Raw genomic sequence first — 121,896 nt, forward strand, 5'->3', positions numbered from 1 at the left:
AGGAGCAAAATAACCTGACAGGGGTTTCATAGGCAACAAAAATGATTTCAGTTTACATCAGGTTTTAGGCCAACATGAAGTGTGCTGAGCTTGGCTAATCCTGCTCAGTAACATCACATGATGTGATACGAGAGCTCAAGAACATCTTCTAACTGGACCATCTGGTGAGATTGTTTTCCCAGCTATGAAAGAACATCCCAGCGATTAAAATAATCTACCAGTAATCACAGATTTTGTCATGTGGTGTAGACAGATGTCATATAGACACATACTGTATGTTATATGTACAGTGGTGCTTGAAAATTTGTGACCTCTTTACAGTTTTCTCTGTTTCAACATAACTGCGTAAAATATATTATGAGAATATTCTTAGAGTTCAATAATATTCAAGCACCACTGTATATTCCTAAAATTGAATGTGTATATTTACTAAATTTTAAAACTGGTAACTTAAATAAACATCGTTAAAACAATGTTTATGTAACACAAATCAAAATTCAACTTAACTGCATCACAGGTGTGACAATGAAAAACTTTAATTTCTGCATTGAAACATTAACATCAAGTGAGGACAGTGTCCTGCATCACTTCGTTCCGTGCCCCCAGAGGGGGTGCTAATCTGTGAAGACACTTTGATAACTTTCTTTATGCTTCTAAAAGTCTAGGAGAGCCATAAGATTATTTGATTGTATCCTCATTCATGTGGGTAGGGAGCCCTGAGGCTCGACTGGAGAACGATTCCATTGCGCATGTTCTAAAAATGCAGAAGCATGAGGAACATCCCTGTAATCTTTATTACAAGAATGTGGAAGAATTAAGAACTATTTGAGTATATGCTCCTTTAAGCAACTTTCATAGAAGTGAATAGACACTATGTTTTAATCCAGTTTTCAACATCCATGCTTCCTCTTCTTTGGTTGTTTGGTTTCAGAATAAAGCTCATTGGATTGTGGCTGCTTCTCCATTAACTGAAAGCAGAACCTATAATTAAATAAATGTGTGAAGATCTACAGTACATCTTACATTCCAGTTACATTTTAGTAACTAATTTGTGTATACAACAGTGGATGAAAAGTCTTTTACATATATGTGTGTAAACATTTTAATCAATATTACATATTTATTCATATTTCAGTGGGTACTTACGTTCTAAAGATACTTTGCTGACATTAGGTGAACATTCTGAAAGCAGTTCTCTTATTGCTCAGTGTTTATTGTAAATATAGTGTTAAGGCCATATCACATATAGTTGTATAATAAACATACAATTTGATGACCTCGGTATTTCATCGGCTCCCAAATCTGAATGAAAAATGAATGAAACTTCAAAACTGTAGTTTGAACATTCTAAACTCCTAAAACCTTCAGCCTGTTTGAACCAGATTCATCATGTTGTCAGGGTGAAGTGATTTTCTGCAGACTCTTTCTGAGCAGTCGAGGCAGCAGTAGTGGACTGAAGTGACAGCTCCAGGTGGCAACACAGGGCTTTAGAGAGGATAAGAGGCAGAACGGCAACTGTTGGCCCAACGCCGGCCGATAAATAATAACCAACTGTGTGCTGAACGCTGATCGTCAGGAAGAACAGAGAACAAGCAGCGATGCAGGGGGACGAGGAGGGCGGCAGTTTAAATCTCTGCACTTGCGGTTTGGCAGAGATCGTTTAGGCCTGGATTTTTAATTAAACAGTTGTTGTCATGAATATTTCAACTTTTGAGCAACACAATATGGACGACAGTGATGTAATAAATCGAGGGATGAGCCAATAAACAGGAGCGTGTGCAAAATGCCAATGACTATAACTGTGTTACATTTCTCTAGAAATCCTGTATGTATGGAGATAATTTCTCTTATGTCCACTCAGCAAGTGGTGTAATCTGTAGTTTAGTGACTTTAGTGACAACTTGTTGACTCACTCGGAAATCACCTGCAAACATTTAGGGCTCATGGTTTTTTAAACCTAAATATTGGATAAATGATGATAAACCAGCTGTACTTATGGTAAGGGTTTCACCTCGGCTGTCTATACAGCACAAACAATGAAAGCCCAGAATGCATTCTGGTCCTGAAGCTGTGATTCATATTTTTTTATTATATAGATATATATATATATATATAAAAATCAAATTTACAAAATTTCTTTGTAATGAACTTCTTGTCGCTTTTTTGTTGATGTTTGTCAAGCGCTGCGTCACTGTATGAAATGTCTCCTATAAATACATTTGACTCAACGTGACTTCCACGCTATTTTTAAATAAAACCTCTGTAACTCTGTGTGTGTGTGAGAGCAGGGTAAATCCAGTCGGGAACCAGTCTGGACAGGATGGAGTCCACAGTGACACTGAGCTCATGTTTTACTCATCCTATGTGTTAACTCTTAATGTTCCTCCATTTAACTCAGTTATATGTATTACATATTCATACTGTATGTGAGTATTTACCGTACTGTACCATTTTCTCTTTCTGTCCTCTTGGCCTTTTTCAGCTTCATGTTATATTTGCTTTTGTAGTTTCTTACAGTTGTTGTGTTTTTGATTTTCATAATCAAAGATAGTGCCATCCAACAGTTTATGTCTTGTTGGGGTAACTAGTAGGAGGACCAGCTGCACATGTTTGGAAGACCTCCAGTGAACCGTCCTCACATGTTTCTTGTGGATGCCCAAACTGTATTCTATCTCTAAGTGACCAGAGATGAGTTTGAACATGGACAGAGATGAAGATGCTCTTCACATGGGGCACTGACTCATTCTCAAGGCACAGTCCACCATTCTCTGACAAAGAACGATGGCCTCAGATTTTTAATTCTTCCTCTGGACACCTGTAAGTGGAAGCTACAGTCACATTTCCCAAAAACTACCGCCATCATTTTACCTTCACAGCACAGTTTGTGTATGAGGAAGGTCTAAGTTTTTGTTTGTTAGGTTCAGTCTGATTGATTCCTGCTGCCCACTTACCAACCCTGTTTAAGTATCTGAACTTGTACTTTCTGTAAGCTTGTTGGTTGATGAGTCATCTACTTTGGGGGAGAGATTGACAGCTGCTGGTTTTGATGCTCTGACTCGACAACTGATCACGTGTTGGCAATATAAACGGCTTGACGCTCAAACTGTGACACGTTCCCTCTTAACAGGGCATCAGAGGGCAAAGCAGCTGGGTGACATGCAGCCCAGGGGTGAGTGAGGAATGGAGGGAGGCCCCCGAGGGGAGGCCTGGTGGCGTTGTGTGGTGGTTGTTGGTCTCCCTCCCTTCACTTTACCTCCTTCCAGATGCCCCACGATGACAGAGGCCCCCACTATCGGCCACAGCAGGACACTTGGCACTGACGTGAGCTGTCGGTTTTCCTTGAGGTCGGAGCGTGCCAGGCGACAGCTGCATGGCTCAGGGTCTATATGCATAACAACCCCCCCACACTAAAAAACATCCCCATCAACCCCCAAGCCCCTACATAACCCTCCATTTACACCGGGCCACGCGGGGAAACGTCCTCCTCAATACTGCCATTGTTGTGCTTGAGGGCGGCTAAGCCCTCCATATCAGAGGGATGAAACCCCCTCCTCACACACACAGAGCAGTGGTCATCAGTGTTGTGGTGTGTTAACATGAGGCTGAGGATGATGGACTGTACTTTGATAGCTCAGCAGCTGTTTGCTGTGTAGAAATGCAAGAAGGAAAATCCACTGTTCAAAATACCAAAAATACTGTAGTGAAAAACTACCTGAAAGTTCTGCAGCACACCCCTTTCCTTTTGCTCTTTCGAAGCTCTCTTAGAGTCTAAACTCTCTCTCAGGCAGGCTGTGGTATGTTAAGTTCAGCCAAAGGTTGTGCAGAAGACTTGAAGCCTATCAGCATCCTGTAACACAGTAATTGTGATTACCTCAGACGTCCTCTAAGACGTCACTTACCTATCACAACAGCAAGTCTTCAAGGTTTTTATTGGTTTGTTTTTATGATGAACATGTCACACGTTTGGATTTGCAGATGGATCTTTATATAACCGTAGCAGAACAGGTTTACTGGCCTTGTTGTGTTTTAGTTTATTAAGGCGTGTTTGTCTGTCCACATGCTGAATTTGATCAGACCATCTCACTTGCTGCGTTTCCATCAAATTACCTTTTATGTTTACCCCAAATTTTGTCTTTATTGAATTTTTATTCCACATACAACATTAAGATATAAATCTGGAGAACGATTCCATTGCGCATGTTCTAAAAATGCAGAAGCATGAGGAACATCCCTGTAATCTTTATTACAAGAATGTGGAAGAATTAAGAACTATTTGAGTATATGCTCCTTTAAGCAACTTTCATAGAAGTGAATAGACACTATGTTTTAATCCAGTTTTCAACATCCATGCTTCCTCTTCTTTGGTTGTTTGGTTTCAGAATAAAGCTCATTGGATTGTGGCTGCTTCTCCATTAACTGAAAGCAGAACCTATAATTAAATAAATGTGTGAAGATCTACAGTACATCTTACATTCCAGTTACATTTTAGTAACTAATTTGTGTATACAACAGTGGATGAAAAGTCTTTTACATATATGTGTGTAAACATTTTAATCAATATTACATATTTATTCATATTTCAGTGGGTACTTACGTTCTAAAGATACTTTGCTTGACATTAAGTGAATATTCCGAACTCTACATATTTGAACTCATTCTTACAACAATTACAATTCTTTAGCACTTCTCAAAAGATGCATCTGACGCTTACAGCTTTCGCATATAAACACCCCTGCTGTCTCCCCCATGTCCTGCCCCCCTAGTGGTCGCTGCTTTGGTTTTTAGGTATCTACCCTAAGCTTTCCTCCCGTATCAACTTCCCCATATTTGACTTTTCATAAATTAATCAAATGGTTTCCAAATATCTTTATACTCCTCCATTTTTCCTTTTAATTTGTATGATATTCTTTCCATAGTCATACATTGTACCATATTCCCAATCCACATATTGTTTGTAAGTGCCCCAGTTCTCTTCCAGTTAAATCCTATTGACCTTTTTGCCTGCAGTATGGCAAAGTCTGGTATTAAAACTGATGTGTGAGAGATACAGGTGTAACAGTAACATCTTAGGGTTTTCCTATTTTTGTATGAGTACTATTCAAACCTGAAGACGTCCTAAATTCGTTCTAGAACACAGACCCTACTAGAAAATTCCCTGTGATAATGTACTTACTTGGTAATGAAATTCTTAGAAATAAATTCCTATAGAAATCAGCATTATTATCATTTGACCTGTATACACTGATTAAGTTAAGACGTGTTGAGAGAATGGGGCCATTAAAAACTGGCTGTTATAGTCCTCATATACATTGTCAATCTGTAGTGGGATAGATTTATGAATTGATGTCATTACACCTCTTGAGTTAGTTGAATATGAGGAAGCCCATAACCCATGAACAGGACCGGTATCTGCTCCTTTGTGCAACAAGGAACAAGATGAGCACTGTCAGAGCCCTACAGAATGACCTCCAGCAGACCACTGGTGTGAATGTCTCTAACCAAACAATCAGAAACAAACTTCATGAGGGTGGCCTGAGGGCCACACGTCCTCTTGTGGGCCCTGTCCTCACTGTATGGCACCGTGGAGCTTGATTGGCATTTGCCATAGAACACTAGAATTGGCGGATCCGCCACTGGGCTCCTTGTGCTCTTCAAAGATGACAGCACATGTCACATAGATGAAAGGTCTGGAAAAGCTGTCGAGAACACTATGCTGCCTATTGCATTGTTTAGCATGACCTGTTTGGTGGTGGGTCAGTGATGGTCTGGGAAGGCATATCAATAGAGGGACGCACAGACCTCTACAGGCTAGACAAGAGCACCCAGAGTGCCATTAGGTATCGGGATGAAATCCTTGGACCCACTGTACACTGGTGCAGTGGGTCTTAGGTTGCTCCTGGTGAGCGATCTTGTTCTCATCTTCTGTTATTGGCTTGTGTTGTTTAATCTCAGTGATACAGCCACAACATTCTTTAATGTCAGTTTGGACAATCCTAACTCCAGTTAACACACTGTCCATTTCAATATGAAAGTCCTTTTTAAATGACTGGCTAGCTGACATAATGTCCATTGTAGGGGGGGTTTCCATGATGCTCTCACCCCTCCAAGCATGAAGTGTTAACTTTACTTTTTACTTCGGCCCCAGTGTGCTGTCTTCCTTAGCAAATTTGTCTTAAATTTGTCTTTGGTTCCTTTCCTTGGCACATTAGCCTATACTTCAATTTTACTTTTTAAAACTTAGTGCTTTAAAACTTAAGTATAATTTTAGGATTAGCAACCGAGCACGAGGAACTGCATCTGCTCAGTTCGCCACAAAGTGAATTTGTTGTTTGTCTGCTCTTGTACTCTCACCTGATTAATTCGACAAAACATAGCAACTGAAAAACCTACACGTTTCAACCAAGATGGCCAAAACAAGCAAAAACACAGTGTGCAGCACAAATGAATTGGCCAGTTTTTTTTTTTTTGGATGCATTGCATCCAACCCCCTGAATTTTCCCTTTAGGATTAATTTAGTTGAGTACAAGTGGCCACTCAGGGCCACTAGGTGCGTGGGAAGCAGGTTATGTAATTGGCATGTAGCTATGGACACCACCTGACCTCTGACCTCAGGGTGGGTGTTGGGGAAGAGCTTGATGAGGTGACCGGCATGTCACGCTATGTGTCACACAACTCTGGTGCCGCAGCTATGTACAACTGCTACTGTGACAGTTGGGGGGCGGGCGTATTGAGCATGCGCACAAGTGTTTCCTCAGCTACAACCTGACAGGGAACTCGGATCAATTATCTGTCATTCCTCACAGATCATCCTGTTTAGCAGCTTAATGCCAGAGGCTTTTGGTTCAGTGGAAATGCAGGTCATAGGTTTTACTTTGGTTTTATATTAAAACCTCTTTTGCTGTGTGTTATCGATCTTTGTCACTATTTTAGCTGCCAAGCTGCCAAGTAGTAGTTTCATTCAGTAGTTGCGTTTACAAACTTGCATTCATAGTTTCATTTTTAAAATATCATCTCCCGTACACCTTTGCTCTCATGCAGCTCTACATCAGCACATTCTCACCTCCATATTTGTTCCAACTCAAGTTCTAGTCTGTTTTTATGCCTCTGTGCAGGTGACGGCCGCAGCTGGAGGCGTTTTATATCCGTTTGTCCCATTCTTGTGAATTCTTTATCAACACTTTGGAAAATTCCTCAAATTTGGCAATAATGTCTTCTTGGGCTCAAGGATGAATGGTTTAGATTTTGGTGCTCAAAGGTCAAGGACTTCCTGAAAATCTCATCTTTAATAATGTGATTTGTGCAGCAGTATTATCATAAAGATCGATTACATAATAGTGTGAGAACATATGTCCAGGATTATTTGTTGTGGAGGTTGTTAGATATGGAGAGATACTGTTCGCAAGTCTGAATGTGCTTTTGTTATGAGCTGCTTAAAAAGTGGCTTCTTTTATAGTAAGCCAGGAAACTTTTTGATTTCTAATATTAATGGTAGAAAATAATTAGTTGCAGCCGTAGTTCAGATCAGGCTTGTTTGAATCACTGTATGTCAGATTAAATTCTGCAAAGCCGTGTGTGTGTTTTGTAAGGTGCTGATGAGGCTGATGCCGTGCAGGATCAGGTATCAGTGTGGTCTCAGTGTCAGAGCTGAGAGTAAATCACACAGTTAGTGCTTCACATAGTTCTGAGAAGCCTCAGTGAAGAATGTGCTGGTGTGAGGACTCGGTCGGTGGCAGGAGGATGACTGAACTTCATGCCCAGAATCATAAAAATGAGAAATGTAGTTAGTCATAACACCTTATCCAGCACTTTACTACATCCCACCATGGTTTACGCTCTTAGTTAGGTTTAATAACCTGTGTTCTAGTAATCAGGAAAACATGCTTGATGTGGGTAACAGTGTCTCCTGTTACATATTTCCACCACAGAAAAGCATGAAGTGCATTTTTACACAGTAAAAGAGTAAGAAATGCTTTATGTAACACAATATTACTCTTTATTGATATAAACCGTGTTGTCCTATATTATATCTCATTTGAAAATAAAATGATATACATTAAAAGATGAATTTAGGACACAGTGAGAATTTAATCCAGACTTTTTCATAGATCCATAAAGATCTACTAAGATCTACACAACTAATGAAATGGGTTCTAACAAGATTGTATTTGTCACCAGATCCAGACCAGAGCCTGTTTATTAAGGATGTCGGCAGTAGAAGAAGCAAGTTTTGAAGGATCAGTGTGAGTTTAACGGTAGATTACAGTTGTATGGTTCATTTCTCTTCACTAGATGGAGCTGTTGACTCATTTTGATGTTTCCACACTAAGGAAACGTATGTTGTTGCTTTAATATTTCTAGCCTCCATATGACTAGTTTTAAGAATTAATTATCTTATTAATATGACAACTATTTTTTCAACACTTTTTTAAAATAAATCCATGATTAAAAGAAAATTACACAAACTTCCATACAAAAACGTTTTCATATATACAAATTAATATGTAACAAATATTAAAACTAACCGAGCTTAATTCAATTTAATACAATAATCAACAATATAGGATCATAAATCAAGTCTAAAATAGAATAGGCAACTAGGTATAGGTATTAATGTTTTAAAGTATAATTAACTCGTAAAGTGCTCTGTAGATACAGTTAATGTAATTAATGACATTGATTATTGTTAGGGCAGTGTGGATGTGGTTAAAATGGCGCAGGTGAAGGATCAGATCATCATCTCTGATCTATTGATCACTCTGTGGTTATTCTTGTGACTCTGATCAATAATTAATGAGCCGTGAAACCATCAAGCCTGCTCTTAGAGTTCAGTTTGATTTGTACATCTGAATACCTGATAACTTCAGTGTCAGTCCCTTTTACTTGAATGAAAATTACCAAGATGGTTTCAGTAATAACTAACAACAGGTTCCTAACTTACCAAGTTTAATTTATGAATTAGTCACCTCACCTCGAACTGTAAATGGCTTTGAATTTCAGATACACTGAACTGAGGTCAAATGAATTAGGACAAAAATATTTTTGTGTTGACACAGAATCAATATTAAAAAAACCTGATGCGATGTGATATTTTTCAAAAATAAACCATAGTCAATAAGTTGTTTTGACCTTTCCCAGCACATTGAACATTTCTGTACCACAACACTGATTCAGCATCGTTGTTTGATGCTTCATGTGTTCAGCATTTCTTTAGCGTAACTGCAGGGTAGAAGAGTTGGTACGGTTTTGTTTGCAATTGTGCTTAACAAAATTTTAATTTTACCAACTTGGAACCAAATACAAACCAGATCCATTAGAACCCGATCCTATGTGTACTTAGTAAATTACCAGCTGAGTGTGTAGCTTTTTTCTGCCGATTGTTTGTGCCAGACGTGTTCTCATTTATTCGCTTGGTTCAGGTGAGAGATGGCACCTGGAGTCTAACACGACAAAAAAAATATGTTCCAGAAATTACAGCGTTTTGTCTACAGCACATTGAAGTTGGGCTATTTTTAGAACTTGGGTTCCTAAAGGAGATGAGCGATGAGTTACCTGCTGTATTCACACATGGGCTCAGCTGGTTGGGTAGTATCAGTTTAATATTTGGGCTGACTGATTGGCATATTCACGTACAGCTCATCTGGGTAATGTCAAGTTCAGGTCAGATATTAGACATTTCCCTGACGCTCCCCCTCATCCTAGATATTGACCTCAGAGCTGCTGGTACTGTTTGGTTCGGGTCCAATTCTACCACAGGTGTCAATGAAGTGTGGTTAATACAAAAACAGTCACTGCTGTGTCGTTATTCGGCTCTTTGACTCAGTGTGTCTTTGTGTGTCGGGGCATCATGTCACTCTTGGCTGGCCTCACTCTAGCTCTCTTTCAGCGGCCAAACTGAACCTCATGGTGTTTTCTCTTCCGGCGACTCTGATTGGTCGCAGGAAAGTCTGTCTCCAGAAATTGCTCTAATCCTCTTAGATAAAACAGAGCTCTCATCCAATCCCCTGCTCCAGTCCCTCCCCTCCCTCTACCCGCATCTCTCTCTCTCTCTCTCTCTCTCTCTCTCTCTCTCTCTCTGTGGGGAAGAGGAGTTTTTAATCCAAGTGGATTATGTCGCAAATTGGGTGACAGTGAACAGTAGATGCAGGCGACTGCAGTGTCCGCTGCAGAATATTGACTTTATGTCTTCCAGTCTGGTGTCATGAGCAACCTGCAAGAACCTGGACCAAGTGCAGCAGAAAGTTCTTTGTCTCTTTTTGTCCATGGAGTCTCTGTGATGAATTCATTTTCTTTTTAGTTTTTCTTCTTCTCACAAACAACTCTAGATTTTCCAGATGATGTTAACGTTGTTAGGGAGCATGTAGATGTTTCCACGAGGATGATGAGCACATAAAACAGGACACAGTGAGAAGATGCCTGCAGCAGGACAGGTTTATCCAGACGCGATGGAGGGAATTCAGGGTTTAAAGCCCACTGCTGTGACCATCATCAGATTCTGGCTGTAGCCAAAATGAGGAAACCATTTCCCACAAACTCTGTATGATCCTTTGTTACTTCAAGAGCGGGTCCCAGTTTGTGAAACTGCCTCCAAAACTTTAGAGTCCAAGCTGTGACTAGCTTGATGCTGGCAGCTGGGTGCAGGATGAACATCAGGATGCTGGAATTCATGAAGCTCTTCAGGATTCTGGGATTTTTCTGCCTGTGGATTACAGTTCAGGCTCAGATGAAGATCCCACCTGAGACGTAAGTGTCCTGTCTAAGTGTTTTCTTCTCTGGATTGGTACCCTGAGTCAGTCACTTAATATGAAAGTTTTTCACTTGGTTGATGGCTCTAAATTGACATCACATGTTGTAGAAGTTTTATGCATCTTTTAAACTAATTTTCCAGCTTATATACAGATTTATTTGGAATCTTTGGAAAGGTTTGGATCGCCACTAGAATTTAAAATGTCTACAAAGAAACACATTGTTCAGAGGTGCTCCTACCTCATATACAATCTTTGGCTACATTGAGTGATGTTGTGTTGTTGTTCGTCTATCAGCTGAAATCTGTTCGCAGCAGATGATCTAAGCTGTTGTTGCACATTTTAGCTGCAACAGTGACAATTAGCAATAAATGATCAGCAAACATGAAGCTTCTCAGTGGATACTATCTACGCACTTCGCCAATCAGTCCCATTCACACACATTAAATTGAATTTTCTGAGTCTGTAAAACTTGTAAGTCTTAATAAAGCAGATTTACCTTTGCATTAATAACTATTGAGACAGAATGAAGTCACTGAACATCCATACCTACAGAGCCAGGCAGCAGCTGTGAGGAACCACAGTCTTAGATTTCCTCCTTCCTGTCCTGCTTACAGGCCTTTTTTCACTATAAGAACTTAGCCCATAACTAAACTCTCGTTTAGCACTCTGTTTTGGTTTCCACAGCCCGCTCCCTGTTTTGGAAACAAGTGCTGCGAGTGTTTTGGGTGCACTAAAGACGTGTTGATGAATGTCCACCAAGGCTGTTTTACCTCTTTTCCACCAGGTCATTTGCTGGGTACCCAAAAACTGTTTGTGTCCAACAAGAACGACTAAAGCAGTGAATGTGTTGGACCAGTAGAGTTTGTGTTTATGCCAGAGACACTGCACTGCATCTTGGTGTGGGCATTGCGGTGAAGGGACGTAGAAGTCTCCTATCTCGAGAACAAACATTTTCCTGCAAACTTTTTATTTCCACTACTTTGTCTCATAAAATGAATAAAAGTACAGGTTAATGACAGAAACTCAGTCTGGAGTGGGAAGGCCGACTTTTTCCGAAGCCTTAGTTCGTTCAGTGAGACACCCAACATCTGGTCTGCCTGGATGCTGCTGTGCTCCTTAAACCTCAGATACTGTACACTTTCTTTGTATAAATGCATCAGTGGCTCCAGAGCTGCTGATCTCACTCTAATGCCTCGTGGTTATTTCTGAGGAGCCATAATGGACACATGAATGTAGGTCTGCAGTTCTACTCTTTAGTACCACTAACAACACACCATCTACCCTGACATGTAGCTACAGAGAGAGTTTGTTCACATGGTCCCCTTCTGAAACTCCACCTGTAACTGCAAGCGACATGCAACATGCTGTGCTTGGCAGCTCTTAGTGTCAGTATGATAATCTGTGTGGATGTGAAGCTTATAGAAATCAGCTGTGATCGGGCTTGTTCAAAATGAATTAATCTTCAGAAGCAAACTCCCAGAGTGCATTGTGTTTTCATAAAGATCCTGGGGGAATGAGTGTGTTGACACGCTGCCGTTTTCCCACAGGACTCAGAATTCTGCTCTGTTCTGTCCACACTCAGATCAGCTGAGAGATTATTTCAGATGCTTTGGTTTTAATATTGCTTTCTGTTTTCTTATACAGTAATTAATGCACATCCTTTTGTCTAAGTCCAAACCGTAACATTTTACCTACAGTTAAACTGATTCCAACCTTTAGCTCAAACAGAGACCTAGAAGAAACACACACTTTATGTAAAGGGTTATGTTGCATTGAAACAGATAATCCCTCTATTTGCACTGCACCATAAACACAAAATAGGAAACACCAGGGGCAATTCTAGCTTTAGGGTGCTGAGCTCTTAGTAAGAATGTGATATGGAATGCCATCGAATCGCCAATTTTAGTACATCTGTAGTAGTTTTTACACCAAAATATTTTAAATGAAATATGCTTCTTGCAAAAGTATTCAACCCTATTCACTTGGGCTGTCCTCAGTTTAATTCAATTTTATTTGTATAGCGCCAAATTATATATGATATGATGATATGTCATCTAGGGTAAGAATGTAATTAGATATCGTGTCTTTGAGGTTTTAAAAAAATAAACTCTGTCTTTTCTAAATTTAGGAGTAGAGAATTAGCATTAGCATAGCATGAACACATCAGGCAGTGTTAGAGTGAACCTACAGAGGCTTTAAGCAGCCGCAGTCCAGCACTGCTTCACCACATGTGGTTCTCTGGCCCCAGGTCCGGTCCATCAGCCCAGTCACCTTCCTCAGTGACTCCCAGCTAAACCATCATTTTCTGGCCTTTAAAGAGACTATTATCACCTGGTGCCAGACCTCCGAAACCAGATTAATTATCTCTGAAATGCAGAGTTGAAGGATTTCTGGTATTTGTTGTTGTTCATGGAGGTCAACAAAACTAACTTTTACTGACATTAGAATCGGATCCAACAGGGAGGCGCTGGGAAAGATGTAACTGACACAGTGTCGTTTGTAAATCCTATGAAAAAGTGGACACTGCTCAAAATAGTTGATCTGGGCTACGAGATACACAGCCACAGTTTATTCACAGTTATTCCAGTGCTGCAGTCCGAATGCTGCACTTCTGCCCGACTATTCATTTAATTCACAGGTTGTTGTTTTTTTTATTCTTCAAGACTATATTTTGTAAAATAGGGAAATCAGTGCGATTGTGAAGTTCAGCAACTTGCAAAATAGTCAACATAAAAAAGGAGTTGGTATTAAAATTGCGAATCGTACTAAAAATATAGTGGTATAATAACTTCCCACATTTTAACTGTGACTTTAGGTTATTGAGGATAAACAGGCAGGATAGAAATGTCACTTCTATCAATATCAAAGATAGAAAAATGTGCAAAGAGTAAACGGGCCTGAAGATTTCCACACACAGCTCGTTTGGGTTTGTATAGGTCTCCAGTGAACTCAGAGGATTAATGTCCACAACAGATGGACGTCCTCTGATCTTCAGCACATGCTGAGTTAACACACACATCTTTCTATTGTTGTGAGGACACCTGCTGACATAATGCCTTCCCTAACCCTTACCCTGACCTTAACCCTCACCTAAACAAAACCATAACTGAAGACAGCCACACAAAAATTAAGCACACGCTCTCTCTCTGTGTCACGGTCTACATCCCCTCCCGTCCACTGCGCTCGGCCAGTGAACGACGTCTGGTGGTACCAGCACCACACAGTCGACACCAAAGAAAACTGTTCAGCTCAGTGATCCCACGATGGTGGAATGAGCTGCAGAACTCTGCACGCTCAGCGACCTCACTTTAATATTTAAAAAACTGATGAAAACAGAACTCTTCCACATCACCTTTTCTGCTCTCTTGTACTCACATCTCTTGAAACAGAAACTCTTTTTAACAGCACTTTGCTTTGATGATTTTTCTCCTTGACTTACATTTTGTTTGCTTGCCTTGTTCCTCACTTGTAAGTCGATTTGGATAAAAGCGACTGATAAATGACTAAATGTAAATGTGTCTATGTCTTCATCCCCTTAGTGTAATGTTTTATGACAGTGTTGATGAAATTAAATATTATGACCATTCAAATCTTCTCATTTAGGTAGAATTCATTTAATAAATATTCTTTTGAATCCTACAATATTTTACATTTTTATAACCTTTCACATGATCTTTGCAAAAACATCTTAATGACATGTTTTTATCCAAGTGGCATATTTTGTGAACTTTAATTTAAAAGCTAAATAAGTGAAAAAGTAAAGTAGAAAACCTTTTAATTATCCTCTGCTCCAAAAGTGACAGCGTTAATCGATTTGATTTTACAGTACATCAAGACATTTGGGTTAAAGATCAAATGATATATATGAGATAACAATTTTGATGCTATGTTCACCTCAAATTGTTGTTTTCGCTCTCATCGTGTCATCAGATGTTGTTTGTTATGCAAGTGAGTATTTTGACCAAGTTCAAATGTCAAGACTGGACCAAGAAATATGTAAAAACTGATTTTTCAAATGTTTTATGGACTCGAGATGAAAGTGAGTCTCAGCAGACCAGACTGATGGATCCATGACTAGATTTGCTAGTAAGGTGGAGGTGGGGTACTGGACTTTCAAGCAGTCTTACAGGAAAAAGTCTAGATCTTTAATGAAGACCGTGATATTTATGCAGGACAATGAATGCATCAAGGTAGTCCACTGCATGGCTAGCCAGTAAAGGCCTTAGAGATGAAAAAATAATGACATGGCCCCCTTCCTCACTTGACCTAAACCCTATTGACAACTGGGCCCTTCTTAAACAGGAGATTTACGGTGGAGGGAAACGGTACACCTCTCCGAACAGTGTCTGGGTGGCTGTGGTTGTTGCTGCACAAAAAATTGATTGTCAACAGATCAAGAAACTGACAGACGGTTATTTTGAAAAAGGGTGGCTATTTATGCAGAACTGATTTCAGAATTGTTTGTTTGTGAATTTTCAGTTAATTATTCTCACTTTAACAAATAACACTTTCACAATTTCAGGGAAAAGTCCTGTATTGTAAACTGTTAAACATATATAAAAAGAACCTGCAGGAGGTCAGAAGGAGGATGGTGTGCAGGAGTTTTTCACTTTTATTAAAGTTGTCTGTAGCACCTGTTGCAGAAACACACTGTCTTCTCAGTATTTTAGTTAGAGATTTAAACAGGAGCTGGTGTTCTGGTGTGAGAACACATTTATCAGAGCAGTAACCCACACTTTATGGAAACTAAGCTAACTGCTGTCCAACACACCTGCCCACACATTCAGCTGTGAAGAGAAGTCTGTTCAGTATTTTTAAAACCTTAGGATAAGAACTGCTGCACTACAGTGTTTGATTATTGTCCATTTTGTGCTGGTTTCGTGTCTCCTAAAAGGGACCTGAGCTCATCCTGGCTCCTCTGTTACACTGCCTGCAGCTCTGCGTGTTGTATTGTGTTATAGTTTGTGCTGATCAGACACCTGCGGCTCGCTGCCGTGACCCAGATGAAGAACAGATTATCTAAATCTCTTTCATCAACGTCATATTTAACAGCCTTTTTCTGCTGCAGACCGTCGCCATGACAACAGCCAACCAAAATTACCAAGATGCAGCACTGTTTACATACATGCAGCACACCGTGTATGCAGGAGATTCTCATTTTAACAGTTTATGTACTGTTCATGTGATGAGATCAACCATCACTGTTGTTACTAGAAACCAAATGATACAGGATTTTAAAAGGCATCAATTTATTGTTTTGTAAAGTTTGATTCATTCAGTGTCTCTATAGGAATCTCTATATTCTGTTTTCATGTATTACTCATGAAGTGGTTGAGAAAGTATTTATTTCCTTTACTTCAGTAAAATAACATGACCTCAAAGAAATACTACAAAACAACATATAAACTAAAAAATATGCTGCATGTACTTCGGCTGTCAAAGTTAAAAGTATTCAGTTCTTAAAACCTAGGTAATATTATATCTAGATTATTATTGCTTATGCATTAATGATTAAGTAGCAATCTCATTTGAACAGTTTCATTTACTTTTAGCAGTAGATTCATCTATAAATGTGTTATATTTCATAAGATAAAGTACAAGTACCTTACAATTGCATTTTGAGTAAATGAGGAATCACCACTATATTTTCTTCACCACTTATTTATTCAGTATTTCTTGTCGCCCACTTCAGTATAGACAATAGCGATGTTGGATTCTGTACATCAATCCTGTAGATATTGTTCTTGATGTATTATGGCGTTGACTGTTGTCTGTTTGTGTTTCAGGGTGCAGCAGTGGGCCTCTGTATTCTCTGTTGAGCTTCGAGATTTCACAACCAAATACTCCGGATCTCTGCTGCTGCAAAAGGTAAATTAAGTCACAGTCAGTAAATAAAGTTTTTGAACCTAAGACGAGAACAGACACAGACAAGAGCACAGCAGGTAGAAATGTGTCAGCTATTCTGTTCCTGTGATTTGAACTATTACCACTCAGATATGCATCACTGTCTGTTGTTTCATATCATGCTCTATCATGATGTCTTGAGACATTACGTTTTCGGGTGGTTGGCTGAAAGGTCAAAGGTGAAGGTCACCGTGACACACAAACATCTGCTTGGACACAGCCAACACAAAACGAGCTCGTACATGTAAGAGGTATTGGGTATGAAATGTTCAGCATGGACTGGAAAACTGTACCCCACAGACCCAAACACCACTAAACTCTTGCAGCAGCTGCACAGCAGACAAGAACCAAAAAGTGCAGTCGAGAGCTCCCGACAAACACCAGACTCGCATATTGCAAGAGGCTTTTGCCTGCAGCAGAGCTTATGGCAAAGAATCACAAAGATAAGAGATAGTGGTTGTTGCTGCAACTCACATTTGCAGACATGGACAATTTACACAGCCAGGAAACGGGAGTTACATGAGTTGGGTGCTAATACATGATGTGTATTATTATCAGGATATGAAAATTTGGTCCAACTTTTCTCTCTAATACTGTAGAGATACTTTACACAGACTGAGTGTAAAACTACATGTTTCTTCTGTCTGAAAACACACTGCAAAAAAAAAAAAAAGGCGGTACACTCTCCTTGAGCTTTGAGTATGGCACGCATTTACTGTGGCATCGTTTTTATGTATTGATGATGGGAGAGTCTGATAATCATCTAAGCAGTAATTATCTAATGGGAGGCTCTTACCTATTTGCTTAGTTATATCCAGGTGTTTTTTTGAACGGACAGTGTAAGTCCTGATGGCAATGGGCATAAAACACTGCTCAAGCGCTCCCTCTTGCTTTTTGTTGGAATTAGTCTGTGGCCAAATGAGCTTCCCATCTGCCACAGTTCATCGTAGAGTGGGTGAGAGGGACTGTGGATGGCACTGATCTTGTCTCCCATCCTCCAGACTGTCCAGTTCCAGTCTGACAGCAGATTTTCTGTCTGTTGGTCTCACCAGCCTTGATGCCTCCTCCCCAGCACCTTCAAAAACAAACTTCAAAAACATTGACAGTAGCCTTTTGCACACATTAAAGGAACAAAAACCTCCAGGGAAGACTGGTCTGCTGTGTCCTCTTTGAAGAGGTTGTTCGTGTTATTTGACCAGTTCACGTTGTTATAAATATGAATCATCCATGTGGACCGCAAGGTGTTTGGAGTTATTAAGAAAAGAAGACAATTGACCAAGAAAATTGCAATCTAGGTATTACAGCAAAATATGTCTTTCAGTTCAGTTTCGTTTATATAATGTCAATTCACAATAGAATCATCTCAAAGCACTTCACACATTTAGGTTAAAACTGCACAGAGTTGGAGAATAAAGCCGGACAGTCCCCGTTGAGCAGCACTGGGCAACACTGAAGAGGAAACATCCAGTAGAACCAGGTTCAGAACGGGCAACCATCAGCCTCGGCCGGTTGGAGTTGGTGAAAAAAGGAGAGAAAAGTTCACAAACTTGCAAATACAGAGACACAATATCAGAAAGAGTGTGTGATGGTCTCTGTCTCTGTTTGTCTGTTTACCAGGCAACACACACAATTTTTGTATGACGGTCAGTATGAGGATACTCATTGATATAATTCATTCCCCCCTACTGGTGCGTAGGCCATGCTAATCTACTCTGGTTCAATTTTTAATTCATCACCTGTTCTGCCTTACCCTAACCCTAACTATCACAACTAACTGTCCCACCCTAAGCTTTACCATAACCCCAACAAAAACCTAATTCTAACCACCCAAATTTGCTCTTTAAACACCCTCATTGTGAGGACCGGCTAAAATGTCCTCTCTTTATAAATATGTCCTCAGTCCTATGGTTAAAAATTCATGCTGGTCCTCACAATGATAGCCATACAAACACACACAGGGATCATGGTAATGCCCAGATTGAGGATCGAGCCCTCTTTACCGGCCTCAGGATTTGTGGCCTGTTCTGATTTTAGACATTCATCCATTTATCTGTCAGATTTAGATTTATCATAGGCAGTGCTGCAGTTTTTCTGCATTCAGACATAACGTCCACCTCCTATAGTAGAAGTGATTGTGTGTTAAGTGAAAGTGTGTTAACCTCAGCTCTAAAGTTATTGTTACAACACAAAGACCAACACAGTCCTCAAACATGTTTACATAAATACTCTAAACTGCTGCTATAAGGAATTTGTATTGAATCATTTTATTCTAGAAACCATTAAGTGTGTTAACAGCCTTAGTTAAAGTACATTATATGTGCTTATGTGGAGGTATTTGTTCAGCAGAGGAAAGGCCACTGTGAGTAAATCCCTGTGTATTTGAACTCTTTAATGTTTTATCAACTGGAAAAATGACAGTTGTGTCACTGCTCAGATATATAGATGGTTGAGAAATTAAAGCAAAAACCCTGATTCATTGACCCCTACCTATATTGATGGGATCCTTTGACTCTGTTATGTTGTGAAATGAGAGAATAATTTACCAGCAGTGTTGTGATAATGATGTCGGAGACTTCACAACCCACCTTGGCTGCAGAGACAGTGATCTGCATTCTGAACTAAATCTAAAAAGCCCCATCAAATAACTCTTTGGAAACCTGAAGATACAGTAGATTATAGTTATAGTAAAGAAGCTAATGTTGCGTAACTTACTGTTAGTTACCACACTTTCTCATCTTCTCCCACCATGTTACCTGGTGCTTGTTGTTTTGCAGGACTATTAATTAAAAATGTATATATGTATATTTTTTGTGTAGTCGTACAAAATAAACATGGCAAACATCAGTCACAGTCTAGAAAAACTACAGGAACTCTGAAGTTCCAGGTGTTGAGTTTTCTGTGTGAATGGATGCTGATCAGAGAGGCGTCCACTGAGGCTGCACTAAATGTTTGTATTCGCCTCAGTAAGTGGGTTGCTCAGCCTGAGTCGAATTAGTGAATGACTTAATGGAGCGATTCAGAGTGTAACTAACCAGACTGCGCCATCTCTCCTTGCTCTCAGCTGCCTGATCCACCTTGAGCTTCTTGATCCAGAGAAAGTGACCTGATTACCTCACAGAGCTTTGGTTTAAAAAAAAAAAAAACAAACAAACATCATGGCAGCTGATTCAGTGTGACAGGGAGTCTCACAGTCTGAATTAATCTGATTAAACACAATCCAAACTGCCAGCTGCATGAGATCCAGTTTGTCTCCACAATCATTAAATGTTTTTTATGGTTGTTTAGACTCTCACAGCATTTGGTTAAGGTTAGAGAAAGATTGTATTTATTTATTTACCTTTACACAAAACTACATTTTTTTCTAAACCCTAACCAAAGTGGTTTTGTTGCCTGAACCTAACCACACACAGGACTCTGGAGCCGAACTTGTGTCTGAGGTGTGACAGTGATTCTGTGTGTTACCAAATGTAGAGCTTCATTCACCACATAAACAGAAACATGCATTAACACATTACATTGAGTTAATCAGTGCAGGCCCTCAGGCAAAAAATCCTTGAGTAATGAAACTCTGTCTATGTTTCATGTTGATGTGCAGTTTGTGTTTGCTATAAATTAGTATTATGAATAAACTGTTCATAGTTGTTTCTAAGACACATTTTAATAGAAATGCAGGTAAAGCCAAATGTACATTTGCTGTTTCTTATCAGTATAAGATAGTTTATCTAAACATATTAACACTAACTCCCCTGCCTTTAAATGTTCCTGGGAGTTCAGTTTTTGGGTGTTTTTGAAGGCAGCTGTTTTTGTTTCCTCTCAGAAACTGAGAGATGTGGAGCCCATCATTAAAATCGTGGAGGTGGATGGAGACAGCTTGGTGAAGGAGTATTCTGATGAAATCGAACAAATGTTGGGAAGCAAGATGAAGTCTGTGAAGGTGAGCATGTTTAATTAAGCCTCAGTGTTAATGTATTAATAAGTGGTCTTTAGAGATACAGTTGGTTTTCTAACAACAGAACCATCTGAACCTGAACCAAACACAATGTGACTTTTAGTGAAGGGGAAGTGAAAGTTCACTGCTGGATTTATGACACAAACCATCACTGCAAAACAGAAGGCACAATAATCCTTTTGTCTTGATCATCCTGTTTTCATAAAGGTTGGAAGTCAAAATTGTAAAAGAAACTAACGTTTGTTCAATCAGCTCTACAGCGGCTTGATCTGTGATGTGTGTACTAAAGAAAACTGTTGTCTTGGCACTTGGAGGGTTACAGCTAAACCAAACTTTACACAAATGCACCTGTTTCACCAATCTTTGTTTGTTAGTGTAAAATACTGCATAGTGTACCTGCTCAGACCTCCAACTGTCTTTAGTAATCTATTATAACAGAAAAATCACTTCTTCTTTTTTTACCATTTACAGCTTGTTGTCTTTTGTTCACAATCCAGCAAGGTTAGGACCTGTAGTGCATCAGTGGATGTTATCGCTTCGTAGTGGACACACGCTTTATAATTGTGCCTAACTTTACTTTTGTTTCTGCTTCCAGAGGTTAGCGGAGTCAGCAGAAGACGGCGACCTATACCACGAATTTAACGCTACATTACAGGTTAGTGACAACTAACCAGCCAACTAACCTGTCTGGATCAGGTCGCTCTGCATTGGACTCTGCAGCAGATTGAAGCTTTAAACCTTTGCCTGACACCTGAAATTAGATTATATCAAACTTTACTGATCCTGTGAAGAAACTAGGTCGACACAAGAAGGCAAAGAAGCTGCATAGAGAAAAATAAAGAATATACCGTGGTACCAATTTAAGGTCCAAATCCAACCTAAAAATGTTTCAACTGCTAAATGTTAGTGAACGCTGCATGTAATAATTTATTTTCTATAGTTTTAATTCTATAATTTGGAAAAAAAATATAGATATATTCTTTTATGTATTACGACTAGTTTGTTCAGGGGATTTATTACAGTAACTCCTCGGTCCAGATCTACATTTATTATTTAAACTAGAGCTGTGTTAACAATTTATTATTCTGAAAGGAACGTTTTCATGTCCTCTTCCTGTCTCCACTCAGTTTGATTACTACAACTCGATGTTGATCAACACGGTGGACGAGGACGGGAACTTCGTGGATCTCGGTGGAGAGTTTCCACTGGAGGGGAATGAACATTTCAACAACATGCTGGTGAACACGCAGCAGAGCAACATCCAGGTTCCCACCAATGTCTACAACAAAGGTCAGAGGTCATCCTTTACAGATATAGTATATAGTGCTTTTTTGCCTGCATTGTATTCTATTACTTTTTCTAAAAACTGCTGGTATATTGGACTTTTATATTAGCTTTTGTTCAGTGATTTCCAGGTGTATCATGTATATATATATATATATGTATATATCTCTTTTCCTGTCATCTATGTGCAGATCCATACATCCTCAATGCCATCTACAACTCTGAGGCATTAAATGACGTTTTCATCAGTAACTTCCAGAAGGATCCCACACTCACCTGGCAGTACTTTGGCAGCTCCACTGGCTTCTTCAGGATCTACCCTGGTGAGTTCACATCAGATTTTTTTTTATTTAAGAATATGCATAAAAATGTATTATACCGTAGTAGTCACGCTTTGTCATGAACACAAGGAAAGTGGTCCCATCAACTAAACACTAAATACTCTAGTGTACTCTTGGCAGAATAACCACAGTTTGCTCATTGCTGCCACCATGTGACTAAAGTTTGTAGTGGCGTGTGAACCTCTGGCAGCACCCTTCTGAAGTTTTTAAATATTATATAAATAACAAAACAATATTATATTCACAGTTACCTAAAAAAACTGTGAGATATATTTTACCCTAAGTGGAGAATTAAATGTACTGTCCAGCGACACAAAAGTTTAAATAGTAATAATTAATAATAATATGGTGGCAGTTTGAAGTCTGTTTTGTCCTGTAAGTGACTGTACTTTATTTTAAAGTACAGTTTCCAACCAAAACCTCTACCTGACTATAATTACAGAATTACAGAAGGTAAAACATCTGAATAATTTATCCACTGTATAGTTTCTATGTTGTCAGCAGAGGTTCATGGGCTGTGAACTGACAGCTGTTCTCTGTCAGGTATTAAATGGACTCCAGACTCCAATGGTGTGGCAGCTTTCGACTGCAGGAACAGAAACTGGTGAGTTTGCTCCATAAACAAATCTTCACATTAAAAACTAGTTTAGCTTATTTAAAACAAAGTGTATTGTACCAAAGTAACTTTTTTTAATTTATAACACCATAACATTTCTAGTGCAGTGTCCAGTAGACTGATACAGTATGTGAACACACACACACACACACATACACACACACACACACACAGACAGCTGAAAAGTATTATTGGTAGCATTGAATTGTTATGAGCGGCATCCAGTTCAGGTTATTAGTTATTATGTTGTTGTTGCTGAGTAAGCTAATGTTAGCATTTGTGGATCTTGGGTGTGAAGCATTGATCCAACAGATGCATCTGTCACAAACAGTAACAGTCATATTAGTATGAACATTATTTACGATGTGCTTTTAATACTTTCTGTAGCGTAGAACAACCAGCCAATGCTGTTCTCAAGACTTGGATTTAAATAGAGGTTGTGTAGGTTTCAGATGAGTCTGAATGATAAAACCTACTGAATGTGTTTGTTTACTGATATAGATCTTATCTGTTCAGCTGTGAACACTGAGACAGTAGGTTTGCGAAGTTTAGCCAGTTAATAAAAGTTTCTGCTCACAAGCAGCAGGAAAACATAAAAACATAATGTTCAGGAACCAAAGGAACTAGAAGCTTAATGTCTGTTAAAAGGTAGTCAACAATAGTACAACACACAAGGTGAAGCGAGACTTTTACAGTCCCGGTGTAATGGAGAGTTTCAGTCAGTCTGAGGCTGTGACCACTGGCTGTGTGCTGGCTGAGCAGCGTCCAGCTCCAGCCCTGATCCTTTGATAAAGACGATTAACTGCTCCTTAGCTGGGTCACTTCGGCCCACATGGCACCATATGTGACTGTTCATGCCTTTCTAAATGATACCATAGAGCTGCATTTGTCCCTGAACGTCTCATCTCGCTGCAATACTGCAGCTGAGCTGCATGCATCTCCTGGGATATGGAAACTGAAACTTGAGAGAGTTTGTTAAAGGTGTGTTTGCATTAGTAGACAGTGAAGTGAATGACACCTAATGCTTCACATTTTACTCTGTTAAGGACCTCAGTTTTTTTCTAAGTGTGGTTTCAATGGCCTCATTAGGTGGACAGTATGTGGGGATACACACTGGGGTGTGTGAGCAGCAGTAATATTCACAGCTATCATTAAAGCGGGTCATTAACTGTGCCTTCCTGGTGGATGTGTGAAGTTGTCTTGATTTTCCTTGGAATGGATGAAAGGACAGCATGATAAATTAGAGACCGACTGTGTCTAAGGCGTCTCTCATTGCTTTTTGTGTCACATATAATAAACATTTATCTTAGTATTTTGATATGTTAAAAACTAATATAAAGGGGACAGAGCAAAATGTGTGTAAAATTTACCTAATATATGTTTAGAAGTGAATGTATACAGTTCAATAAGGTTTTAAGGCCAGAAAACAACTTAAGAAGTCTTGATGTTCTACTCCATTTCATTCAGAACACAGATGACCTACACTCTGGTTACTGTTAAACTCTAAACTGACATGTAAATAAATGTTGTACTAAAATCTGACTTTTAGTGTGTTCGTTCGTCCTGTGTGCAGGTACATCCAGGCAGCCACGTCTCCGAAGGACATCATTATCATGGTAGACATCAGCGGCAGCATGAAGGGGCTGAAGATGACCATCGCCAAACACACCATCAACACCATCCTGGACACACTGGGAGAGAACGACTTTGTCAACGTCATCGCTGTAAGACACACCGACATATACTTTAAAAAAGGCCTGTGTTAGATACAGTGAATAGAAAGATTCAACAGCTGTCTGTAGATTAATTAAATCACACTGACATACACTGAGCTTCAGGGATTTGAAGCAGTGGCTCCTGTTTTCTCATGAACCTGCTTCTCTCTCCATGTGTCTCTTCCTGTCTGCAGTACACTGACTATGTTCGATATGTGGAGCCGTGCTTCAGAGGGACTCTGGTCCAGGCCGACTTGGATAACAGAGAGGTAAGACCATTATCTGCTTCACGGAGGCTTAAAGAGCTGAGGAGGTGTCTTAGCAGCCATTACACTCACACAAACACAGACACAGGAATACTCTTAGCGTCATCATCAGATCAAGCTCTTGGCCTACTTCTTGGAGCGACATCAGAAAGTCAGCCTGGGACTGCTTGTGTATGTTTGTGCATATCAGGACTAGCTCAAATTTCATGGGTTCAAAGTGAGGACACTTGTTAAGCTGAAGGGAAGGATCATTTTTAATGTCACTGATTTGTGGAGGATGGTGGATTTAATTAACTGGACCATTTGGGATTTCTGTTGTCATCAATGTCATGATGTATAAGCATGGGTTGAAGCTGGGTCACAACAATGCAGCGTCATCGAATGCCCACACGGTGAACGTGGAGTCTAGATAAATGTGCAAACTCTGACCTTGGTGGTGTGCGCTGCCTGACTGAGTTAGGTGGGCTGAGTTGGGCTTGTTGTGGTAATGGGTAGGTTAGGTAGGTTTAGGGTTAGTAAACAGTGGTGTGTTCAATCCAGTCTCCAGTGTTGAGACAACAACCTATGTGTGGTGTTTTAATGACTTTTCAGTTCAGCACTAGATCTAAAAACTGCAAATAAATCTGAAACTATGCACGTAGATGAAACCTGACTAAATAGATAACATACTGTGTGATTGTCTCTTTGTCTCAGCACTTTAAGGTGTTGGTGGAGGACCTGCACGTAAAAGGAGAAGCGAAGATCAAGAACGCGCTGAAGGAATCTTTCAAAATCCTCAATGAGGTTTGTGTCTCAGCCCTCCAGGATCAGATTACATTTCTCATGTTTAATAAGAGCACGTACACCTCAAGTACACTGGAAAACAATGTTCGTACCACTGTCATGTTTGCACAGGAACATATGGTTTATGAATGCAAAGATAAGACAAGATTAGATATGGATTAATCATATCCTCTGCTAAAATCTATTCTAGCAACACATAAGCTCCTTTTTTAGAAGCGTGTCTCCTGAAGAGATGATGCCAAAGTGACTGATGAAGGAGATGTCAACATAGAAGGTGGTAAAATGTTCTCTGTGTGTGTTTGTGTGTGTAGGTGAGAGCGAACGGTCAGGGCAGCATGTGTAACCAGGCCATCATGCTGATCACAGATGGAGCCATGGAGGACTTTGAGTCTGTGTTTGAGGAGTTCAACTGGCCTGAGCGCAGGGTGAGGACAAGGACCGAGGAAGTCAAACTGTCATCGATCAAAAGTCTGTTCCCTTCCAAAAAACTAGAGGAACCCAGAATATTAGTAGAATATTTATGAGGCTGCATGTTTGTGTCCTGAAGACTACGACCATCCCCTTTAGACTAAGTTAATGACAACGCACAACTTTAATGGTCAAACCTTAGAACCTGCAGCCGTTCAGGTCATTTCATGCTGAAATGATAACGTCACAGTTCAACTTTATGAAATAATTTTGTTTGAATAAATGCTGACAAAGCAGAGATTTAAATCATTTAATGAAACATAGACTGGCTGGTCAGCGATGTGCTTAATCAGACATTCACCCACATCCACAAAGTCAGTGTCAGTGAGTGTAAAGCGTCCTCTTAACATCCTGCAGCAAAACAACATGCAGCCTTCACCAACACATCTGCAGAGTGGAATCAAACTGCAAAACAAAGATAACTCACACATTATGAAAAACAGATGTGATCCACATGAAGTCAGCTCTGAACTGATGTGTTTCTCTGTTTAGGTGCGAGTCTTCACCTACCTGATCGGCAGAGAGATGACCTTCGCTCAAAACACAAAGTGGATCGCCTGCAACAACAAAGGTCAGCAGTCTGAGTGTGTGTGTGTTTATCCGTGGTTTTGTTCATACATATGTTGATATATGTTTATGTGTGTGTGTGTGTGTGTGTGTGTGTGTGTGTGTGTGTGTGTGTTTGTCAGGTTACTACACACACATCTCCACACTGGCCGACGTGCAGGAGAACGTCATGGAGTATCTGCACGTGCTCAGCCGGCCGATGGTCATCAACCACGATCATGACATCATCTGGACTGAAGCCTACATGGACACTGTGGTGAGCTTAAAGGAGCAGTTCAACATAAAATAAAAACAGTGACCTGAATGAGTTATTGATTATTAGTCTCCTAAATTATAACAAAGTTCGGACAGACTGGCATGAGAAAGGTTTTTATTTAGCTTGTACTGCTCCTATATGTGTTTAATTACACAATGAACCCATAACAAGTCGATTACCAACAACCTCCACAGATCAGGGAGGTGAAGGTGTCACAATCCACCATACTTCATGAGCTGAAATATAGGCCCATCCATCATCCATCCATTATCCTAACAACTTTTTTATTTAGGGTTGTGTATTTGTGGGTGTGTAGTAGGGTTCCCTGGAAACTCTGCTAATGCAAAGTTGTATGTTACCTCCTGATTATAAATTCACCTTGTGAAACTGGCCCATTATGCTCACTACTAACTGCAGAATGCATGATACAGTAGGGGAAACACTGCATGTTGTACATCGGTCATCTTCATCTTCATCTGTGTGTCTGCTTCCTCCTCGTGTCTCTGCTCAATCATGATTCTTCGGGCCCCCCCATCCATTTCTCCGGCAGCTTCCCAACACCAAAGAGGTAAAGAAGAAGAAGTTGTAGTCGTAGAAAACAAATAATCACATGTAGAATAAGACGGTTCTCAACCTGTTTGGCTCCAGATTCCCTCATAGTCCTGAAATATGGTTTTAACAGTGAGTGAATGATGGTTCGACTTTCCAGGCAAAGCTTAATTTGAGTGGAGACATGTTTGCAGCTCAGGTATTAGACGACAGATGTTTGAGAGTTGTCAGTGAAGTGGATCTGTTGCTGTTCTGAATGTCAACACAGAGCTCGCTTTACAAAAAGAGAAACATTTAACACGTGAATATTGAAATGAATTTTTTATACTAATGGATGAAACATGGTCTGGGCATCCATCATGTTATTTCATGATCTTCCTGCTGTGTCCAGGCCGAAAGGTTGAGAACTTGTCTTTTTAATTCACAGACAGCTGCAGCACTTCTACAACGCCACCTGGAGTACAGAGTCAGAACTGCAGAAGTTGCATATGGTGTTGTGTCTTCATAAACACCACTGAGTATTTAAACAGTATATAGTAGATGGGGAATATATGAACACCAGACAGCAACTATGAGCTTAAAACTAATCCCAGAGTTAAAAACATATTAAGCTTTAGAAATGTCCACATGGTGTAATGTTCCTGCTCTTTACCCCTCTGAGCTGTTTAATCCAAACATACACAGAGCAATGCAGTGTGCAGACATTTCAAATGTTCACTTATCTTTACAACTAGTTTCTCGGCTTCATCGTTCATGTCGGATGTTTGTGTTTTCCTGTTTCCCAGCTCTTCACCACCAAGGCTCAGAGTCTGCTGCTGATGACCTCGGTGGCCATGCCAGTCTTCAGTAAGAAGAAGGAGACGGTCAGTGTCAGCTCGAATCTATCAGACGTTTACGTTCATCTTATGTACATGGGCTCAAATCTGGACAATAGAAGACTGGAAAAATCTTTATTAAGTCGAAGAGGCTCGATCTCTGCTGCAATATTTAGATGCTCAGTTTAGTGTAAACAGCATGAACACATGGACCCGTCCTGCCTTGTATCGTGGTGGTAGTGTTTGTGCAGTTTGAGCATTATTTAAATGCCGCAGCCTACCTGAGTACTATTGCTGACTGGGTTATAATGCTGAGCCTTGACCCCCCCTGTCTCCAGCTGTCCCATGGGATCCTGCTGGGTGTGGTCGGCTCAGACGTCCCACTGATGGAGGTGATGAAGCTGGCCCCCAGATACATGGTGAGCACTGAACTGTGCAGGGTTTTTGTTTTTGTTTAAATCCATTTCCTTGTTTTTATGATGACCAAGAAACAAAACAGCAGTAAAATCCTTCTTCGCAGCTCGGAGCTCATGGCTACGCCTTCCTCATCAATAACAACGGGTACATCCTGGCACACCCTGACCTTCGACCTTTGGTAAGCTCTGCTCCATCGCTGCATGAGCCAAATTTAGCTTGAGAGCGCTGCAGCAGCAACAGCTCTGATTTACTAGATCTAAATTTAAAGTATTACACTGTAGCAGATGTCCTGAAGGGTACATTAAGGGGGAAAGGTATTAAGTATTTATTAGGACACTTGTACAGTATTTCAGTACTGACACAGACTCAGTAACAGTGTCTCCTCTGTCCTACAGTATAAAGATGGAAAGAAACTGAAGCCGAAGCCAAACTACAACAGTGTCGATCTGTCTGAGGTGGAGTGGGAGGATACAGAGGAGATGGTAAACACACACAGATACACCATTTCAGGACAGAATCGTTATTGTTTGTCAGACATCAGAAGCAGAATTAGGAAAGGTCAAAGACAAAAAGTCTTTTGTAATCTGAATTCTTTTATTTCCAGCTGAGAACGGCCATGGTGAAAGGAGAGACAGGCAGCTTAAGTTTGAACATCAGAGCATCAGTGGATAAAGGGGTGAGGAATCCATCAATGATTTTTTCATAAAGAATCCAAATCTAAGTTTTACTTCATAATCTCTTCTGACTTTGACACAACCAAAGGATGACACTGTTGAAACAGGTTAAAATAGAACACAATGGAATTTAAAATGCAGGCTCAGGGGAATGCACCCATGTGTGTGCATGTGTGACCATTTATTTTGAATGGGAGTGAGATAAGGAAAGGTAAACTAAAAAGGAAGACGCTACTACAACACTCATAGAAAAGTAGGAGAAATGAGACGTTCCAGCAGATCTATAAAGGACGAGGACATTTGCTGTAGGAAGAGATTGAGACCGACGGGTTTGAACAGCACATTTAAGATCGTTGTTAAATATGCAGGAGAACAGGAGAATGTAATGTTTTAGAACTGACAGGAAAGATAGTGTTTAAAGAAAAACTGGAAAAGGAAATGTTGAGATTAAATTTGGGTCGTGTGTGGCGTAGGTACGCTGTACAAAAAATGCACACAATCAACTATTACACTGTAGTTCAGCAGGGGCGGTAGTTTGGTCACGCTCCAAGTCAAAGTGTAGTGGAGCAGAAACTAGAGATGAACACTGAGAACTGAGTGAATCCACAGACACAGGAAGCTCTGATTCACTGTTTTCTCCTCTGTAATAGAAACGGCCTCTGTACCTCATCAATGAATACTTCTACACAAACATTGATGACACACCCTTCAGGTAAATTCACTTGTTTTGTTCAGTAATTTAACATTAACATATAAAGTAAATGAAAAGAGTTACTGATATAAAATGAATGAAATTGTTTCAGGAGAGCACGAGAGACTTCATGAACTTCATGTTTACAGTTAAATATAAGTTTCTATTTTATCTATTTCTATTTTCTACTTGCTTACTACATGTTTCCTGTTCACTGCTTACATGTCAGTTGTTTACTTTCTGGTTCATGGACTTTCCTATTAGAAACATTTGTAGTAAGTTCTCTAGAATATACAGAACCTGTAAAATGGGACGTGGTCATTTTCATCTTAAGGTATTCTGTGGACTGGACTGTATCTGTGGGATTTGTCCACTAGATGGCAGCTTGTTATCGGTTAATATTCAGGGGTTTCACGTCCTTCCTGTGTCTCTGCAGCTTCGGCATGGCGCTGACAAAGGGTCATGGAAAACTGATGTTTATGGGAAACGTGTCAGTGGAGGAAGGTATGAGTTCCACAACCTGCTGCCTTTTGTATCATCTGTGTTTGAAAGAAATTAAAGAAACTTTACTTGATCAGTTTTATCCCCTATGTATCAGTTCAGCTACTTTTTCTCTTTGCTCATGTTCCATCTGATGTGATGCACACATCAAATCAGATAAAAATGTCAAAATAATGCAGAAAGTTCAACCTTTTCAAATGATGCTCAACACCTTCATGAACGAGGATTTACTGCATGCCTGCTAGCTTTACAGCGGTGTACCTAATAAACTGCCTACTTCAGCTGCTATAGTTGGTTCAGGGGCACGATGCAGCAGCACAGCTCTTCAGTCTTTTTTATCTTCCTCTGCAGGGCTGCATGACCTCACCTCCCCAGACCTCAGCATCGCCTCTGAGTGGTATGTCTGAAACCACAAAGCATCAGTTTGAAACATGGCCTGATATTTAACACAGTACACTTCATCAGGCTGCAGCAGCAGTTTAAGATTTAATGGAAATCACAAGACGACACAAAGTTCGGACTTTGTTTTCCCACATTCTCCATGGAAACATTTTAAACTCCCTGCATCATCCAGGCAGCTGTTTATCCTGGTTTTCTATTCCTCAGGACTTACTGTGAAACGGACATCGACCCTGCTCACAGAAAATACACGCAGCTTCAGGCAGCTGTGCGCTACCTGCTGGGGAAGGAGCCCGACCTGGAGTGTAGGTTTTTCACTCTTATCAAACATTACAAGTGTTCATACATTTGTATTATTATTATTATATCATTGGTATTATTATCATCACCAACATGAAAGTCTGTCCTAGGCATAATGTTGGAGAAGTCCTGGTTCAGTGTTTGTCTGTTTCGTAGGTGATGAGGTGTTGCTGCAGCAGACTTTGTTTGACGCTGTGGTGACGGCTCCACTAGAAGCCTACTGGAACGCCCTGATGCTCAACGACAGGTGAGGCATGTCACATCCAGCTTGGATATCTGATGTTCACTCAAACCGTAAAGATAGTTTAGGGTTTACTGTAATTGTACTGAAAAACAAACCAGACCAGTTGATACAGACACGTGTTTGTGTTTGGACTCTGCAGGGTGGAGCCAGGGGTTGAGACGGCTTTCCTCGGTACTCGTGCCGGTCTCATGAGGGTTGTGAGATACGCAGGAGTGGAGGCCAGAGTGGCAAAGTAAGACTCGGTTTACATGTCAGCTTCACTTTTTCTCAGAGGAGATTCTGACTAATTGGGCAACAAAAAGAGTCTGTGGTTCATTATAATATGGGTTTTTCTGATTCATTCAGTCTGACACACATTTGGATGGACTAACAGTCTGCAGCTGGTCTGTTCAGGATCTGACTAATGTTGAGCTTAGTTAAGTTAAACTTCCACTTTACAGGAAGTTCCTGACTCCGGTTGATAAAGACAACTTGTTCACCATCGATCACTTCCCTCTGTGGTACCGTCTGGCTGCGGAAAACACTCCAGGACAATTCTACTACTACCCCATCAATGACAAAGGTCCATGTCTGTCCATCTATTCATCCTTCATTTATTACCTGTTTTAGCCTTTTTGTAGGAACATCAAAATAAATTAATATAATTTTTGTCTCACCAGGAGTGAAGTATGTCATAGCGTCAACAGCAGTAACGGTGACATCTGAAGGAAAGACGGCCATGGCTGGAGGTGAGCTCCACCCACAGAACACATAAAACATGAAAAGTAGTTTTGATTCTGATCTCAAGACTTGCTGGTCCTTGATGGGTTTTGGTGGCTGGGTAGTGTAGTGGTTAGATCGCCGCCCGTTGTAAGGAGACTTTCTGTGCCTCTAAAAGTGTGACTGCTGTGACAGTGGACTGTGCTGCACGAGGCTGTTTTCAGTTCAGTACCATCAAACCTTCATCCTTTGGCCTGTAACACTGTACAACAGGTATTAAACTGCATTTACTGTAACAGTCTTAAAATTAGCAGTTCGTCAGGGAGCCAGATGACGAGCTGAATCTAACTGAGTCTAAGAGATGTGAGATTTCCTCGATGTTATCTTTCACCACACAGTTGTTTTTATTCAGCTATTTAGAAACCAACTAAATTCTATCACAGAAACTCAGTAATTAGAGGATTTCTGATGTGATGCAAACATCCTGACACAGCAGATGCCACTGCTGTGATTTAAATATGATCCTATTTGCCAGTTAAATTCTGGCAATAGGTTTTCACAGACCTGGCGAGGATGTGAAAAGAACAAAACATTTTGAGAGTATAAAATATAACTGATGTCATTTTTCAGCAGATTTCTTTCACCTAATGTGAAAAAAATATGATCGTGTTGAATTTTCTTGGTTTTGTCTTGTCAGTGTGGTTTAGTTTGAGTCTCCTTCGTTTTACAAGCAGTGTTTTGTGGACTGTTGTTGGATCGTCTGGTTTGGGACAGAGGCTTAATCTGTGTCGTCATTGTGTTTTTAAGAAGAAAAACATACAGTTTACATAAATATAGAGTTTATTATCTTCAGCATGATTAACAGTCTTTGAGTTAAATTTGAGACACTGTTTTTATGTGCTTATAACAGAAGATATGAACAAAATCAATTAAAACACATGGATGTTACAGTGTATGTGGGCACATATTTTCATATTTTGCATCTTGTACTGTAACTGTTATTTGTCATTGAGCTTCAGTTTGTTTGTGCTGGATAGAAGCTGTTGTAGCTCCAAGCTTGCCCTCTAAGTGGCAGTACAGCTCTAATATCTGATTGAGTGCAGGTTATTTCAGTGATGAAGCTTAAAGCAGCATTTTACCTGACGGCAGCAGGACTCGGATAGGGCTAAAAGTGTGCAGAGAAACTTAAGAATGTAATAAGAGATCCACCCAACAGAGGTACAAAGAATTATTTCCCAAAGTGAGAATGTAAAGAACATAAGAAATAATCAACTGATAGAGAAGAAAGAAACTTGGGGCCACAAACAACAGGAAACATGTCACATTTTACAGATTCACAGACATTTGTACTTTTGGAGCTTGTGCTTGTTGGACAAACAGAAAATGCAAAGACAGACGGCTTGAATAAAAATATTTCTAAAGAAGTAATGAGAACACAGATAAAAGGACGTCAAGGTGCAGAAGTGCCAAACAGCAGCTTCAGAGGAGTTTAAAGCTGGCTGAGAGATGCAGCGCAGGGAATAACAATTCACAGAGCTTCCATATATTAAAAGAAGTGCTGCAGCATTCCAGTTTCACTGAATCTAATCCAGTCCATTAGCTGTACACTCAGTCCCTGCCCAGATATTTTCAGCACAGTTGCAGAGCTGCAGGGTTTCCCTCTCCGCACGGTGTCTCATCAGTGATGAGAGCTGAGGAGCTGTAGCAGCCATGGCATCCCGGCAGGATCTAAAATCAGTTAAACGCCGTATGTCAGAAGCTGCTGATTCGATACCCGTGCACAATCCCACAGGCTTCTTTTGGCGGTGACTTCACTGGAGAGGTCGGCGACATTTGCCCATCCTCCACGTCAGTCTCGGCTCCTGACTCGGCCATCAGAGGCTGGCCACGGCTTTTCATCTGCCTCTGGTACCGCGCCATCAGCGAGGCGTAGATGCAGCCATAAGTTGCTGCGACCACCATCATGACGCACACCGTGCCACAAACAACACCTGCAACAATTTGGGTGCCGTGTGCCCGTCTGACGCTCATGGGCCGATAGCGGTGACGAACACAGTCTTCATTGCTGTTGATCCGACCAGGTGGGCACGGAGGCCGGGTGGCATAACCTGGTGCACCGTCCTTGGTCGGATTGTGCAGGCAGTAGCTGAACATCTCCACTGGCACGCTGCGGATGTCTCTGCCCTTCAAATCCCGTGGGAGACTGCACTGCATCACATCTACTTGCCCATCTATAAAACAAAGACAGGGTAAACAAAAAAGGAGAGAGGGATGCAGGGAGGGACACGATAAAGTATAGTAAAGGAGGATGAAAGAAATGGGGTGAGACAGGGAAGGATTGTGAGAGATGGAAGTCATTATATTCTTAGATGTCTCTGCTCAGAATACATTCATCCTGTAGAGTGGAGATTTAGTTCGATTAGACAGCTTTTGAAGTACAGACTCAAAATACAAACTGATTTGTTCCGGTACAGTCTACCACTCTAAGCCAACTGCCACAACTATCAACTTCAGAGTATTAGAGAGGTCTGCTAACAGCACTGCTCACCCCTGTAAATCAACCACTCTATCCAGTGCTTGAAGTCCCTTAGCTTGCAGTCGCACTCCCAGGGGTTTCCTGCCAGCTGGAGCTGTTGGAGCTCCACCAGGGGCTCGAAGGTGACTCTGTCCAGGGCAACGAGGTGGTTGCTGGCAAGGGACAGCCAGGCGAGTCTCTGAAGCCCATCCAGCAAACCTTTAGGCAGCCACAGGAGGCCGTTGGAGGATAAGTCCAGCCCTTGCAGCCGCCACAGCCCCTTAAAAACTTCCTTGCTCAAGCCAATGGTGTCTTTACTGCCATTCAAGCCCTGGATGGCCTCTGTGCTGTTGTTGGGCTCAGATGCCACTGGGCGTACCCCGAGGTAGTTAGCAGAGAGGTTGAGCCAGCGCAGGCCAGTCAGGCCTAAGAAAGCTCCAGGCTGTAGGGTGTAAAAGTGATTCTGGGAAAGATCCAGCAGCTCCAGCCTGCTTAGGTTGGACAGCTCCATCTTGCCCAGAGAGGAGATGTTGTTGTGGGATAGACGGAGGGTCAGAGAGTCCTGGTCTAGCATAGCCAGGATGGGTGTCAGAGAGAGGAGGCCAACAGCAGAACAGTCAGTGGTGTTACTGTAGCAGGTGCAGACACCAGGACAGCCATGGACCGAACCCAGCAGTCCCAGTAGACCCATCACCAGACTGGACAGGCCTGCACAGGCTGTGGAAAAAGACCATGATAAAGACAAAAGCATTTAAAGGGCATAAGTTTACGAGGACATTTATACCCGTGGTCATCTTACAGTGATGGCAGTGAAATGAACAACCACAAGGCAGTGATTCTAGCCTGGAGATTCATGTCTGATGGTCTGTAAACCTGAACTTCTTCTGTTGTCGTGCTCACTAAAGAAATGACAGCAAAGCTAAACATTAGTGAAAACAATTCTCTGCTTGTTTAACTCTTCACTGTGGTAGATTATTACTAGGTGGAGGAAAATAGCAGAGCTATAGATGTTACTGTCCCAGTGAGAAACACTGTACATACCAGCAGTGGACAGATATACTGATTAAATTCCTGCAGTATGAAGATGAAGTGCCTGTCCAGCCTCACCCAGACTCTTTAAGTGAGTTCGTCCATACTGGTCCAGGTTCGTCATGTCTGTCACATAAACTCCAACACAGCTTCAGGCTGGCGTGCGGCTGTCCTCACTCCCCACCGGTTCACACCCACATCCAGCTGTGGAGTAGATCCTGAAAACCAGAACAATTACAGAATATGCATTTTAGAAAGTACTGGTTGTTATAGCTTCACTTTCCCCATTGAAATTGGCATAGAAATCCAGGTGAAAGGTTTAACAGTAATATGTGTTTATGTTACATCCATCAGCTATGTATTATTCAGGCTAGAATGCATTAGGTTTGTTCTTAGTTTTGAATAGCAAATGGGTCCAAATATTCCTCTATCCATCAGCCTCATGTGTTCATTTGTAATATTAAGATTGAATATTTGAAGCCTAAAACTAATTATTATACTAATCTGTAAATGTAGATTTATGTCTGTCATTGAGCTGATAAATGGTCCCTTAAATTAGTTTCTTTTGAGAAGTGTGACCAGTAAACGTAGTATATTTTACAGTTGGCAGGTCTTGAGTATTTTAAATACTAATACTAATAATAACGTTTCTAGCTTCAGTTTGTCAGACAAAATTTAAACATCAAGAATTGGATTTTTCTTACTGAAATGTTGGGATTCTCCTTTAACAAGCCTGTTTCTCAAACCTGTCAGCTCCTGCCACAAAGCCTGTAATTCATGATGCAGTATTAAGTAGAGTATGTCATATACAGATTAAAAAACATCAAAAGCTTAGTCTTTGGCAGAGCTGATCTGTATTATTAGCATTATATGCCTGAGTTACACTGTAATACTCAGCATTTCTCTTATCCCCATTCCTTTTCCTTATTTCTTGCTCAGAGAGAGCAAACAAGCAGCTTCATAAAGAAGAGGAATAATAATCCTGTGTTTTTATCCAGCAACACCAACACCGGAGGAAAAGTCGATGCCAACTTCTATCTTCTAACGCCCACTCACAATTCCTGTACCCTACAGCTACTGTTCAACATTCACATTGTTTTACACATAGAATGAAGAAAACTGATGATTTGTTAACTTTTTAGTGGATCATCTTCCATTCCTTTATCTCTGGCAGTTCTGGTCACTCAGATATGCAGAGGGAAGTGTGCAAGGGAGATAAAGCTGCGGAAAAAGAAAAGGGCTGTCACTCCATCATCTGTCTGTAGCCAGAGAAACAGCGCTTCAAGGTCTTTCTTTTGTTGCAGGTCTTTCTTTTGTTAAGTTGGCACAAAGATGCCAGTCATTGTGCTGCGGACTGCGGGAGGCAGGATGCTGCCTTTAGGCTACAGCTGACATTACAAAACAGGAGAAATTACAATGCAGGTAGAGCGGTCAGTAAAGGGAGAGCATGTGGAGAGAGGCAAATACTATACTCCAAAGCATCAAGACACCAAAAATGTGTTTCTACATACTGCGGCAAGGAAAAGTAGGTGAACTCTTTAGAATGAACTGCATCTGTGTATCTTAAATATAATCCACTTATCAAAGTTAGTATTGAGGAGTTAGTATGAACTAACACTGTTGGAAGTAATAATAGTGTAGGTTAGAAAACGTGTCTAAAGACTTTAACACAAGCTGAGGGGCATCAGGAGAAAATCTGGAGGCTCAATAAAATGTAATTATATGCGTGGGTTAGAGCTACTAAAAATGTTGATGAATGAAGAATAACCAAGTAGAGAGTTTGAAAGAGTTTAGATATTCATCAGTCCACAGTCAGAGGGGATTTAGTTCTGTAGCTGGTCTCTGGAACTGGGCGCTTAGCAAACACAGACTATATGCACAACCCAATGGATCAAGGGGTTGAACAAGAAGCCCAGAGGAACATCTAATGGAATCAGGAATCATGGTCCATAGATACAGGGACAAGACCTGCTGCTGACCTACCTTTACACTCCACAACTCTACTGGAAAAGTAATTTATTCACTGATGAAACTTTAATTGAAGAAGAATATGATGAAAAAAGGAACGTATACCAACATGAAACCGTCATCATGCATCTGGGCCTCAACAGCTTTGTCACAGTGGGGAACATCAATTACTAAACGATCAAGCATGACACTGAATATCAAAGTCTGTGTCCATGATTTATACAGTTGTTTTTTAACCTTAAATGCAATTTTTTTGCGATTATCTTGAAGCTTTGTTTATCCACAAATTATGCGCAAGAGGACAAAGGAAACTTGTCAGGGTTGAGATCATTCAACACTGGATTGTCCTACACAGTCATCTGTCACATTACATCTACATGTGCTGCAGCAGCCTGAAAGAGGATGAACCAAGTCTTTATCAGACCCTGGAACATCCCATGGGGAAGCCGACCCCTGACCTCACAATCTGTGTGATGGTTCTAACAACAGATGGACATTGAATCAAGTTTCATGTTGTGGAAACAGGAGGAAAGATTTACCGAAATGTTGGCTTAAATAAATCCTGCAGGCGGCGCTGAAAACACAGTCTTCTGCAACTTAAGCCTTTTACTTTTTAACATTGCACCTTCGAAACACTCCACACTCCAGCGTACAGCTTCAAGCGGAAGACAAAACCAAAAGCAAATGTTGGGGTTGGTATGTCATGTTCTGTTTATCAAGAGCTGAAGTTGCTCCTGGCTCCTTTTCTGCTATTCATCATCTCTCTTCATTCACTCGTCTCTTGGAGCATGCCCTCCACTCTGCCATACTTGGCTTCTCTTTCTTTGGACTTGTGACTTTAAAGACACCACTGAGAGCATTGAGGCTGCTGGGTGTAGGGCGACAACGTCAGATCCACCTAAAGTCAAACCTTACCCACTAGCTTTATACCATTTTCCAAAAATAAAAAAAAAAAAGAAGCTGTATTGACTTGTGTCTCATTCCTACTGTAGAGTTAGCTTTGGTTTGAATTTTATGGCATTTCAGATTTTAGACTTAATGTTGGTGGGTTAACAAGGTTGACTTTATCTACTATTATAGTTTGTCTTTTAAAGTCATCAGCGCAAAACGTGTTTTAGAAAGCAACATACACAACAGAGAGTGTGTGTGTTCTGAACGTTGCAAATGCAAAAAGCCATGTCAACATCTCAGAATGTGCTATCGTTTGTGTGCAGGTCAGCAAAGCATGTTCAGGTTTATAGGGTCCGAATACGCATTTAGTTTTGGTAGTTTTCATCTTGTTCTAGAGATACCTTTCATTACCCAACAGGAATACGTTCAGTAGTCAGTTCTACTAATCACCTGCCATGTACACCTCCAACATCAACAACAGGAAAATACATGGCGAGCGATGAGAAACCTGTCCTCAGTTCTTCCACTAGATGATTTTTAGGGAGGTTTTGGGAGCAAACAGTGGAAACAGTTTGTCAAATGCACCATCAGCCAGATTAGATGTCGCCTGCACAGCAGCAGTGGTTCACAGATTAAACCTGTGTTTCAATCCCTGAGTGAGACAGACGCCTGTTCGGGAGTCCAGATGGTGTCGGAAGGACTGGTCCTGAAGAACTCCACCCACCACCACCAAACTGCTCGCTCTCTCTTCCGTTTTTGCTGCTCTGTCATCATCACACATCTGCTGTTTTAACGAGGCATTAATTTACAACTAATTCACGGGACCAACAGTAAATAATGCACATACCTCCTGTGTTAACCGTTTACCTCATAACCAGTGGGCTGCACATACAGAACAGATACAGAACAACTCTGCTCAGCTCATGATTTCCTTGCTGCTCAATCTGACACATTGTGTGTTTAGAGCTATTAAAGCACAGTATCTGTCAGCTGCTTGTCGGGGCTGACATGTTTTAGACCTTGCTGATGTGGTTTGATTATCAGTGGTTGGTTAATGCCACAGACAAATGTCAGTGCTTTAAGCTGCACTTCCTCTAATCACCTCTCGATGCTGCTGCTGCAGAAATCTGCTGCCAATTTGAAAATAATTGGAAAACCCCCAAATTTTTCCACAGAAATGAAAAAAAATTTCTTTACTTTACAATGGTTTTGTTTAACGCATTTCCTTCTAATCTTAACGACGTTGTTTTGAATTGTGCTCAAAACTAGAGATAATTTGGCTAACTGAACATATCGCTCACGGGTCTGAAAAGGGTGGAGATGGTCTTTAACTCCAACTTTGAGATTTGACATCAGCTGCTTAGAAACTTTCAGCTGTGTTTTAACATTTTAATAACAAATCTGCTGTAGTCATGCCTTATGTTCACTTCTTCAGTTAAAAAAGCAGCGAAACCACTGATCTTCTGTCTAAAATGAGTGGATTATTAATTAAAAGCTCTGCTGTTTGGATTCTGTCACTGAAGTCCTGTAGACATGATGTTCCTGTTTCATCAGCAGTGCATCGCTCCGCTTCTCTGACGTGGTGCCCTGCTAGCTGCTTAATAGTCTCTGACAGGCAGCCCCTTCAGTCACCATAGCTCCGCTTTTTCTCCAGTCTGAGAAGGAGACAGCAGAGCGCTTGGTCCAAAAGGCAGAGAGCACAAACACACTGAGCATCCACAGTGAGGCAGGACGAGCGTAAACACTGAGCACTGACTGCACAACAAAACACACATACTCACTCCCACATGCTTTTAGACTCGCTGTGCACACAGACGTGGACTACATGGCCAAGAGTATGTTGACATCCAAATATTACTGCACTATGTAATGTGTGAGCTTCTGATCAATCCACTCATAGACGTGTCCTAAATTCTGCTGCTCTGATGGCCTCCACTGTCATGGAGACTTTAAGGTTATTGTCTCTAATAATGTGAATAATGTAATTTAAAATTTTAAGTTTTGTACTGGTGTTTGGACAAAACGGCACCTTTTAAAAATATTTTTTGTCACATATTTTGTGAATTTTTGCAGAAAAAACAGTGTAAAAAAACTGTGGGCCCCTGTGGACGGGCACCGATGACAGTGTAGCTGCTATTCCAGGCACTGGGGCAATGTGGGGTTCATTGTTTTGTCCAAAGAGGCAACAGCATAAACAGGAGGAGCTCGAACTGCTGACCCTGCGTGTAGTGGCCAACCTGCTCCCCCTGATTGATGGAATTAAATGATGAAAACTGTGGCAGCATGTATATTTTCCTGTGTTTGATTTAAGGGACTCAAACATGGAAAAGCCAAACCACACTAAGTCTGTTAGCAGGCATGTCCACCTACTTGTGGCTATACAGAGCACATGCACAGACAAAAACACACAATCTTTTCCACTTTCAAAGGCACATGCACGTTACTGTACACAGAGTATCTACACACAGACACACCGCTCACCATCTGCTCTGCTGCTTCGGTCGCCAAACAGAGAGAAAGAGCAGAGAAACTGTTCCTCTCCTCCTTCATCTGCAGCATTCAGAATAAAAAGCCAGAATCCAGATTCAGCTTTAAAACCAGAATCTGAATCTCTGAGTCGGTCTCAACTTAAAACCCCAGATTCCTCGTTTCAAATCGAATCTCTCTTAAAAGCAGCTTTAAACCAGAAACCAAAAGCTGAACTGGAGTTTTGTAAAAGCTCAAATGCCGTTCACCACCATAATCATCCTCCTCTGTATCCACATCGCCTCTCTGTCAGCTGCATCTGATTGTGTCAGAGCTCCATCCAACACGCACCCAGCTCGCCGAATGAGGGCGAGCGAGCCTTTGTGTGCACATTAGAGCAAGAGAGAGAGAGAGAGGGAGAGAGAGAGAGGCCACATGCCACCAGTGAGCTGCTGCTAGAGGTGTTTGGTGTATGTGCAGGAGCGCTTGTCCTCTCTGTGTTGACCTGACTGTGTAATGTGCTTTAAAGCAGTTTGACAGAAATAGCAACAGCCGCGTGTGTTGCAGCTGCAAACTGAGCTCTGAATGGATGGAGAGAGAAACTGTAACTTGTTATTTGTTTATTCAGATAAAGAAAATTTGATTTAGAAAAATGATGTATGAGAGGGATTATTACAGGCTACATGTAAAACCTGTAATACACATATCTAACTGTATGTACTACCACCTGGTGGTATAATTCTACTACTGCAGCTTGCAAAACTCCAGAGAATCTGTGTGGAGATGGGACAAAGTTCCAGAAGAACAACCATCAACAGATGAAAGTAACAAGGAACAAGATTCTCTGGTCTGATAACACCAAGATGAAACAGTTTGGCCTCAGCTCTCGTTTTTTCTAGAGGAAACCAGGCAGCGTCATGTTGTGGGGGTGTTTTTCAGCAGCAGAGACTGTGAGACTAGTCATGGTCAAGGGAAGGATAAGGGGAGCAAAGACAAATCCCAAGACCAGGTTATTAGTCTTAATACTGCCTGACTTCCCCATTTGTTCTGTGGGTCTCAGCTCCAGGTCCACGTAAATCTTTAAAAACACACAAGGATATAGTTTCCGTTTTGAGAAATGATAAATAATTTATGCAAACGTTTCTTTGGGACAGTTTCCAGTGGTAGATGAATCCAAACGTGTCGCCCAGTGCAGCAGTGTGGATCAGTGATGGGCCTCTGTGGATCAGAGGAATAAGACATATCAGGGTTTGAATACACAGGCACAGCACTCGTTATGGAAGACATTCAGTGGTGGTTTTTGGCTTTTTGTGAGATTAGTTGTCAATACAACATACACAGGATGTCGGCAGTCTTATCCTTTAATCCTCTGTCTCAGGAAAGTAGATGAAAGTAAAAACCAGATTCAATGAACAGAGGGACAAATATTTACCAGCACAACATGTGACTGCAGACAAACAGGACATCCTCAGTAATCCTCAACATGATTTCATCCTCGACAACCATTACTGTTATTGATTTACTTTAATATTGTTCTTACTTTAACAGTTTTTTCCAGTGTATTTAATTTTCTAAATGTTTCTATTTAAATTCATTGATTTAATAAGTCGAGCTTTTTCACAGTTTTTGCTCCTACAACTCACTACTTATGCTCTTGTGCAAAGCTCCTATTAGCTGTTATTATGCGTCCTTGGTGGCGATAGCCAGGGCCGGATATCTAAGGATCGCTTGGGGGGAATTCCTTCAAGATTGGTGCAGATGTCAACTTGAACTCAGTGATTCTTGTGAATTTGAAATATGAAGAACGCTATGAAGGAATCTGAGTGAGCTGGATGTAAGAAATTTCCCAGATGAAAATTTGATAGATCTGATATTTCTCTGTTTCTTTTCTTAAGAGAACTTGAAGAAAATACTGTTGAATTAGCTTCAAGATATAAAACCTAGATATTAACAGTGTTATTAAAAAAATGAATTGCACTACTTCCTATGTTAGACTAACTATAATGTGACTTCATCAGTTCAATCAATGTTCTAATCTCACACGGTCTTTGTAGGTGCTTTGTTGTCCTTAAATCCTTAAAAAACGCCATAGAAAATTAATTTGATGAAAATATATTCACTCCAGTGAAATTAATTGGTTGAAGCAAATTTGTAGCAGCATCCGGAAACAATGACTGAGATGAACAGAGAATAAAAAATCGTTTTAATTTGGATCATAAAATGTTAATGTTCTCAAAACTCGATATGCAGTTATAACAAACAGGCGAAGTTGGGGCAATGGTAAAATAAAAAGCACCGTTGCTGAATCATTAGCTCTTTATGCACAGTTGAGAAAAATTCCATAGAAGGAAACGTGTCCGGAGAACATTTGTGAATGATTTTGGATTGTTAAGCAGGAAAAAGGTGTTGGGTGGGGTTTGTCCAGACGTGGACTCGTCCTTGCAGACTGTAGCAGAAACGGTGCAGCTGCAGTGCTGAAGGGCGGCGATAAGGACACTGCTGACAGGAAAGGAGAAAAAAAAGAACAGAAATGAAACTGCAAAGCTGCAGACCACTGAGTCTGCAAAGAGGCTATTTTAAAGGAATGAAAAAGACTGATGCCTTTAGAGGTTTGAGGACGCAAAGGTCACAACTCTCCCTTGTCACAAATGCAGTGTCACATTTTTCTGAGCTCTTTAACAACACTCCTGCTTCACTCTGAGCTTGAGGAGGTGTCTCAGTTTAAAATGAAACTCCGGCTGTGTCGCTCTTCTCTATGCAAACAGAAACATCTTCTCCGTCTCCAAGGCCAGCACTTAACTTCATGTTCTGAACTCTTAAACATGGAATAACTTTTATATTATCAGTATCATTTTCATTGGCCACTGACTTTGCAGTAAGGTGAATGGTGTCTCTGCCGTTGCCACAGTGTTTCGGGATTTTCTGATTCTGCACTAATTAAATGTGAGATGTCGTCACCAAGATATCCTGCAAAAACTGCCTCAAGCTTTACTTAAATCTGTCATACATATACAGCCAGAAGTTGATAAGATTAGACAAATCTTTATGGATCCCACAGTGGGGAAATTCAATTGTTGCGACAGCTATAGCCTACCAATAGTGAGGTGCAAAAGAATGAAAATAGAAATGTGCAAAAATTAAACATATTACAAATTCACAGTTATTTACAAGACCAAGATATACATTATATGTATAAAACAAAACAAACTACTGAGATGAGACAGATTAATAATTAACTTGTATGTGTAGAGTTTGTTAGACTGTTGAGTTGTACAGTCTAACTGTGGTGGAAATGAATGATCTGTGGTGCCGCTCCTTTTTACACTGAGGGTGGATCAGTCGTCCACTGATGAAGCTGCACAGAGCTTCCACTCTCTGATTCAGTGCATGAGAGGTGTTGTCCATGATGGAAGTCAGCTTGGCCAACATCCTCCACTCACCCACCTCCTCCACAAAGTCCAGTGGACAGCCCAGGACAGAACTGGCCCACTGACCACACTCCCAATGCATCATCCTTTTTACTGAAATGCAGATTTCCCACTGACGATAAGATTATTACGACTGCTTATTCTTTACTCTGACCACTAATCCGGTTGGATCCTTTGAGTTATTTATTCACTGTTAAATGCAGAAGTTTAAAAACATTTTAGAGAAATGAATATATATAATAATATAATAGATTATTTGTGAAGCCAGTTCATTAATAATTAGTCATTTGAATTTAATGTCAGTCTTTGTTCAAAACGTTGATTCAGTGTTTTGTAGTTAAAATCCTTGGCTCGGTCACGCCTATTCTACTTTCCTACATAATCTGACCAGACAGCAGTGTTTTGTTGTACTGCAGCATCAGAGAGATCTGCCGCCAGGGAACTGCTCAATAACTGGAAGCTCAGTAACAAGCTATGACCAGAAATAAAAGCTTTTACAGCTGCTCTGCTTTCCCAATACTACCAGTGCACAACAAGCACCTCGACATGTCTCCTCATATCACTCATCTGTGTGTGTGTTTGTGTGTATGTGGCTGCAGCCCAGCTGCCTCTGTGATGAAGAGTTTTCATTAGTGAAGTGACAAAAAGGCAGATATTATGTTTCTCTGAGGTGAAACGAGCCTCGCTGGTCCCTTAATGTCGCTGTGGCAGGTCCACCGGTTCCAACTAGATGTTTGTATCTCAGCAGGCAGATGGAGTTTTTGTTGCTCTGATTGTGGTGATCATGTGATAGAAACCAACTGATCCTGTAATGCCTCCATAATAATGTACGTATTTCAACTCAATTCAATTTTATTTATAAAGCGCCAAACAGAGGTCGTCTCAAGGCACTTTACAATGTTTAAGGTTTAAGACCTTACAAAATATAACAGTATAAAGAATTATATAGAAAACCCAACAACCCCACTGAGCAGCACCAGGAGACAGTGGAGAGGATAAACTCCCTTTAGAGGAAGAAACCTGCAGCAGAACCAGGATCAGAGTGGGCGGCCATCTGCCTCGACCACTGTAGCTAGTGAAGTAATTAGCACGGCTTATTATAAAGCTGATGTTAGCTTTGTTAGGACCCACTAAAGAAACATATTGGAACATTTAAAAAAGCAAAAAAACAAAATCAAATCAAACACGACATGTACTGTAAACAAACATGGTGAACTGTCTTAAAGAAGTAAAAGGAGAACTGCAGGATCTTAGTTATAAAAAATATTTCTCTATTGTCCAACATTTTAAAGTAAAACTTGTTATTGTTGATAACTTGAGAAAGACTTAAAAATCTAATTAGAAAACCACTTAAATGTTCACTAAGCGATTCAAAAGGACTCAAGCTGTAATAGGACAATAAACTGTGCAGATAATTGTACATTACCCTACATGGAACAGAGTAAACTAATCAATCAAAGTCAGGAAAAAAGCTTTTCAAGTTGCATTACAGTGGAGCTGCAGTTGAAGCACATTTACACTCATCAGGATGTTGGTACCATCTGTGTGCAGCATTGAAGCTAGAAGCAGCTTCACCCTGTTTGGATGTGATTCGTGGTTTTACCAGCTGTCTGCTCACTAAGATTGCAGAGCCTTGATGAGTTAACAAGGAGACCAACATGATTACATCACAGCATCAACTGGAGGCAAATACATTCACTTCAGGCTACATCAGATACTGAGAATATCATCTTGCTGTGTTGCTTAGTGCCAGAATTGAAGAATTAATGGGTCCAAGTTAAAGTTTCATCTCTTTCATCTCATACCTGCTGCTCTTTCCAGTATAAAAGACTATTTTCATTAAACTAAAATGAAGAAACTCACAAAGTTAGCTAATGCACTTAGAGAGTTAAATCATTTAACATTTAACAGTTCTTTTAGACACAAATCCACCTACAGACAATATTGAACCTGATAGAAAGTGTGCAGTCCAGTCCTTCGTCTTATTATAAAACCTCAGTTTTCCATTCCTGGCACCCCACAACCCAGTTAGATGATACCTTCAGTTTGTGATGTAGTGATAGGTCATCACTAAGTCAACGTGTTCGGGTCTGGAGATCTGGTCTCATCATTGGATGTTAACCATTTCAACTTAGTGACAGTTCAGAAAACCTGTCATTTACTAACTTTAAGTATGTCCTACACAAATAGTCAGACTATTACTATGTTTGTAACTGGTAGACAGTAAATTAAAGATTTAAGAAAGGTTTAGCATCCTGGATCCTGTTTAGTTGGGATGGTAATGAGTGCTGGTAAAACATTATTGGATGCCTCTAGCACCTGACTTCACACAGATCATCAATCCAGTCTCAACTCTTCACTCTGCACCAAGCTCTTTAATGTAGGCTGCGTACTCTGCTCTGATGCTCAGCGTAATAAAGCTGCTACGGTGCATTACTGAGGGACGTGTCATTACCCGGCCCGCAGGGAGCACACACACCATCAGCCTCATCAGTGTTTACATCCCTTCATTAGCGTCAGGACACAACAGAGGTGAACCCAGGGTCAAATTGATTTCCTGTCGCCCTTCTTTCGTCTACAAACACAACTAACTGTTCATTGTTGCCTCTGCAGAGTCCATTTTGTCCTGCGTCTGTCTTAATACTGTGTGAATGTGTGTGTTTTTTCTATTTTTAGCTATCGGGGTGCAGATGTCCTTGGATTTGCTGGAAAAGAGGTTTTGGGCCATCGCCAAGCAGGTAACCGGGGGACTTACACGAGCACATGTTGCTGATGTCTTTTTTGGGGACATTACATTGATTTTATTTCTCAGTGCCGACAGTAACTATAACTTTAACTGATTAATACCAAACTTTTATCCACAATGACACAAACCAGTTTCTCTTTACAGTGTTAATGTTGAGAGGAAATTTTCCTTGCAGATAAAACATTTACACATTTATACAGATTTTACAGAAGGTTTAAAACCATTATTGTTTACATCCCCATTTACTTCCACACGTTTGTCTGTTTCCCTGCGTTTTGCTGGCACAGAGCAGCTTCTTGGCACATTGCTGCCACCTGTTGATGAATAGAATAACGTGAAATGATCAGCAAGACCGTTTATCATGACCCAGTCAATCAAACACGAGCATCCTCCTGTGTGCTCTCAAAATCCTGAGAGCCACTCCTGAAAGTGTTGCACTATAGCACTAATAGTGGTTAAAAGCTCCACTGGGTACCTTTAATTTTTTGCCATTTACTTTTAGTAATAACAACCTGTCCCCAGTTGACTTAGCATTTCTGTGCTCAGTCACACGAGTATTTACAGAACAACAGCTGAATTTACAGTGAATGAAGTCGTGTCCTTAATCAGTCAAAAACAGCGAGATAGAAGTTTCATACCCAAAATGCAAGATTTGGCTCTTATTACCAGACTACACAACTAGTCTTGCACATTTAGAGTGAAGGCTCTGACTCTGTTGGCCTTTGAGTCAAGGTCAACTATGACCCTGTTCTGTAGGAGTTTGAACTGTGGCACATAAAAAGCAGCACGAGCTGCAGTCAGACCAGAGTCTGAGAGTTCACAACAAAGCATTCAAATAGTAGAAGTTTACAAGGACGAACAAAAGATTTTTGATGTGTGACCATCTATTAATAATCCTCTGAATTCAAAGGTCATTTATTTCAATTTTGCTTCCTGTTCATTAGGGAACAGAAGCCATTAATTATGGGCATTAAGTTCCTTAGATCTTTCATTAAAATAAAAGTGGAATATGCACAGCATACAGTCCCATTAAAATTTAAAGCAACTGTATTTCCCCCTTAAGAGACCAAAGTAAAGATAATGTAAATGTCTCTTACGCTATTGTGTGTCATGAAAAATACGTTTGATTATTTAATTTAAATGTTCTTTTCCTTATCTTGACAGAAAGCGCTCACGAATTATGAATTAGAGATTTAATGGCACCATCATCTTTTAATTAACTAAACAGCTTGGAGATCTATTTAATTCTAAATTAAGTTACATGACACATGTTAAGTATGTTATGTAACAGTAGCTGTTTACACATAGAGTGGCAAGAAAAAGTATGTGAACCTTTTGAAATGTCCTGGTTTTCTGCATTAATTTCTCATAACAAGTGATGTGATCTTAGTCAAGAGTATAAAAAATATAATGTGCCTAAAATAATAACAAAAGATTATTTTGAAATTTTTCATGTATTTTTTAAGAACAACCATGAAAACCTCATAGTGCAAGTGGAAAAAGTATGTGAACCTTTGAAATAATGACCTCAAAAAAGCTAATTGGACTTGGGTGTTAGCAGAAATTAAGAAAATGAGTTTGGAGGTGTGGAATAGAGCCACTTCAATTGACAGTAAATTGTTGATTTACAAAAAGCTGGAAAGGGTTACAATGACTTTAGAAATGTGGCTACTCTACCAAGAAGAGGGCGTTTATGGGTGTTCACACTCAGCAGTGAGCTAAAGAAGCTAAAGATTTGAAGGCATTATTAGAACTGGCTAACATCTGTTTTCATGAGTCTACAGTATGTAAAACATTGAACGGGCAGGGTGTCTGTGCCAGGACACCATGAAGGAGGACGCTGCTTACTAAAAAGAACATTACTGCACCCTGAAGTTTGCCAAACAGCACATTGACACTGCACAGCAGTATTGGCAAAACGTTTTGTGGACTGATGTAATGGTATTGAACTTTTTTATAAAACACTCAATACTGTATGTGTTATAAAAAGGTCACAGCATATCATCGTTAAAACATAATCCCAACTGTAAAGTATGGTGGAGGGAACATCATGATTAGTTTTATTGTAGGTCAACAATGCAAATTTTTGTCAACATTCAACAAAACTGAACTTTGTTTGAACGCTCAGCACAGATTTTCTTTTCACTTGCAAGCAAATCACCTGATTGCAGCAATTCTATTGAATTTATGATAACAAAGAGATTTTGATACCCGACAACCAGAATCTGAGACATCCTGAAATGGCCACTGTCCACAGGATGTATTCTTTAGTTGGGTTTAAAAACCCGACCTTTCCTCCGGCTCGTGACAAATTTTACTTATTTAAATTGTTTTTGCTGGTGGTTAGGATCTCATTAAAACCAAAACTTGTCTCTCCATTTTTATCTATCCAACAGTTTAGTTTCCTGGTGTGTAATGAGCACTGCAGCCTGCTGGAATCCTCATTTGCCTGTGGACTTTAAATGTTGATACAGAATTTGCCCCAAATATGACAGACACACACTCTCATACACACTCCACAGGTCTTTGACCTTGTAAACGTATCCTGCAGCTCAGAAAAGCAGGGCTGTAAGTGAATGTGTGCAGATGTCCTGTAGAGATTGATGCTGGAGATGACATTATTAATGAGAACTGACAGACTGGATTAATGTATTCACCAAGCTGCTTCACTGCTGACATTAACTGATCTGACTTCACAGAACACATTTACATCTGGTCGACTCTGATTTACATTGGTTTGTGAGGTTTAAACAGCCTTTTCTATTATCAGTGAAAAGTAAAATGTCAATTATGAAACAAAGCTGTTTCTCTCAGCCCTATGAGGTTATTTTACATTAACAGCGTCTGTTTGAATTGTGTCTGTGTTTTGCCCTGAAGCAGAAATTGAGTATATTTATCTGCTGTTTGTGTTTTTGTACTGATTCATTTGTTTTAAGGAAACTGAAGGTGTTTGTGTCATACAAATACAGATCCATCTATTTTGAAAATACAAACACATTTTAAAGCAGTTTTTATATTGGCACCAGATCTCCTTTTATGTACTTATTTCATGTACACTGTCAAAGTTTTCAACAATATATCAATATATTACATTTTGATGATAACAGGCAGTACTAATTTAGCCGTGTTTCGTGTTCAAATATTCTTTGTAATTTTTAGATGTTAGAACTCTTTTGTAGTTTAACGATACTCACATGATTATCTTTTCTGTTTTTTTTTTTCAACTCACGTTGCTGTTTCCAGCCCAGTGACACAGACGTAAGTGATCACTGATTTAAAGCTTGTACATCATTCTTCAGTTCTACTGTGGAGATTGTAGCTGAAGGCTATGGCCTCAGTTCTGAATGCCTGAAGATCCCCATTAGTCAACTGAAGTTCCAGTGAGAGTCCTAGGAGACTGGTCAATGGAGTGAGCCAGCTTCTTATAGATAATTATGCAAGTACACCAAAGCTTTTGGTGCCAGATTGAGTGGGTATGATTAGTGGTTCCTGTATCTGAGAACAGCATGATGTAACATTGCTAGTTTTTCAGAAGCAGAGCGGTAAATGGTGTAGCTGCAGTCAAGACATCCCAAAACATTAACACAGAATTTGATTAGTGGATTTTTCTCAATTAGTTTCCTTTGCAGAAAATTAGGTATGATTTGATTTCATAGTTTATTGATGTTTGTTTTGAAGTCTGGAGACGTTTGAGGGAATCGTGAATATAGATGACAAAGTACAGTATGTGTAATGTGGTGCTTATTTCAAAGTATTGTGGTGTGATAAACAAAAAACATAAAAAAACAGCTAAAGACCTTTCTGTTCAAAAAAGCACATTAAGGAGAGTTCTGCTCTCTCCCTTGGATGTATGTTTTATATGTTTTATGCTTTATGCTTGTTTTAATCTTCTTTGTAGCACTGAGATTTACCCACAAATGTAGTACTTTTGTGCTTTACAAATAGAAAAGATAGAAGATTTTTTTTCTGTAAACATAATGAAATTCTTTATAGTACTGAGAAGCATTTTTCAATCAGAAGGTGCAAACTGAATCTGAATGACATTTAGTTGAAGAGAAGCATTGGCTTAAGAAGAATGTCGGGAAGAAATATAGATGATGGAGTCATCGGCATAGAGGTGAGCTGAGGTATTGGAAATGACTGTTGGAAATAAGCATAGATCACTGTTCAAAACTGACAAAAGGGTAGGAGCAAGTGAGGAGCCTTGAGGAACTCCTTTGGTTATTGTCAGTGTGAGGATATCACATTTTCTACTTAAAAGTTGTTCTCTCCTTACTTTGTTTGCCCTTTTTTCCTCAGTGTTCAAATGTTGAAGGTGTGTGTCCACTCAGCTGTGAGAGTGTTGTAAGTACCCACTTTCCTCTGTCTGTTTATCACAACCCATTACTTCTATGTGTAAATCCTGAACAGACTTATTTCTGCTACTTTCAGGATCTGAACTGTTTCCTGGTCGACAACAATGGCTTCACCTTGCTGTCCAAAGACAGGAGCGAGGTAAGATTTCTGATCTCTCTGGACCTGACTCCAACTCTTTTTCTGCTTTTTACATTCTGGTTGAGAACCTTTTTGAACGATACTAAATTTGTTTTAAGAGCATGCAACTGGTCTCATTGACCAATTTTATCAGTCAAAGCAGTATAATGAAAATAAACAACAGGAGACTATGTTTTAGTTCAATCATTCCACAGTCGTGAGCACCTGAAAGTCTTACTACTGGCTTTACACACTGTAAACCACATTTTGTATGTTATCTTTTTAAACATCATTGCCAACTGTTTTTCAAATGTCCACTTATTAGATTTTAGATTCTAGAACAATAAGAACTTTTCTAAATCGTCCCTCAAACTATGTTATTATACTACAATAATAAAATGTAAAATGTATTTGGCCATTTGCTTTTTTCCAAAAGATGTTTAAATGCTGTTTAAATAGATTTTCTCTGTTTACTAAAATGAGCTGAAACCAGAGTCTTGTCTGGGAGAAAGAAAATCAATCAGAAACTGATGCCTCAATTTGGAGAACACAACTCGAACAACAGATGATGAGCTTCTTTAAAGTCTTGGTTAATTACATTGGAACACTTAGGCCTGCTCGCTTTAATCTACTTGGAATGATGATGTTGATTCAATGATGATTCAATTAGGATGAATTTTACTGGTATCATGGATGTGCTGCAGGTCAATGTCATGAGGTGATTTCCCAGCTTCACAGCAGCTCTTAGGATCATTTAATGTGCTCACAAACAACATCTGGATGGCTCGCCGGATTTGAGGACAGTTTTGGTTTTAATCTGTGTGTGTGGTGCATTAGCAGTGAAATATAACAGCTGCTACACCTGACCTCATCTGACCATGGGTGGAGCTGGACCAGATACATGGTGGACTTGAGCCATCTGGGGTGAGGTCAGGAGCTGCACCTCTGACACAACTGATTAGTTGAAATAGTTTAATTTGACTTGAAGTTGTGTCTGTTTTGGGTTTGAATTGCTAGGTTCACTTAACATTAGTTGATATCACCTAATGTGAGTCCAACATCTTTCACATTAAAAAGAAGACTGTAGACAAACAGACTACTCATTGTAGTATGGAAGGCCAAAGAAGGCAAAATTCATCTATTTTCCTTTTTCTGTTTTACAGTCTAGTTTTATTTAGTGCTGCAACTGAGTATATTTTCAATAAAAATATTATTTATCTAGCATATAAAAGAATCAGAAATGTTCATTACAGCGTACATGAGGAATTAATGAAGCTATGATTGTCAAACAGTGTCTCGCTTCATCCAAGGTTCAAAATAAAAGATTATTTTTTATTTTTTATAATTTACTTATTTATAATAATTTTCCATTAAAAAATCACATTGGACCTTATATTTCAAAAATCACTTGAGTTAAGCAATTAACAATATAGATTGTCAGCTATATAAATATAATACAAGATATTTATTTTACTTTTCATTCTTGGCCTATACTGTATGTTGCAGATATCATTTTGAAGGCCTTTAAAGTCCCTTTGTGTATGTAGGTGTACAGACTGTAAGGGTGCTGTCCATCTGACAGCTGCTCGTTAGCTCTGGATTAACACAGCCTGTTAAGAGCATATTACTGAGGATTAATTGTGAGCCCACTACACACACTCAGCTGAGCAGCCGCACTAGTTTGTGCGTCAAGTCTCCATTTTAGGCTGCGATGTTTGTTTCTATTTCAGTTCTCTCTCCAGGTGTTTGGTTCATTACCAGGAGCTGTACCTGTGCTGTGCTTGTTACAGGGTGGTGTCAGTGATTGTAAGGCTGCCAGCTGTGCAGCAGCTGGATGTGCTGAGGTTGAATAAGGCTTACTTACTGTCCAATGACTGTCAGGTTTGTCAGGTTTTCAGAGTCAAATAGACTTTGAGTGCTACAGTGAAGAGCTAATGAACGACTCTGGGTGTCTGAGAAACACTGTACAGTTATCACTTATGTAAAAATACGTCTGTAAAGACTGTAAAGAAAGAGCTGAAGCAGTTAGTGGGTCAGTGTTATTCCATGTTATAAGATATTGTACAAAGAGCTCAAATCATATCTGAAGGCATTGTTTTGATTTTTGATTTTGTGCTGTTTGCTGGATGTCAGACAGTGTGTTTGCTATATTAACTTTAGGAGGTGATAAAATGTTGTGTTCTCAGTTTATTCTGCTGACCCCAAGTGGCCAAAAAAACATCTAGTGCATTCTCAATTTCTGAACAGCATCAGTTGAAGCATTTAGTTGAAATATATAACTATTCTCCACATCAAGAAACAATACTGAATAGCCAGAAAGTAAACTAAAGATTCATTTCTCACACTCAAAAAAGAGTTCAGACAATCAAAATTATAAATAACTTAAAATCACAAGGTCAAGTTTAATTCTAGACACTGTTAGCTGTGGCAAATACGGAAACTGGATGCTAGTTGTAATTAGTCATATGATAATTCAATTCAATTCAATTTTATTTGTAGAGCGCTTTTTACAATTGACATTGTCACAAAGCAGCTTTACACAACCAAAGAATATGATAAGGTTATCAGAAATAAACAGTAAATGAACCAGGTCTTATTAAAAACACTGAGACCAGACAAATCAGAACCTATAACCTGGTAAACCAAGTACATATGACATTGCTGTCTGAAAGAAGTCTGTTATTGTTTGGGGGTCATTTTACTTTTGGCAAAAGAATATGTGGTGAGATATTTGTCGTCAAGTCACAGAAACAGGCTTTACACGCAGCAGCAGCGAAATGTTCTGGTGTAGAGTAACTTTAAAACAAGAATCATTTACTGTAGAAGCTCATTTTTCATTATTTGCATGTCTGCTACGTTCCCCATGGCCTTACTAAGCAGATTATGATGAAGTGCTTCCTCGATGTTTTTGCTGAGCTATGGATTTTACACAAAGTTTGTGGAAACACCCAGAATTTCCCCCAGTGCAAAAGCCGCTGTGGTGTGAAGGTGCAGCTCATAGTTTGTTGCAGGGCACGGTAAATATTTAATCAGCACAGAAATTAAGTCAGTGCTGACTAAAAGAAATAGGTCAGAGGGAGGAAGTGTAGTGAGCAGGGTGACCAAGCAAAACACAGGGTTTGTCATTGGTGGTGTTGGCTGTGTGCAGAGGAAATGTGTGCTTGATCAATGGTCCTGTCTGAGCACCTGCTGCAGTCCACGTATCCTCAGGGCAGGAAAAAGGTTCGATTTCTAAACACGACCTATAATGTTCAGTAAAAATGTGAAATGAGCACGAGTAGCAGTCTGTAGTCAGACTTAATGACTGATTCAATAAATAAAATCCTTTTCACCTGTTCCGTCTGTTTGCACGGTGGTTTCATTAAGACCAGCATGTTGGATTTAGGAGGTTGAGATGTTTGAGATGTTGGGAGGATGTTAACTACTTGTCAGCATCTAAATATAATGTGCCCTGTTCACGATGACACCGTGCACGACTGTTTGAACTTTGTCCAGCAGTTTAAAGCTGTTTTCAAATGAAGCTTAAAACAGCATTTGTAGCTGCAACACTTCTGTTAAATTCACTATGTGTTATAATAGAGAAACATGTCAACGCTCTATTACGATAAGATGCTAACAGTTAACGGATGTGAAATGTAGTTAATACTGTAGTTACAGTTACAAAGGTGAAAATCTACCATTGGGTTGGATTAAAAAAATATAGAGTTTCCTCTTGTTTCCTCCTAATTTGACTGTTATGTGATTGATCCAGTATCAGTTCTCAAAACACATCTAATCTTTGTGTTTGTGTTAGCATGTTAGCTTTAGTAATATATATGTGTTGTTTCAGATTGTCAGTATTGCTTCATCTGCACTTCATTGTATAACGTTTAATGTTTTAACATAGCAAGATATTAACATTTGACCCAATAGTTTAACATTAGAAGACATTTTAAAGTCCTGTGGGAAACTTGATCATGTGAACAGATTTTATTCAGAAATCAGTGAGATTGACAGAAAAACTAAAAGACTTTTCAATCCTTAAATCGTTAAAGCCAGAAATGGGATCTGATCCCATCAGTGCTCACCACCTCTGATTTAATGGGTTTTACTAGTAGCTTTACCATCATGGTCTTAGTCCAGTCCTGTAAGAACTGAACCAGGTTTTGTTTCCTGGGTGCATTTTCTGCTGTGTGTCTGCAGAGCTGCTGGCAGCAGTTGGACTCTCATTGCTCTTCATTTTTGATTATTCTAGCACGTTCAGCTGCTGCTGTCAGGTAAACAGAGGGTCAAGTGCCGGTGTAAGCAGCATCCCACTGTTAAACTCAGCAACCTGAGAAAGTCCTGTGCAGATGGAGATAAAGTGTGAGCAGAGAGCAGCTTGTAAACGTGAACAGAGGTGCTGAGACAAAATGCTCTGAATTATTCAGGGACGCTGCTGCTGCTGCTGCTGCTGCTGCTGCTGCTGCTGAGCACCAGAGAGGGCCGACACGCTGCAGACACACAGAGAAATGACTTGAAATCACCGTGGAACACTTCACATTCACATTAGCTGCTTTATTCCTGCTGTAACTCTACTGGTTTTTCTACTCTGCAACCAGAGCTTTGGTTTATTCTTTACATTTAAATATTGTGTTTCATTCATGAAGAGACACATTTTCTTTAGTAATTAAATACATTCGAGTGAGGATCATTTCATTTGGGATTCAGACATTATTCTTTTGGTAGTTCAGCCTTTTAACACGAGTAAGAGCTGTGATAACATGTTATGAAATTTAATGTCTATTGTAGTGAAAGTGAATAATGGCAGCTGCAGGGAACCATGATGAGAAACACAATAAAGACAAAAGCTGTCAGGGGGATTTTAAAGGAATAGTTATAAAATTATAACTATCAGTATGATGTGGTGTCAGGTGATTAGCCTTGGTTAGCATGAAGAGCCGATCCACTACCAGAGCAATGATGATGTAATGAGATGCAGGTGATGAAAAGATTTGGCCCTGCTGTGAAAATGCAAATCACAATGTCCTGGTGGGACTTTTAACACAAGAGATGTTCCTGGACTTTAGTCCCCAGGAAAGGAAGTGCCAGGATCTTTTTGGAGCACATGCACCTATCAAGGGAATCATGATTTGCATTTTCACATTGGAGCCAAAGCCCTGGGAAGACAAAGCAGATTAGCCCACTGTCATCTAGAAAGGGAACAGTTGATGGCTTTTTACATGTTGTTTAAAAACTGCGTTATGGCCCTAACTCAGGATTTAAATAAGGATTGGATAGAATTTGTACCAGTGATGGGATGATGTGCAATTTTAGATTCAGATTATTTGATACTATTGAGAACATGAACCTGAGGAAGATGAATTGAACTTTAAATCTGGAAACAGTTTTTTACTGAGCTGATACATCATCAGTTAACAGGTGGATAGGTCCAGAACCTTCAGAGAGTACGACCCCTTTTGTGGGTTGGAACTATGTTCCCCTACCTGTGGGTATAAAGGTAGAGGAACTAATTACATGAAAAGGTTCCTGGTCCCAGAGAAAGCTTCCTCGAAAGGGGTCTTTATAAATCTTTTTTTACGGACCTTGAAGTTACCTGCTCCTAGAAACATGTTTTGTCTTTTAATCACTGCTGCTGTTTTTGATATTAATTGATTATAAAAACAAATCTTCATCTTTTCTTGACCAGGTTGGGCGTTTCTTTGGCGACGTGGACGGGTCTGTCATGGCAGCGCTGATCAAGATGGGAATGTTTAATAAGTACGAGTGATTCACATTTTAACTTCTTTCACATTAACACACAAGTTCCTCAAAGATTCTTTCTGCAAGTGTTCAGAAGTATTTTATGTGCAGTAATCGGTCTACTGAACAGTAACACACCTGATGTTAGTGGATGGGAGTTTCTGGAAAAATGAATTAGCTTGTTTCTAACATTGGATTGGATTTGAATCTACCAACTGTGTCCAGGTTTTTAAAACTCAAATGACAAGAAGTCACTTTAATTTTAGACATAAGATAAAAGATGCATTCAGATGCTGGTGAAAGTCGGACAGTTGAAAACATTTTTATCTTTTTATAAATAACATGACTTCCTGTCATTAATTGTGACTGTTGGGCATTAAGGGCGTGGTGGAAACTGTTGTTTGTTGTTTTATGTCAGTAAAAGTATCAGAGTTAACAAAAGGAGGCTGTTTGTTATTCCTCCTCTCTCTTACCACATGTTATAAGGTTCAGAGAGGGACAATGAAAAGAAGAACTTGGTGTCATTATAACCAAGCAGTAATGGTTCATTGATAGATCAAGATGTGGACAACGAGCAAAAAACAACACTAATCAAGATGGGACAGTTCTCAGGGGTCATTTGGTTTCTGTCCTGGATGGATGTGAAACCTGCAAAAGTTGGTACAGTAAAGTGTAAACACTGCTGCTGAGTTTAACGTGACGGTTTGTTTGCAGAGTGTCACTGTTTGACTACCAGGCCATGTGTAAGAACAGTCATCATCACGCCAGCAACGCTCGACCTCTTCTCAGTGTGAGTCTCACGTCACAGCTTCTCTCAACAACACAGAACTTGTATTAGTTCTGACTCTAACTCGTGCTTAATGTAATGTAATGCAATGAATTGAAGATTTAAAATAAATAATTATTCTTGTTTTCGTTTTCCTCCTGCAGCCTTTCTACGGCATTGTGGCGTTAATACGATGGTTCTTCTCCAACGCACTGATGTGAGTGTGAACAGCTGTTTTGTTAAGAAGTTTATCAGTGGAGACAGGAGGTGCTGCTTTATCCAGAACAAAACATCAGGATCAGTCCAGCAAAGTGTGTTTTAAGAATCTGGAAAGTAACTAAAGGTGTTAAATACAAGCAGTGGACGTCCTGTTACTCACTGACACGATCAAAATAAGACACAAACAAACCTTCAGGTCACAGAACAGGTTTTAACACCTGCAGCTATGTAAATTAGTTTTGTGCTTTTTGTCTTAAACAAGACGTTTGTGTCTCCTGTCAGGTTCCTGCTGGACTTTAACCTCTGCGGCCTCTGGCACTCTGATTATTTTGTGGATGGTAAGATGTGCAGCAGCCTCAGGTCTGTGGTCTGCTGAATAAAGTTCAACCCACACGGTGTTTTTGCTTTGACGGGCAGGTAGTTCACCCCCAGTGTTCTGGTGTCGTGGGATCATATTTCAGCTGTGTACAGACGTCCGACTCCTTCAGTTTGAGCACAGAATAGATGATGAAACATTTTCTGAAGCAGATCAGAATAAAAAAGAAGAAATAAATTAAATCCAGATTAAGAATGTCAGAGGTGGACTGTGTGTGTGTGTGTGTGTGTGTGTGTGTCCTTCATCATCACTGCTTTATTCTTTTTTTATGCATCATAACGGCGACTTCATCCTCATCACCATCTCTATATTCATCTTCGCCATCATCATCATCATCATCACTACCACTACCATCTTCTTCACTGTGGCTCATCTTCATCCATTCAGCCAAGGCTGGTTATCACACAAGTGAGTGTCTGTTGATGCTGCTCAGGAATTAGTCTCAGCCCCAGTTCTCACAGGTTTAATAGTGTGTGTGTGTGTGTGTGTGTGTGTGTGTCTCAGCTCATAAGCAGAAGAAGGTGGAGCCGTTTCTTCCCTGTGACACAGAGTATCCTGGTTTCATGTACGACCCGTCTGTCAGAGAAGCAAACAGCCTGATCAAGTGTGGACGCTGTCAGAAGTACGTCTCCCACACAGACACACACTTTTCCTCCAACTCGTCCTCTTCACTTTTCTTTAATCTGATTTATTGTGAAATCTAATAATCTGCTCACTGACATGACTGCAGTAAGCCACATGTAAGGGAATGTTCTGTGCTGTGGAGTGTCAGTTGGTGTCGTGTGATGCGTCACAGTCGATCACGTCGTCTTTGAGTGGCTGTTGCTTGTTTGTGTTCCAGGATGTTTGTGGTACAGCAGATCCCCGACAGTAACCTGGTTCTGGTTGTGACTCAGGCCGACTGCGACTGCTCCCGTCAGTATGGAGCAATTCTACTAGAGCCTAAAGAAATCAAATATATCCTTCCAAACAACCAGATCGCCTCCTGCTGGATTTCACCAGTCACTACAGGGAGGACAGAGCTCTGTGCAGTTGTTCCAGAGATCAGGTTCATTCTAAAACTGCAGCTCAGAGTTCCTGTGTAATTGCACTAAGAGCTGGTGGAACAGTTCACAGATTGTCTGTCAGGTTTGTTCTTAGTGGGCCGAGTATTAAAACTTTGTGCCTCACGTAGCGTGTTACTGTAATCAGATTACCTAAAGTCGAGTTGCTACCTAAATCATCAAGTGATGTGCGGTGGCTCAGAGAAGCTGTTTTTCCTCCACCTGCCTCCAGCAGTGAGTCTTCTTTGAATATTAAAGTATTTAAGGATGTCTTGTCCACAGTGGCCTGTTTTCCTTAATGCCAGTGAACATAACGCCACAGTGAAGTGTAACAGGATGAAGTCCCAGAAGGTGCGGCGGCGTCCACAGTCCTGTCACTCGTACCATCCAAAGGTCAGTGCTGATGAATCTTGTTAATGTTAATATTTGTTTATAAAGATCCATTCACTAATCACTGTCGTTAGGACGAGTCTGTAGATAAATATCAGCCTGTGAGAAAACACAGGTTGAACCAGTGTCAGTTTTCTAACTGATGTAAAACAAAAAGGTGAATTTGTCCTTTAACGTCAATCTGTCCAACTTCTGCAGGAGAATGCAAAGGACTGTGGTGGGGCGTCGACCATCTCCCTGTCGTTCTATCTTTTCTCTTCCTCTCTGCTCATCTCGTTGATCCTCCATCGCTGGACGTAAACCTGGAGGAACTGACCAATCAGGAGCCTCTGAGGGAGATGATGAGGCTGAACATTTATGTGAGATGTAAAGTGAGGACACATGGAGCAGGTAGCCAAAGGATGTTTTTTACTCTGCACATTTTTTCCTGCTGTGCAGACGAGTTCTGGCTCAGTCTGCAGCAGCATTAAAGGGCTTTTTTTTCTTTTTCTTTTTTTTAAATAACACTAATGTTTCCTGTTGGAGTCAAAGTGACGCGGAACAGAACTGAGAAGGATTGTGGGCTTCACTGTGTTTAAATTCTGAACGGACTGAGCAGGAGCAGCCTGTTGGAGATGCGTTAAAACCCAGATGGTAGCATCTTTGTAGCTGTTTGATCCAGAAATATTGTGTAAAGTCGAGTTGTTGACTGATGAAGTGTTTCGAAGACAAAACCGAGTCTAAGGTGAAGCTGGGCGTGCTGCTCGGTAAATTAATTTAGTAGATGGGAGTGTTGGAGCAGGTGGAGCTGAACTCCAGCTGAACAGTCCCATTTCCCTGCAGATGATCACAGATAATAGACAGAGATGTTCTGCTGACTGTGGCCTGTGTGAGGACCAGTCAGAGAATTAATCAGATGAGAAGCTGAGTCCAGTTCACAGTCAGGGACAGAGTTGTTCCAGATCTGAAGTGAAGAGGACTGGCTGTAGCTTCCTATTTACCATGTTTCATTAATGGTGTTTTAAATCTAAGTCTGATGAAACAGTTGAAAACAGTTTAGAGTGAATGGCCTGATAATATCTGCAGTCACATTAGTCTTTAAGAAAATCACCAGGACATGTTTAACCAGCTGTGATCAGTTCAGTAACTACACACGGGGTCAAAGTGCAGGTTTGTGTTAGGTTGTGACGAAGTTGAATTAATTCTGTTCCATTTCAGAATCGACTACAACTTATGGCTCCAAACTTTAAACACATTTCAGTGAGTTTTCCTGTTTGAGTTGCTGCTGCCTGTTGCCTCTTCAGGGCAGCAACACGTCGGTGTGGTTTAGGTTCAGAGGGCAGATAGAAACTCTGTGGATGTGACCTGATGAATAGTCACCTGTAATGAACGAGCACAGTGTGACTGTGCGAATGATGTGTTAATGGTCTGTTCACTGTCAGATACTGAATGTGTCCCACAGCTGAGGAATGTTCATGTTCACTCAGCTGCTCCAACAGATGATGTGTGTCCCCCGACAAGCCCCCGTTCAGGTGGTCGCCAGGCTCCCCTGGGCGCAACGCAGATTCCTGGCTGCAGGAGCCTGAACACAGGTGGGGGGGCATCATCATGGAACAATATTCAGAGCTGTTTCTGATGTTTTGTCCAGTTGAAGCTGTGATTTCAACAGATTAATAAATTAACTTGTTCTACACGTTTGATCTTCATTCACTAAATCACTTAGACTCTACTCAAATCAAATCCATACTTTAATACAAACAGTCATCTTCATATACAAAACGTAGAATCGGTCAATTCTCAGTGTGCAGAAGAAACAACAGTGATTCAGCAGCATCACACAGACTCCACGGTGCATTCAGGTGCTGCTGTTTGAGGATCAGACCAGGTCACATTAAGTGATCATATTCACACATTAAACAAGCCTCATTGTCTCTCTGCCTGTTCCTCTTCTTGCTGACTAAAGGAAACTAACCGTTGATTAGCAGAAATTAACATTAAGGACGTTAACAAACTGTCAAATCAACAGTCAGCAGCATTTACAGACTGTTTCAATCTCCATCTGGCTTCTCACATCATTTTCTGACACCTTTTACACCACTGGTGGAAACAGTTTCACCTCTGAAACAGTTTCTCTTCCTGATGCTGTTAGACATGTTAGAAAGTTAATGTCATACTTCTTACTGTGTTTAGCAGAACTGTTTCAACAGGAGAAAATAAACTGAGGCAGCAGAGGGAGATGAGAGAGAAGCCTGAAGGTAAGAACTTGGTTTGAAGGACATTTTTTCCTTATACATAGAGAGCAGAGCAGCTTCCTGTCAAGTTGTTCTCCACACACAGTTTCACAGCCTGTTTGACGTGTTTCTGCTCTAATTGAATCCAAACTGAGGAGGAGACTTGTTGTTAAACATGTCGGTGTCACAAATTACAGCAGGAAAACTTCTGCATTAACTCTGAAACGGAAAAGACAGAAACACCTCGACATATTTCACCTGTAAAAACAGTTCAGAGATGAGGCTTTCAAGTTTCTTCTTCCTTTCAAATAAATAAAGTCTGTTCACACAGTTCAGGACCATTAAAATCTGCTGCTGTTGGTCTCCTGTCTGACAAGGTTTTAAGGCCATTTGCAAAAAACTCCTGGGAAACCAGCGACTGCAGCTTCACCAGAGAAAGAAAAGTCAGTTCTACATTTAACCAGCAGTTGTCTTCAAACTAGTAATTTAAGAACTACAACCACTTTGAGACTGATGGGATGAAGCGAGACGCTCCTGCTGGTTTCTGATAATGACGTCAATAATTTGATGGTTTGACTTGTTAACCTGACAGAACCACATCACGTTTAGGTCATAAATTACTAATTTGTGGAGATGATCCCCCTCCAGCACCTGCCAGGCTCTGTCACACTGAGTCAGCACCAAGTTGGATTTGTGTGTCTTATCTGAGGTTTCCAGCTCTACGTGGTCGTTTGTTTGTCCTGAGTCGAGCTCTTCTCCTCGGATTCAGCTCCTCTCTCCTGGTTCCAGTCTCTGAGCCCCTCCGGTAGACTCGTGTCCTCCTCGAAGCTCCCCGTCCCCTCCACAAAGTCCTCGTACGTCGACTTCTCCTGGAATGGCCGTGGGCCCAGAAGCTCCAACATGTCCGCCTTGTCCAAAATCTCCCTCTCAAGGAGACGCTGTCCCACCTGAAGACAACGACGTCAATATTAAACACTTCTCAATTCAAACGTTCACAGTTTTGCCAGGTAAAAAAACAAAAAACAAAAAAACAAATGAAAAGATTAATTTAAAGTATTTATCACTAATAGTAAACTAGTATTATTGTTTTTGTTTACACACAAAAACCACCTGGATGATGAACCGGAGAAACAGCTGATATCCAGGAGTTTCTGGGTTCACATAGACTTTTTTTAAAACACATTATTCGCCTGGTACAACATCACTATCATCACACGGCTCATTATTACAGCTCCACATCACTCATTCCACAGTGTCCACATGTTTTTAACGCCCACCATCCGCCTCTGATGGTTCGATATTGTCTCAGTTGTTTTTTAATCTCTAAAGAGCTGAAACTGATTCAGAAGATTAAACTGTGACTCATTAATAAAATACAGTCTCAGTCTCAGTCTGGAGCCTGTTCAAACACTCCTGGACATGGATCTCTACACCTCTCAGGTGGAGCTGCATGAGTCTCACCTTCTCCACCAGCTCCTTCTTGTCCTTGATGAGCTGCAGGGTCCGGTCGTACGCCCTCTCCACCAGCTCTCTCACCTCCTTGTCGATGAGCTCAGCCGTCGCCTCGCTGTACGGTTTCTCCAGGACCATCTCACCCTGCCGGGGCAGGTCGAACGACACCTGCCCCACCTTCTCACTCATCCCAAACTGCACCACCTGACGTCAGGCAGAAGATGTATCAGAAAGACATTCTCCTCGACTGGTCCTGGGTTCAGTTCTAAAACTCTTGTGTACCTGAGCGTAGGCGGACTGCGTGACCTTTTTCAGGTCATCCTGAGCTCCGGTGGTGATCCGGCTGAAGAAAACCTGCTCGGCAACGCGGCCCCCGAGCATCATGCACATCCTGTCGAACAGCTGTTCTTTGCTGTACAGGTACTGCTCTCTGGGCAGATACTGAGCGTAACCCAGACCTTTCCCCCGTGGGATGATCGACACCTGGACACAAGCAACAGGTGAGCAGAAAACAACTGGAACAAGGAAAAGGGACTGTGGCAGGAGATCCCAGTTTCTAGTGAACATATCAGAGCAGTAGAGGAGTTTCAGACTCTGCTGCTTCACACAGAACAAAAATCTATTTGTCCACATTTTATGTTCATGTTTTCAAACCGACGACAACATTTAAAGACCCAGACTTTTATTACTGTAACAACACATACATTGAGTTTTATGGAATAATAATAACTACTGTTTTCTTAATAAGTCCATTATTAACATGTCTGGGTGTTAGCGTGTTTGCAGTAAGGAGCTCAGGTTTGACTGTGTGTACCTTGAGCAGTGGGTCGGCATGCTGTAGGAACCAGCCCACGATGGCGTGACCGGCCTCATGATAAGCTACAGTCTTCTTCTCTGTTGGCTGCAGGACCTGAGTCTTTCTCTCCAGACCTGAGGACACACAGAGCCAACAGTGAGAAAACCAAACTGCATGATCACCACTGACATTCACACTGAAATGTTATTTGACAAGCACATCTTTAAACACATGAAATACAGTAGAAGTAGCAGTAGCAGTAGTAGCAGCTGGTGTCTCACTGACCTCCGATGACGCGGTCGATGGCCTGTTCAAAGTGTTTGGCGTTGACCGACGGGTTCAGGTGTCTGGCAGCGATCAGAGCCGCCTCGTTGCACACGTTAGCAATGTCAGCTCCTGATTGATTCACAGGGAGAAACATTTATCAGCTGATCTGATCACTTTAAATAACTTCAAAGCTTCCGAAACATTCATTTAGGTGTGAACAAGTGTATTTTAATGTGGTTTTCAGTGCAGTACTACTGAGTACTGATCTGACCCACTCTACTGTTTACTACTTTGTGGTTCAGCTAATAAAAGCCTCCTCCCCATGTGTTGCGTTACCCACCAGTGAACCCTGGTGTTGCAGCAGCCATCTTCCTGGCGAGAGCATCTTTGTCCAGACCTGGATCCAGTTTGATTGGTCGGAGGTGAACTTTAAAGATGGACGCTCTGCCTTTAATGTCCGGAGGACCTGAGAGGAGAAAACAGGAAGCTTCAGTCTTCTGCACGCTGCTCTTTCAATCTACCACCTCTGACTTTATTAATATAAAGTGCATGGGAATGATGGGATGGAAACCAATGCGCTGCACTGACAGTAATTCAGGAGGATTTTAGATTTGGTTTTGTCAAATTTCAACTCAATAAAAACCACAAACATTTCACAGTAACATAAAGGTAATGGAAAGTAATGAATCTACAATGTCTGAGAACTTCTCTTTCCAAATGACTAATTCTACCACGACAGACCGGCACTGGTCTTAATTCTTTATATTACTGAACTTATTCAAGAGTGAGTCACCAGTAAACAGTCAAATGATTCTTACATTGAGACGGCACCCAGCTCCCTGTGGTTCTAGTCTGAGGTGGAAACGTACGAATCGAATTACACTTCCTGCTGCTGCGTGTTACAAGGTCTCTATTTTCTAGTAAAGAGTAACGACTCAGTTCTCTACCTATGTAGATCTGTCTGTCGAAGCGTCCCGGTCTCATCAGAGCAGGATCCAGGACGTCAGGTCTATTGGTTCCAGCGAGGACGACCACATTAGTGGCAGTGTTAAAACCTGCAAACACAGGTAATTCACACCTGAAACCTCACATTCAACACCCCAGCATGAAAGCAGACACTGATTCTCCGTCCTACCTACCGTCCATCTCTACCAGCAGCTGGTTCAGTGTGTTCTCCTGCTCACTCTGACCGCCAAAGTTCCCGCCTCCTCTCTTCCTCCCCACAGCATCGATCTCATCGATGAAGAGGATGCAGGGCGCGTTCTTCCTTGCCATGGCAAACATGTCCCTCACCTTTAGGAGGAAGTGTAAACAATTCAGTTTCATCACTTGTGATTTTAACAGTTTCTCCTCCATGATTAGAAAATCGTTAATTTTAAATTAATTTGAAAGACTCTCGTTCCATGAATTTTCTGTTTCCTGTGTCCTGGGAGGCAGCGACTCACCCGGGCCGGACCGACGCCCACAAACATCTCCAAGAACTCGGAGCCGTTGACTGTGATGAAGGGGACGTTGGCCTCTCCTGCTGTGGCTTTGGCCAACAGAGTCTTCCCGGTCCCAGGTGGACCCGACAGCACAGCACCCTGACACACACAAAATCCTGTTATGATGCTGATGGACTGTTGTTTAATTCTAATTAGAAACATGTTGGCAAATTAAAATCATCAGAAGACAAATGAAGATCAAAGTTTTACAGAGTTTCCTGCATCATGACCGACTGACAACTAAATGTATTTGTGATGTGATGTTAAAAAAAAAAAAAAAACTCTCCATAATGATCAACACTGATGAATCTCATCGATGCATCGACACCACACTGTTTTATAAATTAGAGGTACTGATTCTTCTACTTTATAGTTCTATTTTACTGAATTACCATCTTCATTTTTAGACGTTACATATTTACACTTTCACCAACATAAACTTTCAGTAACTACAACTGATGAGTAACCAGAGGTGGTTCTAACAACTGGTTCCATTAATATTTGAGTTATTACCAACTTAAAATCAGCAAGTTAGTATTCACTTTGTATTCACTAATAACATGCATTAATCTACCAGGTAAATGTTTAAGAATTAAGGAGTTATTAATATAACTAATAAATGAGAAACGATTAGCAGCTCAATGGTTAAGTTGAATATTTTGATTCCAACTAAGTAAAATAACTTTTACTCAAGTTAGTCTACTCTGTTCCTAACTGAGATCCACATTTAAAAGATATTTTACTCTCTGTGCGTTCGTCTGAACCTGTGCCTGTTATCAAGTCTTCACCTTGGGGATCTTGGCTCCGAGGTCCTGGTACTGCTGCGGGTTCTTCAGGAAGTTGACAAACTCCAGGATCTCTACTTTGGCCTCCTCACAGCCGGCCACATCCTTGAACTTTACACTGATGTTGTCCTTCATCATTTTGGCCGTCGACTCCCCCATGCTGAAGGGCCCACCCATCCTGCCGCCGGAGCCTCGTCCCAGCGGCCCCCGCCGCAGGACGAAGAGCATGAAGCCAAACAGCAGCAGGGTGGGAACAGCGCTCAACAGAAAAGAGCTGGAGAACAACAAGTAACTGATGTTGAAGAAAAGGAAAACAATCGACATCCTACAGCGATTTGACTTCTCAGTTAATGAGGAGAAACGCTGGAGAGAAAAAGTATGTGAACCTTCTGCTCTTTGACAAACTTAAACTCAAAGATGTGCAGCAATGTTCTTTTTAGCTAGCAGCAGCTTCCTTCATTGTGTCCTGCCATAGAAGCCCTGCTTGTTCAATGTTTTACCTACTGTAGATGGGTCAATCACTTTGAACTGTAGTAGCTCTAGTAACTAATTATCTTAACTTATGTTCACACCTGAGGTCATTATTCCAAGGGTTCACATACTTCTTCCAACAGCACTGAGGTTTTTATGGTTGTTCTCAACAAACACATGAAAAATAAGATTTCGTTTTTGGGGTTATTATTTAAAGGACGTCATATTCGTCTTGACTTAGATGAGGTTCACATATTTTTTCCTGCCACTGCAAGTGGATGTGTTTGCTGAACCCACCCGTCACTCTCGGTGCTGTAGATGACAGCGGCTCGGTTCGACGGCTCGAGACCGAGCTCCATGTGCGCCGCCTCCAGGTTCCTCTCAAACGTGTCGACGCTGCCGATGTTGAACCAAACGTACCTCTGCAGGTGAAGACAGAGAACGTCCCTTTTCAGTCAGACAACACAGATAAACAGACGAGAAAGGTTCGATTTAAAAGACTCTCACCGAGTCAGCGTCGCCTCCAGGCACCAGGATGACTCTGACGTACTGTTTGTTGACCACCTCCAACCGATCCACCTGAACACATATGAAATATAAAACACTACCTTGAATTCACTGTGTGAAAATCAAACTACTGATGAACCTTCTTCCATTTCACAATTATCAAGACCACTGTGCTTCTGAAGCTTCAGAATAATTTTATACCCTTGACCTAATCGATGCCTCCTACGTGGACGTCACAGTTTGATTCCTATCCTGACATGATGTGAACTGTGGGACATTGTTTACACACACATCTTTCTAAACGACAGCACATTCAATCAATTCAATTTTCCACAGGTGAAGTCTAGTCAAGCAAACAGGATCCTCACCACGCCTCTGGCCAGGTAGCGATGGACAAACTCCTTCCAGGTGATCTCTCTGCCAGTGTCTCTGAAGTTGAAGTAGAGCAGAATTGAAGTGACTCCGGCCACCGTCACCGCCATGTAACGGAAATCCTTCTGATCCCACGGGAAGTCACCCTGAAGGAATTTGACATGAAAAAAATGTTACTTTACTAATTATCCAAAACTCAAAGATCATTCAGTGTTTGTAATGTAAGACGAAAAAAACTGCCAACGATCCTGCCATGAGTTAATTAGTTAGTTAGTCCTCTTTTGTGATTCTGACCAGCAGATGTTTCAGGTTTGGTTAAAGTTTGAAACCTAAACTGTTTGTGTCATTGAAGAACACATTTTGCCAAATTGTAAGACATTTAAATCCAAAACAACCAAAAACCTAAAGACAAATAAAAATTTGTGTCCTCCAGAAAAATCTTTGAACATCTGTGTACGTAATAATTCAGACTGAATATTTTACAGATTTGAATGTGATGTGTTTAAAAGTGACACAAACCTTCTGCATTCGACTCCACCAGTCTTTTCCTCCTCCTCCTCTCTTCCCCCCGTCAGACCGCCCTCCTTCTTTTCCATCTGAAATTCACATTATTGGTTTTAATTCATCTGTCGGACTAACAAGCGTTTACTCTTTAATTCCTAATCCTGTATCTGCCTTCACAGAAATGATCATTCATCAATTATGTGCAACATCCAGCAGCTTCCACAACACAAATAAGAAAATATTGTGTATTTGATACTGCATCATAATGTGTATATATATTATATCAGCATATTCTTTTTCAATTCCCAGCCCAAATCTGAAAACATGTCAACATGTCTCATCATTCATCGTCACCTGGCTTATCTCATTTCACAGTAACTGAAATTGTTCATTTCTCATTTCCACTTGTTATGTCCAAAACATATAAAACATATTTTAAACTTGCTTGGATGACTTGGGTACTGTCTAATTACTGGATACATAGCAGCTAAAAACTGGTTAAATCGATATTCTGTATTAGCTGTTGAATCATTTTTTCTTTCTGTGTGGCCTTTTGTCCTAAACATGTACCGATTGTACGACAGCCCTCGCCACTGATTTCACATTGGACTTCAGAGAGCTGCTCTCACCTTTGGGTGCAGAAGAGTAGAGTCGTCTCTGAACCGTCTGGAACCTGCGACAGGACAGAAAGTTTGCTGGAGTCCAACTGTTGTTCTGGAAAAGACAAAAGAACCACTGTTAAAAAAAAAAAAAGCTCTGAATATTTGCTTGTTTTCCTTTTAACAATGTTCAGTGTTTGTGTTTTAACTGGAAACCGTTAAAAAATAATTTCAAAAAACACAAGTTAAAAACTAATGAACTAAAATAAAACTGAACTAGATTGTGACAGAGTCTCTTCAAGGTCGAGTCGCTGTTCCTGGTTCATATTTTACAACTTATGTAAAGAAATTAACTAGGTTGAGGCAATTTAAAGATCTTTTCATTTAGTTTGTTAGTGTGATGTCCTTCCTAAATATCTCGTCTGAAACCTTCTAGTTACAGGACATTAATAATAATATTACAGATTTTTCATTTGTTTTTTGGCTCATTAATTCCCAGCTGTGCTTCCAAATGAGCGTAGCTGCAGTTTCCCAACAGAAAGAAGTCCAAATGTCCCGCAGTGGATACAGTTTGGTGGATGAGATGTTTCCCGAATGAACAGTTAGATCTTAATAAGACAGATGAGATCTTCACTTTGGTTTTAGAGAGTTCAGTTAATGACGAACTAAAAGACTGTTTCAGGATTTGGGACTTTCTCAGGCGACCTTCGTTTTTGTGCTTATGAACAAACACATGCACTTTTTAATTGAACGTCTACCTCAACTAGAGAGTAAATAAGTGATATGAAGTCACTTAGGGACTCGTATTTCTTGTTTTAGACAATAACTACAGAAAACCTCCACCTTCACCCACCGGGGCTGCGCTGCTCCGGTGTCCGGCTGTGAGGAGCCCGAGTCCTGGCGTCACCGCTGGGAGCCGAGCGCGGGTTCCTCCAGCCCGGCAGAAAGGCAAAGCGGCCGCCGAAAGAAGCCTCAGCACCTGAGACATCCTCCCTGTGCCGCCTGCGCAGTCTTTTACTCTAAAACACCTGTTTTCTGTTTATTCTGTGCGTGGGTTCGTTTCTTCAGTGGAACTTCTTCATGCTGCAGCTACAAGTGTTATTGAAAAACGGAATGTCAACGGCTGGATGATGTAAAGGGCGGAGGGCCGTCTGTCCAGACGCCTGTCGATAATCGATGTAAGAACAAATGTTTACTTTATTAAATTAACGTATAACACGACATCGATCTTTAAACGTACAACAGAATAAACGCGTTTTGATGATTTTATTCAAGTCAATATATTTAATCTGTTTTCTGACACTTTATGTTCAGGCATCTAAACGGTCAAATGTGGGTCCTCGCATCAAGCCTTCCCTCTGATTGGCTGGGGCAGAAATGCTGACGTCACCTTCATGTAACTTACCAAAACATGGATTACCTGTGATCAGCTGATCACCTGATCACCTGATCAGGTGATCAGCTGATCCACATCCACGATCAGCCTGTAAAACCACTGAGCTTCAACAGCTCTGAGCCCGATGTATGAGAGGAATACTGACATTTAACGACGAGTCAAAAGGTCCAAATCCGGACTTTACAGTCATGGAAAACTCAAATATTCACATTTGAGTAGTTTGTACCATATAATTATTTACTTTGCTCATATTTTAAATGATTAATTTGTCGCCAAACTCTCCTTCAGGAATCCAGCTGCCGTTAGAAAAACTAAAATACATGTACCAGTTCATGAAAAGAAATAATATAAATACATATGACAGAAAAAAAAGGGCTGGACAATCACTTTGAAATTATTGTTGCTTTGTAAGTGTTTTGTTTTAACACTACAGGAGTTCTTGTCATTGACAGTCTCACCTATTTTCCGTTTGGCCTGGTACCCAGTTCAAATTTATTACTTTCTTTCATTAACCGTCATGTAAAACCTGCAGTTTTTATTGTAAAGCCCATATTATATAAAACAAAAGCAGCTTCAAAAATAACTTGAGTGATTAATTATTAAAAAACCATTAACGGAAACATTAAAATATGACGGTTCGTCAGCTGTATGTTCGGTTTCTTAAGACGCTTTATCCTAACAGCAGATTATAGAAAACTGTCAGTATCAGTGAGAAAGAAATAAATGAGGTTTGGATTTTTTTAAAACAATAGTTCTGAGTATTAACATTAAATACAGAAATATTAGGATTAAATGTAAATTTAATAAGTAGCTATTAAAATGTTGAACCTGAGAGTGAAGTTACATGAATGATGATGATCAAGATGCACAGATCACATCAACTGTACATTTATAAATATAAAAACTAACTGGATTCTATCCACACATTTAAAACAGTAAATGTCAGAAAATTAGCACCAGGGCCCGAGAACAACCTCACTGGACTTAGTCTGGGATAAATCTGTTCCAAGACAGTAGAAGCATCTCTAGTTTCACAGTGTGGAAGCAGCCGGCCGTCCCCTGAGCTCAGCTTCCTCTGTAGGTGCTGTAGGAAAAGCGACTCATCAGCAGAGGGAGGTGAAACCTCTGGTCCAGGTCACTGATGCTGAACACAACCTGAAAACACACATTGGAAAGTTGTTTTAAATCCAGTTCCCATATAGTTTCAATATGTATTGTTAATAACCTTCACTAAGAACAAACTGTCTTTCCACTGAAGATTGGTTGAAGTAATTCAGAAGTAACACTAACATCTAGAAAGATAAGAAACATGATATTAATGTTTTCCATTCTCTCCATTTTTCCATGCATTCATTAAAAAACCCAAACAAACACTCTGAGAACACCACCTTCTACATCACGTTGTAGCTCAACTCTGCATGTTTGTGAATGACACGATGAGCACAAACGTTGGAATGATTAAACAGCAGCTGACACTCACCTCTACATAAGGGTAGAAGCAGCTCTGACCCAGACTCTCCCAGTACGATCCCGTCTCAAAGCGCAGCTTGTACATGCCGGGGGTGAACATTTCTTGGCTGATGAGTCCTGGACAGCGGCCATCTTCATTCGTCGTCCTTTTTAAAATAAAATCATAAAAAATAATCATAAATCTGTTGAGTTGTGAAGGTTCATTAAAAGCAGCGAGAACTCAGACTCAGCAACATCTACTGTGTGTTCTACTTCAGTAAAGAGACAAACATTAATAAAATACATGAGCTCACAGTGACCTTTGACCCCTGAAATCTAATCAGTTCATTCTTGATTCCAGGTGAACATTTGTTAAAATCCAGAGACGTTTTCTCGCTGCTTCATTGAGACATTATGTTCAGATTTCCTGTTCTACTGTTTTGTCTGCAGGTTCGAACCCTACCCAACACTCAGCATGCTCCAGATCATCAGGGTGGAGTCCAGTCGATGCAGGCTGAGGGCCATCCTGGCTGCAGGGACGCCGTCTCCGGTGTTCAGCACATGAGTGGTCAGAGGACTGGAGTCTGCTGCCATGATCTGAAACGAGTGGACAGGTGAGACTTACCTGCACTCATTTCTGTTACAGCCTCAACTGGCTTCACAACAGGATTATGAATGAATGAATCTGTGTTTGTTTTACACATCCTGTCACAGTCACTCCAACTTCAGTTCATCTCATTTAAATTTAGTGTTTATGGTCGTTACTGCACCTAATAACTAATATATGGCACCGACATCCACGATGACCTGTAAGTGACAAAACAAGCAGCTCTCTGCATTCTCCTCACTCAGAATCTGTGAAGTCACTGTTCACCCTGATTCTTCTTTACAGTTTTAAAGTGCAACAACTTCTCTGTATTTTCCTGAACTACTCAATTAAATCAGATTCTAGGTAAAATAGCCACGACTGACCCTGTTTGATTTGTAACAGCTGGTTTAAATACTTGTTAAAAGTGTTTTAGCCGCAGTACAATAAAAACCTGTTCTTCTCCAACTTCCAGAAACGTTTACGAGCAGCTGGAAGTTTAGACCAGTCTTACTTCTCTAACTGAATCTAAATCTTCACACACCTACAGCTGAAGAAAGGATTAAAAATAAAAGGAGAGAGACACAAAAACAACAGAGTTCAAATCTGAATTAAATCAACTGGCAGAGAAAAAATCTAGAAAGATCCGTGTTTGACCAGCAGATTGAAACTTCACAGTCAAACAAACAAATGCAAAGACATTCAGCCACATTTGACCTTTGACCCTTTTGTTCCCAAAAATAGCAGTTTAGCTGCCGTGTGAATGTGAGTGTGGAGTTTTTGTGCGTTAGCTCAGACGCAGCACAGTTGGTTTCCATTGTCTATTTGTTTTTTTGACCTGTTCTAGATATGAAGCAGTGTCTCAGCCCCCTCAAAAAGATCCCCCCCCCGTTCCCTGTGTAACGAACAACACGCTGATTTAAACGAGGTCACAGATCAGACACGTAGGAGCGGTTCTGAGGTTAAAGTGTGTTCGTTGTAGCAGAAACTCACCTGTGGGTTCCTGCTCCTCTCTGCTGCAGCGACTTCATTCAGCTCCCCAAACTTATCCTACCAGTTGTATCATCACTGCACACACCCACTGCCCTGAGACACCTACCCAGCATGCACTGCAAATAGACCTGGTGTCAAAGGTCATCCTGACTCTAATGAATCATTAAAACCAGCGGAGGGAGTGCAGCTCTCGTCCAGTAAACAACATGTGATTCAGTGTTTGTGAGCGTCCTGACATGATAAGGTTCCACTGATTTAATTAAAACTCTGGCCTGGATGGAAAATTATTTATTTATAGCCGCTTAACGTTTTTACTGTAGCAGGATTTGTTCTGTTTTTCTGTTTCCGATGACTCTGAAACTTTATTCTCTGAATTCTCTAAATCAAGTAAAACGTCTCTCTAGAGGCGTTAAATGTGAATTTGTCCTTCAAATGATAATTTTACATAGATTTGTCTGTTATTTCATATTTTCAATAACAGAGTTGATGGGATTGTTTTTAATAATATTTCTAGAACAACAGACTTTAGGGGACAAATGGAAATCTATAATTAAACTACAAATAATAACAACAAACAAAAGACCTGTGACTACCGGTGTGGTCAGTTCGTCTAAAGATATTTTCAGGGTGTAGATCAGTCGTCCATGAACCCCAGGGTCAGTGGTTTGACTCCCAGCTCCTCCTGTGGTAGCGGTGTCATCTGTTGTCCAGTAGCTGTCAATAATTCAAGTGTGTTAACAGACAGATCTCACTCGGTTTCATGGGCCCCAACAAGAAGCTGTGAGTTTAGTTTTAGGGACAAGTTTTCTCTCAAACGCTGGTATTTTGGTTGTTTATCAGATTCCAGAGTAACTGGACCAACAGGTATGTGAGCTGGTAAATAATTAGAAAGATCAGCACTGAGCACTAACCAACCAAACCCTGACCTCTGACCTCCCCACAGGGGGAACTGGATTCTGCCCTTTGTACTAAATGAAATCACAACATCACAAACATTTTTAAGAAAAATATTTTACTACACTCACATTTTACTGTAGGTTACATTCACCACTGAGAACAAACACAAAAGCACCGACAACTACAGCAAATGAACGTTGATCAAATGAACGTTGATCATATGAACGTTGATCAAATGAACGTTGATCGTATCTCCAGAACCGTCCTGCACCTTTGTGTTTGACAGGTATAAAGACACATAAATGTCATTTTTTAAACCAACAGATATTTTACACGAAGGCTCTGAACATATTTAGTCTGTCACAGCTTCTCTGTTCTGTCTGGATGACGACGTTAGACGTTTGTGTTGGACTCAACAGCTCTCTGTGAAGCCACAATTCCCAAATCTGATTAAATGAACATGTTTAATATGACAATGACAAACTGTGGGAAGAAGTTAAGGTACAAACAGACTTAATGTTACACATGTGTAATTATATTGGCTCAAAATCAAACATGTCTCCTGAGAGTTTGCTGTCATTTTTAGAACAAGTGAGAAAATAAAAATACATAATCACAACAAACACACGAAACCCTCATTTGTAATTTATGTTAATTTGACATTTGACTTCAAAACCGCTCTTTTTATTTTTACATTCAGCTCTGATGGAAACTGAAATGTATTCATGGAGTAAATGCTGCTAATTGAACCAGAACCTGAAAACCTGAACTTTTAAATACCGACTAAAACAACACCGGGTACCTGCAGCTCACATGAACATGAACATGAACTGTTTTATCTGTGAAACTGTTAGAAATAAACAGGACATGAATAAAATCTAGATATAAACACGTAGCTGCCACTTGTGAAGTGTGTCGGTCAGTTCAAGTGATAAAAAACAACAGTTTGTGCTGGTTGTTGATGCTTTGAAAAAGAAAATGAAAAAGTCAAACTATGAGGAATGTTAATATTTTACAGTTTCAAACATGTTAAAATTGAACTAAAATAACTGTTTGAATGCTACGTTGAGGTGAAGAAAGTGGTAATAATACAAATAAATAGTAAAATTACCATGTAATATATATATATATATATATATATATTTTTATTTTTTTTTTTTTTTTTATTTTTATTTTTATTTTTATTTTTATTTTTATTTTTTATCCCCTGGACGAGTCAGGTCAGTGTGATGAATGAGTTTAGTGTCAAAGCGCTTTATAAGTGCAGAACATTAAAAGTATTTCTTAAACAGTATCTTTATGTTAATATTTAATAGGCTTTTGTTCATAGTCTCACAGAAGATAAAGCAGCTTAAAGATGTGTTTCTGACATGAACTTCATGTTTTCAGGCCGACGTCCAGTGATTTATGATGATTTGAATTTGGACACACACATAAATTAGTGCTGATTTCCAGATCCAACAACACAGCAGCAGGTCCGGTCTCTGATCTCTGGTTTCCGGTCTCTGGTCTCTGGTCTCCGGTCTCCGGTCTCTGGTCTCCGGTCTCTGGGTTTATGTTTCTAACATGAACATCACTCTTTAAGCTGCTCAACAGTTCTGTTAACATGCACATGTTAAAGTGTTTAGCTGCTAAACTCTCAACTAACTCGAACTGTTAACAAATATGAAGCTGATTCTTTCCCGGAATAACCTCCTTGATGTCAATCAGTCTGGCTTCAAGAGTGGTCACTCCACAGAGACGGCACTTCTGACTGTTGTGGATTCCCTACGGGTGGCAAAAGCTGCAGGTAACTCTTCTGTCCTTATTCTATTAGATCTATCTGCAGCCTTTGACACTGTGAACCATCAGATTCTCATGACTGCACTCTCAGACCTGGGCATCTCTGGATCAGCTCTAGTCTGGCTTCGGTCATACTTGTCCAAACGAACCTCTAAGGTATCCTGGCAGGGCCGTGTCTCTGACTCTCATAACCTCTCCACTGGTGTACCGCAGGGCTCAGTCCTTGGTCCTCTTCTTTTTTCAATCTATACTTCTTCTCTAGGCTCTATCATCCGTTCTCATGGCTTTTCTTATCACTGCTATGCAGATGACACACAGCTCTTCCTGTCTTTTCCGCCGGATGACTCAACTGTCTCATCTCGCATCTCTGCCTGTCTCTCTGACATCTCTGCCTGGATGAGAAAAAGACACCTTCAACTCAACATACCCAAAACTGAACTTCTAGTCTTCCCTGCCAGACCTTCAACTCAACACAACATCAGCATTAACATTGGATCTGCAGTGATTGCCCCTACTAAGTCAGCCAGAAACCTGGGGGTCATCATTGACGACCAGCTGACCTTCACAGATCACATCGCCACAGTCGCTAGGTCGTGTAGATATGCCCTCCACAATATCAGAAAGATCAGACCCTATCTGACGGAGTACACAACCCAACTCATTGTACAGGCGTTGATCTTATCTCGCCTGGATTACTGCAATGCACTACTGATGGGTTTACCGGCATCCACGACCAAACCCCTCCAGATGATCCAAAATGCGGCAGCACGCCTCATTTTTAATCAACCTAAAAGGTCTCATGTCACACCGCTATCAGATCTTTGCACTGGCTTCCTGTGGCTGCAAGGATCAAGTTCAAAGCTCTGTCTCTTGCCTACAGAGTGGTTAACTCCACAGCTCCATCTTATCTCAGTTCAATCATTTAGGTCTACATCCCCTCCCGTCCACTGCGCTCAACCAGGGAACGTCGTCTGGTGGTACCAGCACCACACAGTCGACACCAAGGAAAACTGTTCAGCTCAGTGATCCCAAGATGGTGGAATGAGCTGCCTATCTCTGCACGCTCAGCCACCTCACTTGCAATCTTTAAAAAACTGCTGAAAACAGAACTCTTCTGCATCTTCCTTTGCACTTAAATAAAAAAAAAAAAAATTCTACCCTTTCTAACATCTCTTGAAACAGAAACACTTTTTCAATAGCACTTTGCTTTGATGTTGTTTCTTCTTGACTTAGATTTTGTTTGCTTGCCTTGTTCCTCACTTGTAAGTCGCTTTGGATAAAAGCGTCTGCTAAATGACTAAATGTAAATGTAAAACTGTAAATGATTCTTCAGTTTTAATTCATTTTAACACCTGAACCAAGAAGAAAATGTAAAAACCTGATTACACAGATCAGTTTACTGGCTTAAGAACAAATGTTATACTGGCTTACTGAGTGTTTAGCTGCTTAAACTATTAAGCTAACCAAACACTTTCATCGGCACAAATACATTTAAGTGGTTAAATGTCTGAACTAGTCCTCTCAGCTCCTGATAAACTGATAAACTACCAGCTCGTCTTGACAACGTTTAACCTTTAACATCCACTTCATGTCATTTTCATTTCACACTTCATAATATGTTCATATTTTATTTTAAAACCAATTTCCGGAGTGAATTCAGCAGCGATTCACCCAGAAAGTCGTAAAACTGAGCTCACGGTGTCTTTAACATTGAACCATAATGTGACGCTGTTCACAGCTGATTACACACGATGATGAAAATGAAGCGGTGATAAGAAGCCAGCTGCTGACTTTATTAACAGAGACCAGTGGAGTCCAACGTGGGACGTTCCTGTGATCAACAGGGTCAGGATCTTTTTAGTAAAGAAGATTTAGTAGAAACCAGAAAAATACTATTAGTGAGATGTTGAACTATTCTTAAACACAAAACTAAACCAAAACTAAATTCGTCTAAGTCCAGTTGGACTGAGAAGCTGCAACAAACTGACAGCGACGTGCGGATGGTGACAGATTCGGGTTTAGAACAACACCTCCTTGAAGCATCTTCCATCCCAGCTGTTTTCAATTCAAGCGTCTGTTTCTGGAAAACAAACACAAACAGAATTCAACGCGAGCAGAGACTGAAACATGAACAATGACCGGCAGACGGTCAAACAGACGTCTTCACCATCATGTTATAACCTATATCCTTGTTGCCTTCATTTATTTATTTAACCTGACCTTTGGGGAACTTCTGCATTTAAGATACGATTGTTTATTGACATATTCTGTATATTGTGAACAAGGCAATATGTGGAGAATTTTGATTTTACATCCAACTGACATGAAATCAACCACTGCCCTGAATCTTGTATGTTCATTAATAATTAGTATATGATATATTTGTGAGAACCAATCCAGTGTTATACAACAGATTATTGTCGTACGTCCCTAATTTAAAAACACTTTTCTCATTTATTATATCCAAACGTGCACTAATTTAAGAAATACTCTCATCTCTCTCTCGTCATTATAAAATGACAATAAGAACAACAAACAAACGGTGATAAAGTTCGTTCATGATATAATTAAATCCTACTCAGAGGCACTGGGACTTCATTGGCCTCAGGTTCTTGAGAACGTTTCAGGTCTCATCTTTGTACCTTTGACACATGTGATCTGAGTGACTGAGAATCTCCACGCTGCTTGGAAACATCATCATTATAAAACATCATTATAGCACAATCAACAGTTAGGGATTTTATAATTGTGGTTCAAGCTGTTCACTAGACGGCTGAAGGTCGGTAGGAGGGTGGTTGGTCTGTTATCAGGGAAGTGGAAAGTGGAGACTTGGTGGAATGAGGGAGTCCAGGTGTGTAAACAGAGAAAGAGGTGAGATAAGAAGAAGTGGGACACAGAGGACTGAAGAGAGAAGACAGGGAGACGCAGAGTAAGGTGAAGGTAGAGGTTGATAAGAGCAGAGTTTGTTTAACAAGATCCTGGAGAGTGAGAGGATGTCGAGGAATGAAGCTGATGAACCATAGAGTAGTGGAAGCTACAGTAGGCTGAGGGAAGAGGTGAGTGTTTGTGAGCAGAGATATGGTTTCATGCTTAGAGAGAGTTCAACTGATGAAATATTTACTGATGGAGAAGTACAGAGATGGACAAAGAGAGCAGAGAGAGAGGAGCTGTGGTTCGTACGAGGAAGTCTGGAGTGTCAAAGAAGGATGTGAGAGTAGTGCAGGACATGTATGAGAGCTGTAAGACAGTGGTGAGCTGAAGGTGTGAGGGAGGAGCTCAAGGTGGAGGTGGGTCTACATCAAGGATCTGCTCTGAGCCCCTAACTTGGTCTGCTGATGGACAGGCTGACAGAGGAGGTTAGACGGATATCTCCATGGACTATGATGTGTGGAGATGACACTGTGGGAGAGCAGGAAGGAGGTGGAGGAAGATCTAGAGAGGTGGAGGTGTGAAGAGGAGCAGAGGTAAAGAAGCTACAGGACTTTAAGGACGGAGGGTCAAAGGTTACGAGTCAGACTGAGGTGGAGAGACTGGGAACATATCGGTAAACAGATGCTGAGGTTGGAGCTGCCAGACAGGAGGTGTAGAAGAAGAGCAGAGAGGAGATTTATGGATGTAGAGGACAGGGTCCAATGGAGGAAGATGATTCCTGTGTAGTGGCACCCTGAACATCAAACTTTATCTATTTACATATTCTGTATATATATTTACATATTCTGTATATATATTGAGTTTTTCGGTATTGATGTTATTGTGTATTTATGTTTGTGTATTTATGTTGGTGTTGGATCTTTCCTGGTTGTGGTTCCTTTTCTTTCTGTCTGTTTTGAGAAAAATGGTAATGAGGCAAAACAATTTCCCTCTGGGATCAATAAAGTTTTTTGAATCTCTTGAATCTCTTGAATTGAAACTACACCCTCCAACTGTTCCACTACTGGTGAGGCTGCACCTCCTTAACCTGATGATGGTGTAAATAAATGTCTGTTCATTGATGCACCACAACCTCTCCACACCACACGCCTGTTCTCCTGTTGTGTGCTAACTCCACCCGTGTGGTTGTTGGAGTTCCTACCTGAGCCGCAGCTTCACAGGTCGTCCTCCAGGTCAGACGGATGCTGCTTTATCTGGAAACACAGAGGAAGCAGCTCTTAAATAAACACTAGGTTAATTAAAACACACTGCAGTTAGCCTTCATTAACATGTCCGTCCCTCTCCTCCCCCTCACCATCATAAATGCTCATTTCCTGTTCATAATAACACACTTTGCTGCACACAGACACACCGAGAGACAAATGATTATTGCCAACACACTTTCCTATTCACACACACTGGGCTCCTTCCTGTCAGACGAACAATGCAGCAGATTAAGTGCTGGTCTGTTCTCTGCCTCCGCTCAGATTAATGAGGCAGCATCGCTCTGTCAGGCAGGTAGGAAGCCTGCAGGCTAATTCTATATCATTATGTTTCCCTGTAAAGACACAGAAACACCGAAGGCACCGTTCTGTTCTTCCGCTCGGCTGATCCGCTTCAGTGAGGTGCTGAATAAAAAGACCTGCAAGGTAACAGTAAACACATCGTCCACCACAGATTATGCAAATTGTCTTTGGAACAATCTCTGCAGAGAAAGAAACACACGGAAAGTTTTCTACATGGCAGAGGTTATTATAAGGACGGGTGAAGGCCCCCAGATAAATGTCCTCTTCATTCTCTTTAGTTTAACAACAACACTGATTAAAAGCTGCGTCAGTAACTGATCCAGCAGCAACAGAGTGATCATGGAAATAGTGATAAATACAAACGATCTCTGTGTCGAACTGACTTGTTATTGATCATTAATAATCCACCAGAGGGCAGTGTTACACCACCTTTAATTAGAGAAGCTGCTAGTTCAGCTTAAATATGACTTAAAACAGAATCAGTAGAAGTGAGTCACAGCTCGAGAGGTGAAGGTGGTTTTAAAAACCTCTGAAGAAGAGTTGTTCATTCTCACCAGGCTGGAAAGGATTTCTACAATTGAGTAGACGCTTTTATCCAAAACAACTTTCAAATCGGTACAAAGGCAGGCAGGGCAGCATGAGGAGGTCTTGCCTAAGGACCCCTACTGGAGGTAGACCACAGCTGGGTTTTGAATCCCAGTCTCCCACATGGGAGGTGGTGATGTTACCACTACACTAACCAGCCGCCTTTTCTAAAGAGTCTGGACTTTACCAGTTGTACTAACAGACGGACTGTACATATAAAGAACATTCAGCATCGTTGTTATGACCAAATATCACAGAGCGAGACGTGAAATAGTCCAGGAGGTCACACCGAGTCCCGGCTAACGCCTAACCTGAAGAGCCACTGCTCTGCTGCTCCTCTACAGTTTCTTCAGGGACATGTGGATAAACTAGAAGGGTGGAAGAAGGTTCTGTGGACAGACAAGAACGTTTCTGTGTTTTCTGGAGACTCCAAACTCAGAGAACCTCATCCCATCAGGGCTTTGCTGTTTCTGGACCTAATGGGTTTCCACTGCTGACGGGAGCTACGGTTGTAGAAGTAGAGTTTTACATATTTACCCTGTGGGTGAAGCTGTGGGGGTAGTAGTGCTGGTAGTGCAGCGACTCGTCCTCGCTGGCCTCTCCTGGTTCAGGACTTTCTCTCTCCAAACTGCTGACTGAACCTCGGTGTGGAGAGTCCGACACACTCGGGTCTCTGCTCTGAGGACGCTCTGAAACACACACACACACACACACACACATTCATTGGCTGTATAATAAAATCACAGCGTATGTTTCTCTGCAGCTGTTTTGACCATCAGGGTTTTTGTGTCTGTCCTGAACCTGGTGCAGTAAAGTGCTGACTTGACAGATGTATTTCTGTTCAGTCCCACTGGAACATAATGAGGTTTAATACAGCTGAATGCAAGTGACAGTAAAACACTGGAGAAGTGTCATTAATAAGGTTAAAGAGGTATAGTGTGACTATTGTTTTTATTTTATTTATTAGTTTGTTTATTTTCACCTGAAACACTGAACACAGACAAATATGAATCATTCTCAGTACAAAGGAGCGCGGTATCGAACCACTGCTATGTATGATTATGTCTCTACGTTGGTTCCCTCGAGTCAGGGGTCGTTTGGGGGTTTATTAGTTAAATTTGAGTTGTGTTAGATTTCCTGTCTTTTCTGTGGATTAGCTGCTTGTGCTCCTTTATTGATGAGGATAGTTTCTGAGAGCTCTTTGGTTTTATTAGTGGCCTTGTAACCACGTTCTCCATGATGATGCTACAGTTGAATCAACACCTCTGTAAAACAGTCCAAACAAACAGTGAACATTATCACCTTCATGAAGAACGGTTTTTATTTTACTTTCTTTTCCTAATAAACTGAGCGTAGGTTTTTCTTACAGGCTCTAAACTGTCGAGTGCAAAAAATTCAATCATCTACAGAAAGGAAGAAGATCAACACGTCACTTTGGATAATTTCCTCATCTTTTTTATCCTTCTTCTACCGAGGAAGAGAAATAACACAACACACACACACACACACACTCGCAGAGTTAGTTGACGACAAGATAACTCCTGAGCGCTGAAGGGGAGCTTATGAAAGGTTATGAGGCCGGTGTTTATCGCTGTTTACCACGCTGTCATAATCCACGCTCCACTGGCGGCAGTTTTGTCATTGAACCATTACTCACAGATGCAGCGTGATAGCAGATCACATCTGATGGTAAACACAGCAACTCGCTGTGCATCACCAAACGACACACAGATCATTTCTCTGGGTGGATTAAACCTGATCAGACTCATGTGTGAGGCTGATATTGTTCTTTTAATAAACTGGGGTCTCTATCAGTGTCACCCACCTCTGAAGTGATGGAGTCACGCTGACAGATTACATGTTTATTAAAACTGTAAGTTATCAGTCAGTAAAAGAGAATCTGAGAGCCCCGTCCTCTGTTTGTCGTTTTCAGATGTTACACATGTACTTTTGTGAAGTCACTGTTTCACATAATCAGAGGTCGAAAGCTTGAGGTGAACGTGTTTGCAACAGGTGAAAAATGAAAAATGAAACATGAAATACGAAATATGAAACATGAAATATGAAATATGAAACGTGAAACGTGAAACGTGAAAAATGAAACATGAAACATGAAACATGAAATATGAAACATGAAACATGAAATATGAAATATGAAACATGAAACATGAAATATGACATATGAAACATGAAACATGAAACATGAAATATGACATATGAAACATGAAACATGAAACATGAAATATGAAACATGAAATATGAAACATGAAACATGAAATATGAAACATGAAACGTGAAATATGAAATATGACATATGACATATGAAACATGAAACATGAAACGTGAAAAATGAAAAATGAAAAATGAAACATGAAATATGAAATATGAAACGTGAAACGTGAAAAATGAAACATGAAATATGAAACATGAAACATGAAACATGAAATATGAAACATGAAAAATGAAAAATGAAACATGAAACATGAAATATGAAACATGAAATATGAAACATGAAACATGAAATATGAAACATGAAACATGAAACATGAAAAATGAAACATGAAACATGAAATATGAAACATGAAACATGAAACATGAAACATGAAATATGAAACATGAAACATGAAATATGAAATATGAAATATGAAACATGAAACATGAAACATGAAATATGAAACATGAAATATGAAACATGAAACATGAAATATGAAACATGAAACGTGAAATATGAAATATGACATATGAAACATGAAACATGAAACGTGAAATATGAAACATGAAATATGAAATATGAAACATGAAATATGAAATATGAAACATGAAATATGAAACATGAAATATGAAACATGAAACATGAAAAATGAAACATGAAATATGAAACATGAAATATGAAATATGAAACATGAAATATGAAACATGAAATATGAAACATGAAATATGAAACATGAAACATGAAAAATGAAACATGAAATATGAAACATGAAATATGAAATATGAAACATGAAATATGAAACATGAAATATGAAACATGAAATATGAAACATGAAACATGAAAAATGAAACATGAAATATGAAACATGAAATATGAAACATGAAAAATGAAACATGAAATATGAAACATGAAATAATAGAACATGAAATATGAAACATGAAAACATGAAATATGAAACACGAAACATGAAATATGAAATATGAAACATGAAACATGAAATATGAAATATGAAACATGAAACATGAAATATGAAACATGAAACATGAAATATGAAACATGAAACATGAAATATGAAATATGAAACATGAAATATGAAATATGAAACATGAAACATGAAATATGAAACATGAAATATGAAACATGAAACATGACATATGAAATATGAAACATGAAACATGAAACATGAAATATGAAACATGAAATATGAAACATGAAACATGAAATATGAAATATGAAACATGAAACATGAAATATGAAACATGAAATATGAAACATGAAACATGAAATATGAAATATGAAACATGAAACATGAAATATGAAACATGAAATATGAAACATGAAACATGAAATATGAAACATGAAACATGAAACATGAAACATGAAACATGAAATATGAAACATGAAACATGAAATATGAAATATGAAACATGAAACATGAAATATGAAACATGAAACATGAAATATGAAACATGAAACATGAAATATGAAATATGAAACATGAAATATGAAACATGAAACATGAAATATGAAACATGAAACATGAAACATGAAACATGAAATATGAAATATGAAACATGAAACATGAAACATGAAACATGAAATATGAAATATAAAACATGAAATATGAAACATGAAACATGAAACATGAAATATGAAATATGAAACATGAAACATGAAATATGAAATATGAAACATGAAACATGAAATATGAAACATGAAACATGAAACATGAAATATGAAACATGAAATATGAAATATGACATGAAACGTGAAACGTGAAACATGAAATATGAAATATGAAACATGAAATATGAAATATGAAATATGAAACATGAGGTCTAAATGAATCAGAAACTGGCCTCTTTCAGATTTATTAACATTCTGTAGTTGACCTTACAACAGTTGCAGTTGCGGCTTCATTAACGTCTCTCAGTGAAACCTTTGCACTTTGAACACAGGTAAACCAGTAGGTCTGACCTCTGCCTCCAGAGGCCTCATGTTTCTGTGCCGTCATGTTATATCTCAAAATCACATGGAGCTAATTTCTTCAAATTTAGCACAAATGTCTAATTGACAATGAATTTAAGCATGTTAAGAAAAAGCCCTCCCGCCATTCGCTGTCTGTACCTGAGCAGTCCTTCCTCTGTTTGTCCATCTTGTCGACACAGTCCAACAGGCCGTCGATCTGAACCTTGATCACTGTCAGTTCCCTCTTTATGGCGAGAAGCTGAGCCATCTTCACTGCAGAGAGACAGAGAGAGAGGGGTGAAGGAGGTCGACGTGAATATCATTTAAGCAAATGAAGAGTTCGTCCACAGGAGGTGGAGGATCTGAGTTCCTCTGTCTGCGTAGCCACACAGCAGAACGAACCATGGAGACTTCCTCCATCGTGACTGTGTTGTGATGTGTGGACTTGAAACACACTTATTGACCAGAGTGTAGTTTCACAGCTGCATCACATCCAGTGACCCTACAATCATCAAGCCTTCAGTGTCTCACTCCCACCTCCACCTCCCTCCACCACAGGAGGCTTCACCCTCCCTGCGCTCTGTAACGTACCTCTCACCAAACAACCCTGAAAACTACTTCACTCCTGAAAGCTTTTCGACCTCGGAAGCTTGCAAAGGCAATCTAATTTCGTTGTGATGGGGCGCAGTAAAAACTATTAGGGCTTGTAATAAACTAGTATAAACAATTCTTATTTGCCATGCACTATTAACTCAGTCTAATTGCAAGTGCTGATAGGCTCAGCTGGGTTATAGCAGGGAGGGGAGCCCTGCGGTACAGAAGCTTTTAATGAAGAGACCATCTGGCGCCTCCCTTCACCCATCTTCTCTCCTGCACCCTGGGGCCTTAGCACCGAGACGAGCCGTCACACGAGCAGGAGATAACATGTACAGGGTCTTGGAGAGGAAACATCCTCGGAGAGCTCCAGGTTTCCACAGGCGCTTGTGTTGGTCACAGGTTGAAAGAGAGTTTGAAAAAGCTAAATGTTATGGTCACAAATGTGTTCAAGTGGTAACAACTGGTCCAAGTTTCTTCTGTGGTTTCAAATTTAAAAGCATTTAATTGGAGAGGGCTGACGTGTTTAACACCCCGACGTATGACCCCTATCATCAGCAGACTGTGGAGTCTCAGCCCTCAGCGATTAAAAGCTTTTTAACATTCACATGCACACAAACTGCCACGGGACACTCACTCACTCCTCATATTTCTTTTCACCCTTTACACTCGGCACTTTTTACACTTTACACCAGTCACAACCCCAGTTATTCTGATTTCATTTGGTGCCACAGTCACGTGGATCTCACATAAAACCGAACTTAACATACAGTAAATACTTTTGGAAAAGATAAGCATAAGACAAAGAAGTTAGGATGTTGGCTTTGTTGAGATGAAATACGACACACGTAGGTTCATGTTAGAAGATAACAACAGCATAACGCATGTTATTAACACGTAAATGCAGAAATATTGTAGAGGAGAGAAGAATGGACTCTTCATGCAGTTAGTCATAAATAGAATTTAGTTGTTTTTTTAGTCTCATAAGATAAATAAGAGGTTGCTGAGCAACAGCGACACAAAACAAAAACCTTATTTCAACTTAGTTTTGATGTTCCACAGTTTTAAAAGCTGGAATTTTCAATACGTTTTGTTCATGTTAATCACGTTTGTCCTCGTTATAGCTATAAGATGCATGATTCACCATTAGTGGCCCAAACAGAGAGAGTTGTTAAGTTCATGACACAAATGTGAACAACAAAGTGTAAGGACTGTAAAGACTTTTAGAGGGAGTCGGGCTCTCCAGTAAATGAGTTGTGTGAATACACCATCTCTTACATTTGGCCTTGCTGCTGCTGGAGGACGACGTGTGTGTGTTGCTGCTCTTGCTGGATGCTCTGCTGCGCTTCATCCTCAGAGCTGCTGGCGAGGAAGAAGAGGAGGAGGAAGATGAAGGGCGTGTCCGTTTGACCGGACTAGGATCCACGGGGACTGAAGAGGGGACACGTTGGTAGTCAAAGACCCTGCAAAACACACAAGTGTTAAAACACACACACACAGAGTCCCATGATGCACCACTGCCTGAGGCTCTGCTATGTTTCTGCAGGAACATGCTGCTCATTTGTATCGTGACTGTTTTATTTCAGTAATGAAGTGGAGAGTAATTTATGGACAGATTCCTTGTTTACGATGAAGTCTGTGAAGTAATTTAGATAAAAAGTATTAAACCAGTTGAAGAACAAATAAAGAATGCACAGTGCTGAGTTTCTCTGCTGTGTAGCCTCCAACAATACCAATGATACCTTTATCAGCAGTCAGGTCATTAATAAACACCAGTCTGCTTGTTCCATGTGCAGCCGTACATGCCCATACCATAACACTTCCGCCACCATGTTTGCAGATGATGAGCTTTTCCTTTTCCATACTTTTCTCTTCCCATCATCTTGGTACTTGTTAATCTTGGTTTCATCAGCCCAAAGAATCTGATTCCAGAACTAATCAGGGTTTGTAGGTGTGTCTGTATCTAATCTGGTCTTTCTGTTCCTGAGTGGTTTGCACTTTCTTTCAGGCCTTTTGCTGTTGCTGAGCTGCCAGTTAATTCCAAACTGTTGTCCCAGTCACTCCCAGTGTTTCTGATATCTGATGTTTGGTGGTTTACTTTGTTTTTTCAGCCTCCTTCACTTCCATCAACACCTCTTTGGACTCAAGTGAAGAGCAACCACATGCTAATGGAACACTCAGAACCACATCCAGGTCTTTTATGTGCTTGATTAGCCACAGAGTAGTGAGGGAACAGGACACCCCTGGCCACGCAACTGCCTGTCATCCACTTGTTCTATTTTTTATGAGCTCTAATGTGTATGAAAACAGCGATCATTCCTGAATGGTCAATGCCACAGTTTTGTCAAACCCTTTAGATTAAAGCTCAAAGTCTCGACTTCACTCACAGCCTTGAGTTTACAGAAGAAAAACTCATTATTGTTCCAATAATTATGAACCTGACTGTACATTCTTTCCACCACGGTTTGATAATTCATCTTCAGTTTAGTATGTATGATTAATATTTTGTACTATACTGAGCGAAAGCGTGTGTGAACGATCTGTTCTCAGCTTCACATGAATAAATAACTCACTATCGACTTTTTCATCCATCATCTCACACCTGGCACTTAAATGAAAAACAAATCTGTCGAATTATAATTTCCAACCGTTTGTTTCTGTCTTTACAACAGCTGCAAGTCCACGTCTGCTTTGAAGGTAGTTGAGGGAATTCTGGGAAACGTAGGACTTAGTTGTTACAGATCACCTGCTGCCTGCTCTTCCTGCAGTTAAAGGTTGAACATGCCAATCACACTAATGGAGGAAGAAGTCTAATATGAAAATATGCAACTCTTAGAGCGGCAGTATCAATGTGATGCAATTACAGTCGACCCAAAGGCCTGAATACTAAAGAGCGGCAATGACGGGACAGTCAGCGTGTGAACAGTTAGGTCATCACTCATCGTCCTATCCTCTCTCATTCATCTTCCAATGAGAAGGTTTCACTTCTGACACCTGCTGGAAATGTGTGAGTGTGTGTGTCGACATATTCATCATGTAGTGACGACACTAAGCTGTTCACAGAGGCTCAGCACCACCGGGATCATGATCCATCTGTCCGTCCATTCTCAGGAACGAATTTCATAACATCTGGGTCCTTTTGGACTAAAGCACAACTTTATATGTGGCAAGAAAAAGTATGTGAACCTTTTGATCTGATCTTCATCTATGAATGATGGAGATCAGATCACGTTTCATGACAAATTAATACTTTGTCACTGTAAGAACTTCAGCAGAAATGTTTGTGAACTACACTGTGAAGTTTCTTATGAATCAACAGGCTTATTTACAGTCTGGTAGAATGATCACACACACAGAGGAATATTTATAAAGCGTTGTGATAACAATCAATCCACAAACTAATCCAGTCCCAAAAAACCAAACCAAACCCTGTCCAGGGATCCAAACAGGTGAAAAACACAAGCAAGCTACAAGCAAGCGAGCAGCACAGTGCTCCATCTGATCCCTGAAACTGACGTTTGCTTTGAACAGGTAGAAGAGGAAAATATTGGTTCAGATAAGTGTGAGAAGACGTCTGTGATCCACATAAAAATGATCAGCAAATACGTTTAATTAAGAGAATTTACCTCAGTGTGTAAACATTCATCACCAGAGTGTACAGCAGTTGATTCCCATGATGATCTCTGGAGACGCTGCTCATTTTACTTTGTGGAAAACTACAGTTACCAAACATGGAGCCTTTATATTTTTGTCTTTAATAGAACAAATGGAGGTGGAGCTGAGAGTCACGTCAGTTGAAGTGTTAAAATCCAGCTCCTCTACCCGAAGGACGTTCTCTCTCCAACCTGCCAATTAAAATCAAACTGATTCCTGTAAAAGTAATAAAATGATCTGTAAGGAAACTAATTGAGAGTGAAAGCTGCAGCTGAAAGTCACCTGAAAGTGAATTTGTCTTAAACCTGCTGCAGCTGTTCTCACCGAGTTGCCTGCTGGAGGTGAGCAGGAACTTTGAAGGATAGACTGATTTATTGTACTGATTTCATTTGATCAAATAATCCCACATCCCCTCGTCTCTGCTGCATCTTCTCTCTTTCTCTAACAGGCGTCGGTGCTGTGTTTTCTCCCGCGGTCTGATAGAGTGCGTTGTGCTGCGGGTGAGGGTTGACTGACAGCTCCAATTTGATGCAGAGAGCGATAGAGCGGGTGATGGGGAGGACGACGAGCAGCCTTTCCTCTCCCTGTCAACTTCTGCTATCTATCACAGCAGCCATCTACAGCTGGAGGGGGGACCGGCTGCAGGGGAAACATGAATACACTTCATCTTTTTCACTGTCACACAAACAAATAAACATGTATAAACACACCTGCATGCCCCCAGTCAGAGGAAAAGATGCTTTAGTGGCATGGAGACACACATTTACACTTCAAAAGCCTGAGGAAAGTGATGATGTGTGCCATGAAAAACATGTAATAATGTAGAATCCTCCAGCCACGTCCAGGGTTTATGAAACAAACACAGTGAAGAGCATGATCCACTGTGGATTCAGTCAAATCGAACTATAACACCAGTCAGAACACGTCTGCTCAGTAGGGCTGAGCCATACACACTTACAGGGGCAAGAAAAAGTAAGTGAACCTTTGAAATTTGATGTTTTTTAACATTCATTTGTCATAAACTGTGATTTGATCTTCACCTTAAGTAATAACACAAAAAAATATAAATATAATAATAATAAAAATGAACTCCGCCACAAACTGAGACAGTCGTGGTGTTCCCTTTTACTATGAACAGACTCACTGATCAGTCGCTTCACAAGTCTGGGGTCCCGGGGGAATCTAATCACTGAAAATGCAACCAACAGTGGAAAGGTCAAAGGTCACAGCTCTGGAAGAAATACTGATATGACCACTGGACGTCAGATGATAAATGATAGAAGAGGAGAAAGAGACCTGATATTATTAATGTGTGTGTAGTGTACAGGACATTTTTATTATAGTTCTGGAGGAAGCATCATGAGCTGGGGCTGTGCTGCCTCAGGAACTGGACAGATTTCAATGAGAGGCGGGAAATTTAGTAACAAGTTTATTGAGTGTCTCTCTGCAACCTGGGGATCAGAGGACAGGTGACGCTGCAGGACAATAAAAACAGAAGTAAATCGAACACAGAAATTAAACTTTTTAGATTTAAAGCTCATGTTGTGTAGCTACAGGAAGCTTGTTGAGGTTCTTATGTTCGTATGTTTGTTTATACTTAAACCAGCCGTATACTGGAAACCAGCTCGTTCCTGCCACCGTTTATTTTATGTAGGCTACAATTTAGAGAAAAGAAAAATAAATTCTTCATTTTTTTGTTTTATGTTTCTAATTCTGATAAATACAGAACATATATATACATATATACATATATATGTATATATGTATATATATGTATATATATATAAAATACATGTATAGATGTTTTGTTACTGTATTGTTAAAATGGTTCATTTAAAATCCACGTTCATTTACAGGTGTTTTTTTCTTATGAGTCATAAACCTGCAGGTCAGAGATCTGATTTACTTACAGTGACTTTATTTTCATCTCCTTCTTTTACAGTGTTTAGTTTTCATGTCCTTCTACAAAACAGTGTCTGAGCTCAGTGGTTCTCTGCAGCGACAGAAGTGCAGCAACACAGCAGAGGATTAGCATACGATCAGCAATTTTTGGATTTGTGAGGTGGTATCATCACATAAACACACCCTCAGACCTTCGGGCAGAGTGTGTGCAGGTCGAGGGGCTACTGTACCTCTGTGAGCTGATAATCCTCAGCCCAGCAGATAAACACCTATAAATATTTACAGTGTTGACTCGGCCGGGCTCCACATGCTGCCTCACTTCACACTGGGGCTGTAATAAGGCTCACAAATCGAAGCTGTGTAATTTTCCAGGAAAGTAAAATAAATAAAATCCTCCTGATCGTTCCTGGAAGCTGTTCAGAGAAAGAAATATTGGCTCAAAGGGTCAAACTTAGGTTTCAGTGTTGTGCTGCATTTGAGCAAACAGAGCTGATGTGTTTAAGTTGAACAGTCAGAAGAAGATCATTATGGTTTTATCACAATCTGATGCTGTCGACTGGGAACGACCTTCAGACTTCTTTAAAACTTTGTTTCAAGCTCTACCTCCACTCCACCCCCCTCCACCTCTCTCACTGCTGAGCTCAGGTGGTAGAGCAGTCGTCTACGACACCGACATGTACCGAACTGCTGTCCAACCAAGGGGATCAATAAAGTATTCATTAATATTATTAACAGCATATCTCTCTCCTCTGAGGACATTAACCCTCCTCTCACACTATTTTACCACCTGTTCTCTACATCCTACCCCCAACTGCACCCACACTGATCCCAGCCTTTACACAAATCATTAACAAGATGGAGGTTCTCTTCTTCCCAGCCGGACCCTCAATACAACACGACATCAGCATCAACATATTGTTCTGCCTGGGGGGGCTCACTGATGATCAAACTGAGCTTTACCGACCACAGCTCCTCTTTCTTTTCAGCTCTGTGGTTCCACGACAGTACTAACTACTAACTACCAACTTCTGCATGTTCAGCTGCTTCACTCTCTCTTTTTGAAAACAGAACTCCTCAGAAACTTATATTACTTATATATAACTTTATATAATTATTTATATTTTACTTTGTACCTCACTTTAGTCACTTTGGTTAAAGCGTCTGATAAATAACTAAATTTAAATTTAAGCAGCAAAACAGGATTTGGTTTCAACACAACTCAACACTACAGTTAAACCCAAATGAAGTTTTATTAAATGTTAATAAAACTTGACGATGATCATTTCCAAAGAAAGTTTAAAGGTTTTGTTTTAGACACCATGATGTAATTTCATCTACAAACGTTGAGACACTGTGAAAAGTATAAATAAAATATCTGAACCTATATTTGAACGAAAACTTTACAGAGACACAAACCAAATGTTGAAACTGAGAAATGTGATGCCAGCAGCTAATTTCAGAAAAGAGGTATGTTGACCACCGTGTTACATTAAAGTCACTATTCTTGCTTGATTATAACCACACCGGTCCTACTGTTTCTAAAATATAATATATGTAAATATAAATAACTGGTAAATATATATTTTTGTAAACATGTTATAAATACCTATAATATAAAATAGCTGCTTTACTAGTGAATCTCTGACCTCTGACCTCTCTCCAGGTCTCGTACACCTAAAAACCTGGAAATAGGCAACACACTGGGAAAATATCTCAAAGTCCATTACCCTCATTTACTGATCCATTCCTCACGCTGTACACTCTTTTCTATGTGTCTTTGTTAATGTAAGAACACAAGAAACCAACAGATGATGTGAAGAACTGTGTCACAGTGTGAAGAGAGAAGAAGAAGGAGGAGAGAAACTGGAGCCGTTTGATTTTTCACTCCTCGGTTGTTACTTAGGTTTTTAACCTTTAAGTCAAAGAGCAAAGACTGAAGGATTTGATTTGTTATTGCTGAAAAGCACAAATTGTATTTATATTTCCAGGTTTTGTTATGCAGCATGTTCATATTTTGAATTTGTATAATTTAGACAGGATATATTTTAAGTTATTTAAGGTTTATGTTAAAAAATTCTTTTTAAAAGGTTTAGTGTGTTCAATAAATGTTTATCCTGTGTGTTCAATAAATGTTTATCCAGTGTGTTCAATAATTGTTTATCCTGTTCGGCCCGCGACTTAAAGTGTGTTTTGGACTTTGGCCCCCTGTGCAATTGAGTTTGACACCCCTGCTTTATATCAACTATCTACTAAAAATCACGTTACAGTTTAGTTGAATATGTCATTTCTAGGAGACAGTGTTGATGGACAGTAAGACAAAGCCATGACTCCACACAGCTTCACTGTTCTTGTTTTATTTATGTCTCAGTATCTGTGAGAAAGGCCGAGCGAGTCGGAGACAGCAGGACTCTGTAAACACAGCTGTGGTTCCTCAGGTCGGGTCTGATGGAGCAGGAATTACAGGTTGAGACAGGAGATGATTTATAACCAACTCAGCTCAGGCCTTCACAGTAAATTGCCACAGTGGCACATCTCCTCGACAAACACCAGCAGAGTGGTTGATTTTTCTGTGTTGTCTAGAATTTGCTGAGTCCTCTGTGCACAGATACGAGTCGTGTCACCTTCAGTGCTGTCAGAGTTTTACAGGCTGTGAGAACTCCAACAAAAATGTGTCTAAAGCTCAGCAAACGTTTCCCTCGCTCGTGTCTCGCTGCTACTGAGAAAAGCACAATTACAGCTGGAGTTGAACTAATAAATGTGGTTTTTAAATAAAGATTCTGCTGCAGATTTATCTTCTTCATTATCTGGAAAATCTGACACCATTTAAAATTCTTACTTTGTCAATTATTCATATGTAAAACGATCGAATCACGCGACATAATAAAAATCAACTTGTAAGAATCCTCAACTCAAAGGCCTCAGTCCTCTGTAACACGAGTTATAAATAATAATAAACATGATGTACTCAGATTCTGTCCCTGATGTCTGTAAACTAAACTTCCTATAACTCAAATATAAGATGTCCCAGAAAACTTCTATTCATTCTGCTCCTTTAAATCCAGCTGAACGCAGGAAACACTGCAGTGGTTCTGCACAAGGACACGTCAAGGTTCATGTAGGACAGTGGAGAGATGACTAGATACTGTCCCTGTGTCTCTACCACACACACACACACACACACACACACACACACACACACACACACAATGTGTTTAGGATTTGTGGGGTCACTACTAGTTTTAACTAACTGAACTCTAACCCAACCCTAAGAGCTGCGACTCACAATCTGAGTCACCAACTTCTCATTTTTCATCTTCACGTAGTTTCAATATGAGGACGTGAACATGTGGAATGAATCATGAACGTATGCAGGTGGAGATTGAACGCGCCAGTCGGGAGTCAGCTGTTGTCCTTCTGATGTGTTCAAGTGCAACTTTTTGGCTCAGACAAAAGCACTAGATCTTAGACGTCAGCGGGTTTGTCTCCACCCTAAAATTCAAACAGTGAGTTAATTATGTCGAAACATGTTCACGAGTATTTTTGAGTTAAATAATTCTTTACTTTTCATACGTCCAGTGTTTTAGCAGTGAACAGACTGAGTTGACCTGCACTAAAGAAATCCATGTCTAGACGCAGCAGATGAGTAATCTGAACTCTCCTCCACCTTTGGATAGTGGTTTATTTAGCCGGCTGCAGGGCATCGTGTCAGTGTCAGTTGGATTTCATACAGTTTCGAGCTGAACACACTCAGAGAAAAAGCTTTTGTAGAAGAGTTAAGTTCTAAATCAAATGTAGGTAGGAGTGATGTCATATGTTGATAGCTTTGACCCTTCGATGACCCCGTTTGGGCATCAAAAATCATAAGAAGATTATCTCACTGAACAAAACTGTCAACCTTTGTTTATTTCCTGCAATAATCCAAAACCCACTGGAGAAATCCCACCGGCTTTATGGCTTTTTGTGGAGGGAACTTCTGGGTGACTTCCCTACAGTAACATTCTGTTTTTCTCGTCTGCCGTCAACACTTCTCAGTAGAAACTGGTTTATGAACTAAATTCATCAATAATCCACTGAGAATTAGACATGAAAAAAAAAAACTACTACAAAAGTAAAGAAGCGTCACTCTAAAGGTTGGTGACATGAGTCTGAACCAAGAGAACAGGATTTAGTTCAAGATTAAAACCCAGAAGAGACTAAATTAAAACCAGCTGCAGGTTTCAACACAGCTTCTCTCCCTTTGTTTTACTGTTTCCTCTGAATGTTGTATTAATACAGAGAAACTGAGAAAATAAAAGAAGTTAAATAAAAAAAAAATTAGAATTAACAAAACAAACTAAAAACTCATTGAAACAAAACACAGACTTTCCCCATTTTCTGCATCAGGGAAACTTTAATTGAATGTAATTAAATTAAAATGTTTACTTAGACACACACACACACACACACACAGACACACACACACACAGACACACACACAGACACACACACAGACACACACACACACACACACACAGACACACAGACACACAGACAGACACACACACACACAGACACACACACAGACACACACACAGACACACACACAGACACACAGACACACACACACACACACACACACAGACACACACACACACACACACACACTCTTCCTTCTCCACGACTTCCTCTGCTTCATTAGGGTCATTTTAATTTAATGCTCGTTCTATTGTTTGTTTCTTTCTTTACAGTTTTTTTCTATTCACACACTTCTGTTAAAACTGTTTTAATTATTAATTATTGAACACTTCACCATTTCTTCCTTTTTCCTCTATTCTGTGATGTATTCATTGAGTTCATTATATGCTCATGATATTTCTAATGCACTTTAGAATCTGTACAGAATTAATTATCTGGGCGAAGCGTCAGTACAGACATTAACTTTGAGTTACGACAACGTTCTTGTGAAATTCAGGGGAACCAACAAACTAAACTACATGAGGGGAATTCAATACAATTATTATTTAACATTCGTCAGAAGATCAAGCTGTGTCAGTTTTTACAGGATTTTTGATTTTCTATGTTTCTTCCACCTCCTGGCTTCATATAAAAAGGATTCACTTCAGAACAAAGTCTGTTCACATTAATAAAGTCTTCATAAAGAGTCGGAATAAAAACTGTTATTACAAAGAAAAGCTGCTTTTTAAACTGTTTGAAATAAAAATATGAACTGGAAATGATTCAAAATTTAAAATATAAAAATATCAGGTCTGACAGGATTTTGTCCTGTAGGTGCCCCCCCCCCCCCCAGCCCTGATTTTTTATATTGTCTTCTTGAATTTAATGAACAGAATATTTCTTTCTTTGCACTCTGATGTGATGTGATGTGTCTTTGGCTCCGTGTCATCAACTCTTCTCTGTCCTTCTCTCTTCTTCTTTTTTTATCTCTCCCTCTTTGTGATTATTCTCTAACACAATTCCTTCTGTTTCTATAAATCCCAGAGTGATTTTAATCTTTCCAGCTCCCTCCCTCTGTGTGATGAACTGTGTTTTGTTGCTGTGTGTGAATCTGTTCTCTTGTGTTTTTATCTGTGTGCAGAACAGAATCATCTAAACTGAGGATAGATGGAGGGCAGAGGCGAAGCAAACAGCTGCACTCATTCTCACAAAATGGCTCTTCAACTGGCTGAAAGCTGAACACAACAAGGTCAAACTGGGATCCACTCTCAGTTTTCATCATTTCCTGGAGCTGCAAACAGCTCTCAGAGAGAGGCGGACCGTTTCCTAACTTCAGAATCTGGCAAACGCTGCCGTGGCACAGGAAATCAGTGTGTCGCTGTGCGCCAGAAACAAATGGAGAGTCGAGATCGTTCATGTTCTCAGAAGGTGACCAATTTCCTCCTCTCAGCTGAAAATGTTCAGTCTGAGTCACTCAGAGCGTTCAGCACATTTTAGAGGCTGTGAAGCACTGAAAGGTTCAGAAGACACTTGAGGTCGGACAGAGCGTCTGTCTGTGGAATCAGAACCAAGACATCAGTTCAGTTTGTATGAATATTTACTCAGACTCTGTCTCTGGTTTGTGTCGACTTCCAGAATGTTCTGTATTAAAGACAAAGTAGAGCGAGTGGGTTCCCTGGACATGAAAGATGTGTCATACGTGTGTCGTGTACCTGTTATAGTGGTCGCCAGGGTATCGGTCAAACTCCATCTCATAGTCAGATCTGAGGGGAGGAGGAGAGATGAAGGTTAGAAACAGCAGGAGATGCTCTGACTGATGCCAACACACAAATGGCCTATGCTCTGCATGGTTCCTGAACGCCTCCCGTGCTGAACTGTAGGTTCAGAGTTTAATTTGTTACCACTGAAAAATAAAAATACACGTTTAGAGAGAATCAGCTCCGTCCTTTTCTCCAACTTATTGTTGGTGCCACCATAAGTTTAAAATCCCGTCTCAGCAGCAGTGACAGAAACAGACGTCTCACTGAATTAGTCCACTCTACTTATCCACCGAGGACAAAGAGGAAATATTTAACACACAGAGGCCTCAGACTAATAAAGAGGAGACGGGAGAGAGACAGAACAGCTGAGTCGATGCCAGATTCATGTCCTCCCATGGTTTTGTAAGAAGCTGCATCATCGCTGCTGCTGCTGCCATCGTTCATCTTCATCAGACCTGATCAGTATTAATCAGCGTTTAACAACAGTATCGATCAGAAACCAGCTGAGAGCAGCTGTGTAGGAGCAAATCTCTCAACACGATTATTGATCCGGACAGACTCGCTCCTCTGAGCCTGGACCTCACTGAACAAGTCTTTTATGGCTCAAACTGCTGGTTTATCTGTGTCATTAGCTTTTATTTGCTCTCTGTGATTCTAACGACAGGAGAGACCACCAGCTTCTCAGGTCGCCACCCTTCCTGTAAAAAATGTCCTTTAGGCTGTTGTGGATTTTATATAGACCCGTCTGGACTGAGCTGCGTTTAGGAACATTAACACAGCTTCACCGTTAAATCTTCGAATTCCTCCTCATCACTGATGAAGGCGGCTGCAGCAAATTCATTCAGCGAAGATGTTTAATGTTGTTGGAGTGTGTATGTTTAAAGTTTCTGTATTTTTAAAACCTACTGACTGTTAGAGAATAAAGAGAATAAATGAATAGTATTCAATTAATAACTGAGTCACTAAACCAGGATTATTACTGTTGGTAAATAGCACAGATCCAGAACTCGTCGCTCCATCACTGCAGACAGATGTGGAACCTCAGTCTAGGCCACAGCAGACTGAATCCTTCTTTATTTGTCCTAACTAAAAGTAATCATTCTCTCTGAGCTCCATTTATTATTATTATATGTGAACAAACTCTGTTTACATCTTAGTTTCACGTGTTAACACGAGCTACAAAGACGAGCTTGTGTAGCTGCAATATAGTTGTTTTGTATTCTATACATATACACATACTATAAATCCTGACTCGATTATGGGGTTAAAGTTTGACCCCAACCAACAAGTCAGACTGTGTGTGATGCTTATTTTGTAGTTTTGATGGTTTGTCCGGTCTGCACAGTTCTTTAAAGAGAAGGAACTAGACAAAGTGTGGGGGTTAACCCCGTCCTCTGGAGACCATGAACGTGCACAAGGTGATGACAAGGAGAAGTTTAGATGTTCTAGCGTCCAACATGTTCAAGTTTATTTCTAATAGCACCAGTGTCACATCTGGTGAATAAAGGTTAAAGGTCAGAAGAAGCCTGATTCTTCAGAGTCTATTTCACAAATCAGTTCATTTGTTTTTCATTTCACACCAAACAAACCAAACTGAATTCTAGAAATTCAGAATAAACTTTAGAAAACTATGATCTCACCAGGTTCATAGGAAACATCACAGCTGGAGCTGGTTGTTGATTAAAATCCGTCCAATCAGTGTCTGACCTTCAACACAGAAAGCCTTTATTCAGCAGCTTCCCCCTTTTCTTTCTGGTTTAAAGGTGTTTTGTATCATTTCAGGGACTTTTCATCACCTCTGCCACGGAGGTTAAGCTGCTGTCAGTCTGTCAGCAGGATTTTCCACAAACCTGACAGCAGCTTTCACCGAGGTCGAGGACAGATCGGCCGCAGGTCACGAGGAGCTAATTAGATTTTGGAGATCCAGGTTTCTGAGGGGATTTCTGCAGGTTCAAGAGCTGAATTTAAATCTAATCTAATTAAAGGTGACAGAAATTCTGCATTTGGGAGGAGAGTGTTAGTGGAGGTTTGTCCTCTGTACTCTGCAGCATGAATTGACCCATCTTGGACTAAAGATATATGAGCAGATCTAAGGTGATCGACATCAAATCACTTATAAATTACTTCAAATGTGAGACGTAATATTTTACAGACAAAGACAGTAACTACTGAGTGATGAGTGAATGTGTGTGAGAGTAATTCAAAGAACTGTTTTAACGAACTTCACCACGAGTTGTGTTAAAGTGACTTGAACTAAAACAACTTTACTTCCCTTTCCTTTCACTTAGCTGCTAACGACATGTTTCTGCCCAGAAGCTTTAAAGAGACGAGACTCTCCCTTTGCCTACTGTACATTATGACCTTTTTATTGTTACTTCATTATTTTCAGCCAACACGTGTAAAACGTGTATTAACTGCTGCATCAGATAGAATCATTTGGCTGTAAAGGACTATTGTACTTAACGATCCCTTTCTTAATTTGCTCTGTGCTGTACTGACTCAGACTCTAATGATGTTATTAGAGAACGACTGTGTACAGTAAAGAACAAACATTTAGAATTAGAGGAGGAAGTGAGAAATCAATGATCTGTTCAAATGTCCCTGTATGAGAAGTCTCGCTACTCATTTCTAAAGCGTGAGTCGTCTCGGCTGCAGGAATCTTGTGTGAGAGGAAAACGTGGCTCTGAAGCTGCAAATGTCAGGAGACCCACTGAGAAGTGTAGAGCTCCAACACGAGCACGTGCACAACAAACAGTGAGTTTGTGTCATACGGAGCCACGTGTCCCCTGCTGAGTGTCTGGCAGCAGGAGACACCACAGTCCATTGGTTTCATCCTCGCTGCAACAGCTACGTGCCTCAAACAGACCCACTCCACCGTCACATCCATTTATTCTGATTTACAGCTCACCCTCAGCTGCCGGCTGCAGTGTCATAAATCAGCGGCAGCGTACGGTGGCGTGGCGAGGAAGAGGTCAATGAGCCGCTCAGCCATGTTCCTCGGACCAAAGGGCGAGTCGGGAGGTACGGTGGCTCGGCAGTGACCTCTGGTCACCGTGAGCTCAGCCAGTCAGTGTAGAGGGTGAACTGGCACACGGCCACGGAAATTAGCCAGCTCCTGACTCATGAGCACGGTTTATGTCACAGGTTGGAGTTGGTACAACAGGAAAACTCAGATACAAGAACTTAATACAGAACTCAACCAAAGTCTGAAGTTCAAGGTCATTTAAATCCAGCTTTTCTAAAGATGTGAAGAGGAACGAGCTTCTCTCAGTAAAACAGACGCTTCAGGATGTTTGTGGTGAACAAACGAATATATGAATTATAAAATATAATAAAATATTAATGAATATTGATGTCTTTCATAAAAAGTGTCCTATAAAAACGATGTGTGCCAAAAGTGACTAAGTACGTTTACTTAAGTACTGTGTGCAGAGGCAGATATTGTACCTGGCTGTGTGTGTGTGTGTGTGTGTGTGTGTGTGTTGTGAGTGTGTGTGGTGTGAGTGTGTGTGTGTGGTGTGTGTGTGTGTGTGTGAGTGTGTGTGTGTGTGTGTGTGTGTGTGTGTGAGTGTGTGTGTGTGTGTGTGAGTGTGTGTGTGTGTGTGTGTGTGTGTGTGTGTGTGTGTGTGTGTGTGTGTGAGTGTGTGTGTGTGTGTGTGTGGGGTTAACCGGTCTTTGTTTTCCTGTTTTTTTGTGCAGTATCTTTATCGAGCTGTTATTTTTCTGCTCAAAGGAAACGCTGATTCATCTCTTTAAACGCTCATCTCAGCAGGGCGATCGAGGGACAAGAAGACATAATTACAGTGTTCTGCACAGTGCACTCCCCCTCTCTCCCCTCTCTCCCCTCGTTTCTCTCTTGTCCTCAGACTCTCCTTTGATTTTTTGTGCGTCTGCCTCCTCGCTCACTTGATGTGAGGTTAATCTGGAGGTGGTAAAACACAGTTTATACAGTCGGAGAGTCCACCTCCAACAAACCCACAGATTAGTGTGAAAACTGTGCAGAGTGAAGCCTGCTGGGAGCCGGGGAAGAGCCCTCCCCTCACCACCATCAGTTAATTAAACACTGATTCATATGGATTCAGTGAAAAACAACTCGCGGGCATCCCAGCATGCCGAGCAGCGGGGTGTCAGTGAAGTTTGTTCGTCTCTGAGACAAGACAACGAAGATGTGACAAACAATAGTTGGACTTGTAGTTGTACTGATACTCAGGAGTATTAAAACTCCATCATATGACGTTCAAGACAATCATCACTAGTAATCAGTTCAGCGTTGACTCCAGTTGGACAGTTGCACTAAATTTGAAGGAATTCCCTCCGAGAGTTCTTCAGGTATCACAGATGAACATAGAACCAGAACACATGATGCCCTCGGCCCTGTCTATCACCAGCGTGCAGACATAACAACAATAAATATTTAACAATAATAATAATAATCATCTACTAATACTTTTCTTTGTGTCCGTTTACTAAATCCAATTTGAATTCTATTTGTCAAACAACTATTTCAGACAGCGTGCGTCAAACATTCATCACCTGTAAAGAAAAAGATGATAAAACCTGAACAGCTCTGGAAATTATTGCTCACGAATTGAATGACTGTTATCAAAGATTAGTTTTTAGTTAATAGGCCCAACTCTCTCCACCTCTTCTCACATAAAGTCCAGACAGTGTTGTCTTCTTACACATAGAACCTGACAGCAGATTATCGAGTCAGACATGTTCTCTGATTTAGCTGAAGGGTGGTGTGTGGAAAAAGTGAGACAACAGGACGCTGCAGAAATCACAGGAGAACTAGTAGCATGTTAGGTTGAAGAAACACTGACTATTGGTGGGAAACAGGAATCAAACCCCAACAGCGTCTGACTCAACACCAGCCCGTTCTTCAGGATCACATGTTTCATCCATGACCGTGGTAACAACTCGTTCTAATTCACGTGGCGTCACTGTTATTATGACCACGCTGTCGTCCTAATGTCAAAATGATCCGTAGACTGTATTTGACTGAACATTAACACACAGCAAACCTGCAGAATGAGAATGAGTTGGTGACAGAAAGCACAGCACTGGTCTGGTTTGTTTATTGAACCTTAAATAATGAAGTTCAGTGAGAAATCTGTTTTCTTTGTTTTTACATTTCTACTTGTCAGTATTAGTCAGTGACTGGATGAAATAATGTTAAATACAAGGAGACATAGTGAAATGATTTTTCTTTTTATACAACTCGCTGTTGTGTCTTTTCCTCTCTGCAGCGTTTAGTCACACACATAGATCCTTGTAAAAAGCTGATTAGAACCCTGATACCTGCAACGTGGAAGAAAAAACATCCACCTACAGAACCAGTAAAGAAAGAGAGAGGGAGACGTGTAGAAGGACACGTTGGACATCAATCATACTGGAGGGATTGAGAGAAACCACGATGACAAGCTGCATGATGAGCCGACAGTGAATCTGTGTGTGTTTGTGTCTGCGCTCAGCAGGACACGGTGTCATGTTAAACCAACAGCTGCTGGACTCTGCGACACAGATCATCCAACACCCGAGATCACACTGACACCGACTAAACAAACACATGACGCTGCAGAGTCAGAGGATTGGGATTATTACTGTTGTACACCGGTCTATTTCAGTTTGACTGTAGACCGTGAGTATTTTTATTCTATTCGATCTAAATTAATGTGCACGTCATCCCCAGTCTACCAGCAGCACTGTCCACAACTTCCTGATGGGATCAAGAAGGTAACAGAGCCGTTCCTCCTTCTCTACATAAGTAACTGATAAATAAAATATAAAATGTGTGGTTCAGCATCTAGAGACGCCTCAGCTGCTGATTATCTCGTCTGATTAACGACGCTCTAAACTATTAAAACATGGCAGAGTCTGGGGAAGATTTAAGGCGTCTCCGTAACACTGGAGGGGAAACGGAGCCTCTCTGAACACTTTTTAACTTCACAACACGGTGCAGTGAAATGCTGATCAAGTGCAACACACCCCCACAGCTGAGGTGTGGCTCAGAGTCTGTTTCTGAAGCTCGGAGTCAGACTGAAGCACAGAGATGCAGAGGCTGCTTTAAAAATCAAATCTTTAAAACATGAAAGGACGTCTGCAGGGAGACGCCTGATTTCAAAGGTACGGGGCGACTAGAAGCTCTCGGAGGGCTTCACCCTGAGAGATGAAGAAGCGGATGCTCAGGGACAAACCAGAGCCCCATTTATATAAATAACAGAAACAGACTGTGATATGTGGTACAGATCTATTCTGATATCCAGATAACAAAGAGGATGTGAAACAGAAAAGGCTAAATATTAGTAATGTGCTGATGTGTTCACTGACCTAAGAACAAACTGGTACTAAAGTGTCCCATCATTCAGATCAAAGAGTAAAATCAACTCCCAGAATGAAAAACTGTTCATTTCTGCAGCATCAGAAACGTTTTTCTTTTTGTCCCAGACGCTGCAGAGATTCCTCACGACATGCTACAGCAGCAGTTCTTTAAAATAGGTGAAAACATTTTCTACACATGTAGACAAACAACTGATGGAGTCTTACTGAGACAAAGCAAACTAATGGAGCTGCTCCGTGTCTGGAGGTAAAACGCTGCCAACAGTTAAAGTTTGAGACGCTTCAAGTGAACTTTTAAAAGCCATCAACAGCCGACTCTGATGAAACCTGGAACAACATGGAGCGGCTTCCCTCTCGCTTGCAGATGTAAACTTGTGTCATTGATAAATGTTTGACGCTCGCTGAGCTCCTGTACGTTTTTATCTCAGCTGCTCAGAACAAGTTTGGTGTCGTTAGTTTTGATTACGAGACAGAGAAGGAGGCCGAGCCCATCTGGTGCACAGGCTGGTGTGTTCAGACGGGAAAACACACACACACACACACACACACACACACACACACACACACACACACACACTTGGGGAAAGTGTTAGAATGAAACACCAGAATATTTTACTCATGAAGTTCTGATTTTGCACATGAAATGAAGAAAACAGCAGCATCGAGCAGAATTAGTGTGTGAGGTTCAGCGGCAGCTCTGTGTCTACGTAGGAGGCGTTCAGGTACCGTACAAAGAGCAGGTCAAATGTGTTTTAGAAACAGTCTGAGTTAATTAAGCAGTAACTAAGATGAAAATGAACTAAAGTGTTTTAAAATGTTGGCTTCTGTCTGATAACCAGAGCCCCATTTATATTAACAACAGAAACACCCAACCCAACACAGCAGCGTGCCTCAAAATTCACATGTGAATGGAAACAGGCTGATCCACCTGCAGCAGAGAACTGGACTGACAGGTACAGAGAAACCTACTGTACGTAGCAGAGAGAGCCCATTTATCTTCTGTGTATAGTACAAAACCTAATTATTTATATGTAAATATGGATAAAAGCCTACGGTTCATCCCAGATAATATGGAGGCTGTTGATGTCACAGTGTCTGGTAATTATGTTCCTGTTCTGTTCTATTGTTTTTCACATATGAAAAGATTTTCAGGCTTTAAAGGAAGAAACTGGAGAGAGAAGTTTTACTTTTTCTTTTGCACAGATGCCCTGTACCTGGATCTATTGTTGTTTTATGGTTTCATCTTTAGGAAAATTAACGGTATAGCATTTAAAAAAACTCAGACTGTGCAGACTGGACCCTGTTTAACATACGTTCACCTTCTAACTCTGTAACATGGCCACAAAAGTCTATATGAAACATCAGAATGACCCTCTCCGTTCACTCGTGACTGCATTAGCACCCAGTGTTTCGTTTTCTGCAGCCTCCACAGGTTCCAACACAGCAGAACAAAAGGTAGAAACACTTCTTCAAATGACTAAAACGTCAACTCGTATTTTCAGTTTAATGTTTACGTATTTGTCAAATTTAGCAGCGACTGTTCAATGAATTCTTGCTTTAGTGACAACAGACACAGCAGATTCATACAAGAATAAAATCCTACCATCCTTAGCTCAGACTGGACTCTGACCTTTGACCTCAGTTTCTCACAACGGTGGTCATCTAAAAATGAAAGCTCATTTCAGCCAGCTGTCTCTCAGTTCTGCAGTAAGTGAATTATGTGAAGGTCTAAGCGGTGCTGGTCCGTGCAGAGTGAACTGTTCCCACTGGTTCTCTCCACAGATCCTCACTGTCCCTTCAGGTCCGGCTGTGCGACTGCCTGGCTGCAAATCCCAGCTCTGGCCGGCGCAGTCGTGTTCGTCCCCGGCTTTAATCCGTCCAGCGGCGTTGGGATTTGGAGGCCGGTTTGGCTTTAGTTTCCATGTAAACAGAGAGTGAGGTTAAAGCCGGGGACAGCTGGACCGTCACTCAGCGACAGCAGCAGCACTGACTACTTCTGCTGCACTGCTACTCTCACTACATTAACACTAAATGAGCTGCAAATGAGTTTTCTGTGTGCCTGTAAAATACAATGGGCCATGCTGTAATTGCACAACAGCCGTTGCAGAGCAGAAGCTGTTCGGTGCACAGACTGTGTGGGCTGCTATTAGGGCTCATGTATGTGCAGCAGCACAAAGAGCAAAACAGCTCAACAAATGGGAAGATGCTCCTTCATGTAGTGTTTTCTGTTTGGTTCTGTTCTGTTCTCATCTTTCAAGTTTCATCACCTTATTCTCTCTGAGTTCATCCTACTGAGAGCTGAAGGTAGAAAAGAGCGTCTGTACCTGAGGGTTCTGGTTCGTGGCTCGTTAAAATGTGGACAAACTCGTTTAGGCCTATTTATATAAATTAAATGTTTAGGGTTCGGGTTAACCCTAACCTGGTTCCTTCTGGTCATGTGTTAAAAAGTGAAATGAATTTAAAAAAGAACCATGAATGTACAGCGTCGAGGTGGAAACTCACCTGTCTGTGATGTTGCTGCTGCCTCTCTTGGCTGTCGGGGTTCGACCAGCTCTCAGCTCACTGTTCATCCCAGCGCCTGAAAAGGAAACCGTCAGATCTGGTTAGACACTGACACCGGGCATCGCACCTCCAGACCCGAGGGAGACAGTGATGGAGGTGGACAGCAGACACACACACACACACACACACAGTCCTGAAATAACTGGTTTAGACAACTCACAAAACTAAAAGCATCAGGCTAAATGGTCCCAAACATGCTTCACGGCTACAAGCACACAGACCCAGTGGGTTCAGGTGGAGGCTTTAACGAGCAACCTCAGAGTCTAATTGGCCTCCACCTGTCAGACGCGAGTTCATTTCCTCTCACGTTGATGTATCTTCACTCTTTTCAACAGCAAACGTACCTGCTACTGAGCATGAGAGAGACAGTACAAGAGCCGATTGGCCAAGACAGAAAAACCTGAAATAGGTGAAACCAATCAAGCTGAACAGACAGGAAGTAACAAAGGATTTCAAAATAAAACAGGAAGCACTGAGGGTGACACAGTGCAGATGATAACATACTTTTCCTGAAATAATTCATATATAGAGAGAAGCTCACAAACGACCGCAGTGATATGTAAGTAGGTGATCATGATGTGTGTTATAATTTAAATCATGAATATGTAAAACACACACAGTGACTGTCCTCAGTCATCACAGGGACAATAGTCTGAAGTCTTTTAGTCATTTTGGGAACCGTTCTGTCTAGAAGATGATATTTGCTGCCGCTCAAAGGTTCATGTTAATGTTCAATGACTTTAAGATCCATCACTGAGTTCAGTGTCCTCTCCTCCTCCACAGCTCTGTTCAGTCAGACCTGCTGACTTGGTCTGGATCTTCATCGAGGCCTCGTTCACTGTGTTGAGTCTGTTCTTTAAACTCAGCTCTCACCTGCTGCAGGTTGGCCGTTAGTGACAGGTCGGTTGTCCCACTTTCCTCTGATTCTGAAGTTAAAAGCTGAGAGTGGTCCATCTCTCCGGACCTCCATCAGAGCTCGGTGCAGCCCCCTCTCCCCCCACAGCAGGGTCGAGTCTGGCTGCAGCTTGTAAGACATTAGTCTTTTAGTGCGAGGTTTATGAGTGCCGTCACTCACCATCTGTTAACTGCCGGGTGCCTTTAATCGTCTCCCCCCCTTCAGAGATCGATATGGCTGCCAGGTCCCCGCAAAGCCCCCAGTGAGCTGCACGGGTGATTGTGAATCATGGACTGAGTGATTACAGCTATTTGCCTGCTTATTGCTTTGCATTGTTTGGACGACATATCAGCTTCACAGGGAGGTGGGGAAAGATGGAGGAGACAGAGAAGAGAGAAATTAGAAAGGAGGGGAGTAAGAGAGCGATGACAGGACAATTTCACACCCTCGTGGTTATTGGTTTTCAAAGTGTGGCAGGAAACCCAGAGCAGAGTCCGGCTGCTGGGTTCTGATGGACGATGACTTCTCCCCATTGTTTCTGACTGTTTGTGATGAAGAGTTCGTTTTGATGCACAGAAACTGAACTTCTGAAATATTCAGAGTCTATTTAAGTGTTAATTTTAACCAACGACAGATCAGTGACTTTATTTATCCTCAGTGCAACATGTTTGTGAGTCGCGACGTAACGGATCATCTGACTCACTGGACAGAATTAAAGATGACAACACTAAATGCCAATTCCTAAATGTCCAGTTGGACAACAACACAGGGAGATCAACCCAAACTGAGCGATGCTGAGAAGTGGAGACTGTTTGAGGAGGAGAAGGAGTAAAGCTGAGCTGCAGATGTGATTAGTGCACATTTACACTGACTCTAATTATTATTAAATATCATTCACACAGATCGATGCAGTCGACTTCTGTTGAAAGTGTCGTGTTTGATGCTGATAGATGTAAAATCTGAGAATTATTTTGAAGCACATGTAAAATTACACTAAAGTGGATGAAGTCATATTAGTGTTTAACTAAAAAAAACAACAACATCATCAGAATGAAAAATAATAACCTGTCATCATCATTAAAGGAAAATGTTTCAGGTTAGAATCGTTTCAGTGAACATGTCTTAATAAAATTTAAACTTTTAGTGCTCAAAGCTGCTGATCAGGAGACAAAAGTGTGATTCTCATATCAGCCGAATTTGAATCTCTGTGAGACGGAGTCATGTTCGACACGTAGCACAGATACAGTCCAGTCTGAAGGAGATCGTTTGTTTGTCTCTGCTGTTCACTGAAGACATTTGGAGTGAAGATCAAAAGATGGACGCTATGAGCCCCAAAGATGGAGGAGATGATGCTTCTGTTTGCTGCTCACCTCAATGCATTACACATGAGAAGACGGTAGAAACATAGAAATCAGAGAGTTTTCTATGAGGTGAGAGGAACATCGGACACAGACAAAAGAAATGAACCACTGATGTACTGAGCAACAAACAGAGAACAGGCAACATGCTTCATTTACTTTGGAGCCTCCAAAATGACCATTAAAATAAATCAACATAAACGATTAAATAAAAACTGAACTCCTGAATTTCTAGTGAACCTCACAACAGAGGAACCTTTAGACATGTTGTTCCACAGTAGCTCCAGTGTGGCTCATTTCTTCCCTCACTCGGCTACATTCAGAAGTTCCAGCAGTAAAATGATAGAATCGAGTTTCAGAGTCGCCTCTTCACACACTGCTGATCGCAGCAGCCACATTCAGCCACTCTGACAAAATCTAACTCCAATGTTTTCAAAGGACGACGAGGACGTGAGCGCTGACATTTCAACGATTTGGTGGCTGAATGAACAGAACCTTGAACCTTGGAGGATGAAGCTGGTGCTGGTGTGTGAGCATCGCTGCTTCATCCAAATCCAACATGTCAGTGATCTGTGCTCCTGTGAGGAGACGCTTCCTCCCATCACAAATCAATATCACGTCACATTTCACCCATTCCAAACTAACTAACCTGGTGTTTCTGAGATATGACGCACATCCTCATCCTCATCTTTAGTTTATTTTACCACGACTTTTTACTTGATGTCTAACTCTCATGTCAGGAGCAGCTTGTATCTCTAACTCAGCTCATAAGACTCCACATGTCATCACTCTCTTCTGGTTCTTTGCTGCTACCAGCTCCATCCTGTGCCTCTCACTGTCACCGTGACTGTTTCACCCAAATTCTGGAGGATTTCCTGAATCCTCAGACTCTTCAGCTCGTCAGATTTAAAAAATAATCTGGTTTAGTCCATTTGCGAGGTCACAACTTTCTCTCTGCACAAATGAAGATGGCGACAGTCGAGCGTGTGTTTAGGAAAAACTATGGATCCAAACTATAAAGACAAATGATAAAACTACTTTACCTCCTTGAACAGCAGCATTATCTTTGTTATCACACGAGAAACAGAAACCGAATGTTAGCAGCTTCAGGACTGACGACGTCTCTTCGATCTACTGTGATTAAACGTGAAGAATGGTTGCCGCTGCGTGGATCATGTTCCTTTAACTGATTTTACTTCACAATAGATCAACACAAACATCTTTTCACGTACTTGTGTGGATCCTTACCAAGCCCTTTAACCTTTAGCCTAAAACGAAGCATTAACCTTGAACCCTCAGGTGATCTGAACTGATGAAGGATTAATATCATCAACTAACAGCTGCACCGTGCTGCACCGTGCTGCACCGCGTCCCTCTTATTCTCCTGTACAGTAACACGGCAGCGTTTCACTGAACCACAAAGACGTGTTCTGTGATGTATTCAACTGTATTTCTACTCAGAAAGTACTTTTCTCCTTTGACCCGTCTCTGTGCAGCTCTAACATCAGTCTCATCTCCTTCACACTTGTCTGTAGTGCTGCACGTGTTTCTCTAAAAAACACATTTTAAAGGAGCCTTGTTAAAACTGTTTGTGTTCGTTTTAAATAAATGAGGATTATCACATCAAACTTCCCGCTCCGTTCAGATCCAGCCCCCACTTTCCAAAACTTTTAACATGGTCCCAAAAGGCACAAAAGCAGAAAAACACACACACACACTCTGCCCTATTGTCATGTGGTGTTACACAGGTTACAGAGATTATACAGATTATACAGGTTACACAGATTATACAGGTTATACAGGTGCACTCTGCAGGTTTGTGCTGCACATTTTCATTTTGTTTTATTTCATCAGATGAAGCTGACGCTGCCTATGTAAAATCACAGACATGAAAACTTAAAATCACATGTGCATGCAACACACACACACACGCCCATCTCTGTAGGATCTTATAATGCGTGTGTGTGTGTGTGTGTGTGTGTGTGTGTGTGTGTGTGTGTGTGTGTGTGTGTGTGTGGTACTTACGTCTGTCTAGGTGACAGTCACTCCTGAAATGAGTCATTACTAGACAAGAAGAAGAAGAGGAGCTGATGAATAAAGCCTCAGTGTGTGTGAGAGACTGAATCCCTGCTCACTGACACACACACACACACACACAGGCGGCGGCTCGTACCATCTAACTCTCCACTGAGGGGGGTGGAGGACGGGGGTCGGTCCAATAATCTGTAGGAAAGGGGGAGAGGCAGTGAGAGTGAAGCACAGATATGAGGGAGGTGAAGTAAGGAACTAAGGTAGACGGAGGGCAGTAATACTTCATTTATCCTGCACATTGAGTTTCACTGATTCTCAGTATTTGTCCTGCCACGCCCCCTGGTGGATGATAGTCATGTCATGACACACACTACACCCCCCCTTCAGTGTTTTTTTATATTGTCATAGTACATTTAAACTGTTCCTACATCAGGATAACTCAGGATGTGGTTTTTATTTTCAGCAGTTGTCCATCAGCCTGCAGCATCCTACAAACCATTTGAGGCGACAGCCTCATATAATAAAAGATAAAACATATTATATTATTATGTATTTAACACATTTGTTGACATCATTTCATATTTGCTCGGTCATAATTTCAGTGTCTTGAAAATAATAAAAAATAAAGAAAAAACACTGAAGGACAAGTTGTGTGTGGTGATGTGTCATTTATAATAAATACATATAAAGCTGGCTGCTTGTTTTCAACAGGATTTTAACTACACTGCAGAATTTAGCATCTTTTGTCAAAGCTGTTTCTGTTCTGATGAGTCGGAGGGAGAAGAGGCTCCACCGGCCCGGACAAACCAGCTGCCATCTAACTCGGCTTTAATTAGAAAATCCATTAAATGATTTCATTTTAATTAAAGCTGTCCTATCTAATTAAGATACGATGATGAGGAGAGCGCCGGCGTCTCCTGGGCTTCCTTATTTATCTTGGAGTTAACCTGTGTCAGCGCTCGGCCTCCCAGCATGCATTTCAATGAGGCTGTGAACAGGGTTCAACTCCCGGTTACTACGTCACTATGATTCTTTCTTTTCACACAATATCCCAGAAAACACTTAAGAGAATTTCTTCCATTTTTGGTACAAACACCATTTTGGACTCAGTGATGATAAAAGGTTAAAGGTCAAAGTCGTTCTTGTTTATCCCTACACCACACTGTGTGTAAACTTCAGTGATTCTAGTTTCTCTCTTATTACACAGATTATTTTATTTTTGAAATAGTCTGATAATGGTTCTACTGATTCTTGAGAACATAGTTCTAGTTTTAGTTTATTAACATTTCTATACTGTTTTCTATTGACTGAGTACAGAGTGATGCTGTGTTACATACAACACAAACTCCAACAAACATGACTCTCACAAGCTGCTTGACTGAAACTGAGAATCAGCTTTGTTGTCACATCAGTGAACTTTCATGTGGTGAAGTAAGAATCAGAGCTTCAAACTGTAATCAGTGACTTCACCTACATAAACAATCATTTTCCAAAATACAGCTCAGGAAATGTTTCTGTGATTCAAACATCTGCTGCATGTTACTGCTGTTTCTGCAGGACTGGAGCGTCACCTGGTGGAGATCAGGGGCACTGCACCAACAGTCACACACACACACACACACACACACAAAACATCCTGCTAGGATTCATAAATCATTCATTTATATAAATCTGCTTGGGACAGAGCAGCAGCCGGGAGCCTGGTTCCAACTAAAGTACAGAACTATCTTATATTATCTTAAAGGCTTATTTCTCTGTACTGACAGTGATTTTGATTGACATCAGTTCTGACCAATCAGGAACAAGCAGTGTTGTGCTCACCTTTTCGTTTCTTTTACTAAATCAGGTAAAGGTACCGTGTTTGTGTGTGAACATTCACATAATGAGCCTGAACGTTTGTGAATCCTTCAGATTTTCCTATTTCTTCTTAAATAATGACTTTAATTAAAAAACTGGAACAAAGCCTTCAACAGAACAACACCAGGGAGGTTTGGAGGAGCATGAGGACCATCACTGGCTACAAGTCCAGCAGCCAGGAGACTGTGGGGACTGTGGACTGAGCCAATGAATTGAATAATTTCTTCAATCGATTCCAGGCTGATCCACTGAGCCCACTTCAGTTCACTACCTGCTCCTCAGTCCCTCCCCCACACGACTCAGCCACCACCCTAACAATCTCAGCTGAGCAGGTGAGAAGAGAGCTGCACAGGCTTCACCCCACAAAGGCTGCAGGTCCTGATGGAGTCAGCCCAAGGGTGCTGAAAGCCTGTGCTCCTCAGCTATGTGGTGTTCTCCAGCACATCTTCAATCTCAGCCTGCATCTGGAGAGAGTTCCTCTAGGGTGGAAAAAGTCGTGCCTTGTTCCAGTGAATAAGACGCCACGTCCCTCAATGACTTCAGACCAGTGGCTCTGACATCACACATCATGAAGGCTTTTGAGAGGCTGATCCTGGAGTCCCTCCGACCTCTGGTCAAACCCTCACTTGATCCCCTCCAGTTTGCTTATCAACCCCATATTGGAGTGGATGACGCCATCATACATCTCCTCCATCGCACCTACACCCACCTGGACAAGCCTGGGGGCTTAGTGAGGATCATGTTCTTTGATTTCTCCAGTGCATTCAACACCATCCGGCCTGCACTGCTGGGAGAGAAATTAAAAAACATGCAGGTCAACACTCCCCTGATTTCCTGGATCATGGACTACCTCACCAACTGGCCACAGTACGTCCGCCTGCAGAACTGTATGTCTGACACTGTGGTCTGTAGCACAGGTGATCCACAGGGGACAGTTCTGTCTCCATTCCTCTTCACCCTGTACACCTCAGACTTTAGGTACAACTCAGAGTCCTGTCATCTTCAGAAGTTCTCTGATGACTCTGCAGTTGTAGAATGTATTGGGGGTGGAGATGTCACAGAGTACCGTGGAGTGGTGGACAGTTTTGTTGACTGGTGTGGACTCAACCATCTGCAGGAAATCTGGGAGTCCTGTCATCCCTCTCTCTATACAGGAGGAGGAGGTGGAGGTCGTGTCCGAGTACAAATACCTGGGAGTGTACTTGGACAACAAACTGGACTGGACCAAAAACTCATCAGCATTGTACAGGAAGGCTCAGAGCCGGATGTACTTCCTGAGGAGACTCAGGTCCTTCAACGTCTGCAGCACCATGCTGCGGATGTTTTATGAGTCTGTGGTTCCAGTGTCATCTTTTATGCTGTGGTCTGCTGGGGCAGAAACATGAAGGTGGCAGACACTAACAGACTAAACAAACTGATCAGGAGGGCTGGCTCTGTTCTGGGGGTGGAGCTGGACCCTCTACATGTTGTGGCTGAAAGGAGGATGCTGTACAAACTCCTCTCAGTCCTGGACAACCCCTCCCACCCACTGCACAGTGTGTTGGTTGGACAGAGGAGCACGTTCAGCCAAAGATTTATTAACATTAAATGTTCCACACAGCGCCACAGGAGATCCTTTCTAACTGTGACCATCCTTCTGTACAATTCCTCCCCCCTCTGTAAGGTGTGGGGGAAGTTAAACTGTCATATACTTGCTGTGAATCTATATATTTTGACCCAGTTTCATTTATCTATTTTACATATTCTGTATATATACAGTTTTTCTGTATTGATGTTATTGTGTATTGATGTTATTGTGTATTGATGTTATTGTATATTTACGTTTGTGTATTTATGTCGGTGTTGGATCTTTCCTGGTTGTGGTTCATTTTCTTTCTGTCTGTTTTGAGAACTATGGTAATGAGGCAAAACAATTTCCCTCTGGGATCAATAAAGTTTTTTGAATCTTGAATCTTGAATGAACCTTTGGGGAAATTAAACCAATGATGCTCGAGATGATTGATACGTTTGGGGGAGAGACGACGTGTTTGTAAAAATCTGTCTTAAGATCATGTTGATGTTCTTTCAGTTGTTCTTTTCATGTTTGTTGTCCTTAAAAACTGAATCTTTAAAAAGATGCTGACCGTCATGGACTAAACACAGAACAGTTCACTCACATCTAAACGTCTCATCTGGAGGAATCTACAGAGTCAAAATCCCAAAGTTTATTTGCTTTTCTCAAATCCACAAACTTCTAAGGACATTCAAGGAGTCATGTCCAGGAGAGCTGGAACCTTCCTACAGGAGATTACAGTGACTGTTCATACTCTGCCATTATCATGCCACATATATGAGTTTATTTCAGTTCAAGTTTGGACTCGCAGCAGCTGCAGGGTTCTTTTAGGAACCCCCCCACCCCCACCCCCCAGCTTTTACTCCTGGATCCCTGCAGCTCTTTTTTTCTAGTGTGGGGGGGTCCCTGCCCTGTCATTTAGGAGCCACAGGACATTATCCTGCAACACAACAGGTTTAAGGTTTAAAATAAAGTGGGAGCTGCTGCAATTGGAGCAGGAGCCACATTCCTGAATGTGAAACAGTCAGATGATGATTAAAAGACGCTGCTGCCAGCTGACTGCTCCTTATAATTTGTGAATCTATTTCTGGGGATGCTGATGGATCCAGAAAAAGTGAAAGTGTGTTCCAGATGTGGGAGCTCCTCCAAAATATCTAACCGAGTGGGAGGGTGGAGGTGGAGGAGGGGAGGCCGCGAGCCGAGGAGAAATCTGACAAGTGCCCTCGAAAAGAAGCAGGAGGAGAGGAGGTCATTTGGTTTTGGTGCAGCGGTGGAGGAGCTGCAGACGCAGAGAGCTGAACAACAGACAGACGAGTGTCGATCAGCAGCAAGACGATGGAGCTTCTGTTCAGGACGGAGGCTGTTGGAGTCGTCGTGTTGATGCTGTGTCTTCAGAGCTCAGTTTCCTCTGCTCAGGTGAGAACATGTGAAAGGACAGAGTATGTTAGAGCTTCTCCTCTGTGTGTCGAACTCCAAAGGTCAGAGGAGGAAAAATCTCTTTTTGTTGGACTGTTTATAACTCGGCTCGATATTTAAACAAGAAAACACAGGTTTTAAAAGTTGAATTTAACTGAATCATTTTATTTTCTCGTATTGAAGTTGATGTTTTTAAACCACTCAGGTTGTATTTGTTTTAAAAATGATCTGATCCTCACGCAAAGTACTGGAAATTTAATTTGTGATTTTACATTTGAATTTTGTTTCATTCTCATATGGTGACAAACTCTGAAATGTGTGTTTTCACTATGTTTTTATTCTTTTTTTTTTTTTTCCAGGAAATTCTTCTTTAAGTTCTAATATGAGTTAAATACACAACAGGTATCGTAAACTGTAGTCGATTAAAGAACACAGAACTTCTGTCAGTGAGTTAGAACAGTTGAAATGCTCCATGGTTCTGATTTCACTTCACTAGTTACAGGACAAACTGTATTTTATGAGCATGGGTCAGTGAAAAGAAAGATTTTGTTCCTTCAGTAATGATTTTCTTTGTACCATGAAGATAAAATCGGCCGCTGTTGGTTTATCATGCGCTGCAGCACACTGTAAATATCTTATGATAAAAGAAAATATTAAAATATATAAGCACATATTTAGCTTGTTAATGGCTTTGTAATGGAGGCTTTTAATGTGAAAGCAGCAGGAAGTCAATTGTTTTAAACCAGATTATTAAATTCCAGTTATGAGCTATAAACCTTCAGTTATAACTTCCTCTCAGTTTGTTGACGGTGAATTCAAAACGTCGTTTTTAGGACAAACCAGAAATACGGTTTCTACTTTCATAGTGACCTCTGCAGTTTAACATGTTGAACTCGACTTCACCGAGTCGCTGACTGTGACAAACGGCAGAGAGACGCCTCATAAACACAATTATGTCGTGTTCAGTTTAATGTGGAGCTGCCACAGTGAGGTCAGCGCTGTTCACCCAGATGTTACAGCTGTGAAAACCTCCAAGTACAGAACTCACATCTGCAGACTGGAGTCTGGAGTAATTCAGAGTTATTCAAACCCTTCTCTCACTGCACTGTACACAGTTCAGTAATGTTAAATGGTTTGTAGTAATCGTGCTGAACAAGTATTGTCCTCACAATATACCTGAAACTGGTGATGTAGGCAGCATGTCAACGTTCTGGATGACCCAGAATTCAGCTTGAGAGCTGCCAATAAACAGAAGAAGAAGAAGAAGAAGAAGAAGAAGAAGAAGAAGAAGAAGAAGAGGAAGTGTGTGGACATCTGAAATATTAGACTTTTAGTTTCAACATGCACTGTTGAGCCTGTTTCTATGTGTCTGTGAGACAAAGTATTCGTTCACTTCAAGATGTTTGATTCTGTGGTTTCTGGAACCGGTTCTCTGTTGGTCACAAAACCTCGAAACCAACCACAGCTTCATGAAACCAAACGTCTGACTCTGTGTCCCTTCTACAGGATTGTCCATCTACTCACGACCTGCTGAACTCGCTGCGACAGGTGGAGAAGATGCTGGTGGTGCACGAGGCGTCGTACCAGCAGGGTCTCCGCTCGCTCAGGAAGAAGATCAGTGCTCTGCATAACAGCACCATGGCGATCTTCAAGGCCGGCAAGAACGGTGAGGAACGACCCCTCAAATCAAACCATCCTGTTAGAACATTATATCCTGAAAGTGTCCAGCTCCACATTTTAACAGGCGACTGTCTTATTTAACAACTCATCTACATCAGCAGCCATTTTCCTAACATGACTCAAACACACCAAAACTGGAAGAAATACCCAGCATGCAACTGGCATGTGTCTTGGTAGAAGAACTATATTTTACTCATTGCTGCCACCATGTGACCAGCATTTGTAATGACATGCGAACCTCTGGCAGCACACTTCTATAATATACATATTAATTAATATTCTAATTAAGACGATTAAGAAGCGCAGCAGTTTGAGGGACATCAGCTCAGGAGGTCAATGAACTGTCTGTCTGCTCCGCAGCATCCTGCCCCAAACCCGAGGCCCCCGCTCACGGCCGCAGACTGGGCAGGGTGTTCGGCGTCGGACACGAGATCCACTTCCTGTGCAAACCCGGCTATGAGCTGATTGGTCCACGGACCCGAGTGTGTCTGGACTCTCTGAAGTGGAGCGGCCAGCAGCCGATGTGCAGGCGTGAGTCCGACAAACATCCGGCGCTGGTTGATCAGCAGCTGCTGAGTCCAGTTCTGTTCGCTCAACTGTTGGTTTCATCTTTTCTTTTCAGGCTTCAACAGCTCTGACAACTCTCTGGCCTCCTTCACTCCTGCTGCTCCATCTTCCTCCACCTCCACCTCCACCTCCTCCTCTTCATCCTCCTCATCCTTCCCCGCCTCCGCTGCACTGTTAGCATCATCCTCCTCCTCCTCCTCCTCCTCAGCATCTTCACCCTCTACCCCCTCCTCCTCATCACCCACATCTTCCTCCCCCACCGCCTCTGTCCGACCATCTCACTGCACTCACTTTCTCGGCTCCACCCGCTGCACCTGTGATGTGGGTTTCACCATATCAGGCCGTGACAACAACATCTGCACAGGTAACTGTAAATATCGACATCTAAACGAGGGTCTGGTTGACCCTCGACCTCTAACCGTCCTGTGTGTGTTTCAGATATCGATGAGTGTCGTCTGTTTCCTCTCGGGCAGCCCGGGCGTCTCTGCGTCCATCAGTGTGTAAACACTCCCGGCAGCTTCCACTGCTTCTGTCCAGTTGGGTATGACCTCGCTAGGGACGGCCGCAGCTGCACAGGTCAGAGTTCAAAAGTCATCCAGTTGAGGTTGGACTTACTGTGGCGCTGACCGTGTGCTCTTATTTTTTATTCAGACGTCAACGAGTGTGAAAACCAGAGGAACAACTGCACAGTGAACCAGATCTGCGTCAACACCAACGGAGGTTTCCAGTGTGTGACGGTGGAGTGTCCTCAGATGAAAAACGCCACGTACATCAAGACGTCACCAACGTAAGAGCACAAGAGAGGAAATCCTCCTTCAGCAGATTCTGATCAGCTCCTGCAGCTGCAGCGTAGTTACTTCACAAACCTTATCAGACGTGTCTGAGCTCCAGTAGCTGCCTCTGCCTAGGTCAAAGGTCAAAAAAACGGGCACATAAATAACATGTCAGGGCTTGTGGAAAGTTTAGCATGAGAACAACTGAGTTATAACTGAGGTTCCAGTATCAAACTGGACACGTGTTACTCTGAACAATTAATTTTCTCACCTTGAAGTTGCTAAGAAATTTTAAACTGGGATAAAAGCTTCGAACTTGACCCTCAGACAGTTTACAGAACCAGAATCAGAGTTTCTCCGAGTTCTGACGTGAAACTTTCTCTCGACACTGAAACATTTAGTGGTTCTTTGTCAGTCTCCTGTTTGCTGGTTAATTAACAGACTAACTATATTCAAATCCACAGTGGAATCATAAGAGAACAATTAAAACAAACAAAGCGAGCAGAGAAGGGATGAAGGAGAAGAACGGAAACAAAGCAGAGAGAAAACCAGAAACCTCTCCCCCCAAACACAAAGACTCCGATAAAATGTAAATGACAGGGACGAGGATTTGGAAACAATGAGTTTCACCTCCGTGTCGCCCACTTCCTTTCTCCACCCGTCAGTTAGCGTCCCTCCTCGGACAGTAACTGGGCTGGAAGTCGGTCTGAGGTTTGGCTTCAGAAGCTCTGCTGGGTTTTCAGGCGTGAAACATCTTTATAGCAGCAGGCGGGAACTGAGAGAGTTTAGTGGTGGAGGTTGGATTTAGTCCTTCAGCTGAGTGATCATCTTTCAGTCCTGTAGGGAGGATGGTGTCATGGTCACAGCCTCTGTGGGGCGAGGGTGGGGGGTTAGAGTTCAGATTCAGGTCAGGTCTAGTTCAGGCCCTCGGAGTCAGTTCATCACAGCAACGTCACCAGATGCTGATTCAAGTTTGAAAACAAACCTCCTGCACATTTATTGGGAACAAATCTGTTTTAAAGGTTTGTACTTCAATACTTTTTAAACCTGGTCGTGTATTTTTGTCTTGAGCGTTATCGAGTACTCTTTGTGTTCTTGTACTGTTTGTGTTCTTGTACTGTTTGTGTTCTTGTACTGTTTGTGTACTTGTACTGTTTGGTTTCGTTGAATATGTGACCGCTGTGTAATTTATGGATTTGATCTCACACTGTTTGAAAGTAAACACACAAACCACAATGATTCAAAGATGGAACCAGCTTTTGTTGAGTTGTTGAAGCAACAGGAAACAAAGAGGAAGCAGAAATCAATTTGAATTCCAGGCACCACAGACATCCACCCGACCGCAGCGATGTCCCACGATGCTGCTCTGCTAACGAGCTGTTGCTAACGAGGTCAAGAGCAGTTTTATATGAGGGGGGCGGAAATGTAATTTACTCCAAGTTAAAGAAGAGTGAACAGAAATAATTTAAAGTTTCCTGTTGAGCTTTTTACGTCCGCGCTGAAACATCTTAAGAACTACTGAATGGACTTTTGTTCATTCATGTCTCAGCAGACGTCCCTGAAAGCACCACGACGTCAGTGGCTCCTAATTAAATATAAAAGTGTTGGAGAAGTGAACTCCATCATCAGGTCAACGTCTTCATTTGTGGTTCAAATAGTTCAAACGCTCAGATCAGACGTGAAACAACCTTCACACCAACCTGTGTCCTGTGTTCAGACTGTATGTAGATGTTATCTGACATTAGCAGCAAGTTTGCTTTAAAAACTGCTGAATCAGTGATTTGATCAGTCAAACTCTCTGTTCAATGTTTTTGTTCTTGACTCATCTCCAGACGCTGTGAGAGGAACCCGTGCATGCTGGGAGACAAGCCGTGCACTCAGGCACCAAACTCCATCTCCTTCCACTTCCTGTCCGTGGTGTCCAACATGTCTGCCCCCCGCGTCCTCTTCCGGGTGTCGGCGGCCCGTGTGCTGGGCGACACCCTGCGTTTCGGCCTGGCCGGTGGTCGTGGACGGGGCCACTTCAGTGTGCAGCGCTCGGGCAGACAAACAGGGACCCTGCTCCTGGTGACACCCATCAACGGTCCTGCCACGCTGGAGGCCGAGGTGGAGATGAGCGAGCTGGAGCACAACACGCTGCTGGGCCGCTACCTCACCAAGGTCACGCTGTTCGTCTCTCCTTATGAGTTTTAGGGGGCGACTAGTGGAGGTGGGAGAGTGACAGTAATTCTAATAATCATCTGGGATTTGGGGCTAAATGTTTGACAAATGTTCCCCAAGAGAAGAACTGGGAGGAAAAAAAAAATACGATTTTATTATTGAAATAATTAAAAAGAAAAGTTCCACACAGAAAGACCCCCCCCCCCCCCCCCTTCATAAAATACTAGTACTTAGTAGTAGTATAAATACTGTAGTACTGCACTGTAGTTTCCTCTGCTCCGTTCCTTTATCTCACTTAAACAGCGAGAAGCATCTTTATATGATGGGAGGAGGCAGGACAGGAGAGCTCTGCATGGGGAGGTGATGGAGGTGATGGAGAGGAGGTGGGTTAAGCAAT

At 41.0% G+C, this 121,896-nt stretch overlaps 6 protein-coding genes across 7 annotated transcripts; 2 read left to right on the forward strand and 4 right to left on the reverse strand.

Moving 5' to 3' along the window:
* Positions 1–10,639: 10,639 nt before the first annotated feature.
* On the forward strand, positions 10,640–60,627 carry LOC113165754 (voltage-dependent calcium channel subunit alpha-2/delta-4-like). Its single transcript, XM_026365461.1, has 40 exons — positions 10,640–10,740; positions 16,532–16,613; positions 20,467–20,583; positions 21,194–21,253; positions 21,726–21,888; positions 22,074–22,205; positions 22,767–22,827; positions 24,413–24,563; positions 24,749–24,823; positions 25,514–25,603; positions 25,915–26,028; positions 26,564–26,642; positions 26,761–26,894; positions 27,445–27,462; positions 28,229–28,306; positions 28,597–28,677; positions 28,779–28,853; positions 29,071–29,157; positions 29,280–29,351; positions 30,000–30,061; positions 30,477–30,544; positions 30,893–30,938; positions 31,148–31,245; positions 31,397–31,487; positions 31,624–31,716; positions 31,925–32,046; positions 32,144–32,212; positions 47,157–47,218; positions 50,470–50,484; positions 51,526–51,570; positions 51,658–51,720; positions 57,368–57,438; positions 58,135–58,210; positions 58,351–58,403; positions 58,688–58,743; positions 59,169–59,189; positions 59,286–59,403; positions 59,623–59,738; positions 60,135–60,217; positions 60,413–60,627. Exons 1-40 carry the CDS (start codon positions 10,640–10,642, stop codon positions 60,512–60,514), a joined length of 3,300 nt encoding a protein of 1,099 aa, XP_026221246.1. The 3' UTR covers positions 60,515–60,627.
* On the reverse strand, positions 33,149–36,889 carry LOC113165916 (leucine-rich repeat and transmembrane domain-containing protein 2-like). Its single transcript, XM_026365722.1, has 4 exons — positions 36,863–36,889; positions 35,806–35,945; positions 34,732–35,415; positions 33,149–34,414 (listed from the first exon to the last, which is right to left on the reverse strand). Exons 2-4 carry the CDS (start codon positions 35,849–35,851, stop codon positions 33,936–33,938), a joined length of 1,209 nt encoding a protein of 402 aa, XP_026221507.1. The 5' UTR covers positions 35,852–35,945; positions 36,863–36,889; the 3' UTR covers positions 33,149–33,935.
* Positions 60,628–61,923: 1,296 nt separating the features above from the next.
* LOC113166160 (AFG3-like protein 1) lies at positions 61,924–70,777 on the reverse strand. Its single transcript, XM_026366130.1, has 16 exons — positions 70,515–70,777; positions 69,692–69,776; positions 69,078–69,154; positions 68,555–68,704; positions 68,187–68,258; positions 67,977–68,101; positions 67,212–67,482; positions 66,385–66,522; positions 66,079–66,232; positions 65,887–65,994; positions 65,280–65,405; positions 64,958–65,068; positions 64,691–64,806; positions 64,159–64,359; positions 63,886–64,080; positions 61,924–63,371 (listed from the first exon to the last, which is right to left on the reverse strand). Exons 1-16 carry the CDS (start codon positions 70,647–70,649, stop codon positions 63,144–63,146), a joined length of 2,292 nt encoding a protein of 763 aa, XP_026221915.1. The 5' UTR covers positions 70,650–70,777; the 3' UTR covers positions 61,924–63,143.
* Positions 70,778–71,675: 898 nt separating this feature from the next.
* LOC113166036 (5-hydroxyisourate hydrolase-like) lies at positions 71,676–74,729 on the reverse strand. 2 transcript variants are annotated; one of them, XM_026365954.1, is made up of 5 exons: positions 74,669–74,729; positions 74,086–74,201; positions 72,970–73,103; positions 72,538–72,673; positions 71,676–72,212 (listed from the first exon to the last, which is right to left on the reverse strand). In XM_026365954.1, exons 3-5 carry the CDS (start codon positions 73,098–73,100, stop codon positions 72,123–72,125), a joined length of 357 nt encoding a protein of 118 aa, XP_026221739.1. In that variant the 5' UTR covers positions 73,101–73,103; positions 74,086–74,201; positions 74,669–74,729; the 3' UTR covers positions 71,676–72,122. The 2 variants fall into 2 exon arrangements, with proteins under 2 accessions (XP_026221739.1, XP_026221738.1); XM_026365953.1 differs by having other exon boundaries at positions 72,082–72,212; positions 74,679–74,729.
* A 3,621-nt stretch (positions 74,730–78,350) lies between these two features.
* LOC113165437 (serine/arginine repetitive matrix protein 2-like) lies at positions 78,351–111,762 on the reverse strand. Its single transcript, XM_026364894.1, has 9 exons — positions 111,637–111,762; positions 111,489–111,527; positions 107,151–107,226; positions 98,262–98,312; positions 87,838–88,022; positions 86,125–86,238; positions 82,323–82,474; positions 80,837–80,888; positions 78,351–78,844 (listed from the first exon to the last, which is right to left on the reverse strand). Exons 2-8 carry the CDS (start codon positions 111,523–111,525, stop codon positions 80,850–80,852), a joined length of 654 nt encoding a protein of 217 aa, XP_026220679.1. The 5' UTR covers positions 111,526–111,527; positions 111,637–111,762; the 3' UTR covers positions 78,351–78,844; positions 80,837–80,849.
* A 4,476-nt stretch (positions 111,763–116,238) lies between these two features.
* Positions 116,239–121,613, forward strand: LOC113165436 (fibulin-7). Its single transcript, XM_026364893.1, has 7 exons — positions 116,239–116,319; positions 117,826–117,976; positions 118,360–118,530; positions 118,622–118,930; positions 119,005–119,142; positions 119,218–119,353; positions 121,172–121,613. Exons 1-7 carry the CDS (start codon positions 116,239–116,241, stop codon positions 121,530–121,532), a joined length of 1,347 nt encoding a protein of 448 aa, XP_026220678.1. The 3' UTR covers positions 121,533–121,613.
* The last annotated feature ends 283 nt before the right edge of the window (positions 121,614–121,896 follow it).

This window comes from Anabas testudineus, chromosome 6 (genome assembly GCF_900324465.2).
Source record: "Anabas testudineus chromosome 6, fAnaTes1.2, whole genome shotgun sequence".
In the NCBI taxonomy this organism is placed as follows: domain Eukaryota; kingdom Metazoa; phylum Chordata; class Actinopteri; order Anabantiformes; family Anabantidae; genus Anabas; species Anabas testudineus.

What these genes read in the sequence shown, in the direction of transcription:
- LOC113165436 (XM_026364893.1), top strand. Translation starts at nt 116,239, where the DNA reads ATGGAGCTTCTGTTCAGGACGGAGGCTGTTGGAGTCGTCGTGTTGATG. An exon ending in GCTCAGTTTCCTCTGCTCAG is followed by an intron (nt 116,320 to 117,825) that starts GTGAGAACATGT and finishes TCCCTTCTACAG; the next exon opens with GATTGTCCATCTACTCACGA. An exon ending in CATGGCGATCTTCAAGGCCG is followed by an intron (nt 117,977 to 118,359) that starts GCAAGAACGGTG and finishes TCTGCTCCGCAG; the next exon opens with CATCCTGCCCCAAACCCGAG.
- LOC113166036 (XM_026365954.1), bottom strand. Translation starts at nt 73,100, where the DNA reads ATGGCAGCAGACTCCAGTCCTCTGACCACTCATGTGCTGAACACCGGA. An exon ending in TGGAGCATGCTGAGTGTTGG is followed by an intron (nt 72,674 to 72,969) that starts GTAGGGTTCGAA and finishes TATTTTAAAAAG; the next exon opens with GACGACGAATGAAGATGGCC. An exon ending in GCTTCTACCCTTATGTAGAG is followed by an intron (nt 72,213 to 72,537) that starts GTGAGTGTCAGC and finishes GTGTGTTTTCAG; the next exon opens with GTTGTGTTCAGCATCAGTGA.
- LOC113166160 (XM_026366130.1), bottom strand. Translation starts at nt 70,649, where the DNA reads ATGTCTCAGGTGCTGAGGCTTCTTTCGGCGGCCGCTTTGCCTTTCTGC. An exon ending in GGTGGAGTCGAATGCAGAAG is followed by an intron (nt 68,705 to 69,077) that starts GTTTGTGTCACT and finishes AAATTCCTTCAG; the next exon opens with GGTGACTTCCCGTGGGATCA. An exon ending in CGACAGACAGATCTACATAG is followed by an intron (nt 65,406 to 65,886) that starts GTAGAGAACTGA and finishes TTCTCCTCTCAG; the next exon opens with GTCCTCCGGACATTAAAGGC.
- LOC113165437 (XM_026364894.1), bottom strand. Translation starts at nt 111,525, where the DNA reads ATGACTCATTTCAGGAGTGACTGTCACCTAGACAGAC. An exon ending in TGACTGTCACCTAGACAGAC is followed by an intron (nt 107,227 to 111,488) that starts GTAAGTACCACA and finishes TTTCCTTTTCAG; the next exon opens with GCGCTGGGATGAACAGTGAG. An exon ending in CCCACAGCTTCACCCACAGG is followed by an intron (nt 80,889 to 82,322) that starts GTAAATATGTAA and finishes CTGTGTTTCCAG; the next exon opens with ATAAAGCAGCATCCGTCTGA.
- LOC113165754 (XM_026365461.1), top strand. Translation starts at nt 10,640, where the DNA reads ATGAACATCAGGATGCTGGAATTCATGAAGCTCTTCAGGATTCTGGGA. An exon ending in CTCAGCATCGCCTCTGAGTG is followed by an intron (nt 30,939 to 31,147) that starts GTATGTCTGAAA and finishes TCTATTCCTCAG; the next exon opens with GACTTACTGTGAAACGGACA. An exon ending in AAGATGGGAATGTTTAATAA is followed by an intron (nt 57,439 to 58,134) that starts GTACGAGTGATT and finishes GTTTGTTTGCAG; the next exon opens with AGTGTCACTGTTTGACTACC.
- LOC113165916 (XM_026365722.1), bottom strand. Translation starts at nt 35,851, where the DNA reads ATGACGAACCTGGACCAGTATGGACGAACTCACTTAAAGAGTCTGG. An exon ending in AACTCACTTAAAGAGTCTGG is followed by an intron (nt 35,416 to 35,805) that starts GTGAGGCTGGAC and finishes CTTTTTCCACAG; the next exon opens with CCTGTGCAGGCCTGTCCAGT. An exon ending in AGAGTGGTTGATTTACAGGG is followed by an intron (nt 34,415 to 34,731) that starts GTGAGCAGTGCT and finishes TTTGTTTTATAG; the next exon opens with ATGGGCAAGTAGATGTGATG.